This window comes from Patagioenas fasciata, chromosome 8, assembly GCF_037038585.1.
Source record: "Patagioenas fasciata isolate bPatFas1 chromosome 8, bPatFas1.hap1, whole genome shotgun sequence".
NCBI lineage: Eukaryota > Metazoa > Chordata > Aves > Columbiformes > Columbidae > Patagioenas > Patagioenas fasciata.
In genome coordinates, this window is record NC_092527.1 from 17413677 (window position 1) to 17557380 (window position 143704).

At 41.6% G+C, this 143704-nt stretch overlaps 4 protein-coding genes and 1 long non-coding RNA gene across 8 annotated transcripts; 3 read left to right on the forward strand and 2 right to left on the reverse strand.

Annotated features, from left to right (window-relative positions):
- Positions 1 to 14415: 14415 nt before the first annotated feature.
- LOC139828494 (uncharacterized) lies at positions 14416 to 23775 on the forward strand. The gene is made up of 3 exons (XR_011740171.1): positions 14416 to 14803; positions 17140 to 17205; positions 20998 to 23775. It is a non-coding gene; the product is annotated as an uncharacterized lncRNA (long non-coding RNA).
- Positions 23776 to 36401: 12626 nt separating this feature from the next.
- CDHR1 (cadherin related family member 1) lies at positions 36402 to 82365 on the forward strand. Of its 3 annotated transcripts, none has more exons than XM_065843740.2 (17): positions 36402 to 36582; positions 37324 to 37419; positions 46106 to 46251; positions 47100 to 47150; positions 48454 to 48543; positions 49039 to 49125; positions 50690 to 50806; positions 52451 to 52594; positions 55417 to 55495; positions 58265 to 58365; positions 60115 to 60318; positions 63224 to 63376; positions 66270 to 66434; positions 68594 to 68661; positions 71297 to 71525; positions 72433 to 72687; positions 79732 to 82365. In XM_065843740.2, the coding sequence occupies exons 1-17, from the start codon at positions 36522 to 36524 to the stop codon at positions 80281 to 80283; spliced, it is 2598 nt and encodes an 865-aa protein (XP_065699812.1). In that variant the 5' UTR covers positions 36402 to 36521; the 3' UTR covers positions 80284 to 82365. The 3 variants fall into 3 exon arrangements, with proteins under 3 accessions (XP_065699812.1, XP_071667862.1, XP_071667861.1); XM_071811761.1 differs by having other exon boundaries at positions 78808 to 79824; XM_071811760.1 differs by lacking the exon at positions 37324 to 37419.
- A 743-nt stretch (positions 82366 to 83108) lies between these two features.
- Positions 83109 to 87921, reverse strand: LRIT2 (leucine rich repeat, Ig-like and transmembrane domains 2). The gene is made up of 3 exons (XM_065842831.2): positions 87520 to 87921; positions 86401 to 87182; positions 83109 to 85315 (listed from the first exon to the last, which is right to left on the reverse strand). Exons 1-3 carry the CDS (start codon positions 87627 to 87629, stop codon positions 84504 to 84506), a joined length of 1704 nt encoding a protein of 567 aa, XP_065698903.2. The 5' UTR covers positions 87630 to 87921; the 3' UTR covers positions 83109 to 84503.
- A 7240-nt stretch (positions 87922 to 95161) lies between these two features.
- LRIT1 (leucine rich repeat, Ig-like and transmembrane domains 1) lies at positions 95162 to 107235 on the reverse strand. Its single transcript, XM_065843963.2, has 4 exons — positions 106845 to 107235; positions 103832 to 104298; positions 100449 to 100754; positions 95162 to 97963 (listed from the first exon to the last, which is right to left on the reverse strand). The coding sequence occupies exons 1-4, from the start codon at positions 106964 to 106966 to the stop codon at positions 96984 to 96986; spliced, it is 1875 nt and encodes a 624-aa protein (XP_065700035.1). The 5' UTR covers positions 106967 to 107235; the 3' UTR covers positions 95162 to 96983.
- A 14255-nt stretch (positions 107236 to 121490) lies between these two features.
- On the forward strand, positions 121491 to 139439 carry RGR (retinal G protein coupled receptor). Of its 2 annotated transcripts, XM_065843857.2 has the most exons (7): positions 121500 to 121705; positions 124646 to 124802; positions 126452 to 126573; positions 135651 to 135804; positions 136362 to 136479; positions 137998 to 138111; positions 139023 to 139439. In XM_065843857.2, the coding sequence occupies exons 1-7, from the start codon at positions 121627 to 121629 to the stop codon at positions 139164 to 139166; spliced, it is 888 nt and encodes a 295-aa protein (XP_065699929.1). In that variant the 5' UTR covers positions 121500 to 121626; the 3' UTR covers positions 139167 to 139439. The 2 variants fall into 2 exon arrangements, with proteins under 2 accessions (XP_071667645.1, XP_065699929.1); XM_071811544.1 differs by lacking the exons at positions 137998 to 138111; positions 139023 to 139439 and adding an exon at positions 136929 to 137971 and having other exon boundaries at positions 121491 to 121705.
- Positions 139440 to 143704: the final 4265 nt, after the last annotated feature.

The window sequence follows — 143704 nt, forward strand, 5'->3', positions numbered from 1 at the left end:
AGTTTTATCAATAGAACTTACTAAGATGGTGTTAGAATAAGCAAGTCTTTGTCTCCTAAACACTAAATACTTTTCACAAGTCAGATGCTTTGTATCCTAAATTTCAGATGTCTAAAAGATGATCAACTTTGTGGCTAGACCCTCTAATTCTTAATGCCCTGTTTCATATGCTTCTGTAAACTAGGAAGGGAAAATAATGGTGATTAAGTGAGTATAAACTCACAGAAATCCGAAACTGAGGAGTAAACCACCTCTCCCCCCCCTCCCCTTGAATAAGGAATGTTCTTTCTTTGTTTTGTTGACTTGAAAAATTTTTAATGAAAAGGGTTGTCAGGCATTGGAACAAGCTGCCCAGGGAAGTGGTTGAGTCACCAGCCCTGGAGGAGTTTAAAAGATGGATGAATTATGTTCTTGGGAACGTGGTTTAGAGTTGGACTTGGCAGTATTAATGTTTGGACCCAATTATCTTAAAGGTATTTTCCAACAAAAATGATTCTATGATTTTGCCGTCTCATAAGGGAGCTCTTCTTCCCCATGGTTTTGACAGTTGTTCATGAAGTCATAAGATGGGGTGGGGGAGGTTGCAGGCTTTTGATTTACTGTTGAACCAGGTTGTTATACATAACTCTGTTCCCTTACTGGTTTCTGGTAGAGACAATTACTACAGAATTTTGCTGAGTGTTCTTAAATAGCTACTTTTACATTTTGAGGGGAGAGTAAATCAATCACAAAAGCAAGATCAAATATTTGCATGGTTTCTTTGTAGTACATTGTATTTAAATAAAACACAGTTTTCTTGTTTTCAAGTGAGTTAAAAAATTTAGTGTTGTTTAGCGAGAAGCAGCTTAGGTAATGGCTTAACTGGCAACAAATACAGGAGAATTACATACTTGTGTAAGCACAGCAGGGGAAAAAAAAACCATAGGTTTTATTAGCAAGAAACAGGACTGTATTAAAATCATTATAAATTAAGGTAGAACCGAGGAACACACTGCAAGGGAGAAAACTTCAAAACTTGCTACAGGTTACTGGGACTTGAAGTCTTCAAGTCAATTTTGCATGCCATGCTGTAGTGCAGTGGTTACTGGGAGCAATGTTTTGGTAGAAGTTATGCATGAGGTTGGGCTGAATGTTCAAATAATGGCCTTTTTTAGGCCTGAGATGTACAAGTCTGTTCAGTGATTACACAGTACTGGCACCTGAGGATCTGTTTCATCAGTTAGCTGAAACAACTGTCAAAAACACTTTACTCTCTTGTGCTGCAGCTGCATCCGTGAATTAAAAGGGAAGAAAGTGAGGATGAGGTATAAAAGGTTTTCTGGTTTTTGTTTTACAGACAGTAAAATTGAGAATCTATGGTTTGGTGGCTGCAGTGGATCCAGTCACATTGGTAGCTCATACCAATAAAGGTGGACAAAGCTGTGTGCCATGTTTCCAGGTTAATCAGATAGTCCAAGGCAGCAAGAATTGCTTCTGGAGCAATGTTGTTGATTTTTGCCTGTGTGCCCTTTCATACTGGAGTGTGTGTGTTGGTGGCATCTCACTGGGCAGCAGGCCAGATGTGGGTGTTGGGTGGGAGTAGTACTTTCAGTTGCAGAGAGTGTTTAAAGGAGAGCTGCACCAAAATAAAGCCAACTGAAAGTGACAAAGAGATACCAATCAATACAATTAAACAGCATTCCATGAAAATAAACAGCTTCAGGACAACTATGAGGCCTTGGTACTTATTTTTAAAATGTTCTTTAAGTTTCAGTGATTGTTCGCTGCTGCCCTAATCTATAGTCATGCTGAATAAAGCTATAGCTAAATGGAAAGTTAACTGTATTCATGAGGTGTTAATGTCTACATCTTACTATGTGCAGGTCTCAGAGAAAGCAAAAGTAACTACAAATAGTGCCATGCCAGAAACTGGTTTCTTGACCAACAGTGTTGCTTTGGCATACAATGAACTAATTCATTCTAAAGTGGCCACAGTTGTTGACAACAAGAGGCTTTGTATTTGAACATGATACTTCTTTTGGTCCAGTCTTTTTGAGGAAACATGGGAATTAAAAAGCTAGGAGCACTTTCCTCCTCAGGTTCCACCTGTGGTTCATGGAATTAGCTAAAGTTCACTGTAAATGCCATCTAAGATACAGTGGGAGAAGTGGGAAGGCAGAAAATAAGCAAACTGGAAATGGAAGACTAGAAGCAATGAAACAGAGTCGTTTTCAGACTCACTCAGAAGAAGAAAAAGTAATTAACAAATAAGGTCAGAGAACATATAAAATTGTAAGACAGAAGTGTGTCAGGGAAGTAACTGGGAAACAAGAGATCCAATGAAAATACAGATTACTGTACAAGCTGCTAACCTGTGATTCAGAGTCTGTCAGCTGGAAGTTTGAGGCATCTGTACAGTCATCTTTAAGGCATTGATTTTATGAAAGGAGCAGTAAATGTTGTGTTACATCTTTGCAGCTGGAAAAGGCTTTTGCTGTTTGCTAAGGTGAGTTGGGGTCTGGGAGAGAAACGGAGTGCAGAGGTAAGTATTTCTGAATCGTCAAGGGAAATAAGGGATGCATCCTTAGATTCCCATTACTAATACTTTATGTTCAAAAGCAACAAAGAATGTCTCAAAAAATTGAAAAAAGTCGTTTGTTCTTTACCATTACATTAAGGCATGCTGCAGAGTGTCTTTTTACTTGCCAAAAAAAATAACACAATCTTAAAATTGCAGTTTTCATACAGTCATTATTTCTGGAGGCGGTATGCTAATGTTCTATAAAATTCATTAGTATTTTGTTAAAAGCTTGTGCCATTCTAAAAAGAATCTGCATTTTGTGTATGAGATTTTTTTCTAACCAGGTGGAAGCAGCTGCTTGTGCCATAAGGAGAATAAAACAGTTGGAGCAAATGGTCTGGTTAAATTTATAGATAAATGAAACTAATTTTTGAGCTGTGAGAAGGCAGAGAGCATTAAAAACATTCAGGATACAAAGTTAACAAACATCATTCCCTGGGAGTATGTGCTGGAATCCATTTTCAAATAGGAAGGGTATGTGGTGTAGAATCTGCAGGTTGTAGTTGTGCTCACTATATTAGACATGGTGAGAACAGCACCTGGGGAATAATAACTAGCAAAGACCAGATTGAAGAGCAAGACTGAGGTTAGAGGTGTCCTAGCAGTTTATGGTGAGTTGGTAATCACTTAGAGTGTCCTGGAGCAGGCTTTAAAATGTCGTTGACAAAGTTTTTTCAGCAAGTGTCCTGCCACTCCTCAGTTTGTGCCCTGCAGGTAAAGCCTCTGCAGAGCAGCCAGATGATGTGCCTTGGAGTCTGGTGTGAGGTGTTTGTCGTCTCTAAGCTCTGTGTGTTCACTCTGGTGTCCCTTCGCAGGTCGCTGTTCTGGATAGCCTTGCACTAGTAAGGTTGGGCTGGTAGCTGTATTTATTTTGCTTGGTTTTAACTTTCTTCCTGCAGACAACTTGGGAAAGATGGAATAACAGGTCTGTCCCCTTTCCCCCTAGTTTCCTTTGTGATTTCTGTTCTCTCTGTAGTCTTTCAAGACCTTAGATGTGATGAGGGACAATTTCTCTGGTAGCTGTCGGCTTCTAAACAGCATACCAAAACGAGGCAGCGCTTCTGTCCAAAAACATGTGTTTTAGATGCAGTGCTAAGTGTGTGATGCATGAGGGAAACATTTTCTTCTTGTGGTAGTCCAGTCCTCTAGTTCAAGCAAGATGTGATTTAGGAAACTGGTTTTGACAGCAAATCTGCCAGAGCTCACACCTCCATGACAGGGTGACGAGAGGAGCTGTGTAACCTCCTCGTTATGGAAGCAGATCTGTTCCCACTGTCAGTTTTTTTCCCCCCAGAGTGGGTGAAAACACGGGCACCTGAAAAGTGGGACTTATCCCCCTTGCCATTTACCATGGCTCTCAAAAATTTGTCTTTCACTCTCAGCTGCTGTTTGAGAAGGCACTTCTTTGCTTTTTCCTTCTTTCAGAAACATGAAACAAGAATCCAAGACACTATGGGGTCTTTTGTACAAAACAAGTAGTCTGGTTGCCCAATGCTTAGTTCCAGAAAACTGAGTATGAGGAAATTTTAAGTGGTACAATGACAAATGTCTGGGCAGGCATCTTGCTCTTGATTTTCCTGAATAGATAAGTTATTCAGCTGGCAAGCCTCCAAAGTAGAAAACACTGCGCAGCTGTCAGCCTCTAGGGCTTCTGGAAAGATTTTGTGATTGATCTGCATGTCAATCTCTTTCGTAAAAACATAGATAAACCCTGTCTGTACTGATCTGACAGGAGGTGGTTTCAGGGATAGTAGAAGGAGTTTGTCCTTCTGAGTGGGTATAAATGCTGTTACTTGGCCGTGGTTCCTCGTTCTTCTGTACATTGTGGATATGTTGGTGTTAACAACCAAAATAAGTTGACCATATGAAGTCCAGAACTTGCACTAAGTCATTTAGAGGCTAAGGCTGTCTCCATTTCTATAGTGGTATGTGTTTCAACTTCACTTCATCCTGTCAGCTCCTACAGAGAGACATTTGCCTGAGGAGAACATTTCATCATTTGATTCAGTGTCAGCTACTTTTATCAGCTTGCATGAGCTAGTTCAGTGGGCACCATTTAAATGCAATGTCCCCCGAAGCATTTATGGTCACCTCAATTGTAATTATGTGACTAGGAAGGAGTGGAAGAAAAAAGACATACTTCATCTACAATGGTTTTACTTTTAGCTAGAAATGTGATGGGATAGGAGAACTGCTGAAGCTTTTATTGAGATCCCAAGTTTTGTCTGAATCAGTCTTCATAAGAGACATAAATGGTAGGAGAGTAAACTTTTTGCATTTCAGCTCAGCTTGTGTATCTTCTCATTCCCTTGGGTCTCTAATGGAATTTGCAAACTTATCTGGAATTTTGTTTCCTTATATTGTCTAGGGTGGGAGGAAGAATTTAATAAGTTACTCTTACAATATTTTGGAAATCCTGAAGAGATATAGTGCTTTAAGAAATGCAGTTGTTTTTGTTTGGTTTTGTAGCTTGTGCTTGGTTGGGGGTGGGGGGGGCGGGTTCTTTTTGGTGTTTGGGCTTTTGTCGTTGTTTGGGTTGGTGTTTTTTTTTTTGATTGGCTGTTTTTTTTGTGGCATCCTTTTTCTTAGAAAGGATGGGAATGGATGAGGATGTGTACTCTACTGCAGGAGGAAAAAGTGATCTTTGTCTCTGGACAGACCATTGCTTAGACAGGAATGAGGTGGACTGGTAGTAGATGCATACCATCCAGCCTAGGTGGGATGGTGCAATGATTTTAGGCTTGCAGTCAGTAAATTAAGAGCTGTAACTCAAAAGCCATTACCTTCAGACAAGGAAATTATCATGCCTCTGCTATCTCACCATTGCAGTGGTGGCGAGTTAGTGTCTAGCAAGAAGTCCAGTACCTTGATAGATACCTAGACCACTGTGCAACTTATAAAAATGTATAACTAGTATTCTTCATGGAAGTTAAATATTTAATTTTTTAAATAAGATTGTTCATTCACACATACACAAAAAACCCCACCCCCTATCTTTCAGTTTACAAATTAGTAAAGATAAATGCCTTACAGTAATGCTAAAGAATTGTTCAGAAGCCTAATGATGGTGTCTGCAAGAGCAGACCAAACAGTGTCAGAGCCAACTGAAGGAATTAACAAAGATGACATGACTTTCTGAATCTATTCCCGTTCATGACTGGCAAAGGAGAGGTTGTTAGATCTAGAAGTCATCACTCTGGGACACGTGTGAATGAGATGTTTGTGTTTCTAGCGTGTGTCAGTTCTGTGTTACACTCGTGTTCAGAGGCTGTTGTTGGTGAAAGGGCGGTGGGCAACTCCTGGGTCAGTGACTGATCTCAGAGCCTGGTGCCAGCAGGTTTCTTGCCTTTGTAGCAGCAGTGCCAGATGACAGGTCTGAACAGCCATCCACACTAAGGGTTGCTACAGATTGATGCGCTGTTTTCTATGTTGTAAGAGCCTGTTTCCACTTCATTATGATGACTAAAGGTCACTGAGGTGGTTGGATGTTGAAATAAAAATCCAATTCTTATCATAAATACTATATGAAAGGGTTATTTAAATGTTTGGTTTTTTGTTTTGGTTTGGTTTGTTTTTTTCCCCGAATGAATCCACTTCAAAATTGAAATGAGCTTCTGGCAACCATTTCTAAATTCTAAGTTTGCTATAAACTGAAGATCATTTCTCAAAGAAAAAAATAAGCTACCTTATCAAATTCTTTTTAAATATCAAAGTGTTTAAAAAAAGTTGTCCTGCTCTTTAACGTCAGCAGAAATAGGGAGGAATCGTCTTGGTGTTGGAGATCAGTTCAAGCTGTATAAAGGCACTAGGCTTGCCAAGTGTTATTGTTTTATAGGTGTGCTATTATATAGGTTTCTTGAAGGCCAGTGCATATTATCTCACAGCTTCCAGCAGTGTTAGAGGTGGAGTAAGTTGGATAAAAATTGCCAACATAATTATGTTAAGTGTCTTCATAAGATGAGATCTAAATTTCATTTTGCATTCTGCTGTGCAAACTGAAAAAATGTGTATAAGTCAGGTCTGGCCTTATACAAGCTGACTGTGAAGAACACTTTCTTGGGAAATAACCAATCTATATACTTGTTAAAAAAATGGAAGTAAATTATTAAAAAAATATGCAGCTGCTTATTTAGGTCATGATTTGAAGTAGAATTACTGAAGACGTCATGGAAACTATTGGAAACATCAGCTGTAGTCAATATTTAGGATCAGATTTTCATTTAATTGCAGGATAAACATATGCCCTGACTTTAATGTTCTTCAGCACACATAACAAAATAAGGAATTCCTGTAAAAGGTGGAGAATTTGTAGGCAAATTCTGTTTACGTATCATTGAGTCATGCCTGGGCCTGCAAAAAGTCCCACGGAGTTTTATGAGTCATAATTAGGTGTATCAGTTGTCCTTTTTATATGTATCTAAGTAACAACACAGAAGCACTGGCTGCAGTGCTGAAAAGGAAGTAAATGGAAAATGAGCAGGCGTGAGAAAGGAGCTGAATGTGCTCTCAAGAAGAGCAGTGACGGGACTGGGCAGAGAGTGTTTGACCAACTGAGTGTGTGCCCTGTGGAAACAAAGCAGCGTAGCCAAGGGCCTGAGGCAGAGCTCTGACACAGTCAGGAACCCTCCTGCTACTGCTGTTCAGTGACTTACAAAGGAGCAGCAGGGGTGAATATTGGAAGGAAGAAAAATCAGCCTTTATGGTAAAGGCAGATGTTTATCCTGCCCTAGGTAAGGGGTAACCAACACCTGCATGGGATCTGAACAATGGAGGGAGAAAGGAAGGGCAGAGCAGAGAATAACTCATCCTACCACAACAGCAAGGATTCCTGAATGCCAGGGAAACGAGGAGACTGTCAGCGGTATAGGCAGGAGTGAAGTGAGCGGAGCCTTGCAAAAATCACAAATTAAAAACCTGCTCACCTAATTCTCTAGTAGGTGAATCTAGCGTTTTAAAATTATGAGTGTTGAAAGCAGAATAAGCATGTACTTAGCTCTGTGAGTGTGAAGTGTTTGTACCTCCTTCAGATATGCAAAAACTTGTAGTGCCTTGTAGGCAAAGGCTGTATTTTGTAAAAATTGATGTGAACAATTATGATTGTATCAACCAACTTTGAACCTTTCCTTAGGGAAATAATGATTGTGTGAAATCTGAAACAAGATTAAGACTGGATATTAAAACCTGCTTTTTAAAATCATAATTTAAAATGGATTATTTGAAGCACTTCAAATTAATGTCTTCTATAGTACATGGGGACCTGCTGCAGTCCATTGTAGTTCCAGTTTTGTGAGATCCTAATTTAATTACAGGCTCAACTTTTGCCATAGCTGTAGTGTTCCTTAGTATATTTGTTATGTTAAAAGTCCCCTTGAAAAGCAGGAGATTTTAACAAACACCTGAGTAGATAGCAAGTTGGGAGGGGGAAGAAACGACAAATAAACCAAAACTCATGTTAACTTGAGGCACTTCTGGCGTTCTAGCCATAATTAGGTATGTCGCCCTGAAGTATGTGGATATATTTGTCGGTATATATACACAGAATGCAAGGCTTGTTTGTACAAGAAAAGGGAAGGGACAGGGAAGCAGTCTGTCGTAGAATTTATGGGTTTCGGGAAGGCGGTTGCTGAGAATTGACATGGCTACAGCTTGGTGCGGCAGGGCGTGCTGTGAATCCCAGAGGGCTGCTGCGGCCAGGGACACCATAGCCTTCCCAGCCATGGCCCACAGCAGCTTCTGCTCCGTGGGGAGCCTGGTGCTGCTGAGACAAACCTGCCTGTCTCTCAGGAGAGAGCTCTGACTCTTCTAAGACCCCAAGATAACTTGTTTCAGCCTAGTGTATGCATCTGCAGGTTTCTAGCCACAACATATCGTGAGAGATTATCCTGACTGGACAATTTAGCCCACATGAGGAGTGGGAAAATTTATGCCTGAACTTTCGCTGCTGTGAGGAATGGTGGTACAGTCTAAGCATGTATATAATTTGAGACTGGTTCAAAAAAATGAACACTTAGGTTTTCAGATGCTTGTGTTTCAATGAAAAGTCAAAATATTTCTGAAAACAAAACAAAACAACAAACGAAAAAAACAGACTTGTGCCGTGGGTCTACTACAACAAAACACAAACCACCAGTCAGTTTAAACAGTTGCAACAAAAACTATTGTTCACTATTACCAGGTCATAATAAAGGAAAAAGGAGACTGAGGCAGAACTTGGATGATGGAGGGAGAAAAAGGCACGGGAGTGGCAGAAGGGAAGAAAGTATCAAAAGAGAACAGACTCAAGGGCAGAAACTGGAGGTGACTACAAACGCCAGGTGAGGAGATACTTAAAAAGGTAACACAAATGAGTGTGGTTACTGGCACAGACATGCTGAGTGGGGGACACAGGCAGCCAGCAATAATAAAGCTTATGAGAAGATTGTGTGAAATAAAATTAAGAATCAAATAACATAAGACTAAGGATAGCTTTTCTTACAGAAGGTGATATGTCTTCAGCAGAACAAATGAAAGTATCTAGGCTGCAGATGCTGTACACATTGGAGAAGAGCAAATAGCGAAATTTACTGTTCTGCCATACACGCAAGTAACAATCACTGATCCTCTCTGATCTGAGAGCTGAAAACATTTTGCAGGTAACATCATCCTGTTTGCTCAATCAAAGCTGTGGAGAGGGTGGCAGTCTCCATTGGCAGCAAGCAGACTTGGAGGTTTGTGGACAATAACTTCAGACGCATCTGGCAAAATCCTTTGTGCTCTTTTTGGCAAGATAGCTTTTAAGAAAGTGGTTGATTTGGCTTCTCTAGACTCAGAAATACAAGTGCAGGCTGAAAGGCAGAAGCGTAAACCATTTAAAACTTTTCCCTGGGCAGAGAGCAGAGCTTCCTACCACCTGCTTTGTTTCCCTCTGTGGGGTATTTGGGTGTGCAGCGATAAGTACAGGTTTGCCTCATTTCCCGTCACAGTAGCTGGAAGGCTTGGATTGTTGTCACAGAGGAGACCAAGTAGCAGCCTGTCTCCTTCAAGCAGAAAACAAAAATTGGGCATCCAAGTAGCATGTTCTGCTTTCTTGCTGGGAGTGGATGGTAAAATTAAAATGCAGTTATCTATATTTAGAAAACCAAGTATTTGTAAATACTCTTGTTGCAAATATTCCATCATAAATATTTCAGAAGAAAAATGTTTCTTTTTTCAAGTAGGTATTGGAAGCAGATGTAGTGCATTTAACATTCCGACACATTTCCAGTTTAATTAAACAAGCATAGCTGGAAATGTCAGTAGCCATTGTGATAAGAGGTTCTCTTACGCAACTCATCTCCCATTTTACCTGGTTACCTTTCCTTCCATGTTTATTTTTTATTTCTTATTGTGTACACTGGAAGAGAGGGTGATGGTTCTATTCAGTGCTAAAAAGACATGAAAAATTCTTTGGGTATTGTCATGGTTTAACCTCAGCTGGCAACTAAGCCCCACATAGCCACTTACTCCCCCTGGGTGGGATGGAGGAGAGAATCAACAGGGTAAAAGTGAGAAAATGTGTGGTTTGAGATAAAGACATTTTAAGTAATGCAAAAGCCGTGCATGCGAAGTGAACCAAGGCATTCATTCACCACTTCCCATGGGCAGGCAGGTGTTCAGCCATCTCCAGGAAAGCGGGGCTCCATCACATGTAATGACACTTGGCAAGACAAACACCATCACTCTGAATGTCCCTCCCTTCCTTCTGCTTTCCTCAGCTTTGTAAGCAGAGCCTGGTGTCATATAGTGTGGAATATCCTTTGGTCAGTTGGGGTCAGCTGTCCTGGCTGTGTCCCCTCCCAGCCTCTTGTGCATCCCCAGCCCACTCACTGGTGGGGTCAGGAGCAGAAAAGGCCTTGGCTCTGTGCAAGCTCTGCTCAGTAGTAACTGGAACATCCCTGTGTTAGCAGCACTGTTTCCAACACAAATCCAAAACACAGCCCCATACTAACTACTAAGAAGAAAATTATCCCATCTAAAACCAGGACAGGTATAAAGTCTTAGTAGGTTTGAGTTAATATGTGCCTTTTATGAGATTGATTTTGTTTCTACTTCACCTTTATGCTTAAGGAAGAAAGCCAGTTGAGTAAGGCAGCTGGCATTTTAAGAGACAGAGCTGAGATGCATTCAGTGATGTGGTTTTCCTTCTTCATTTTTTTGTTATCAACAGAGATATCCTGATATCAACAGAGCCGTGGTAGTTCTGTGTTAACAGAAAAGCATGAGAAGATCTTGAACGTGAGTTTCAGAAATAGCCACCTTACAATCAGTGAAATTAAAATTAGGTTTGAGAGTAAAAAGCTTTAAAACAGTCAGAATAGGTAACAAGATTTTTTTGGCATGAGAGCTTTAACCATTTATTGTTAGAGAGACTATGTCTTTTCATTACAAACCAGCTTTTTTGTTCTGGGCTGTCATTAAAACACTGTTCGCATGGTTGCAACCTATACATGGTTATGCAAAGTCACAAAATTGAATTGTCAGTAAAGCAAGACCTTTCCTTTCTCTTTGCTTCAGGAAAAGCAAAGCAATACAGCTTTTGTAAAAAAATATTTCCATCATGTTTAATGTACAGTTTTTGTCTATTAAAAAAAAAAAGAAAAAGTAGAATTAGTTTAAATAGAAAGATATGTAGAGACACATCATAAACCACATTCATTTTCTATGTTTTCACAGGTTAAAATCCGCAGATAAATTAAAGACTTCAAGATTTAAGTGGTATTTGATTCAAAATTTAAAAGTGCAGTGGGTTGAGTTCTGTGGAATTAGGCATATATAATTTTTTACTTTCTTAATTACTGGAGCTATACTGAGAATCACTATTAACTGCTTATATATAGACTTCGTTTGCAATTATAATTGTCCTACAGTGTGTCATGGCATCGTGCATACATGAGCTTGCCTAGAACTTTCTCTGAAAGTGTAATGGCAATAAAATACTGTAGCCACTAATTGAGATACATAATTACTTCAGTGCTACCACTGTTAGGGCGGCCTGATTGAACCTTGCATAAGAATGACTCTCCTGCCTCTCCTTTTGCGTGCATTATCGACATTTCAGATCTTCTGCAAACCTTAGCAAGCAAGCCTACTAGCCCATGAAATTTCACAGCTCTGTTTTACATGCTCAGTTTAGGTTGGGTTTTGTCTGGTTTTTTGTTGTTGTTGATGTTTTGGTTTTTTTGGTTTTTTCCCTTGAAAAATATAATGTTTACCTGTTCCCTGCTACCTGCAGATATTTGGTATATGCAGTGAGATTGTTACTACTCAAAATCTCTCACTGGATATTTTGAAGGAAAAGATGTAATAAAACCAGCTGACAACTCTCTTGTTTCTGTCCTTTTTAGTCACCAGTGAGGAGATAATTGCAAGGGTTGAATGCTGTGCTAAACCTTTAGCAATGTGCCTGCCTGGACCTTTCCTCCCTGTGTTTTTTAGTAGCTTTGCTGACAGTGAATTACCATCCAGCCTGCTATTCTTCTGTTTATCTAATGAAATTGACTTAATAAGTGGAAGAATGAAAATTGCTTGTAAAGTCACATGTCCTATCTGAAATCTCATTTTCTTCCTCATGCCCTGTCTCCTCCTCAGCTTTGCTGTCAGGTAGTACAGGACTCAAGGGGTAACTACCACATCTTCACAAGAGTATCACTTAGCCTAGAAAACTGAGAATTTCCACCTCCAGATCTTGGTGTAGTTTAGCACCCTATGCAGGAAAGTCACTTGCCATGTTGTTAAAATCAAGTGAGTACTTTCCTGAGCAAGACTGGACAGAAAAATGGCCAAAGGTTTCCCTAAATTGGAGTAGGATGGGCTGTGCCAGGTAACTGGCACAAATGCAAATCTGAAATTCTCCAGTAACAAATCACCCTTGGTCTGTTAAAATGTAAAATTCCCGATGAAATGGAAAAATTATTTCAGGAGAGCCAGACTGAAGAGATTCTGCTGTTGCCAGCTTAGATTTGATTCTGTGCTCAAAGCTACATGGGCCAAACTTTCTTCTCCATTTAGAGTTCATCCAAAGCAATGTGATGTTTCTGTTGGTACACTGAAGCTGTAAATTTTGTTCAGTTAATAAAATGGAGTGCAGAGATGTTTTCATGTCAAAAATAATGCTTCTAGTTTACATAACTAGTTCTAATTTATATATTTTATGTAACTAGTTATTTTTATAAAACACCTAAATGACAAAATCTACTTGGGTAATGCTAATGATTGTTCCCCTTTTAGAGGGGAGTATAAAACTTCTCTAGAAATTAAAGATTGATTCTGTGTTAACTAGCAAAAATGTTGACTTTAAAAGTACAAGGTGAGGGCTCGCACCCATATGTTTCAACGATTCAAAATAAGCCTGAGATCATAAAAATGACATCGATGCTTTGTTGCCCCATTCATTTTTCTCCATTTTGACTGAACTGTAAAAGTACTTTCTGATAAGCTTAGTAGTGATGTGGACTAAAAACCTTCCAGTCTGAACAGTTCAAGTGTGCCAGTGGTGAGGCAGGGCTGTTCAAAAAGCATTCTGAAGATACTACTGTCCATACCAAGTGTTGTTAGTGACTTCATCCAAGAGCCTTCCTAGTGTCAGCCTGGGCAAAAAAAGACTCTCAGGCATTAGCAATCTTGCACCTGAAAAGCAGAAGAGCACCAGGATGTGAAAGCTCTGATGCTGGAAATATTCAACAAATGTTAAAAGACTGTCCTTTTCTAGGAATGGTGTGAAACACAGCTGGTGAATTTTAAATTCTTTTCATAATTGTTTTGTTGTAGCCCTTTGAAAATGCTACTTAACCAAAATACTAGTTAGAAAGTAACCCAGTGCTTTTTGTAAAGTGTCGTTTGATGGAGTTTGCTGAATTCCTTTGCCTGTTAGCAGTTCTAGGTGGGTAGTTTGTCTTGTGATACCCTCCAGGGACAGATGTTGCACTGGAACACGCTGCCTGGGAATTATAGGGTCATCTGGGTGGAAGTGAATGCTTCCTGGGATTTTGGGTGGCAATACTGGGATTTTGCAGCTGAGGTGGGGGTCAGTGTTTGCCCCACGTGAGCTGCAACATTTCACACTGAAACTGGAGCTGGGAGCAGCCCACAACAGACCCTCCTTGGTTGGTTCGTGTTACACATAATTACCCTGTGATCACACATTTTAACCAGAGCTTGCACTTTTTAAGTTTTCTTTTTATAAAAACATATACTGTCACTGGTTTAAAACAGTCTTCTCCCCTGCCAAAGAAAACAATGCTCCAGGAAGAGCAAATACTACTTCAACCAGTATGTGGCTGTTGTTGGATAGGAACATAAAAATAAGCTTTTGGGGCTAAAATTGGTAGATAAAGGGGTGACCCAATTTGGAAAGCTGCTGATCCAGTGCAAGAAACAAGCCAAATCCAAAACCTGAAATACAAAACCTTTGAAATTTGGGGGCGGGAGGAAGGGAGGCAGAGGACAAGGTATGTGCACCAGAGTGAAAACTTCCATCCTGCTGCAATTGCAAGTCTGAGTGGCCTGTATGTAGAATATTCTGGTATTTGACACCCAAATCTTATCAGAATAAATTGTGAGAATCAGATGCTGCCAAACCTAACCTTTTGCCTTAAGAGATTCAGGTCTGCATTTGATTCCTGCTTGAAGGACTTTTTTTTCTTTTTCTTTCTTTCTTTCTTTTTTTTATGTGCACTCCCTGAACCTTGATACTCTGTTGAATTTAATGGACTCCTTAATCTTGATTGTTAACTGAAATCTCTGTACCGACTTAATTATCCAGATATAATAGATACTGAGAAGTTAATAATAAACTCAGAAACCTGCTCCTTAACCAGCTGTCTTGTTAATTATGTTGAACATGTTAATTATGAATCCACAATTGCTTTGATTTAAACACTCTGGGTTTTGCTTGCCTTTTCAGTTCCAGTTCACTGTCCATGCAGCTTCATTTCAGCTGTGCTCTTACCTTTCCAGGCATGTAAAGAGGCAGGCAAGGACACCTAAGGAGGCCACTGTGAACCACAAGGCAAATGCTGGGCATTGGAGCATGCCTATATGCTCTAATACTCGAAGCCAGGTGCTCCTTTTTAACTCGTAATGTAGCTAAAATTGCCGTCTGATTCTGAGTAAACTGCTTGTTGTAATAGGAAGGGCTGCTACTTTTCATCCCTTGAAGTGTGATACAAAGGCCAAATCTCCACCCATTTTGAGCACAGTGTTCATTTCGATCTGCCTTATAAAAAGGTAAGTTTGTGCTGGAGGGAGACCAGAACACTCCTTCAGTCTCTTTGAGGGCATCTTGTGACTTGTTGGAAGGATGAAGCTCCTGACACTTTGTGGCTTTTTGTTTATCTTTCTTTTGTGCCTCAATACCTTTATTGCAGAAGGTACAGTATATTCTTCTAGCAGCACAACTGTCTCTTTTCATGTTCTTTACTTTTCTGATATAAAATGCTTATTCTCTATGTTGATATTAATTAAAGAAAACAAACAAAGCTTGACAACTGGAAATGAGAGAATGAATTTAGGAAGGGGTTTAGACTACAGAATGTGGGTACATATCAACGCTTTGGTTTATAGAGTGGTATTTCCTCTCTGCTAATGCCTGTTGCCTGTAGCACAGCATGATTACTTTTTACCTTAATCTGTGTTCTAAAACCTGCTCCTCTTAAAAAAAACTCCTGTAATATTTTACCAGTAGATAACCATCTGCCAATATAAAAATAATATATTGTCTGAATAGTGAGAAAAGCATTAATGGAAAAAGTTTCTACCCATAAGGAATAAGGGAATATGAAGCTGTCAGGTCACCAGAGCTGGAGTAAATGAGAAGTTCTTTGTAGAATAGTGAAACAGGTGAGAGTAGCAATTCTGGCCTTCGATCAGTCTTGATTTGTTTGTTTGTTTGTTTTATTGGGGTTTTTTGTTGTTGTTGTTGTTTGTTTGAGGTTTTTTTAATGATACTTTAATTGCTGTGTTACCTTGTGGCACCAGTTACCATTTTGCAGTATTCCAAAGCGCAAAAATTCACAGAGCAGTTTAAATCTTAAAAATGGAGGTTTGTCCATCTGTCTATAACCTCATCTCTGAAGATGTCATTCTGGGTTTGCAGGGAGACAGTTTAGTAGGATTGAGTTGAAAGGTGTAACTTTTGGAGTTACCTGTTCAGATTTGATGTTTGATATTGTAAATCTCAGAGACCCACCGTGGTTGTTCTGTGGTGTTTATTTTATATAAGATGTAGAGAACTAATATGAAATAAGAATAAGCAAGCTAGCAGTTCGCAGGTCAGGAGCAGATTTGGCAGCATGGCAGGAGATTTACCATGTTTCATATTTTCTAGAAACCTTGTAAGAATCACTTTATCTGTGGATACGCATGTGGAGAAACATGTGGAAGCTGTCTTTCAAACCGATCAAGTCAGCTGCCCAGTGTTCTCAATTACCCAAGTCTGTTCTAAGTGGTAGAGTTTTTTGCCAGAGCTGTGGTACCTGAAGTCCTTCTGCTCCCTTTGTATTTTCTACTTCTACTTATTCAGGCTTCCCTGGCCCCTTGAGGGAAGACTGAGAAACATTGTGAATGAAGTTAGAGAGTTTCTAGATGTGTCTGCAGGAGCATAGCAGAAGCCTGTCCAGGAAGGACAGGAGACAGCGATGCCCAGCAAAACCCAAATGAATACGTGCAGGATCCTGTAATAATGTTCCTTTTTTGTTAATGTGCATCCTATGGGTTTGGTGCTTCACTGAGTCAGAAAGTGTGGAGAAGGTATGCAAAGGACACTGTTCCTTATCCATAAACATGCTGGTAGGACCATAGGAGTGCCTGGGTGTGCAGGGTGAATGAACTTCCATGTAAAACCTGACAGGACACTGCAAACCTCTTGGATGCTAGAGCAGGCACCATCCCTAGCCTTGGCAGTAGAAATGTGCCACAAGAATTTCCAGAAACATTGAGCATATGTGACACTTTGAGAAATCACCTACTACTGTACTTTCTGCTCCATCTCTGCCAGAGTCAACCTTTCTTCTGTCTTTAATGCATCCAGCACATTATGTGTCAAGTGCAATCAACAGCTCACTTATTTAGGTCTAGTAGGGAGGGAATAATTAAATGGCTTTGCCTGTCCAAAGCAATTTATTGTACTCTCCTGTGCATGTGGACAGAGAGATAACATATTTTTTTTCCTCTTGGTAATTTTTTATATTTTCATTAAGTGATACAATTATAAAAGGAGTGCATAGTCTTTTTCTTGGGTTAAAACTGCTGGAGTTTGATGCTTGTGTTGCCTGCCAACACGGGACATTGCAAAAGGTAAAAAATCTTCACAATGTATCCGGCGTATCTACCTGTAATGATGAAAAAAAAACCAAATTAATTTCTGTTCCATGCTAGGAACAAAGCTGTGCATGGATGTAAAAATCAATCATGATGATCCTTTGTTTCATAGATCTCTCTGTTCAAGGATTTCAATAGTGAATACGGTAATCAAAATGTCTCTGGAATCTAACCCATTCAGTGTGTATATACAGCTATTTTAATTATCTGTTTCCACTGGTAATGTGTTATTTTTTCACCCTTAGGTCAGAAGGCTAAAAAAGGCATGTGCTGCTCAAAACTACCCAAACTCAACCAAAAAGGGCATAAAGGTAATGAGATTTACAGTTTCATTACTATTAATTAGGTAACCATTACTGATAAATCATGGCACTTAGAGGTTTTCCCATCTGCAAACTTTGCAGAGTTTTCCATGCAGTGAGTATTACCTTCATTGTACCACTGAGAAACTGTTCTCTTTTCTCAATCAACTTGCTGACTGTTTTGATTGGGAAGACATAAGAGTAGAAGATAATCCATTTGATTCTGACAGTATAAAACATTAAGGAGAAATATGATCTAGTCTGATCAAAGCATGAAGTGTTCATGTTGGTTCCTGCTTCTAAGAAGGTCTTACTCTTGTTTTGAGGGCAGGAAGGATATTATCATAGCATAGATCTGCATTGAGAAGAACAGAAGCTGCAAAAGTGAAAGTTTTGTGGGGGCTTTGCCTCGCTGTATTTCATCACTATCTGTGTGGGGCTGTATCCCTCTTCATGTTTTGAGAGATCAACCAGAGTCCAGCACAGAGACACAAAGATGATGAAGGGAGTGGAGCATCTCCCTTAGGAGGAAAGGCTGAGGGAGCTGGGTCTCTTTAGCTTGGAGAAGAGGAGACTGAGGGGTGACCTCATTAATGTTTATAAATATAGAAAGGGTGAGTGTCATGAGGATGGAGCCAGGCTCTTCTTGGTGACAACCAACGGTAGGACAAGGGGCAATGGGTTCAAACTGAAACACTTAAATTTGAGAAGAAACTTCTTCTGAGTGAGGGTAACAGAACACTGGAACAGGCTGCCCAGGGGGGTTGTGGAGTCTCCTACTCTGGAGACATTCAAAACCCACCTGGACACCTTCCTGTGTAACCTCATCTAAGTGTTCCTGTTCCGGCAGGGAGATTGCACTAGATGATCTTTTGAGGTCCCTTCCAATCCCTAACATTCTGTGATTCTGTAAATTCCTAAAAATTCCATTTTTGAGCTGCAGCCCTACTGGGAACAAAGATAACCTGGGGCTGAATTTGTCCTAAATATGGGTGGCTAAAGGCTGAACACGTAAAAGAATACTTGCATTGAAGTATTATACTTGGAAACCCCTTGTAGCCAAATGCGTTCCCTGCCTAGAGCGAGTGGAAGGGGATGGCCATCCTGTAGTCTTGAGACCATTTATTCTAAGGAGAAATACAGGAAAGCTGTAGCCTTCAAAGTCAGGGCAAAGTGCTTTTTGCTTTTTAAAGTAACTGCATTCTGGGTGGGAGTTTCGAGTGGCTCAGTTTGTCTTTTCAGAAAACCAGTATTCGTGGGGTTTTTTTTTTCTTTCCTTGTTTTCTGACTGTCTGGTGAATCACTGTGAACTCAGTCAGGTGCAAGTACTTCCAGCTACAAGCTCGGTATTCCCTGCCTGTGTAAGTTTTGTTCACTTAAAACACCCTGTGTAAACACCTCGTGTACTTGCACAGGGCCACAACCACTTTCATTTGCTTGGCTCTGGAACAACATAATGCAAGGAGGGAGTAGGTCAACTGGCAGATAACTTGGTTTCTTGTTTAGTTGCACGATGAGGGAATTCAATCTAATATCCAGTTCTAGTTAGAGCTACTTCTGATAGCAAAACGAAGATTTCCTGCAGAAAGAATCAGTGTTTTCCAAACCAGTTATTGAAATTTCTGCCATTTTATCAGTGCTTTCACTGTATGACAGTTTTACCACTTAGCAATCTTGTCCACTTTCATATATCCTTACTATGGTGATTTGGAACCATCACTAGTCTGAAAACACTCAGGTTGCTTCTTCCTAGACATCCATAGTATCTCTGGTTTCAGTAAGATGCCACTAAAAAAAAGCTAAACCGTTAACAAATCTAAAATAAAAGGATTAGGGTATGCTCTTTAGAGTAATAACATCTTCAATATTAAAGTTTCTAAATTCATTAAAATGGTTAGCTGGTAACTTCCATTAAACTCTGAACATACAGAATTTTATCTAAAATAGTTTGTTTCCTATTTATTTATGTATTTAGCCTTTTTTAGTCTTTTTGTCATACAATTACTGATTTGAAGTTGCCAGCAAATTCATTCCAGCTGATAAAATACCTAAAATTCTTTATTCCCTTTTGTATTTGGATAACTTATGTGGAAATTCTCTGCAGTTTCTCTGCAGTTTTCCTTTAGCTGGTACCTTTCCTGCCTTTTCAGTCTCCTAGTGCTGAATTGTGGGCTTTGTTTTATAGGTAAAGTGCCATTGGTATCGGCAGTAAACACATTGCAGACTTATGTCTGTGGATCAGGGGTCTGTAAGAGTTTGGGGCACCTTTCTTATTTAACTGGCAGTTGTAGTAGTGACTGAGCACTTGAGCTATAAATGATCCAGAGCAGCAATAGTGGGTCGCCAGCCCATCCAGGGCTGGGGAATGCAATGCTGAATGCACAGAGGTGGTTCTTGTCACTCTTGGCCTGAGATGGATGATGTGTCCTACCTGGCTGAACATAACACCTTTCCAAAGTACTGAGATGAACATAACTATTACTTTTCAACCTGAGGTCCCTTCTGCTATCTGACAAAACAGCAGGCACTTAGGCTTTTTTTTTTCACTCAATAGGCATGAAATCTCTCTGATAGAAAGTGCTTCCAAAGAGAATGTTCTTTTGAAAGCAGGCTGCTGTTTCCTGGGGGTAAAATACAATGACCTTGGTCTCCCAGAGCAATGGAAAGAACTATGCTGAGGGGGAGAAAGAAGTACAAAGGAAGCACTCCATTAAAAGCTTTGAATTTACCACAAAGGTCTCCTACAAAGGGAATCTGAAATGCCTTCCTCTGTTGTAGACCCAATAATAGGTGATGATTTTTCCTTGTCCCCTGTTAGACTGCCCTGATTCTCTGAGCACTCCAGCCTGCTGACTGTAACCATCTCCTGGCCCCAGCTACAGCCAGACCTTTTTTAGGTCAGGGATTGCTAGTTATTTGCTTTCATACAGAATGCACCTGCCTGCTGCACATGACTGCTTGTCTCTGTTATACATCTGCTGGTGTGAAAATGCTTGGTCTCAATTCGTTTTGACTCTTACCAAGAGGCAGCTGTAAAAGCTTAGGCCTAATGCAGCAACTGCCCAAAGCTAAACACAGTGTTTTGTTTTGAATGCAGTTCTGGACTGAAATTCTACAATTTTGGCTTTGTTTTGCATTGTTATTGCTGTTATGAGATTTCTGGGTGACTTGTGCTTCCATGTGTTGTCTTTTCTAGGGGAATGTTACTTGTTTTATACAGTCTGCAGGCAAAGCACACTGACTGCTCTGTCCCGCGCTGTGCTGGGCATGTGCCTACAGAAAGCTGCAAAGCCACTCAGAGACTCAACTTAGGAGGGGGATAATTTAACCATACTGGCTACTTCTTTTGAAGCAAAACCACTGATTTCCTAGGAAGTTATTCTTCCAGCAGAAACCAATGCCAGCTTGTGGCTTCTGTCCAGAAAAGATGTCAAATGTGATCATAGTAAGGGGAAGATAATGTGTAATGGTGTTGACTGTGGGACTTGAGCTCTGGAGGGACAGCAGTATGGCCCCTGTGTCTATGAAGACCTTCATCTGACTGTGGAAACTTCCAGGAGCAGCAATCATATTTTCAGTGCACCCTTGATATAGGGAAAAAAATGCTGCTGGAAATGGGTGATCTCCAGCAATGAAGAGGAAAAATTGCAATCACATGCCTCTTTTAAATTTTCAGATCACTGATAATTTAAGTCTACCTATACAAACATGCCTCAGCTTCAGGTATAAAAGTTTTGTGCCATTCTGCATGCTCCCAAATAAACAACTCTGTTTTCTCTCCTTTCCATCTTTGTTTTACAGGCACACATTTAAAAAAGACTCAAATGGAGAAAAGAAAACACTGCAAGCTTTGTCGTCAGACAGACCCTCGGATGTTTACTGGACCCCTTCCACAGTTAAAATGAGCAGACTGAGAGCAGAGTGAAAAGCATCTGCCTGCTGGCACATCTCACAGTGCTTTGCTTGGTTGAGGGTCCTCCTTTCACAGATAGGACATGAGTGTGTATTACTTTTATTCTTTGTTTGGGAAAGGCTTCAGTCAGTACTGTTTATTAATTCACTCAGACTTCTTTATCTCATTAACATTAGTCTGGCAGCTGAACAGTCAGGAAGAGCTGTCTGGCTGTCACTGAACATGTTGCATGTTCCTCTGCACCAAACAGGGGTTTTGCCCCTCAAAGAAGAGAAAGAGAAGAACTGGCTCAATCACTTTGTTTTGTATTTTTGGATTGCATAGAAAGTGGGAAAGGGCTGATGTTATTCTTTCTAGTTATCAGTATATATGCATATTTAACCTTTTCTTTGAATGATTTATTTTATATTGACAAAAGGATTTTGTTTGTAGCTAGGCACATATGACGATTTTTCCTGCAGCTTTTGCTCTCAGTGCTTGAAATCCACTTGGAAGTAGATTTCTAGCAAGGAAGAAAGAGCTCACCATTTAGAAAGGGCTGAGAAGATAGATAAGCAATTTGTTAAAATAGTGGTAAAGAACCAGACTGAAATGCAGTGGTAAGCTTTTCAGTTTCTTCTCTGAGGGTTTAAATCTGGCTTTAAAAGCAAAGGGACATGTTCTTTAACTTCCTAGAAGAATGTAATCAAGTGGTTACTAAACAGCATACTGAAAAGGTGTTAAGGCTAATAAGATGAAATTTCTCTTCTGAAGCCAGAAGGCAGCTGTTCTTTTAAGGCACCAGAGTTGTGTGATCACCTCAATAAACAAAACTTACTGGAGCATGAAATAAATGCCAAGAATAATACCAAAGGGCTGAATAACAGAGAAACTGAAGTACCCTCTGCTGACATCATTAGCAGTGATTGGGTCTTCACTCATGTATCTTCTGTCCTTTCCTAACTGTTTTCCGCCCTTTCCTGTCTTCTGCATGTGATGATACTGCTCTGCCTGGAGGTGAGACCTTAAAACAGAATTACTTGGCTGTTCATAAATTCAGTTTTCCTTCTGGTGAATATAGGAGGAGTAGAAAGCTTTTTTGCTGTTGGGCAAATGGCAGGCTGCAAATAGTAAATTTTCCCTCAGTACTCAGAGTACTGCTGTCTCTCTTAATGTCATTTTCAGTATGATAGAAATGGCCTTGGTACCCTTCCAAATTTCAGGGAGTTGAATAGGGATAAGCAGTGGCCTGCTTTAACACACATAGGGTGTGAGAGTCAAGCTTATAGGCACTTACATCTGGCCATGCTTTCATTGGTAATGTTTCTATTGTACTGAGGAATCAAACCTATTTCTGGGTCTTCTGTGTGCTTGTTATAACTTTATTTTCTTTTTGGTTTTGAGATTAGATAGATCTGATTCTCAGCTTCCTATTTTTGAAGAGCTGGCCATGCACGGAATTTTTATGTCAAGGATAAAGGAGTTGCCAGTCCTCCTTGCAAGATTTCCAAGTCAGGAGGTTGGTGAAGGAGCTGTGTTTAATTGTTCTGCTGCTGATCACTGGGTCAACATATTTTATTTCTGTTTTGTCTCTTATAGCTTGCAGAAGGAATCTGTAGAATACAAATGACGAGTAAATGTAAAAAGCATTTTTTGTATTAAATATGTTTACAGCAGGGTTTTACTCTGTAAAATGTGGCCATGTGTATTTCCAGCTCTCTATAAAGCATTGTTAACAGGTATGAAGGTTCTGTTCTCTAATGTGAGCTTAAGCCGATCTCTTTTATACCTGAAAAATGCCGTATGATTTTTGTCTTTGCCCCACACCTTCCAACCAGTGAGCTTCACACTCTTCAATCTTCTTTCAGGCAAGATGTTCTCTTTGATAGCAAACACATAAACCCCAAAGACCACTAGCACAATTACAGAAATGCTGTGCGTCTCTGGAGAGATCCCACGACATCATTTAATACACTTCAGTATTTTTACTCACCAGGTTTCCCAGACTGGCCTTGATCTAAGGCTGAAGAGTATTCAAGTTAAAAATGTTACTTATGTGAGGTCATCCTCTTGGTTGAACAAACTAAACCAGGAATCCTCAAATTATTTCAACCTGCATTGTTACTACTGCCCAAACATGCTTTTATGCTTTGTCTGGAGGTGTCAGGATGTTATGTGTCAGCCCTCAAAGGTGATTCCTCCACAGAATTTGACACTTAGGTACCAGTCCATTTCCTCATGTGTTAGAGCTACCATCATGCCATCACTTACAGGCACCTGTTCTTTCATTTGTTCTCTTTTCACATCTATGTATATTTGTTTGGCATTATGTGAGGAGAAACATATTTGCTCAGTGGCTTTTCAAAGTACGCAAGCTGTATGCTTATATAAAGTAGTAAATTTAGCTTGTCCAAGCTGGCAAATGTATTTTTTTATATATCTTGTGGTTTTGTGTGCATTTGACTGTCAAGCAAGAAAATTGCACAGCCTTCAAGTTCCAATAAAGATGTTTCTAAAGTATCTCTCTGCCTGTCAGAACAGATGTTGGATCATGGTCTGACCTTGTCAACTTAGTGAGCCAGGCGGTCCCTTACTTCGTTTAAAGCTTAATACACCATCTAACACCAAATCGTTCCATCTTACTTTGTCACTATGGCAGTGAATTGCAGGAGCACAGGAGAAATGATCCCTGCTGACAGAGGGTTTGCATGGTTGGGGAGCAGAAGAAATAAAATTATGTATTCTTTATACAAAATATTATCCAAAAAGGTGTAATAGGGGTTCTTGCTGTGAGCTTTTCAGCCCTTTAGGCTGTGTGGCCCACGACTAATGTGAAGGACTGTGTATAATTGAAGAATTCAGGATTTTAGCTCTGGAGAAGTTCTGTGTATCTGAAGAATGAACTACAATGGCAGCTTCTTGTGATTGCATTAGCCAAGGAAAGCTAAAATCTTGCATGGACAATGTAATCTCAAGTAATAAACTTAGGTGAAATATAAAAGCAGAGGGATAAATGCTTCCTCTTGTAGATGTATAAGAGGTATGTGGTATATCAGATATATAACTCTTGCCAAAACTGAGTGGAAGTCTCCTAGTGCCTTCAGTCTTCATTGGATCAGGTCTAGAGATCTGTTGCCTGATTCTCTTTTGTCCAATGCTTTTGCCAACTACCCCCTCATGAATAGCTTCAGAAAAGTATTGTCAGGTGGTAAACACATATTGGATGCATATGCACTTTTTACTGAAGTTTGTTCGGAGGAGAATTTGTCCAAAGCTTAGCACTGACTTTCTTCTCTAGTGGGTTAAAGGTGAGGGGAAAACCTCCTTACACATCAGTCTTTTTGGGTTTTTTGTTTGTTTGGGTTTTTTTTGGTTTTTTGTTGTGGTGTTTTTGTGGGTTTTTTTTTTTTTTCAGAATGACCATTTCATATTAGATGTGAGCAGTTCTCTTCATCACAGCCAATTTCTCTGCAGGACTCATGAAGTATTTTTTTTAATTGCTGGTGGGGAGCAAAGAGTGCTCCCTAGTCCTCCATTAAAGGACATGAGCAAAGGTGTTGATTCCAACCAATGTATGTCTGTGGTTCCCAGTAGCCCTTCCATATTACAAGACTTATGACAGCCTTTGTATAACCTACATTGGTTTTGAACGCACAACTGTCTTGTCATGCTTTGGCTTTTGAGCTTAGAGCAGAAGGAATTCCCAAAAATTACTTTCATTTTCAATGTCTCAAAGGTGGGAGTCTCTGCTAGAAAAGTTCAGTGTCCAGATATGGATTTGTCCAAGTCATCATTCGGCTTTTGTGCCAACATTTGTTTGTGTGTTTCAGATGCACTGACTATGAATATTTTCAAGTATGGGGGCTTTTATTCCACATTTTCAGGCTGATGCTTCACAATGGAGTGGCTAAGGCCAGAGATTTGCTGCAGGATAAGCACCTTATGTTCACAATGCCATCTGGTCAGCCTCTGAAAGCATTACCAGAGAAATCAGGTCACTATGTGCCTATGAGAGATCCTAAACTGCACATGACTCGTCCATCTCCTGCAGCCTGACACAATCACAAAAATCTCTGTAGTTGCAAGAAGCTGTCATACCAAGCCCGGCTTCTGTCAGGGGCTCAAACTGCATCCAGGATGTTAGTTCAAGAGCTGATTAGTCCCAGCTGGCAGTACAGCTCATGGGTGATGATTTAAATCTTATAAAGGAGGCATTCGAGCCCAAACATTCAAAACTTCAGTGCACACAAAATGCCTGTTCAGTGGATGGTTGTGATTAACTGCCCACTAGACACTTGTACAATCTCTTAACTATATTAATGTGCACACGCATTTGTGTACTGCAGTGAAAACAACTAACATATCCTGGCTGATAGGATCTCCAAGTCCAAAAGCTAAACAGCAGCAGGGTTTCCCTCACCTGACAGGCAAGATGGTACTTAGAACTTAGGTCAACGAAGAAGAGAGGTTTATTGCTGGGTTCTGTGATGTTGTTTTGGCATCAGCACTGATCCCAGCCTCAGGCAGAAAAAGAATACATATTCCTGAGGCACCATTTGGTTAGTCTGTAACCAATATAGCTTGCCTCGTCTCTGAAAATCTAATCTCTGTAGCATACTCTTAAAATCGACTCCCAGAACTGAAGTGCACTGGAAAACGCTGTCTTTGCTAGGTGAGTTCTCAAGAGAAAACTTCCTACTTGCATTGTTGCAGGGCCCTGTGTTGCAGTCAGTTGCCAGCAGTGTGATATGTTCATGGAGCAATAGTAAAGCCTGGTTGTTTCTGGAATTTTCCCCAAAATAACCTTGTACCAAGGTTAAAAAAATTCAGCATTATCCTTTGACTTAGTTAAATATATACTAATACTGCTGCTTTCTTCTGCAAAAATCTTGAGGCGAGTGGTTGATGAGCTGAAGCTATGGCTAGCAAAGCACTATGTGCATGGTTCACCTCAACCTCATAAGCTCCACCTTTGATGATCTTTGGAAGGAACTCCCCTAGATTTACACCAATTTAAGTCAAGACTCAATGGTTTTGAAAAAAGATCCTTAAGTCTGAAAAGTGAAGTCAACCAACTCTTCATAATCTTATTATAAAATGTGCTTTGAACCTTTCCCAGTCTGTTGAACAAAGCTTTCTCTCTGCTTCCCAACTTTCTTTCCATGCTTTCTTCTGCTCCTAGGTATGATTTTATAGTTTTTGATGCCACATCTTCCTCATTGGCTGTTCTCGCTGACTAGAAAAGTTGTCTTTTTTCTCTTGGTGTTATGGTCCCCCACCCATGCTTTGTCTGTGTGGGATCTTATATCAGAGATTCTTCTGCTGTACAAATTTGCTCAAGTTTTTCTTCTTGTGCTGAACTACTTTAATCTGACTTCATGAATTTCTGTCCATGGAACTGGCTGGCGTGGACATTGTCAAAAAGCCATGGTATAAAATAGTGCTGCATTGTATTTGTTTTTTCCAGGCATTTTTGTACCAAGGACAGTTTCAGTTACAGGATTTGAGCATCTCTGTTTCAAGCACCATATAATCATCTTAAAGTCGCAGTGTGAGTAGAGGTTTTTCTGTCATTTAATTTGTATTTCAGCCTTCTCTGCAATAACTTTGGATCATGTAATGTCACTTACCATATCATAGAATCATAGAATACCCGATTGGAAGGGACCTCAAGGATCATCTGGTCCAACCTTTCTCAGCAAAAGCACAGTCTAGATAAGATGGCCCAGCACCCTATGGAAGTCTGTTACCAGGCTTTTTATTTATTCTTCCAATTAACATCTATTGTTGAGATTCTTGCTACATAGTTCTATTGATTTGTTTTGTTGACAGATTGTTGTAAAAAAATAAATTCAAATAAGCACAGTACTTTGAGATAAAGTACTTGAAGTTGTGGGAGGAGACAGAGCACAGTGCTCATAGGTAAAGCTACTAGACATGAAGAGCCAAACTCTGGGCTCTAGCCAGGTTAAACTACTTGTTTTGAGAGACAGCATACGTACAGGACTGTTGACTGTAGAAATCTTTCCAAGCAAAGACTAGATGGTTGCTGGCAAGTATATGTGGGAATGGAGCAATAGCTGCATGCATTTTTGAGATAAGGTAAATTACCTCAAAGCTGAGTATTTAGGCCTGTTGTTATAGACAGAAAATTTGTTGAAATATAACTTGCTTCCTAGGGGAAGCACAAGCACTGTTTTGGTGTAAGGCTGCCTGAGTACTCAGATTTGCTCTTGTAACAGCAGTCGAAGGCAAAGACTGAGGTATGCCCCAGCCAGTTGGATTTCTGGGATCCTAACAAGTTAAGTACCTCAGCACTTAGTCCAGTTTGAGAGTTGCTGAGCTGTGGGATTCCCTTCTAAGAATGGTTAAAGCACATGCTTGCATTCCCAAGAGAGGTCCTAAGGTCCATCTACAACCACAGTGCTGCACGTTTACCTGAGTAAAATCCAGGGACTGTGCCAGCCCCAGGGGCTGAAGTGCTGGTGTGGTCTAGCGTTGATCTCTAGCAAGGGCTTTGGTTCACTTGTGGGCTTTGCATTCATGCCATTCTGTACTGAGCAGCTGAGTTTGGTTATACATGACAGTGAAAGGAGCATGTTTAATTTTCATACATCCTCTGCTTCAACAAGCTATATCACTACCTTGTAAGCAGGGTATCTGCAGAGTGATGTCCATGGCATGCATGCATGCCGGTTGGATTTACAGGGAGAACACAAGCATTTTCTTCCTCTGCCTTGACAAGTCTTGTTATTCTTGTCAGCCACACTGTGTAAACTGTAAAAATCTTGATTTATTCATACCCTAACTCTGACTTATATGTACAATTTTTGCAGGCAAAACAATGAACAATACTAGTTCTTACATAAATAACCTGGACTGACTGCTGCTAAATGGCATCCTTCACACAGATATGTATCGTGCTTGATGGCACCATGTCCATCAGTGATCACACTGCCAAAGTGGATGTAGGCTATCTAAATATACCTGGAGATTCTAAGGACTATTTGTTCTTTTTCTAGCGCCGTCAGAACAAAATTAGGAGAGTGATACGTAGCGTCCAAAGAAGCAAGATTACTGAATTGTAAAGGGATTTTGCAATGGTCTTTAAAAGCCTCTAAACTACTAAAATAGCTTAGCAGGAAATTTAATTACTTAACCACTGTGGCAAACATTCTCCTCTCTCCAGCTACCCATAGCACCTTTTTTGCAAACGCTATAAAACACTCTTCGGCAGACTGTAAGCAGGAAGGACCATACCTGTGGTGAAGCACTGGGAGGGTTACTTCTTTTTCCCAGGAGTTCCCCAAGCCTTCTCTGCTGTCACTCACTGTGAATGACAATAAGTCATGATAAATCATGCAGCCAAGTGCTTTGAGATTTTTGTTTTGCAGACTAGCATTTTTTCAGAGGGGGTAAAAATACTCTCTCTTTACATATCTGGAGGAAAAAACCCCATAGTTTTGTTGGGAAGCACTTTGACATCTGTTTGGAAATCACTGTGGAAATGCTAAAATTGCTAGGTGTTTGGTGTCTGCTCTCCCTCTGTTTTCCTCCTGTTGTCATTTCTTATTTCCTTTGGAGATAAAGACATCACAGCTGTGTTTCCCTCATAGCAGGACTGTATAAAACTGTAGCATGGTATGAAATGTATTGTGGTATGCAAAATAACAGGGCTGTCTGACCACACAGAATGGTGTTAGTCAGTTTTTAGGACCACTTTGCCACAAGGAGTCCTGGGTTCTTCCTGTTCCTCACCCATTACCTTGGTGTGTTTGCTCTGCTACTGGGGTAACAATGATTGGTTCCTGATGCAGTACAGTGAGTAATTTCTCACAGTTTGTGCCTGGCAGAAATGCTGTCAGAGGTCCATTAAACTCGGGCCCACAGAGAATGAAAAATTGGTTTTATTTAGATATACGTGTAGAGTTCGGCATTTAAAATACTCCCACAGCAGGAGAAGATTCTGGTCTGACTCAACTATATCAGGCCATCTAAGGAGTTAGGGACAGGAAAATCTAATGGGTTTTTGTGCCTTATGAAATACTGACCATAATTTGGTCTCAGTGTGTGCATGCTTAAACAAGAAAGTGAGTATTTCTTCCTTCAGGGTCTGTCTTGTAACCTCATGACAACACGGTGCTAGCAGTTACTGGAACAAGACTTCTGATTTCCTTCTACCTTTTAATGGCAATGAGAGTGAACACAGGTAATATTTTTACTGCAGGTAGACTTCCAGTTCTGGTTCATTTTTTTAAAAAAAAGCTCTCACCTTCAGATTTGGTTATGATAATAAAGTGCATTTTCGCAAGTGTGAGATTGTGCGTGGATGTGATTGTGTACCTGCTTCCTTAGAAAGCCTTGGTATCATTTGGGAAATATGAAAAGTTTCTTGCTATATTTATTGCTTTGTATGTCGGGTGTATATGGGATACAAGAAAACAACCTGAAAGAAATGTAAAACCCAGTATGAGGATGTTACATATATCTAGAGGTGTGGGTACATATTCCATATTCAGCAATGGGACTACTCCAAAACAGTTGGGAACAGAAGAAATATAATTGTTCAGGCATGTGTTTTCTTTCTGTTAATTTATTCAGTAAACCTTCAGTAGTGTCTGACAGTATGGAGCTTTCTTGGCTTATGGAGAGCTGGGTATGGTGCTAATAAGAGAGCCATGGGTGCCTGGTCCGGTGACAGTGTGCCTGTGGAAGGGATGCTGGTGTGACACCTCTGCGGCTCCCTGTGCACCACCACCCTCCCTGCCATGGGTTTCTCTGTAATCATGATTGTGACAGTGCTACATGAGAGGGCAATGAGGGAGATCCTTGCCAGCAGAAAAAAGGTGCATGTGCATCCCAAAGGGTGATGGAGACCAGCTTTGCTCTGGATCAGCTGTCAGATCAGGCTGTGAGGTGGAAGGGAATGTGCTGAGTGGAGCATGTGCGATATAAACAGGAGACTGCAGAGCTGGGAGGTTTGTGATCTTGATTTCTCTGGCTTTCCTGCTTATTCTCGAAGACGTTGCCCCTTCTCTCTTTCCTCCTCTGTTTCCGTTGCAGCAAAGAGCATATTCACTCCTCACAAATGGCTGGAGCAGGGGCCTCTACCATAAAGAGTCAGTACAGCAGGACGGAAAACAGAGGTGTTTTCACTGGGAAGGGCTGGAGGGAATCCATGTTTGCGTTCCACCTGAAATTTTCAGTTTATCTGTGGAATAATATTAAGCACAATATGTATGTAAAAAATTAAAATCTTTCAAACTGGAATATGATTTTACTGCAATATGACCATCTTCTGAAGAAAGAAGCAGCGGAGTTACAACTAAAGTTTTTTAAACTCCTCAAACCAAATAGTATGGTATTACTTTCGACTTTCTATTGCAGAACTGAGACAGGTTTATAAATGTGACCAAGATCATTAATGATTGCATCACTATCTTTTGATGAATTTAATATGAATTTAATGATCTTGGGCTGATTATTTATAGAGAGTCTGTGGTAGAGATGAAAACTGAACTTAGACCCCTGTGAGCCAGAACTGTAACTGTGAGATGATTTTCCTTTCAGGTGTAAAAGTGTTAAACTCATTCAGTTAATAACACAGTGAGAAAGCAAAAGAGGTGTTTATTCGTTTTCATTTGAATCTTGCAGGACTATAGAGTATTCCAAGTGATGGGAGTGGGCTGTGGAGAGATGCATAAACTCTCATATAGGACATTGGCATATTTGTTCTGGCAACAGGGAAGATCAGAGTTTGGTGATCATGGCCAAAGGCTCAGGCATGTGTCTCTGATTACGTTTAACCACCAAAAACATGGGACTCTTTCTCTTTTGCTGTTCCTACTGTGCAATGGTATTGTGAGTCTGCTTCCCTCTTATAGTTGGTAATTCAAAACATGGAGATGGTCATGGACAATAAAGACATCTGAATGGGTTTAGGCTCTTCTTTCCTGCCATCAGACTTGACTCAGGTTGCTCTGGACCCCAAAATGCTTCCAGAGTTTCTCTCAGCAGCCAGATGGAAGCTATGGTGCTGTGCTAGGAAAATGCAAAGGATAGCTCATGTAAAATTCTTCACCACCAAAAACAGTTGTCTGAAATGGTCATCAGCAATTGTTCCTGGATTTTCACCATCATTTGTACTCTGTAGTAGTGGAAGTTGGTGGAGAGTGATGATGTGCTCTAGTATAATTAACCTCTCTGTCCTTTGTGGGGAGATTTTGAGGGGAAGGGTTGATGCAGTTTGGACAGGCAAGAGTGTCTTGTTTTGTTTGTGGTGGGAACTGCACATTTAAACTTTGTCTCAACTCTGTGCTTTTACTGACTCAGCTCTGCTGAAACAAGGAGCACTATGACCCCCCCAGAGAGTAAACATGCAACCAACTAGTGTGTTTGTTACATTTACTTTCCTTTAGCACATCCTGCTGCTGCTAAGACGTTTGGAGAACAGCTTAGACAATTCTTTCTTGCACCATGCTGTGGAACTTGCGAGTGAACTGACTGGTGTGCAAGAAACAGCCCAGCTCTGGTTACAGGTGTGTTAAACTCAAAGTTGTGAGGGTGTCTGTCTTACCTGTGGTGTAGGTCCCAGACCCACTCTGCTCCCTTTCCTTTGCTTTCAAAGCTAAATCAGAACTTCCCTATAACATGCAAAGATCTGACAACAGGGAATGTTTTGAGAAGGGTCTTGAAATTGGCTGAAGCTCCGCTTTTGTCCTTCGTGGAGCAGTTCTTATTCTGTGCAGAATGCCTTCGGGTACTGTCCTGCCTCCCGCATGACCTGCCTTCCACATCCCCCCTTAACATGTGATTTAGAGAGGGAAGGCCAGAGTATGATTTGGACTCTCTGCGCATGCTGAAATTTATATGAAGTGTGTAGCACTTTTTATGTTGAATTTATTTATGCACACAAATGCACACACAAAGAAATGCTGACTATTCCTCTCCAAGGTAATACTTAATATCATACGCACCCAGAACTAGAGGACAAGTATAGGATAAAGAGTAGCTTGAGCTGTTATTACAGGAACGTGAACTTCAATTCTTATCAATACTTTCTGGAGTCTAGAACTGAGGGGTTTTTAACTCAGATAGAAGCAGGCATAAAATTCAAAGACTGTACATCTGAAAACTGATTGAAATGCAACTCATGAATGCCTCATATTTTTATGCCGAGCAGGCATTCCCCAGGTAGGCAGCTCTAATGTGATTGCCCTGAGGTGGAAGGGCCACCCACCCACACTGTGGAAAGAGTAATTTATCTCTGTGCTTGCTCAGGCTTTGTCCTCCTTGCTCAGTCCTATGGCGTGAGTGGCAGCAAGTGCTGTCTGGGATGCCAGTGATCGCAGAGGGGCACGTGCTTGTCCCTGACCATGAGCAGGCATCTTCCCACCCTCCCAGGAAGGGAAACCCTGAGCTCTTATTGCTGCACAGTGGGGTGGAGCTGTGCTCTTGTGGCATCCTACGTGCAGTTTTAGTGGTGGCATCTCTTGCCAGTTCTAGTCTGGCCTACATTTTAGGTTGGGCTTCGGGACTGGGCTCAAGAAGAGCTGTCTTGGTGGGGCCCACGATTCCCATATTCAAGGATGTGGAAACAGAGAGAGGTCAGCTCTCAGTACTGGTGGAAGCCCATTTCTTGTCAGCCGTACTTGCTTAAGGAAGTCTACTAATCTTAGCCTTAATTTGGGGTTTAGGGCCAAGGAAAGTAAACATGTCAGGGCCCAGGTTTTTCCAAGATTCTCAGAGAGATAAGAGGGCAGGAGCTGGCAGGGCCCTTCACAGAATCACAGGATGTTAGGGATTGGAAAGGACCTCAAAAGATCATCCAGTCCAATCCCCCTGCCGGAGCAGGAACACCCAGATGAGGCTACACAGGAAGGTGTCCAGGTGGGTTTTGAATGTCTCCAGAGAAGGAGACTCCACAACCCCCATGGGCAGCCTGTTCCAGTGTTCTGTCACCCTCACTGAGAAGAAGTTTCTTCTCTTGCGTGTGATCCATTTTGTGTCTGGTACCTGTGCCCGGGAAGGTTCTGGTCTTGGTTTGGGGTATGGATTTGTGCTGGGGCAAGAGAAGCCTCCGTGGCTCAGGGCATCCCAGGGGGCTTTACAATGCACAGACCAGCAGTTACAACCGTGCTGCACTGGTCAGTACCCCCAGCTGCGGTCAGAAGGGGTGAAGTCTGCAAAATTTTAATTGCATTATTGTAGTGTGTCCTTCAACATTTAACTTTTGTTCTATAAAAATCTGTCTTGTCTAACAAACTCCAGTAGATATTGCTAATCATTGACCCAAACCCAGAACTTTTGTTCTGAAAATATTGGATGTTTCTAGATTTGTTTTCATACCAGACAGTAAACAAAGAGAACACCCTGGGAAACTAATTGATTCAGATCAGATGGGTGTATTTCATTCTTTTATGCTTCTTGCTACTTGATATGCTAAAAATATATGAAATAGAAAGTTTTTTCTGCATAGAGAAAGGTATTCTTCCATTCCTAAAACTGTTGGGACAGAATATATTGCTCTCCTGAAACTCCCTCCTGCCTCTTTCCTTCCCAAGGAGAAACTTCATCAAAATCAGCCTGGCTTCATAAGCTATATTAGCTCTGATCAAAGAATATTTTCTGACAGAAAAAAATATTTTGTCAAAGTGTTTCTGTGTTAGGTATGTATCTGAGTGTGCATAGATGCATATTAGCTAGGTTTTAAAACTCTAAGGGGATTAAGAGCTCAAACTCATTGAAATTCAGGAGGAGTGAGACATTTTGCTTCCTTGGAGATACAGGCCCCAGAGATTTAGATCCCCAGGGGATGCAACCAGGGAAACAGACAGCTATTAACTTTGACAAGAGCTCAGCATCACTTTTTCTAGGAAAATAATCTGTAGGGGAAAAAAATTGTCAGTTCTGAACTGAGGAGGCAGGTGAGAGGACATATGTGTGCTATTCATGTTTCCTTTTGGGCAACATGCGGGTGCATTTCTGTGATTTTTACCAGTGGTTTAATATTACTGTTGACAGTGGTAGCATGATTAAATCTGTAACAGGGGCTACATTTAGTAATAAATCTGTCTTCTATTTGTATATCCCCTCCCACACAATTTTCAGCTTTGGACTCCTGTATCATGAATTTAAATGCACTAAAAATACATTTGTTTTTCTTAGTTGCCTGCTGCAGGGTCCCCTGAGCTTCACAGGCCGCTGCTGAAATCACACATTGGTTTGATGTGGAGCCTTTGCAAACACAGCTCTGCAAGAACAGTCATACAAAATCACACCAGAGATCTGGTCTTGTAGGGGATGGTTAGAAGATCAAGATGACAAAGAGCCTACCCCTGGTTCACCTTTTGAGCTTCTGGCTGGTGGTAATTTAGTGCCTTACTGAGCCAGGGTTTGCATCTGTATCATCACATTTGCTTGTCACCAATGAACCTAAGCTTCATTTATTTTTCCAATCTGTTTTGGAGCCTTTTTAAGCTTTTGCCCTCTGTACCATTCTCTGGAAAGTTCCACAATGAATCGTGAGTTTTATTAATATTGTGCACGAGTCTTATTTCTACCCTTCTAGGAGCCTTACAGTTGATTTGTTCTGCAGGCAGGTGTTCTCCCAGCAGCGCCAGAGGTCCAGGGGAATCTGAAGATGCAGAAACGGCCTGCCCACAGCACTGGAGCATCACAGCACTGCATCTGCAGCAGAGACTTCTCTCCCACAACCTCCTCTGTCATTCATTCACACTGCAGTTTCAGCAGCTGGTGGGTAAGGTATGCTATAGATATGTGGCAGGATCTAACTGCCAGCTCCCTCTGCAGGAAAAATACGTAGAAACTGCTCAGCTTGTCCCTCTGCTGTGTGTGTGATGAAAACCAGCCGGGGAGCGCTGCCCACCTTTAGCTCTGCACTCCACAGGCAGGTGCTGGGAGGGGACACTCTGTAGGGTTATGTCTAGGGAACACTTACCTCCTCTCTTCAGAAACCGTAGTAAATAATGATAAAACATGTGGATGAATTAGAGAGCAAAAATCTCCACCATTGCACAGTGTGAAGCTGTGTCCTGACTCTGCACTTGCTTTCTGCATCTCAGGCTGTCCTCAGGGGAGCAGCAGCTGCTCCTTGCAGCCCAACTGGGCACTGCGGGACACACAGCGTCCCACAGGGTTACACTGGACACAGGTGCTCAGCATGGCCAAGCAATGGTCTCCTGCTGTGAGATGGCCCGAGGGTTGGCAGCACCATCCGTTCCTCCTGCAGTTCTGCTGCAGCCCTGTCTGTGGGGATGGGGGGCAACCAGGATGCTGGTGGCTGCAGCCATCTCGCCAGCACCCGCGGCAATGGTCTCAGCCGGGCAGTGGAGCTTCTGTCACATTTTGAAGGATTGCAACAGAGGAATCTTTGACTGATTAATTTCTTAGACATTTCTTTCACGCAGGTTGTTAATTAAAAAACAGAAAACTCCATTAACACATCCTTAAAGGGCAAGTGCTTTGCCTCAGGTCGAGTTTGAACAGCTAAGCCTCTGTGTAAACATCTTGATTGGAAACGAAGTATTACCCCTGATGAAGTTCCTTTTAAGCAACCAAAAGCTTTCTCTGTGGACAACTTCCCAAGCTGGCAGGATTTTAACCCTTTGATTTATTGTATTTTATATATTTTAAACTAGTGCAAACACTGTTTATGTGTGGAAAACCAAAACAAACAATGAAAAAAAACTACTTTAACTTCTTCCATATGTTGGTGGATAAACGCACTTTTTAGTATGTTGGTTAAAAAATTACCAGCTAAATGTAAAGGATACTTTCAGAACTTCATGCAGTTTAAGAAATAAATAATCAGGCCAGTTCATGAAAAAAATATTTTGACTTCTACATTGTTACTATGCAATTCTCTGGGGGTTTTTTTGCTATCATAAGTGTGATTGTCTCCTTTAAAAACAGTAAACCTGGTTACTATTTGTTGCTACTATTAAATTTTCTTCCTTTGCACTTTCTCAAGACTACCAAAGCTAAAATAGAGAGAAACCTCTTTTAGGTCTCAAAAATAGAGGACTGGCTTAGAGAACTAAAGATGGAGTTCAGAAAGAAAACAACTTTCTTTTTTACCTTCTGTCTGACTTGTGTGTTTGGACAGGACAAAATTGAGTACTAACAGCAGAACCTGTGAGAGTTACACTGATTTTTCCAAATCTTGTCTCAAAAATGAGTCCCACAGCTCCCCTGCAAAGTAATTGGTCTAATTAGGTGGTAGGAAGGAGCTTCTTTAAATTCCTCAGAAATTAAGACGTGTCATCCGCTTAACATCTTAGCATCTGTTACTGCCTCTTGCATATTTCTCCACTGCATCAGTCTGAAGGACACTTTCCTGGACGTTTCAGAGATAAAATCAAAACAAAATAATCCTTGAAACAGAGAAGAAATCAGCCCTTTCTTCAGTGGGATGAAGCATGTAAGGCATTTCACCCCCTCCTTATTTCTCAGTTTGGTGCACATTTGCCTGGGTGAGTACAATAATCACTTTGTTAAGTTAAAATTAGGAGGATACAGGCATAACCTTAAATCCTGTAGTAATCCTTACTGTTGTGATAATGTTTTCCTGAAATATTTTCCTTGGCAACCGATCCCTGTGTAAATGTTACCCTCTGTGTTTGTATATTTGGAGTTTTGTTTCAAATGGGCTGTTTTGAATCTCTAACTGTCAGTCAGTAGAATGACAACTAATTTGTTGTTTCTTTTTTTTTTAACTTTGTTTGCTGTTGTCTGGCAGCAAGTAAGTAACTATTTAATTATGGCTAATTGCTCATGCAGTAGGCATAATTTTAAGACAGAATGCACATAGAGTACTGGGTAAGATTTTGAGGCACTGGGAAGGTTTCAGACTTGCGCGTGTAGAGTAGGGGAGAGGTGTACAGTCATTGCAAGCTGAAAAGATTTATTTTGCAGTGAAGCTGTCTGGAAGCAATTGAGATTGTTTAGAGAGATCCTGCTAGCTGACTTGTTTCTGTTGTGGTTTTTTCCCTTTCTGTATTTGGTGCTGTGTGAATACTGGCACAGTGGCATGTAGAAGTAATTTTGTTAAAAATACCTGCACAGATATAGTTCTGAAAGTCCATTGCAGCAACTGGGTATGTTGCGCACTTATAGTATTCCCCAAACAGCTCATGTTTACTGAGAGTCAGGTAACAAAACCAAACAACTCCCACCTACAAAATGCTTTTCTTTGGCTTCTGTTTTAATTGCAGTTCAGGCAAATTATGCCCCCTATTTCTTTGATAACGGAGCCAGAAGCACAAACGGGAACATGGCACTTCTCAGCCTTTCGGAGGACATACCTGTCGGTCAGTATTAAAATGAGTATGCTTAAATTATGAAACTGGAGCTGCTTGCTCTTTTGATTAGCAACATGTGTTTTGTTATAGGTTGTTGTTATATATTGTGGTCTTCCATGTTTTTCTATCAAGCTTTTAATTGGCCTGAATTTAAAATGACGTGTATGAATTGTAGCTGCCGTTTAAAACTTGGATTGTAGTTTCTTGGTCCACCAATCTGTTCACAGCATCAGAACAGAGACCTTTGGGGTCAGAAATAAATTAATGGTGGTGAAGGACTTCTTACCAATTCTGTAAATATGAGAAGAAAGCCTGGTTGCTAGTAATTTTATCAGCCTTGGTAAAAGCAAGCTGTACATTGAAAAGTAACAGAGGTATGATTTTCTTTAAACAATTGTCACATATTTCATGTTTACAATACAAATGGTAGAAAATGTTTCTACCTGGAGTGAAAATTGCTTTGTCTGAATAACTGATTTTCTTTTTTTAAAAAAAAAAGATTTAGTTTTGTTTTATTGAAAATTCAAAAATTGATGCATTTTTCAGCTTTCAGCATTTTAAGGCAGGTCTATTTATGCTTCATTTAACTGTAGTTGCATTAAGAAAAGTTAAATAAGAGCAAAAAGGTGATTTATAATAATCAATATTTTCCATGGGGGAAGAATAATTTCCTAACTCTTAAAAAAATTTATATAAGATACATTACATTGATGAATATCATCTTTTCTTCAAACATTGCCCTGAGGTTTTGATTAGGATTTGCTCCTGTTTGTAGCTTTTACAGACTAAATCAGAAAAGTATTTAGCTATTGCAAATTGAGTGCCATTTATTAGCTGCCTTGTGTATAGTGGAGAGAGATGGCTGTGTGGGAAGGGGTGCTCCAAAACCTTCTCCTCCCAGGGCTTAGGCAGCTGCAGGAGGCAAGGGTGAAGGAAGGATACAGAGGGCTCGACCTCCTCTGGAGCACCAATGCTGCCACCTTTTCCTTCCAAATGTGACCAGGGTCGGTCACTGCTTTGGGAAGCAGCTGCCTGAGCTTTGCTCAGTGTCTCAGTTTCTGGTGCAATGGTGTTAGTGTCACCCAGGATCCACACTGGGTGTGCCAGGGCATGGGGAGGGGGTGACTGGGAAGCAGTGACTTCTCCTTTGCCTGCTCAACCAGAGAAGAGGAGGAGGAGAAGGTGGCACATAGCGTAGCAGTGACGCATCTAGACAAGGAACTTAAAAAGAGCTTGCTTATGATGCAGCAGGGATTTGATATAAGCTCAGTGAAGCTTAACTGGAAACCTCAGCTGAAGGCCAACAATAATGTAGTGGCACTTGCAAAAGTCAGAAGCAGACTGAAGAGGTGCAATTTTTGCTGTACTTCTGCCCAAATTCACAGGGAAACCACACTTTCTCAGCCTTGGCAATCCAGACAGCTCTGCTGATTGCTGGAGTAAGACTGGTCAGTGGAATCACTTGTCTAATAGTGTAGATAAGGCTTGTCATGCCAGACAGCCATAAAATGGGACCCTGATTCAGTTTGTGTGGGGTGGTGGTTGCCAAGTCCACCACTCAAACCACAGGCAGTACAACTCGCTTGCCATCAAACTCTCGTCCCCTGGTGTGCTGTCAGCTCACAGATGTTTACTGAGCATCACTCTCTCCCTGCCACCTCTGGCAGTCCCCTGTGTGGGAATGGGAAGCTGAAGATGGCACAGAGCCACAACACAGTAAAATATGTCCTTCTTTCCAGGACTGCAGCACCACATGGTCTCTCAGCACTCCCTGCAGCAGCAAAGTGCAGCAGTAATTTTCCAGTGCTGGGAACCAGTGTGTCTGATCTGGGGCTCCAGGCAAAAAAAGGAGAATGTGCGTGCCTCAACAGCAAGACAGCAGCATGACAGATCAGAGCCTGTGTTAGTGTTCATGTAACTAGCCTGTGTAAGAATAATGACAAACATACGATGGGCCTTTTCATGTGCTTTTGTGTCATTAACAACCAGGCTAGATACATAGAAGTCCCTGGATAGTCTGGTTGCAGCAGTGACAAAGCTCAAGCTGCTTCGTCTTCAGTGCTGCTGTGCCTCATCCCTGCTGGCTTCATCCAGAATGTGTTTGCATGTGTTCACATTGGCTGACTTGTGCTTCTCCTTTGCTGTATAAGCTTGCTTTAAAAGACTAGAAAGAAGCAGTTTCTGGCTTAAAGGTCCAAAGGTGCCACCAAAAGCATTTCTCTGAGGTGAAAGGTTAGGAAGTGTTGATCTTATGCTTTTGCAAAGGGCCTAAAGAAACCCTTGGGAAAGGGAGATAAGACCTGCCTTTTGAGAAGTCCAAATGTGGTAGCTTTGCCATGGAGCTGCCAGTGCTTCTTTGGGCTAATTCTGAGAACACCTTGGCTAAAAGTTGTGAGTACTGCAGGGTCCTCTCTTCTGAAAGCACTTTGGGAAGATCCCTTGGGATGTGGGTGCTTGGGGTTTACTCAATGCAAATGGCTGCTGCTATTCTCTGACCATGTCAGCACAGCCACTCCTCAGGGGTTATTTGCCAGGGAGTCTCCCAGAGGAGGGCACAAACAACACCAGCATTTTGGTGCTGCAGTGTTGGTTGTACATTCAGCCTTGCATAGGGTGAGAGGAGCAGTGTTCACATCAGACCATAGTCAGAGCTTCATACCACGGCTCAGTGAGGGCTCACACACTGCCTGTACTGCGTGGCTGCCATGCTGTCCCTTTTCTGTGGCCCCAATGATGGGTCTTGCACCGTGGAGGAGGCTGTTACTCTTCGTCCCTCTGCCCTGTCTCCTCCAGAAGAAGGAGAAGGGATCTTGTCTCCCATGTCTGTGTGCAGTCCCAAGTATCCACACTGCAGCAGTCATCTTTCAGGTTGATCAGTGACAAAGCAAGGCAATTAGCGCTTCCATATATTTGATTCTGAATGGCTTCACTCAGTCTTAGGTGCTGCACTAATGGGCAGGTTACCATTATGTATTTCCTGTGCTTACATAAAATTTGGAATCATAGGCAGGATGGTTTTCTTGGCAGCAGCCAGTGTCTGATCTGAGCAATGCCAGGGACAGCAGCTTTGATAGACCTCCAGGAGTTTTACAGTCTTTGGTCCCACTGAGATTACAAGCAGCTGGCAAAGTGGTCTATGTTAGTTATATTCCCAGGCATCTGTAGGCAAGGGACTTGCAACATTCTGGAGCACTGAAAGGAAATGATGGATTCTCTGTGTGACTGCAGAAAGAGAAATTGCAGTGCTGCAGCTGCATGAACCCAACAAATTAAAGAAAATTACATTATCATGCTCTTATCATCCTTAACTTGACTTTCTTTTTGCTTGTGCAATTGTGCTTGCTTGTAGATAGCTGTGATCTACCGAGTTACATGCGTTGTGACGTAATTTACCATAAAAACAGCAAGTACTGTTTCTATGACAGCTTGAAAGTCTCTGCAGATTCCCAGATCCCATTTATTGCTACAGAGCATGAGACCCCTCGAGGGAAGAAGAGCCAGATCAGCAAGCCCTTCCAGTGCCAGATTTAGGAAGAATGGGAGAAGTTATGAGCTGAAATAGCAGTTGCAGTTTGTGTGGCTGTTTGGCGGTGCAGACCGGTGATTAACTCCTTGCAAAGAGTTGCTTGTGTACATACAAAATGTACGTGTGCTCCTAAGCAAGGTCTTAAGGCATGTATGGGATGCTATTTCAGGTTGTTTGTTTCATCTTACCTCATTAATCCCCGTAAGCCCTCATAGTGGGGACAGTGTGGAACTGAGAACAGCTGCAGAGCAAGGGATTGAAGCAGACTCAGGCAGCCTCAGTTTGCTACTGTCTCAAGGCCCAGGCATCACTGGTGCTCTGGAGATCTTTACATACCTCATCCTTGCATTTTTCTTTTCTGTTTTTCCCCATGCCTCCAAGTATGCACTCTTCTCCATTAGAAGCCAGTTTGTGGTGACAGTTCTCTGATCAAAGCTACAGCTGCCAGCTACCTACCACTGCCTGACTGACCACTTCAGATCTCACCATCCTTCAAGCTTCCTCTCTTGTTTCTACATGCTCCTGGTCTTACTTCTTTCCATCATTCACAGTTGGCTGCAAAGAGCTTTCTTGTCCCCTCTGGTACCCCTTGTTCCTTCCCTGTTTGTATCACTCTGACCCAACTGCTATTCCCCAAACTGACGAGAGTCCTGCTAATGTATTTCCTGGTCCTTCCTGCAGTGTTTAGCAATCCCATGCTGGCACTCTGCCATTTCTCCGTGTGTGTTTCTGTGTTTCATTCATCTGCAATGAAACTGCAATGCGTTTTTTCTGCTCACAATTTATTTCCAGCCCTCCTTGTCACAAAAAGTATCTGAGTGAAATAATTAGTATGCTTCTTTTAAAAATGATAATTCCTTTCTCACTAGAAATGACACAGACATGCACAATTTAGCCTAAGCTATGTCTTGAAATCTAGAGACCCACCAAGACCTCACATTCAGATGACTCCAGAAAGGCTAAGTTGTGCAAAAGAGCAAAAATATTCAACTTTTTTTCAGAAACTAAAATTCCCCCCTAGGAAGGAACTATCAGAACAAGACATTAAACACAGCCTGCTCTCTGCATCATTGCAGCAGAGCTGACACTGCAAAAGGAGGTGCCCCCTGCAAAGCAGAGTGCTGCACAGACACGCTGAGGGCTCACAGTGCTGTTGCCTTCGCTTTTGTTTTTATGCTTCTGACAGAAACTGCAGATACATCAGAAAATTCCTTTCAGATGGCTTATCCTTGGAGTTGGTTGGTTTGGGTGCCACGGGGGACACATTCATGGGTTGGTGTTCCAGGCCCTATGCCGAGTGCTTGCCGCTGCACCGCCCTCCTTCTCCCCGCTGAAGGCACTTGCAGCTGTGGGGCCAATTTCAGTGGCTGCAGTAGCACCCATGGCTTTGCAGCTGCCCATCCTGGCCATGTTTCTGCTCTACCAGGCACCACGGGGTGCTGGTACACAGGGAGGGAGCAGGAATTGACTGGCTGTGCTCAGGAAGGAGCAGTAGCTGATGGTGAATGGGAAAGGAGGTGTTTTTGAGATAGTCTTGGTGTGTGGTCCATGTCCTCCAGGAGCCTGAGCTCCCTTAGCTTGGGATGATCCTGGAGTGCAGAACAGCTGGTTTTGTGTTAACTGTCTGTCACCTTTCCTGGTGGGGAAACAGGCCTTTGGCTGAGACAGGTGAAGAGCAGGTGTGTAGCCCCAGTTGAGATGGCATTTGCTGTGGCATTGGGAACAGAGGTGTCCTGTCCTGGCAGCATTGCCATGGATGTCTCTCTCAACATCTTGTTAACAGATGTCAGCTGTGGTGGCAAAGGACAATGCGGGGACTGAACATGAGTCCAAAATGTGCCTGGCTTGTTTAACTTGGCAGGGAGACAGTTTGATTGCCGAGTGTCGCACAGCAGAGCAGGAGAGTGTGTCTTCATCGAGAGGGCAAAACCAGCCCCAGAGCACATGGACAGAGGCTGACTGTGAATAAACTGAAGTCAGAAATAAAGTAAGACAGAGAAATGGCATCATGGGGCAGCCATTCAGCCTGAGTGCCAGGAGCAAAGTGCAAATGACTTTTAAGATGGAATAGAAAAGTGGAGTTAAAGCCTGGCATGGCTCCTGGGAGGCAGCTGTAGCAGGGAGCATCATCCAGCTCCCCAGGACTTCTTGTCCCAGCCTGTGGTGCCATGCCCTACAACTCGGAGCATCCAGCTCTTCCAAGTGGGGCCCTTACATGGCATTTGCCATATCCCCTGATAAAGGCTCTTCTATTCACTTATCTTTCTGACATGGAGAGACTGTTTACTTGGTATTCACTGATAAGATTTTAGCTATTTTTTTCATTTATTTCTTTTTCAGCAAGTGGAGGCAGCACACTGAGAGAAGATTTTTTTTAATTGGCATTAACACTGTGCTGAGAAGTGTTCCTAGGGTGTTAATGGTATGGAGAGTATTGTGCAGTGAAATTACAATTCAGACAAAATTAGAAATTATAATGATCTAGAAAAGAAATTTGATCCACAATCCAATTTAAAAGGCACAGAAGTGTCCTGTATTATGAAAAATGAAGAAGTATTAGCTTTAGCTAGGAAGCAAGCAGTCCAGTGTAAAGATCAATGATGTCCTTCATTATATGCTCAGAAACCTCAGTAATCTCAGTCTGAACGAATATCAAGGTTTCTTTTCATATTTAGCAGCAAGAAAATTCCTAGAGAGGAAGTTGTAGGAGAGAAAATGTTAAGACTGGAAGAACAAGCCCAGGTTCAAATGAATTCACCTAAACATTCACAGTCTATTCTTCCCTAGCACATGCCTTGTGATCCCTGGGGAGCACTTTGCAGTTCCTGTCCCACCGGTGTTGGTAGTTTGGGGCAGTCCCGGGCACAGCACTAGACCATATGCCTGGTTGTTGCCCACAGGCTCCAAGAGACTCCACATGTGGGTTGTGGTGTCCATCCTGTTTTTCCACTGCACCAGCAGCACCTCTGAGCAGCTGCGGACATCCGTACAAGCTGGGAAGAGGTGCGACAGCCAGCCCTGTGGAACAGGGAAGGGACAGGAAGAGTGAGGAAGAAGGGCAGAAGAACAACTAAGAAGTAAAAGCTTCTAATGACTAAAAAAGGCTGAAGAAAAGCACTGTACTGATAGTGATGTCAGTGAAGTGCTGACAATTGACAACTGAATTCTGCATTTGGCCCCAGCTTTTGAAAAACAAGAATACATGCAGTCAGTGCTGGTGCTGCAGAAGCTTCAGCAGTCTTGAAATTTCTGTCTGTTGTGTTGACAACTCTATCAGGAGGCAGGTGTCTTTGCATTTTCTTGCATTTCTTTGTACTCACACAATTCAGTTGTTACAATCAGCAAAGTGTCTCATCATACTGCTCATTGTCTTTCCCTCATTTTGGGGGATCTCAGTGTTGTTATTTTCTACTCTGTTTCATGGGGAAAGTCCTAGAAAAATACGATGTTTTGTGGTTTTGTGAACCTCTTTTGCAAATCTTGCCTATTTATTGGCTGGCTGAGCCGGCTCATAACAGGTTCTGTTTGTGCTCCTTTGGGCCCATTGGCTTTTGCAGTGTGAACATTTTTCTGTACTAAGTATTCCAAATATTGCCCTGGTAATTATCATAAGAGAGTTTACTCATAAGTAAGCACAGATCTCATGTGGCTTGACATAATCTCTTGCTATGCAAAGAAGATAGCCATGTTTTCTAAGTATCAGGACTGATGCCTGAACATTGCACGTCTGTTAAGCCCACTGATCTGTTTGCTTCACATTTTGCATGCCAAGGAATAAGCAAATGAGGAGTGAGAGACTGTATTGCAAAACTAAGGAAACATTCAAGAAGCTGACCTGTCAGTGCAAGGGGCACGAGCTCACTAAAGTTCTGGAGCTGGTGGACCTGGTCAGTGATAAACGCCACTGCAGAGAAGATATGAGAAAAAGATTATGACTTTTGAGTACAGAACTAAAAATCTCTCAAACTCAAGGCCAGAATAGTTTAAAACTGGAGTCTTCTAGCTTCCCTTTGTAGTATTCTTCCTTAACTTTATGCTAACTTTCTTAGCAGGGATCTTTCCATTATATCTTTGTGTCCTGTGCACAAGCAAAACCCACTACTAACCAATGAGTCACTTGGCTACAGTATTTCCAGTGCAGAGAACTTTGTTAGATGTAAAGCATAGTTTCTGTTCCAAACCTCTGCAACTTGCATATCTCAGGTTACTTACCCAAGGCACAGCAGATTGGAAAGAAACAACTACGGTGTTTTGTATTTCAGGCTCAGTTAACTGATATTTGTAAAATGCTTGAAGTTATTTGGCTGAAGATATTAATGCACAGTAGAATGACAGACATGTAAGTTTAAAAAATAATACTAATAAATCCTCACCATCTTCTAAAAACATGGGTGCTAAAACTCCCCCAGGAAGTATCACTTCTGATCAACAGAGTCCGTTTACTGGAAAAACTGGCACCAATTTCTCAAACGTTTAAAAATAGAAATAACAATCTCTTTTTCCCCAGCTTGTGAAAGAAATACGTTGATGAGTTTATACAGTTTATGCATTGCTATAAGCATGGGTGGGTGTGTTAAGTAGAGAATTTAATGAGAGGGAGCTAATGAGGAGGAGCAAAGTAGGAATGAAGAATTTGCATCTCTTGGGTCTGAAAGTGGAAAAGTCTGTGAATGTCCTTGCACCTCCTGAGCCTCAGAGCCCGAGACCAGTCCTGTGGGAGGGGGCCTTCTGCTGCCAGATCCTCTGCCTGCTCAATTGCAGTTTTGTTGTCCCCATGGAGCAGAAATGAGTGAGGGCCTTTTGGTACTGCTGAGATTGTCACCCAGTCATACAGCAGCATCACTTCCGACTCACCTGGGGTGAGAGTTAGTGAAGAGCTTGTCATCTATGTGAACACTATGATGTGAAAAGTATTGATCTAGGTGCAGTTCCACAGGAAGGGGCCTGAACTGAGTGAAACTTGCACTGATAAAATTCATTTAAGCAGCACACTAAAAAGTGGCAATCAGAACTATGAACTGTCTGCTTCTCTGTATTTCCGAGTAAGTGGGTTTGATTCACAAAAGCTTTGCCTACTGCAGGGGAGCTAAGTTCTGAAGGAACAGACCAGTGAAATCTTCACTGGTTGAAGTAACCACAGGGAAATGCTGTTGAATGTCAATTTTTCAGGTACCCATGTGTATACTCTGAATGGAACTGATCCAGAAGGAGACCCTGTGACATATGGCCTGACCTATGAAGCTGGATCAAGACGCTACTTTTCTGTTGACAAGAACCTTGGAAATGTTACGCTGATTGAGGAGCTTGACAGAGAGGTAGAGTGAAATGGCACCACTCTGTGTGTTAATGAAATTTCCTTCAGTTCAATTTGATCTATGGCTTTGAAGGACAATGCCAACTTATTTACCCTGAGCCATCTAATATACTTTGCAATTCTGAAGCATTTTACTTCATACATCACATTATTTACCAGTTGACTTGCGCCACTGACACTGCTGTCAAATTTTTGAGCAGCTGTCTGTCCAGCTTTTGCCAAAGGAATAAAGTGTAACCTCTTATTTCCCCCCATCTGCACCCCATCAAGAGTTTAGCGGCAGTTACAGTCCTCTAATCCTCAAACAGGGAACTCTTCTGTCATTAGGAGGAAGTAGGGATTTGTGTAAGCAGTGTTCCCGGTTACTTTTCTAGTTACATCATAGACCTTTAGCCCATGTGTAACCATGTGGGTTAAAGATGCTGCCAGCAACAGTGGCCTGAGGCAGCCTTATTCTGGGAACACAGGCACTGAACCCTTGGTGTCTTCTTCACAGGGAAGGGTACACAGTGCTTAGTAAACCCTTCCAAATGCCGTGCACTGACACAAAATAATTTTGAACCAATAGTGCCTTTTCAGGGAGTGCTTCTTGATAAAGATGACTGATTTTCACTAGCACTTTACAGGACAACAGGGATTCCCAGACCAACCATCTCTTGACAGTAGCCACAGAAAGTCCAAGGAGCCCCACATCTGGAACATCTGAGGGGTCTTCCTAGCCTCTGCTATGATTGCTTCGTGGTACTAGTTGTTACTTTCATCTGCCTGCCGAGACACATTTAAATTTACAGTCCCTTTTCCAAACAGGGCAAACATCATCTCTAATAAAGGAATTTTCTTGGTTTACAGAAGGAAGATGAGATTGAAGTTATTGTCAGTATTTCAGATGGCCTGAGTACAGTAAGTATTTAATGATGCTGTAGCTTGTCAAACTGTCCCTACATATATCCTCCTATTAAATTACCTTACAGGGACTACCTCATTTTATCAGAAAACATAGTCTCATTAGTCTTACCTCCTGTTTCAAGAGTTACTAAACTCCCAGAAACTCATGTCTCAGCTATTTGAGGATAATTACAATGTGATGTGAGCTGAAAGACTGACTTAGTGGCCTGCTGAATTGTTGCGGCTTCCTATGGAGTTTCACTGTCAACTCAGTAGGATTTGTACCTAAGAAAGATCTGGAGGCTTTTTGGAGAAAAGCATGACTTTATAGGAACTGGTGTTGGACACTCAAGACCTGGCTGTCCCTCTACCCCTGCAACGCTTCTCTAGCATGGAATTTAGAAGATTTGCTTAGGCTAGGTTTGTGGGGGTTTTCTTGTGTACTGCTTTGATTATGTTTAATCATTAAGGACTTATCTGAGACATTGCAGAAGCATCTAATCCTAGTTCTGCAAATTTCCTTGGCATTTTTGCTTTACAGACAGATGCTATCACAGCCAGGATATTAGCCTACCAATAAGAAGACCTGGGCTTCATCACTAGAGATGCCACAAAAGTGGGACTCTCTTACTATCCGCAAGACAGAATAACATTAGAGCTATTCCCTGTCTCAAATAAATTAATTGAGATTACTGCAACGAATGTTTGGGAGGTGCCAGTATCCTACAGGCACAACTGCCCTGACAACCTCTGTAAATAGGAAAAAATGGCATCACATCCACATGACCGCTGGGAAGTTCTGTTGGTCAAATATGTTCAGTTTTGTATTATATTTTTAGAAAGAGAATGCATATTTTGTTCAAGATGGATTGTTATGTATCAGCATGCCATTTGTACATGCAAGTTATGCATGATATTAACCTAGTCTCATGGCATCAAATGAGGTATTAATGAATGTTCTTGTCTGTCAGGTACAAACTTTTGCAGTCTTTTACATATCCTTATAAAATAAATCATGTTATCTTGAGTGCCATAAGAAGAAGAGAGACTTCTGAAAATCAGCCCCAATCTGTAATTTATAAAATACTCTGAAAATCCTTATTTAGTTTGGAGATATCTGGGTGTTCTTGACAAAGAAAATTCTTCTGGATTATGGGATACTCTGTATTTTCTTTTATGTGCTCAATTTCAGTAGTGCAAAATTATTCTATTACAACATAATTTTTCATTGCCTTTGACTACACCTTCGTAGGCAAATTAAGAGGTACATGTTGAAAAACATCTTGGGTCATAATATGTTCTTCATATTCTACTCCAGGTTTCTGAAAAAGTCAGGATCCTTGTAATGGATGCTAACGATGAGAGCCCGGAGTTCATCAATACACCTTACATAGTCCAAGTCCCAGAGGTTGGTGAGGTTCCTTTGCATACTAGAAGTACATTTCAGTAGTGTGTAAGAGGAGCTAGCACGTTTTCAGTAAAATAACAAGATATGTAGGGCTAACCTGCATTCTTTTGTTTTAGGGTTTGGGTATATATTTAATATTCACTGCAAACTCAAGGAATAAGTCTATAGTTACCTAAAGTGTGCTATTTTGTGAGAAAGCTCCAAGATGTGAGTCATTGGGAGTTTTTAGAATTGACTTTAGTGGGAATAGGATGCACTCAGTCTTAGCTGAGATTTCCTGTCATTTTTATACCAAAACATTTTTCTTCCTTCTTGTTCATTTCCAGTTTCCTCAATTTTTAATCTCTCTTTTCTTTCTGCTCTTTTATTCCCTCGATGTATTTATACTCATTCTACCATCACTCTCTTTTTCTACCTCCTTGCATGCTCGTTTTTCATTCTAACTCACCTGTTTTTCGACTTCTGTGTGGCTCCGGTAACTCTTCCTGGTCACAGAACACTCCCTCCGGCAGCAGTATCTTTAAGATTGAGGCAGTGGACAAAGACACAGGTTCTGGAGGAAGTATCACCTACTTCTTGCAGGTAAGGTATTGCCTAGATATTCAAAAATAACCTCTCATTTACTGCACCAGAAAACAAGCATTGACAAAAGGGATATTGTCTGATTGCAGGCAGACAAGTACAGTCCAGTGGGCAGAAGGAGGAGTTGGAGTTGCCACTGCCACTTGCCAGCAGGACTCCTTTCTTTGGAGTAATAGGGAGAGCAAGTCTAACTTGTAATCTTGTGTGCATATGGAATTCCTAAAGCATGAAATAGCTTTCTTTAGAAAGCAAAATGCATGGGGAAAACCCAAATGGGCACTTCATTGTAGCAGGCTGGTGCATTTTTAGACCTGGATCAACAGTGTGAAATATGAGGTACTAAGTCTCCTCACTGACAAAGCCATACCTGCTTGAAACCAGCCTTTCAGGCAATGCCCACTGGTAAAGAACAGAAAGGGCTTTCTGTTTAAAGCTGAATTTCTTTGTTACAGACATTCTGAATACCAAAAGGGCAACTTTTTGCATTATATCTTTCAAATTCCTTCTTCCTATAGGCAGCTTCATCCAGATTCACTGCAGTTCCCCTTATTCAAGACCAAAAAAACCCAAAACTTGTTGTGATATTTCCTGTGGATACAAATATGGAAACAAGTTGCAAGATATTTACATAGCACTAAAGCTAATCCTATTAAGAGTTTGGGCATACTATGAAAGAACACCTTGAGTGCCTTGTTGAAATTTAGTTTTGATTTTGCCAGTTATGATCCATTTAAAGTACAGTATGTGCAGGCTGATAGACTATGAAGCCAAGGAACAGCAATTTCAAAATTACATGCCTATTTGATCTATTTGTGTGGCAAAAAGGTTACTAAATATGTGTATTTGTTGGAAAAAAAAAATGTTGCCAGGTGTTTTGGCACAAACTCTGGGAATTTTCATGTTGTACAGAAAAAAGCCTCTCTGAAAGTCTGACGTAGGCAGGGGGTGATATCTACTGGAAAGGCTAAGATTAACCAACAAGTGACTGTTGTGTAGGGATACCCAAATGGAGATGTGTTTATAGATATCTCCAGTCTGGAAGAATGGAGTGAGATATTTTTTAGGGCTTTTTGGAAATCAGGTGTCTTTTAGGCTATATTTGTGTATTGCAAAAATCGCCAAAACACCACCCTATTGACAATAATCCATGCATGCAAATTTCCTGCTTTTTTTGTTAAGCCAGTAGAACTTTGAAGCACTAAGGGATAACACCTTTTTTTCTCTTCCTTTTCCTTTCATTCTTTTTTTTTTTTATGTTAAGCTTCCATACCTTTTTCCATGCAATAAACTCTATTAACCAAAGTTCAAGATTTTACAATGAAATACTAAAAGACTTTTAAAATCTACATTGCAGGTAACTGATTTATTCTGAATAATGAGAGACTCGTGGTTGGTTCATGAATTGTTCATAAACACACAGAGTTGAAATTCATCAAATATATTATTCACCTAAACCATATCATTATTCCAGTCTTTTCCCTTAGCAGATGAAATAAAAGATGAATCCCTACGGCAATCTTATTTTCATTCCTGTAATCTCTCGCTTTTTCTTTTTTTCTTCTAGAACATCCATGCTAATAAGTTTACAATAGACCGTCACAGTGGTGTCCTGCGCATCAAAACAGGGGTCACCTTGGACTATGAGAAATCAAGAACACATTTTGTCATTGTGGTTGCCAAGGTATAAAGCTTTTGTCTGAAACTAAAGGCGGTGGGGGGGGTGTATTTGAGTAGGAGTGATTAGTTCAAATACAAGTGTGACTTAAAGGGTTGCTGAAACATGAAGCGTAACATTGAGGCAGCAATGTCACTCCCTCTGGAACATCTGGAGTTGTAGGGGATAACATGGAAAAGTGAGGGAGGAAAGGTGACCAATGTCTGTTTCTCAAGAACATCTGGAGACATTTGGAGTGTGTTTCCCACCTTTTTCTCAGACCCCAGTGCCAGGATAGTGACCCCCACTGCAGAAAGTCACCTGTGCATTTTGAGAGTCACCTAGAAGTGAAGGGTTGGTGTGTGAGGCCCTGGTTTCATAAGCATCAGCCGCTGGGCAAACACAGGTGGCCAGGGTCAGCTTGTGCTGCCCGGGGCATGGCCCTGCCACAGCCAAGGCAAACCCCTGGCAGGCAGGGCGGGTCATGGGCATTGGCCACAGCAAGTCACAGGGCACAGCTGGACCAGATGTCTTTTCCTGAAATATCTGTGGATGCTTCTTTCTTTCACTTCTCTGCTGCCTTGTGGTAGGAGCTTATTGAAATCCTGCGAATATTGCTGCACATCCCTTCTTGCTACTGTCATTCTCAGCAGTGCTGTGCCTGTGGCACAGCTGAGGATTCATAACAGGCATTAAAAGTTTATGGATTCTGAAGTAAAGTCTCTCAGAATCCTGAGGGGACCTGTCACACAGACAGGAAGGAGGACAGTTTTGCTGCTGCTTATGGAAACTTTGAGTTTCTCATGTTTTATGAAAAACATACAGATCCTTTTATGTATTTATGTAGCCAGGGTTTGTTCGAGGAAAAGTAACAAAATTTGGTTGAAATGGTGCCTTTTGAGCAGTAAGGAGGAAAAAACTGAGCATCTCTTTTCAAAAAAATTGAATTCTTAGAGTTGGTACAGCAGACATGCTGAACAATTCACACTCTCATGCATCAGCATGACTACTGACCTCCAGCTGGTGCCATGAGACTGAGGGTGTTAAAAGCTTCTGAAATTGTGAGTCATCTTTCTAATTGGCTCTGCTGTATCAGTAGCACAGAGTTGATTGTAGTCAAGTCCCCAGGGACTGTTTATACGCTGTGGCTATCTAACGGTTCTGGGCTGTACAGCTCCTCTGTGCTTTCACTTTGTCACGTAAGAGTCCCTAGGAGACTTCAATCATGTGCACTGTTTAATTTTCCCCTAGAAATGCACTACATTGCTACTGCACATTGTCTTGTGTTTACAAGACTATGTGTGGGATGAAAAGCTGTAAACTTTAGTCACTAACTTTTTGCATCAGTTCCTAGCATTCTTTTTCCCCAAAAAACCTTGAATTCTCTGTCCCACGTGTTGTTGATAAAAGATCACATGTGACTGCATTTATTTGTGCAACCACTTTTAATTACTTCTGAGACACCACAAGCTCTCTTCCTAATCAAAGAGGGGGCAGGAAAAATGGAAAAGGGAAGGAAACATGGCAACAGAGATGAATCTGTGTGTTGAGATAGAGAAGGGATTCCTGGGACTGTGCTTCTGAAAGCTCATGAGATGCATGCAATGCCATAAATAAGCTGATTTACAGACGAGTTGCAGCAGAGTGATCTGATGATTACTTCTCTTCTAGGACGGTGGTGGGAAGCTCAGGGGAGACAACAAAGTGTTTTCAGCCACAACAACAGTTACTGTCAATGTGGAGGACGTTCAGGATACTCCTCCCATGTTCATTGGTACTCCCTACTACGGATATGTCTATGAGGATACACTCGCAGTAAGTGCTGATTTTTGTCTGTAGGAGAAAAAGTGCAATCTTTCACATCTCAGTCAAGATAGCCCTATGGTTTCTAGTACAGTTTTTACTGGACAGTGGGACCTAAACTCTGATTTGACTTCTAGGTGAAATGGGCTGACCCAGTCTCAGACTTGTTCTTGTGCAAGGCATGGGGAGAATTTATGCCCAAATTCTCTGGACTCTTTGTGCTGTCCTGATGATAGCACCTGGGAAGAAGCAATCCTGACATCCCCAAATTGCAGGATACTTTCTGCTCAGTGACAGCTAGATAGGCAGAACGGGCCAGGAAGTCCTCCCAGGCCTAAAACCCACCAGACTATCAAGCAATAGGACCACTTACGAATCAGGGCATTGCATTTGTCTGCACGTGTCTGCTGCTGAAGATGCCACATCGTATCTCTCACGGACACAGAATCCAAAGAGTACACTGAGCTCCTGACTGTGCCATTGCCTGGCAAATGCCTAATGCAGATTTGCTTAAAAGGAGTATACAGCTTAGCAGATCAGTTTATTATATCCACCGTGATGCTTCCAGCCATGTATTATTCTTCAAGCTGCAAACTAATGACTTTTTTCTATATCTAAGCAGTGCCATGATCATAGAATAGTTTGGGTTGGAAGGGACCTTCAAAGGTCATCTCATCCAATCCCCCTGCAATTAACAGTGACATTTTCAAGTAGATCAGGTTGCTCAGAGCCCCGTCCAGCCCAACCTTGAATGTCTGCAGGGATGAGGCATCTACCACTTCTTTGGGTAATAATATTGTATGGATCAACTTTCACCCTGTTACATAAGATTTAATTTAAATTTCCTTCAAGCCTACGACAAGAAATGTTATCTGCTCATGAAATTACTCAGCACTGGACCATTGATCTCTTTGGCAGTGTGACTGCACACTGTTCAGCTGATCTTCCCTTGAGTTTCAGGAAAGATTGCATTTTTACTTTTTATCCAGAACTCCAATATACACTGCAGGCCTCATAAGACTGTGTATTGCAGTTCAGTGCACAGGCTGTTACATTTCAGCAGGGCAGAGAAGTAGTGCCTGTGTACTTCATAGATGTTTGGAATTAATGATGTTATGTATATTAATTTATTCTGCATAGTTACATATAGATCTTGAAACAACTATCAGGTGCACACAGGAATTAGTGTTTACCATGGAAATGAGAGTCAATAAATGTTAATTACATCCACCCTGAGCTCATAACTTACACCATTATGGTATTATAATGATGGAAGCACAAATCAGTCCTTCCCAGTGTGGGTTTTGCTATTTGAATTAACTCCAGAGAGAGAGAAGCACTAGCTGATTTTAGTATTGTTTACACATTTGGTGTTAATTTTATAAACTTGCTTCTTTTCTCCTTGGTGGAGTTGTCAGGATTTACCAGTACTCTGTCAACCTTCAAAGGGACTGCACTGCATTTTGCCCAGTAGGCAGATTTTATTGCAGCTTCCAGCATAAATGATAATAAATACAGTCCTGTATTTCCAGTTGCTCTTACAGAATCCTGCTCTTGTTTGAAGAATTCACCCAAGGGTTGTCATGAAAATGTTCCCTCTTGCCATTTGTGATTAACTGACAGTTACTTCAATGTTCCCTGGTTTTGCAGCCAGTAACACTTTAGTTTGGAAGCCTAAATTACACAGCTCATTGCCACTTGGGTGAGCATTTTAACACTGATGGTTGTCATCCTTTTGAGTTGATAGGAGTAGTCACACAAGCAAATGGGCTCCAGTACACACGTTCTGTACAACATGGCCCACGACCATGTTACTTGCACAGACAGAAAGACAATAAAGATTTAAGGGCAGTTAAATCACCATCATTTTCATCCCAATTTTATCCCCTAAATGTTCTGTGGGCCAAATTGCTTTGTGTTTCAGTTTGCTTTTGCTTCTTGTTCAAACTTAGTTAGGACTAAAATGACCTGATGACTCTTCAGCAGCTGCCTGTGAGGCCATGGGGCTTGCAGTGACATCGGGAGCCCACACGGCAGCTACCAGAGGGCATCTTGGCAGTGACCCAAGCTAAACCTCAGGTCTCAGACTGGTTACTCCAAATTGTGTGGCTCAAGGCAGGTGTTTCTGGCTGCCCCTTCTGACTGCTCCTACGGCTGGCCAGCCCCTGGGCCACAGGTCCCCATGGCCACAGGGGACCTGCAGCCATTGCCCACCTGTTCTGTTGGCACTGCCACAACCATGGGCACAGAGCAGCCCTGGGGAGCAGTTCGATGCTGCTGCTGGTCCTCTGCTGCTCACCCAAAGCTGCTCACCCAAAGCTGAGTTGGAAAAGAGAACATGAGGGCTAGGCAGTGGGAAACTGGCAGGCACACGGCATGCCCCACGGCTGCGGCGAGCCCTGCCCTCCTGGAGCAGCTGAGGCACCAGAGCAGGTTGCTCTGCATGGGTGTGGGCAGTGGCACAACATTGGCAGCAGGCTGGTGAGGGCAGGTTGCACAGCAGATCCGTGCGGAGTGAGCAGTAACGGAAGGGTGTCCCCATTTTGTGGCTGAGATGTACCTGGGAATAACTGAACTGTTGTGGTAACAACACAGAGTTGGTCCAAGGAGTAGCATTCAGCTCCTTCTCTCCAAAGGCAAGCACTGATTTTTTTTATGGCTGAGATTCAGTGGCCCTCGCTGTGCTTCCCACAGAGCACAAGCAAGAGTACCCATCCCCACACAGACACCTCACTGCAGAAAGATTTACAGAAGTTCAATTTATTAATACACAATTGCGTTTTCACTGCTCTTTGATCTCGGCACAAAGACTGTGATTTGCCATTTCTCCCCAGGGCTCTGAAGTCCTTACTGTTGTTGCTCTTGATGGAGACAGAGGAAAGCCCAACAGTATTCATTACTGCATCGTGAATGGTGAGTAGACTTGTCTTTATGAAAGCTGAAGGGCAGTCCAAACTAGATCTGACATTAAATTAGAACGGGATATGCTGGAGTTTAATAAAGCTGAGACATTCTCATTAAATAGTGTCAGGTACCTCAAACAGTTTCAGGACCCTGTCTACCAGAGAACAGCCAAGATACAATTCGCTGGGTTTTAGTATCTGCCTGATAGAAGTACACTTGAAGTTGTTAATGTTGCTGATTTGTTAGGCATCAGTAGCCTGCTTGTCATTTCAGCAAGCGTAAAGGGAGATGCATTCACTGCTACTGAGCATCTCTATCATTTAATCTGGGAGGCGAGAAAATTCATTGAGAGACCCAGATGTGGTATTTAGAGGGATCTTTTTATGAATATGGTAATTAAAGTGGCTAAATGGTCAAACCTCTGGTTTCTTGGAACAAATTATATTTATCAGTGAAGAGACACTGACTGTATACTGCACTGGAAGAAAGTAGATGTTATCAGAAGATTAATGCTTTTCATCAGCTATTCTGTGAGTGTCTGTCACACATCTTTTAATAGCATGAGTGTGAGACTTAGCTGAATTGATGATTCATTAGCTCAACTTAACTCCAGTCTCCAACTTTAGTTTTGTTTGGTTCTCTCTTCCTCCTAAGCAACTCCTCCTCCCATGGCAATTGGGCACCCCAGCTTCCAGGTGTAAGAGATGCCAAAATCTTACAAGAGAAATCTGAGGTGCAGTTGCAGAGCTAGACAGTAAGTTCTTCAGTGTCCTGTGTGATCTGAGCAGCAAGGTCTGGAGAGGACAGAGAGGGTTTCAATTAATGGTTTGGCCTTGATGTGGGGTGAGACCCATGCTGAAGTTCCTTCTTCTCAATGCAAGGAGATAGATAAAAGAGAGTAAAAGGAAGGTAGAAATATTGAGGGGAGGGAGAAGCTCTAAGAGGAGAATGGAAAATGAGAAAAGGTAAAAAGAAAGATGGAGAGTGAGGAGTAAAAGAAAAAAAAGAAGTGGGATGAAAATATGCTAGATAAGGGAGAAAATGAGTAAGGACAATAAGTGAAGGCAGATGAACCAGGGAGAATGTCAAAGGGAAATATGATTAACAAGGAAATATACCAGTTTTCCAAAGAAAATAGAGGAGAACCAAAAAGGTGCTATGGGGTAAAGAAGGTGAGCGATTAGGAAAGAGTGGAAAATGAAGATGGAAGACGACAAATAAGCAGCACAAAATACAACCTAATGGAGAGCAGGCTTTCCTCATGCACATTAACACAGAATTTTGATAGCATGGAATTGAAAAGAAGGAGAGGGAATATGTTTTTAGTGCATAGAAAGTTGAAGAAGTAGATAGAGAACAAAAGATTACAACAGGTTTCTGATCCTGCACCTCAAACCCTGGCATTACTTGTGACAAGCTATTATTCCAAACCTGCAGACTGGGTGGGTTGTCAAAGGCCAAGAAAATACTAACAGCAAGTAGGAAATTATTTATTCTTTATAAGCATTTTTTATCCTGGGAGTGTGGGATAATTTTAAAAAATGCTCCAGTCCTCTGAATATGCTGTATAAAGGAACACACATAATGCTACATATTCTGATTTGCCAATTTCCCTGTGATAACTAGGCAATAATATGAAATACAGTGGCTTGAAACCACTATTGACTTAAGCTTCTTCTCAGTCAGGATGTACTATCCCGGTCAATGTATCTTAATAATTGACCATTGTATGAGTCAATACCTGTTCAATGTTGTGTCTAATGTACTTTAATGAAGTAGCAGTTATTGCAGGTATTAGCAAAATGGGATACTACCAGATGGTTTAAAAATCAGCATTGGAATTGAGTTAGAAAAAAAGAAAAATGACTGGGTCGTCATCCTTTATTTCTGAAGGCTTGGTCTCCTTCATTGTAAAAGTCTTTCTCTTTTCCCTTCAATGGTGGCTCTGTCACAAAGCGTAGGTAGTGGCCGGTACCCCACGTGAGGTATCATGCAGGGGTGCCCACAGCCCCTTGGCAGAGCAGGGCAAGACCTCCCGAGCTGCCGGACGGTCCCCAGCCTGCTTGTGGCCATGATGGTGAGAGGGGTGCAGACACGGTGATGAGACACCGCTGCCTCTCTGCAACGTGGTGCTTCCTCCGGCACAAATTCACCAGGTGTCCAGAGGCTGCAGCCCTGTGAATGATACTCTGTTCAATCAATTGAATTTAGGTCAGCTGTAGTAAAGTCAGCCTGTAGCCCTGTCCTGCCTGTGTCAGACTCTGCCTCAATGCAGAAAGCTGGGGTTTTTACCCCAGATTCTCCAAAATCCCTTTTTATTCGGGACATCCTTGCAAGAGGCTGAGAGTTTTTCAGCAACTGAATGTCTAAGGCCAGAAGATGCTTCTCTGGAGATGCTGTCTGCAGAAAGAGCGACTATGTTTCTTTCAGACAGATCGTCAGACTTCTCACCTTAGCTGATATTAGTGAGAGAAATGTTCTTGTTTCTCTGAGACTTAATTATGCATTTGCTAATTAAAATGAGGAATGTCTATTTTTGCCTAAACCACCACATACAGAACACAGCATAATAGAACCGACTACCAAATTTGCATGCCTGGTTGCTGGGGCTTGAAGAGAACCTGACCAGGGCGGGAAGAGGAAAGTGAGGGCAGCTGCCCATAGGGGCAGAGCTCCACTGAACTGTTCCTAGGGGAGGAAATCCTTTTTAGCCCTCATCTGTGTTTTCATCTCACGGTGACCAAGCATAAAAATGCTTCATTTTTGGTTTTATTGCAGGAAGCGAAGGTTCATTTGAAGTCAGCAACACGACTGGAGCCATTTCTGTTATAAAAAGCCCGAATCAGCTCAAGAAAGAAGTATATGAACTAAAAGTTCAGGTATGTTCTTGTGGTCATTTGAAGACTGCTGATCTTCAATGCCATGAGTAGGCATGATTGTCTAAAATAGCTCAATTTATAGCTGACTTTACCTGCTTTAGAAACTACCTCCTATATTTGAGCAGAGTGCCAGGCAGCATAAAACAGAGTAAACTGCTTTTGTTCCTTGGGATATTTAGTATCTCAAATTAGTTCTTTCAAATGAAGTAATCTTGTCTTAATTTCACCTCTGAGTCTAGAGAATCAACATCTTTTACAGTAGGTAGGCAACTGTTCTCTGTGTTTCTAGATTTTATTGCTAAACTGGGAATTAATGTTTTGCAAACTCTATATGATGAGAAAGGTAATTATGAAATCTGTGATTAGTAATAGGACCAGGGTAGATCATGCAATGTCATAGCAGTAAGCACTGATCAGCCACATATAAATACAAGTTAACACTTTGATGAGCTAGTACCAGTGTGACAGACTACATTATTTTAACCAGTTTCTAAAGACCAAGAGTTTAAAAATGTAGAGTTAAATTGTGAAGACTGTATCAGCTTTCTTCAGCAAATGCGTATTACAGCCACAAGAGTTCGTCATGGTAAGGACACTGCTGTCTAAAGGCAGCTTTGGGGCCTTGCACTCAGCCAGAACCAAGGTAGCATCCAAAAGGGCGCTTGCTTGTGAGTGGGATCAAGCCACTCGCTGAACCTGAGAGATCACAGAGTTCCTGTTGTTGGAGTTAAACTCGGGCACTGTTTCTTCCCCTAATCTCTCTAGTTTACTGCAGTGTACTAGCACTTCCCAGATAAAGGATTAGTTAAGCCCTTGCAAGCTGTTCTGATCTCCTAGTTATATCTGTGGTGACCTGGAGCTCGTGCAGACTACAAAATCTACCTGAGGAACCAAATGGGTGTTGTATTGCCTGCCATAGGTAGTGACAGGCATCTCAGTTACTACCAGACTAGCATCTGCAGAGAAATTTAGCGATCTAGTGCCTTTGGTTTTGAGCCCTTTGAGCAAAAAAAATGTTAGAGATAGCTGTTATGTTACAAAAACGCCAGTCAGAGTTTCTGTCGTGACAGAAGAAATGTCTTAGGTCCAATCCAGTGAATCGGACTGCACGTTGGAGTTGTTGAAAACCAGACAGATTTGTTCTTTCAGTTCAGAAAAATGCCAGCTAGGTTTGTTTGTCTGTCTGAACTATATCCAGTTTAAACTAAGCTCGTCTAGACAGCAAAGCGGAATTTTAAATCACAGACTGAATCTCAAGAAAAACAAGTGTGTGCCATTTTTCTTTTTCAAATATTTGCCTAAATACCACAAGTATAGTTTTTCTCTCAGTTTTCAAAGCTGCAGTCCTTGCTGCAATGTGAAAATTGACTACCTGTGGTACCACAGCAAATTTAAAGATTGTCTTCCTTTTCTATTCTGTCAACACTTTAGGGAAGCAATTATCTTGCCTCTATTCGATTATCTGTTTTTAGAGAACTGTTTTCACCTAGGGTGAGTTACTAAGCTCACAAAATGAGGAGCAGAATTTTTCACTGGGACTTTATTGAGAGTGGTTTATTACCATAATCTTCTAATCATCATAAACTTCAGTGTGAAATGGACTGAGATTTCTAGATAAATATAAGGCTGTCAATCTTCGTACAAGTTAGTGTGTTAGGGTGAGTTGTACATGCAGAACAATACCTGAACATGGAACTGAGGAAAGAGAGTACATGCTCATAATTCTTCTTTTTCTCCTGCCTGCTGCAGGCATCAGAAATCAGTCAAGAAGGTGACGTCTCAGCATATGCTTTTGCCATAGTGACTATAAGGGTGGTCGACCTCAACAACCATCCTCCAACATTCTATGGAGAAAATGGTCCTCAGAACAGATTTGAACTGACCATGTATGAGCATCCTCCAGAGGGTGAAATCTTGAGGGGACTGAAGATTACAGTCAATGATTCGGATCAGGTAAACTATGAAGGAAATTATGTGGACTTTCCGTTTTCCTGCCCTATTTTCCCAAAGACTAGAAAGAGCTGTCAGGTGGGGAGATGTTATTTTAGGAACTCATCTGTTTCACCTGTATTCCCCAAAAGCCTAGGGCAGACAAAGCAGTTGTAGGGTCTGTTATCAGAGAGATTTTGGACCCAGAAGTATACTTAGTCTGTCATATACTGCTATGTCAATGAGAAGGGTGGTCCTAAAGCTGCAGCACAATTCTTGTGGCGACTAAAGTTGAACAGTCTTTATGGACTTCCCCTAACTACCGGTTACATTCAGTTGTTGTCAGTGTGATGTCTGAGAATATATTCCCTTTGGAGATTTACTTAGAGTTTCCAATCACTTTAGTACCTTCAAGTGCAATTGCTTTCTGTATCCTCTCAGCCCCTGCTGAAAACAGTACATTCTGAACCCTTACATTGGTTGTATATACAACATATCATCCTTCTGGCCCTTATGTTACAGCCAGAGTCTACAGTTCATGCTTTGGTACATCATTCTCCCTGGAGTCATATTTTTAGATAATCTTAAAAATTATTCCAGAGCCAAACTAACTCTAACCAGATAAAGGAAAAGGAAAGAAGACTCCATCCATCTCAGCCTATCTAACTAACCTGTGATGCCCGTAGATACTATGGTGATGGTTGCTATAGGGATCCCTAGGCTAAATCCTGTATGAATGGTATCCATCTGAGTTAGCCTGAGGTTAGGTAGTGACAAGAGAAAAGCTTAATGCATCGGTGAACTGTATGACTACTGGTAAGAGTGCTCTTATACAACTGCACTCAGTATTGTGCTGTTTTGACTGTATTGTACTCTGTCAAATGCACCAGCTTCTTCCCCCTCCCTCCTGCTGCTCTGCAGCAAGCAGATAAATGACTGCTTTCAAAGCAGCGCTACGTCTATCCTGCTATTGTCACAGAGGATGTTGTGGCAGAAGGAAAGAAACAAAACCCATCTCTTCTAATTAGAGACAAAATATATATTTATCATACGTAGGCTGACGAAATATTCAGGCTGCAAGTTAGGCTATAAAATAAGCAGAAAACATTGCTAAATATACTGTGTAGATTTCTCAAGAAGATTTCCAGTACGGTGTAAGACATCACTCTGGGGGATAGGTTGCTTTTCTTTTAAGGCATAGAATGCAATGTTTTCCCTTAAGCACAAGAGGACTATATAGAGAAGAAAATTAAACATATGTCACAGCCATCAGTGACTCTTTCTTTTGGGGGAGTGGATGTTACAGGGGAGGAGGAGGAAGCTGTGGGCAAGGTCAGTTTTACATCTACAGTTTGATGGAAATGCCATCTTTACTTGCAAGAACATCATGCAGACATTTCTCCTTCAGCTCTCTTCACCTGACAGACACAGTGTAGGGCTCAGTGCTGTTGTTCCTTCAGTCATTCCTGTGTCCCACTGCTGTCTGCTTGGAGACATGCAGCAGCATGGCTTCCTCCAAGCACTTCTCAGTTTGGTGCTCATCACTGTCAGAAATCACTCAGACACTGGAGGGGGGCAGTTCTCTGCCCACCCTGTGCCACCATCCCTCCAGTCACGTACAGTCCCAGGTGCAGAGGACTTTGTATGGTCAGATCGTCTGCTGTCCCCATCAGCGCTATCTTCCATACTCTAGCAGCTCTGGCTTTGTGTGTTTGGCTTTACTACCCAGATTAAGAGAGTGTGTCATTGTCACTGTAGCTGTGGGGGTTTGTACAATCAAACAATGCAAACGACTGAGTTTGGATCCAAGATCATTCTGTTTCCCTTGGGGCTACTGCTGAAGACTCTTCCTCTTGACATGAACTAGGGTTGCAGCAAGAACTCATAACAAGCCCTCCAGGGATACAGCTGAAAGTAGAGTTATCCTGCTTGAAAGTTATTATTAGAAATTCTTCATCAAGATTCATGTTAGGGGGAGAAGATGGCACCAGCCAGGCAGTGAACATGACTGGTTTGCCACAGTGTAAACATGACATTGCTTGAGAAATTGGTGAACTCAGAGAGTTGGTGAGGTGGGCTCAACTCATTTTCCCACCTCCCCTGAGAATTCCCATTCCATCTTTTCTATGCTCCAGCTTGGTTTAAATGAATTGGTCTGACCAACTGGCTCACTCTTCCCAACTTGCACACAAGTGGTGGTAACCTTTTAGATACTTCTGCTTCCCATGTCCTCTCCAGCTAGAAGGTTTTTCTGTATTATGGGATTTGGCTTTGCAGTTCACCTGAAGCTGTCAAATCTGTGTCACATTTTATTCTGCACAAGTGGAGCTCCTCTCTCCTTCAGGTGAATCAACTTCCAAAAGTTTTAGTGGCTGAAACTCTGGGCTAGCTTCATCCAGTCAGTGCAAACTGTGGAGTACCACCTCTGTTTGGAAATTGCACATCTTTGTGGCTCTGCATCACCATGCCAGGCTGTGTGCTCTTAGGACACAGGCTGGGTTTTTGAGGGGTCCTGATGGGGCAGTTCAGTTGTCTTTGGCAGGAGCCAGCAGGATGCAGGACTTGCCTACCCATGTGCACACAGTGCTGTCTCTCACTAGCTCACAACGTGTGGCACAAAGCCCAAGGCTTCTTGCCACAAGAGTCCCTCTCTTAAGCTAGTCCTGCTGCAGGGTTTTTCCATTATGACTGAAAGAATACCCAAGCTTGTCAATCTATTTTAAGAAAATCTGTGTCCGTCTTGTGACCAGAGCTGGAGGGATTATACAACTAAGCTTCTTAGCTGTCTCTCACCATGGGCTGGAGAGCAGAGGGCTCTGAGTAGTCAGACGCGTTCTAATTTTATGCAGCATGAAGAAAGAGAGCCAATCTAGGCGGTAAGGAATGCATCGTTTGCTGAAAACAATGTCATATCTGCTTTCATTCACAGGGAGCCAATGCTAAATTCAACCTCCGTCTTGTTGGACCTGGTGGCATCTTCCGAGTGGTTCCTCAAACTGTCCTGAATGAGGCTCAGGTTACAATAATAGTGGAAAATTCTGCTTCCATTGACTATGAAAAATTCAAGGTGTTAACCTTCAAGGTACATCTGCTTTCTGAGTCCACTCTGCCTGTGCATATGATATGTGTACGATGGCCTATGTATCTGATGCAATTTATCTTCTTAATACACCTGGAGCTCTCTGATGCGTTGTCAGTGTCATTATATTCCATGTAAAGGAAATTCATTTCTGTCCATGGTTCATGAACTTCCAAAGGTTTAATGAATGCATCTGTGGACTAATTTAGTCCAGTCAGTGCAAAATGTTGAGTATTATCTCTATATGGAAACGGCACATGTTGGTGGCTCTGAGTCCTTCTAGACTGAACCCTAAGGATGTTATTTCTGATCTTACAATGCTAAATTAACAGGATGAAATCCTAATTTCTCTGGAGCCAGAACTTCACCTGCTTAGTCCTAAGTAATTTGGTTCATGATCATGCTTTTGAATGTTGGCTGGCTGAAGACCCCAGCTGACTGGAAGATAATATCCCAGAATTGCTCGCTGCCTTTGTCAGTGTACCTATATCTACCTGGCCTTTTGCAGGCTGGTCTGGGGCTATCTCACCCATGCTCCATGCCAGACATACAGGAACCAACTTTTATCCAAAAGCTGGACCCTTGCATTATCACATTCCCTGATGGATTCATTGGCTCATCAACAAGATAATTAAGTAGTCTGGTTTATGTCAGCTGCCTCTGAGCATGTGTGTAGATGATTCAGTTCTGTCTGCAAAGAATGGTGTAGGCAATCCATGTAATAATTTTAAAAAAAAAATGGCAAAACTATCTAGCTGAGTATTAACCTATGGTAATTTTGATTTTGGGCAGAAAGTGGCATTTTTAGCACCATTCAGAAGTCAGCTTCCCGGATTTTGTTCTCACCCTTGCTGCATGTTTTGCTTTGTGTCCTTAGCACGTCATTTCACTGCAGTATGCTGCATGTCTCTTCTCGTAATGTTCCTTAATCATTTTGAGCTTCATAGGTTATAGATGCTACAAAAGTATGAGGCATCATTACTTCCATTAAAATGGAAGATTCTGAAAGGGCCATAAAGTGCTAGGAAACTAATTATAATAAGTGCACATTTATTCAGGTTAAACTACCGAAAGACCAGTAAAGAAGTTACACATGACCTCCTCATGAATACTGATAGAAATCAAAGTAGTTAATGTGATTGCTATGATGACTGAAAGAATTAATTACCAAGAAAAAGGATATATATTTTTTTAGCTTAAGCAGTTAATCACTTTACGGGGGATGGGGGGATGTGTATTAAATTATTTCTACTGGAGAAAGACCATAAGGGTTTGCTAAAAATGCTGAGCCTTTGTCTAGATTCCAAATGAAGAAGGTGCAGCTGGATGCTATGGCAGTTATATATGGCAGCAAATCTTTATAAAGACCTCATTGCCATCTCCATTTCCCTGAAAAGTTAAAATTGCTTCCTGTCCAGTTTTAGTCATCAATGTAGTCATTCTGATTAGAATTTTGGATTAAATATACTCTTATTTCTGTTTAATATGTATCCCACAGCAGCTTTGAGATGATATCTTCAGTTTTTCTTTTCTGTAAGCAATGATTCCTCTCCTCTGGTCTGTTATTGAGCAGCAAAATGCAAGAGAGGAATTAAAACTAATTTCACTAGAAGATGCACTGAAAAACTACCTGAAGCAAAAGCTACTAGAAAAAAATCTATGTTGCGTTTAGAACTGGCTCTTAAATGTAGTTTTCAGTCAGGACCTCCTTCTTTTTCAGGTGTCAAAGAGCTAGAGTGGGTTTTGCAAGGCATGGCTGCTGTAGTAGTTTGTATCCCTCCAGCCTGGCCTCACAGATCTCAAGTGCCTCTGCCACAGGGGCCAGACGTTGCTGTCCCACCTTGTCATGGGCTGAAATGCTTTGGGGGCCAAACCTCCTGCCTCCATCTCCTTCAGCTTAGAGCACATTCCACCTTGACAGGAGGCTGGACCTGCCCCTCACATTCTGCAGATTCTCACGTCACCTGCAGACCGGGACTGGGTGAGGCTGCAATTATCTCCAGTTGCCAAAATCAAACCCTATTTTAAAAATTTACCTGTCACTTTGAAAGACTACATCTCGGTTTGCTCTTCTGGCACTTGTATTAGTTGTTGATATGTAGTCCTGGGAAGTAATAGTTTTATGCTACTTTTTTCCCTCTCTGCATAAAACTAACAATGCAGCTCTGCAGGCAAGTAAGCTGGCAAAAATCCATCCCTGAAGGAAGACATTGTCAGCGTGTTGACATAGGTGGACTATGGCTGCTAAAAGAAGTGGGCATAAAAAGTGAATGTAGAAAACCAAGTAAAAATACTAAGCCTTTATAAGATCTTCTAAGATGAACTGATTCCAGCAGATTATTTCTGGATTATTTCACTGCAGACATTGCAATTTAGTTCTAGCTTCACATGCACAATAAGCAGTAAGGTTTTTATCTCTGTGCTGCTTTAGGAGCTGAGATTGTTCCTGTGCAGGTTTTTCCTGATGTTTGTACGACTGTCCCTTGAAAAATTTCTTTTGCCATACTCCCAAACACAAAAATTAGCACAGAAACTCAGTGACCAAACTTCCCTTTTAGACCAGATGTGTCCTTCAGTAATTACAAGCAATCCTTTGAGATTAATTTCTTCAAGAACCCTTTCACTGTTTATTTCCAACCACTATTAATGCTCACACAGTAGGAACAGCTGGAAGAGGTGATACTGAGAAGTCTTCTTTCCATGGCTTGATTGCCCATTGCAAGTATGCACCAACAAGCCACAGCTGCACACTGACCCAGCTCATTATCTCCCTGTTCAGAGCTGTCTGGTCCAACAAGGCTAAAATGCACCGATGTGCCATAGGTAGTGGAAGAAAGCTCCTTTAAGAAGCAATAATAGCTGCTGCTTAGTAATTTCCTGGTTTTTTCCTTCTTAGCTTCTTGCAATAGAAGTGAACACACCAGAGAAATTCAGCTCGACAGCTGATGTGGTGATACGCTTGCTGGATACCAATGACAACGTACCAAAGTTCTCTTCCGACTACTACATCGCCAGGATCCCTGAGAACTCCCCGGGAGGCTCAAACGTAGTTGCTGTTACAGTAAGTTTCAGTCTTCTTTTAAGTAATGCCCTCTGCTCTACGTGTCTGTGGCGACAGTTCGAGTACCTTAAAAATAGTGGACAGTGGCAAGCAGGAAGTCTTACTCACCATTCAGCTTCCAGCCTGAACTCCATTTCCTTTCCAGAATCAACAACAACAACAACAAAACACTTATGGGGAAAAAAAAAAAAAAAGGTTTGAGGCAACCATTTTTCAGAACAACAAATTTACTCTGTTTTTTAATTAAAGACCATTTGCTTTTAAGACAAATCACATGGTCTGTGAGTACTAAGAAAGCCCCAGTCAAGTCGGTGTCCATCAGGAAGATTCAGTTATGGCTAAATGGAATTGGATTTACTAGATTTTCTTGCTAAAGTACACATATGAAGAAAACAAGATGGCTGCTTAGTTGGTATAAGTCTCCTCCTCCTGGAAGAAGTATAGCTGCTAAAAGCATAATTAGTTAATGAAGGCAAGAATATAACATTAAAATTCTTAGAGCTGGGAGAGAAAAATCCCTATGTAAGTATATTCTCACAGTGGGAAAGAATATGCCTATAGATTTTCTAATATCTCACATTTTCTTAGGAAGAAAGTCAGGGTATTGCATGGGCCCTACATGCTGGAGAAGCATTTTCAGCCATTGACGTGAGCTGTATCTCTTTAGTGCAGCTCCTAGGAGTGGAAAGAGCTCTCATGCCACAAAGCCGAGAAAGCTCCTGGCCGTGTGGGGCTCAATGGGTGATGGAAGTCACCTTGCAGAGGCCTCAGGGGTAAGGATGGTGGAGGCAGGATGGCAGAGATCTCCAGCACAGCCTGACTACATGTCAGAAAGAAAATTAAATCATCACAATAAGAAAGTGCTGAAGGCAAATCTTAGGGATTGGGGAAAGAAAGCAAGTGGAACATGAACAATACAGAAAAGGCTATTAGAGGAAACCAATAGGAAATCTGTAGAAAATAGAGACTCACAAAACATACTATCTTTACAGCAAGAGGAATTTAAAATATCTAGGAGGTGGACAGGAAAAAAAGAAAGCAACAAAACCAGTTATTCTGAGCCAAGGTACACAGAACAGCATAGCTGAGGAGTCCATGTGAAATTTACTGTCATGTGATGTCAACTCAGTACTTGACCCAGATTCACAAATATACTTGACAAACTGAGATACTCCAAGTACTCAGGATGGCAATTCTGGCAGAAGTCCCAGGGATGGAAATGTTTTAGGAACAGTTAGGCAGTCCTAAAGTAGCCTGTGGTCAAAATTATGGAGTGAGAGAAGCTGACAAGCTCATGTCAAAGAACAAAAAACCCCACCTATCAGCAGGGTTGCAGGTGTGTTACATTAACCATGCAGGAATCAGACATTGTTCCAGTTTTTGAATATTTAAACAGGAAGACTAATGAAGCAACCACTTCTGCCGTGAGTTTTAATGGCCAAATTCAACGGTATAGTATAGCATCTCCTCACAGCTACCAGAAAAGCGGGAGCTTATGGAAATAGCTGTAACCAAATCAATAGATTTCCTAGTCCTGAGCTAAGAAAGGAAGCCAACAAGAGTCTGGAACAAAGACATCATCTGGTGTAGTATCTGCATTACTAAAAGTCACACAGGCACAAGAGTGATTAAAATATAAACAAAGCTGAAATATTGTCTATAGATTGAAACATTTGTTATACGTTACTTTAAATTGAATCAATTAAACAAGCAGAGGCTTAAAAAATTCTCTGTATGACATACATAATTTTGTCTAGGGAATATACATTAATATTTATCTGATAATTAGGAAAGCTCGAGAGTGGGCAGTTTGTTCGTGCCACTGAGAGTAGCTTCATCTCTATTAAAGGAAGGATGTGTTAAATGTCGATAGCTGGAGCCATCTAGTGGCTTTGTCCCTGCGAGAGCCCGGGCACCAGCCTGGCCTGAGGACACAGGCGGCTTCTCAGCAGCTTCCCTGGGACAGACAGTGGTGTTTCCTTGTGTGAGACTTTGCAGTTTTCTAGGGGCACGTTTGTTTATGTGATTTCCTCCTAAAAATGTGATGGCAAAAACAGGGGAAAGCATTTGGGTTTCTACATAGCCTGTTATTGAAAGAAAAATGGAGAATTTTTTTTCAAATTTAGTAAAGGATGACTCTCTTATTTTGTTTTCTTAAGGCTACAGATCCAGATTCAGGACTTTGGGGAGAAGTCAAGTACTCCATCTATGGAACTGGAGCAGATCTGTAAGTAAAAAACAAACAAACAAACAAAAAACAAAAACAACAACAAAAATACCAGAGCCTACATATCTCTAAGCAGAGTTTTAAAGGCACTAAAAAAACAAACAAACAAACAAACAAACCCCACACCAAAACAGGCTCATTCTTGACCTCCTCATTTCCAAGGACATTTATGCCATGTTCCTTGTAAGTTCTGTGAAAAAACAAAACAAAACAAAACAAAACAAAACCAAAAAATTATAGTGTGATCATTACACATCTGCTTCATGAACCCGTGGAATTTTACCCAGAAGCCCTCGAAGAGACATAAGGCAGCTGAAGTACCAATACAGAGGATCTTTTAAATTACCATTTGAAAAACACTTGTAAGAGAAACTGGTGGTTTTGGTCTGGTTGTTGTGCAAAGTCAATTCTGGAGAAAAAAAAACCCTTCCCATTCCGTATAGCTGTACAAATAGTTCTGTTTAAACTCTTGTCAGAATAAATCAAAGACAACAAGATTTTCAAGAATATAAACTTTAGCTTTGGAGGTCAGCTGCATTGGGTGTTCAAAGTATTTTATGTATTTAAACCTAATAGTCCTGTATCAGGGAAGAAGGTAACCTGATGCTTACTTGATTTTGTAATGATGTCCAACTCCCTCTCCCTGTCTTTGGGGACGGTGCTGAGGTAAGAACATCCTTAACACCGGTTTTTCCCATGTGGCTTCCCTCCCAGCAGCTGTCTTGGCCCACTGGTCGTGGCTCCCAGCCATGGCTACCATCACCTGCCATCACAGACAGTACTGCTGGAACCTGCAGCTCCTGGACACGGTGGGGCTGCAGGGCAGAATACTGGAAATGAATGAGCTCTTCAGGCACTCATCCCCAGAATCCATTTTTCTCCATACATTATCCACCTGGAGTTAAAGCTGAACTCTTCCTTTTAAGGTGAAAGCCATTTAAGAGGCACAATCAAAGTCCAAAATCCAAGATGTTAAGGGTGAATCTCTTCTGTAGCCAGAAGGATACACATATGTGAGCATTTTCAGGATGGATTATTTTGAGCTCTTCACTAAATCCTTAAGCCAGCTGCTAACTGCGCAGAGACAAGCAGGCAAAGGTCATGTCATGCAGGCAGACCTCTTAGGTTTAATATGTAGCAGCTGGTGCAAAGAAGCTTGTGAAGGTTGTTGATGAAGGATTTAGAAAAAAAAATGTGAGTGCAACTTTATTCTGATTGGAATTATGGGGATGCTCATACTCACTGTTGTTATGCTGTTGAATGCAGAATTTAAGCTATGAAGGCTATTTTTTTCTTTTGTGAGTATGGGTGTTTTTTCTTTCCTTTGTGCCAGAATGGCATGGCTCTGCAAGGCTGGCTCAGTCTCCGAGCCCTGGGACCTCCAGATCTGCTGAACGCAGAGCCTGATGCAAATTTGAGAGTTTCAATTAGAGGCATCACTCTTTCTGTCTCAGGGGTTCCATCAGTGGATATGCAGTTGCCTTGACAGAAAGATGAGTTATACTGGAGTAAGAGGAACACTGTGTTAACTGTTGAAGATAAAACCATTACACTGGTAATCGACATCCAAGCTGGCAGCGGGAGTGGGGTGCACTGCTGTAATCTCTTCACATCTCAGTGCTTCTGTTCTTGCACTAAAATGAGGGTGATGAGAGTCCTCTCTGCGTGGTTAAACTGGGTTGGGTGCCAAGGAGACACTCAGCATGGGCACTGTTTCCTACCAAGAGTCTGCACAGCTCTGTCTACCTCCAGGTCTTGACTTTCATCAACACTTGTGTTCAACAGGGTAATGAAAACAATGGAAGATTCTGGGTTTCAAAGTGCCCCTTTTATAATCACTCTCAGTTGCAGTCACAGTTGGAATACAGAAAACATTTTGTTATCCTGTACGTTACTTAAAGGGTATATAAAACCTTATATCTGTTAAAAACCCTACTGCTTGGAGCCTACACTGGCAGTCCATTTTAAAAAGACACTGGGTTGGTATTTTCTCTATAAATCCAAGCTTTTGGCTGACACTTTTGACAACGTCTTAGTAATTAGAAATATGTAGAACTGAACTTGGTACAGATAAATCTGAACACCCACTCCATCCCAGGGCCAGTCTATGGAAAAGTGATTATTTTTGGAGGAGATAATTTGTCCTGCACTTTGGGGGATTTGAGAGCAGCCATTTTTCTTACCCATTCTGAGAAGCAAAGAGCTTAAATATGATATGCAGTATGCTTCCCTTAGCTATTGAGGTGATATCAATCAATCTTAATATATGCAGGACATGATCTAATACATTGCAGTTATAAACTGGAAAAAAAAACAAAAAAACAACAGTTCCTTAATGTTTTAATGCAAAGAAATCACTCTGAGAGAAGGCCATCACACTGAGCATTTACTGAGGACAAAGGCTTTAACAGAAAATGCACCTGAAATGCACAATAGATAGAAAAATACCAGACACTGTTAGTTCTCTGGCTTTCAAGCCTAAAGGAACTAGCAAAAATATGTAGACAGGAGTGAGGTGAAGAGTTCCAGTCTTTGGGCACAACTTTTCAATGTTTAGAGCCAACCTTTGCTCCAGGCTGTAAACACACATTAAGTAACCAAAAAACTCAACAGTCTTTCCATGCTTCTTTTCCAGGTTCCTAATCCACCCATCAACAGGTATAATTTACACCCAGCCCTGGGCTGTATTAGATGCTGAAGTAAACTCGAAGTATAATTTCTATGTGAAGGCAGAGGACACAGATGGGAAGTACAGCTTGGCTGAAGTGTTTATCACTGTGCTAGATGTCAACGACCACTCGCCAGAGTTCAATGAAAACATCCAGGAAAAGACGATGATCATCGGGTCACCAGTGAAGATAGAGGTGAGAGATGACACAGTGTGTTGCGAAGTGCTTTGGAAAAGCTCCAGCTCTGCCTTTTATTGCTCAGGGATCATGATGAATGCCTGAAAGTTGGCTTTTCCTGGGGTTTTATTTTGTACATCCATTTGTATGTAACAAATGGATTAAAGCACGGAATGATACTATTTACAGACTGCTGAGAAGGAGAAACAAATTCTATAGGCAAAAGATAAAGTTCTGTTACAGCATTTGAACCATCAGCTGGTAGAAGACCCTGGATTATACAGTGATCATAAGAAGCACAAATAAGACGAGTGAATGAAAGTGCAGGGTTTTGAATACTTAACCTTCCTGCCATGGCTTTGTGCTCAAACATACAACTCGTTTCCCTTTGCTTTGCAGAATTGTATTCATTGATCCAGTGTGGAACAAGAGGTTAAAAAATGCAATAACAATTGACAGGCTAAAGAGCAGAATATCCTGTGTTACAGATATTTGGATGCATACAGTGAAGCGTGATTACACAGCACCTAACGTTAGTAGAATAAATACCACAGCACAAAAATCAAGGCACCTATAGTTCTCTATTCACTTCAGACTTGTCCCCCACACTGTGTGAGAAACTCCCCAGCAGTGCACTGTTTGCATCCTACAGATAGGTTATGGTTCAGTTTTTCCTCTGATTTTATTTAATCTCAAATATAAATCACGTATACAAAAAGAGCTCTAGTCCTGCTGTTTGTCTCTAGAAAATGTAGCATAGCTGATACCAGAAAAGGGGAAATTGTTTCCAAGATGAAACAAAAACAGCCCAGTCATCTCACAGCATGGGTATTATTGGAAGTGAACATTCAGAAACTTCTAGTGTTTTGTCTTCAGGCAAAGACACAAACAATAACATCCATGTTCTTTACACTTCCCCTACCAGGCTATAGATCAAGATGCAGAAGAACCCAACAACATTGTGGATTATTCCATCATGCAAGCAGATCCAGCAAATGTATTTGATATAGACCAAAGCACTGGGGAAATCAAGCTGAAATCCTATATCCGTTCCCTGGACATCATCCACAACATCACAAAGAACAAAGACTGCATATGGTCACTGGTGGTGCAGGCCAAAGACCGAGGCTCCCCGTCCTTCAGTACCACAGCAGTTTTGAAGATTGATATCACAGAGGAGGTAAGCAAACATTTTAGTAAAATCCTTATGTGAGATGATCCTTGAGAGGCACCAAAAAGTAGTCACTGCTTGCTTCATTTCTCAGACTACTTTAAAAATGCTTCAGGAGTTGAAATGAACAGCCAAAAAGTTGCCAGCCATTGTTTCTCCTTTCTTGCTAGCTCTGTTTTGTAGAGTGTTTCTAGAGCCTTGTGGTGAAGCTGGATTCTACAGCCATAAATGTAACAGACCTTTCAATCAGAGAAATTGCATAGGTACAAAGGTAGGAGCTTAATGGGGTTGGGAGATGAGTTTCTTGCATTTGATTGTTAGAGTTCTATGCAAATTAAGGAATATAGACTCCTGCGAGTAAAGGTAAATCCTGACAGCTGAATTTCTACTTTTTTATTTTATTCAGAATTAAAAAACCAATCTTTTTCCCCTACAAAAAGTGAATGGAAAGGGGGTGAGAGTGAAATTTATCAGACCAGTTTTGCAAATCAACCTAAGTGACATAGGAATAATGATACAACTTTATAGAAATGCTTTAAGGTCCACAGAATTTTGGATGCGGGTTTAGTAATTGCAGTATTGTTAGCAGATGAATCAACAAGACTCTAAAAAATAGCACACATAGGTTGAGAGTTTCCTGTTAGGCCCAGTTTTATGTCAACCAAAGAACAAGCAGTGATTTATGGTGAGCAGCACATGCTTGCATGATTCTTATTTATTGTAACCGCCTTGCCATGCCTTTAAATAGGTACCCACAGGGAGGAAATGGGCTTTAAACTAGATGAGAAACGCATCATTAGACTGACAGTCTCTGGACCACACACATATTGGGCAAAGATGCAAATCTCTTCCTACAGGGAGCAGCTGGCCTTCTCTTTGGTCAAAGTGCATGCACTTCTCCTTTATCTATGGCAGGCTTTTTCTGTTCTCTCCATCCCCTGTTATTCCACTGATACTCCTTACCAGGTGCAGGTATGTGATACCCTGCAGCCTGCCCGCCCCTCCCAGGGGAACCAGTAACCTCTCTGTTCGTGTGCGGGGCTGAGGGGTGTCGAGGGGAGCGAGAGTGCCCTGCATCTCCTCTGCTGGGGGACATGGTTTATCCCTGAACCAGCTGATGTTTTGGGATAAAGAGTTTCCTGGATTTTCTTCTAGTGCATGAAGCAACGTCAGCACCTGATGAAAGGAGGAGTCTCCTAAAAAGTCCCTTGTGATTCCTTTAAACCCCCACCCCAGGACTACAGATTTGGCACAAGGTGAGGGAGAGCCCCTCCTGGTAAAGTGTAAAGGGAAACAGAGAAGGCTGGGAAGACACGGATTCCCCTCTGACACTGTTATTCACTTCTTCCCATGCTCTTCTGCTTGCCAAGTCCCAACAAAGAGGCCAAGACAGCAACAGCATCTTCTTTCTTCACTTGAGTACATCTTTTCAGCAGAATCCACACTCCTAATCTGACATCACATCCTCCATAAACTTCCGTACATTCCTCCGTTACTTCTTCTATTGCTTGCAATTATTTGCGGGATGTTTTTTGTCGTTGTCGGTTTGGGTTTTTTTTGGTTTTGGGTTTGTTGGTTTTTTGGTTTTTTTTCAAGAGCATCACATCTCCTTGCAAAAACCACTCTCAAATTTCAGCTTCCTTGTGAGTGAGTGCAGTGTCAGTGTTCAAACCCTTGGTCACTCCTTATGTCCCAGAGACAGCACAGCCCCTGCTAATTCTGTGAAGAAGGCAATCTCTTGGTATAGGGGCAGCACGTACACGCACACCCTCAGAAGCTGTTCAACATGTACATTTCATCCCTCTGTGCTCCAACTGTACAAAGTCTCTTTTAGTTAGCTTTTTGGTGGGCATTTAATGTGCTACTGATTTTGGATAAAGAGGATATTTTTGAATGCATCCTCTAGAGGTTTCCTGCAGTGTTAATCACACCAAGTAATTAAACAGGCATATTTTCTGATTAACATTTACCATTGCAATTAGCACAAGGCTGTGCCCTTCGAGATCGATGCCTTGTGGCTAAGTTCAGCAGTATTGCACATCAAAAGGACCTTTTGCTCTTGGAATCATACAGGGATAAAAAATTCCAGAGGCCTTTTAATTTAACTGAGGCTGGTTTTATGGAAACTGGTATTGAGTGGCATCTGTTAATCTCCTATCGTCTCCCAACAGAATCAGAAACACATGCTGAAAAACCCGTTCTTTTTTCACCCTTATGTCTCACACAAAAATCTCTTCCTGCTGCCCAAGATTTTAATGGAAAGCTGATTCCCACTCCCGATCTTGAGGCTGGGATGGGGGAATCCCTCTTCCTCTTCATGACTCCACAGAGGTTCTGCAAGTATCTGGGGGCGTTTATTTACACCTCTTGGTGGACTGAGGCTTAAGTCCACATTTAGCAGCATAATCTATGGTTCTTAATAGCTTTGGCCACTCATTTAGACTTCTAAATATAGCTGCTGAGTCTCAGTTTTAGAGTCCCCTAATTGAAAGCTTCAACAAATACCTTCTGTGAATTAATGTGGATATCTTCTCCTCTCACACTAACTCTGCAGCCTGGGAAGCTGTGGTTGCTGATGGCACTGAACATCCTTTGCCACATTTGCAGAGCAGTTAGCCTCTTCTTTCCACAGTTACATGGACCTTTAAAAATATTGTTCAGAGAAGGCTGGTTTGATTTTAGAAGTCTTACTGCATGCTCATGTTTGTTTTGCAAAGTGATGTAAATGCAGCCTTCATGTATGGTGATAGCACCGCTTTTTGGGATAAGCACTGGAGGGGGCAGCTTGTGTTCTGCTTCAGATCAGGAGTTACTTCTGAAGCAAATCTCCTGATCATCCCCACATACTGTGGGATAGCTCAGATAACTCCAGGCACACAAAGCGGACTTCTTTCAGTCGAAAATGTGTTTGAGGAGCACACCTAGCATGCTTTGGCATTAGCAGGCAGCCTGCCCCTGCAACCAGCCTAGACCAATCTCAAGCAAAACCCCAGAAATGCTGAATGTGTAGAACTGGGCTCCTCAGAACCAGCTAGTTCATTGTACAGATCCATTTGCTCAAGTCGACGCAGCCCAAGTTGTCTGTAATCTCTGATAGCCTGGGTTCTTAACAGCTTCACCTACTTACTTAGTCTTCTAAATATAGCTGGTGAGCCTTAGCTGGTCTCGTGGCTGAACAGCTCAACCACGCAATCCCGTAGTGTCCAACTTGTGGATACACTGCCCACTGGTTCTGCTCACTCCACTATGAAAGGCTCTTGAGAAGCTGCGGAGGTGTGGATGTCTGCACACTGTAAACTGTTGCAGCAGGAGAGAGAAGAAGAGAGGAAATAAATCACCATTTCAGTAGCAAAGAGAGACATGGGCATCCTCTTTGGTAAACTCAGGTTTCTGAGGAGGAAGCCAAGGAGGAAGGATGGCAGGAACAAGCCCCTTGTGCTGCAGAGGGGTATCTTCTGCAGCCCGCCCTCCAGGTACGCAGTCTGAACGCATCTGTTTACATTGAAACTGCACAGTGCTGCGTCTTATGAAACCATCTTCAAAAGCATGTATCAATGTTGGAGCCTCGCCAAAGCTGGGGAGCCCCAGTGACCACTGGACACTTGAACAACCTGCAGGCCTTGGGCTGAGGAGCTTCTCTGCAGGGGACAGTCACCAGGGTTCTGTAAGGGACCAAACATGCCCATTAAATAAAAAATAGGTGATGACATCTTTTAATCCAAGCAGTTGTTTTAATCCTTTAAGTTGTATTCTTGTCCCAGGATTGGACTTCTCCTTTCTTGGAGCTGATAGAAACAGCTTAGCTGCTTCCAAACTTCTGCCGTGGCTCTGTAACCCTATAATTGTCCCCAACTCTTCTCTGGGCCAGTGCACATTATAACTGTCAAGTCAGAGCAGAAAAACAGCAGAGCATTATCTTTTGTGAGCAGTGGTATTTTAACTCCTTTGGTGGCCATTGAGAGTGTGTTTCTTCCAGATTTTGGCCCACAGAGATATGACAGTGCTTCCCATAGCAGATTTCATTTCTTTTTATTTTGTATTTTATTTTGTGTACAAGAAAAATCAGTACTCTTCAAAATGTAGCATGACTCTTAGGAAGAAACAACAGCTAAATAAATTGCATAGTGGCACTGTTTGTGGACCCAGTTCTGAGACACTGTTGGTAGTCAATACAATGACTTGAAGGTGTTTTGAACATGCAGGGTAGTGCTGAGAGCCAAAGCGCTTCAACTGCAGTGTCCAAATCTCCCAGGCTTTCACTGCTCAGGCCTCCCTTGCCCTGGTCTGTGTGTTAACTGACTGGGCCACTGTGATGGCACAGACAAGATCACAAAGCTTTTTTGTGACAAAGGCACTTTACATAAGCAGACATTATACAAGAGTTGTTACCCAAGGCTGGTTTCAGGCAAAGTTTTGTATAGGACAGACTCAGTAACGAGAATGCAGGCTGAAACAGCTAACTATTAATGGTATTAGTTTTGGTATTAATCACCTCTTCATAACTGGAAGCTCTGAATAGGTGTCAAATTTGGTGAGACAAGGGGGAGTTGAACAAAGCTCAGTTCTGAAACTCCTCATATCATTTCCACCATTTTTTACTCCTGCAACTGTTACGCACTGGCAACACAGAGACGTACTTGTGGCTAATCCCATTTATTCAAGGTTTTCAAACAGCTGGTCAAATAACTGTTACTGAGATATAGCATCTTCTTAAGTGTATGTCATCTTTTTCCTTGTGTTGATCCTATACTATTTAGCCATCAGTGCCTTCCTACAAATTAGATGTTGACTGCACTCATAACAAGTGGACTTATTTCAGGTCATGTACTACTTACTCACGTTTATCTCACACTTAATTCATTAGACTTTCACATGAAGTAAGCCAGGGTTGAATTTCTGTCATCTGATGGGGTTTAAATACACAAAATCCATGTAATGCAGAACAGCAAAGGTGATGTGAATCCAAGTTCCTCCAAAGTACTGGGCTGCTCTGCTTTTGGCTTCTAGCTTAAGTCCATTCCTAAGTAATTAATAGAAAATCTCTTTGCACAGAAAAATTATTAATATTGTTTGCTACCTGTAAGGTAACGTGGTCCACGAGATTCAATAGCATTTCTTTACCCATTTCTCTTTGGCAATAGGAAGCATTCAGGGTAGCGGAAGAGGGTCTTGGATAATATGTCTGAGGTAGGTTGTGAAAATACAGAAGTGAAGACAATGGGGTGTAAATTAATGAGTTTATATTCACTAAGTTTAGGGATTTGATGTAAAAATAGTGTTCCTGTGTAACACATGACAAGAGATAACTCTGAAGCATCCTTTAAGGATATTCTTAGTCATCTCCCTCTACAGACTGGGGAGGGTAAAGATATGAGCATCCTCGTGTAGAGTCATACAGGGAAGTCCATCTGATCTTACTTTAAATATCTAAAAGTCAGAGGTTCCAGTCCAAGCTAGTCACAAGGTTCTCCTGATACTCTCTGTCTTTGATAGCTATTTTAGCATGTAATGACTACCACTCTGGAGGTGTCATTTTGTCCCCATTGACTAAAAGGTGGGAGCTTAGACCACTGACTAAAAATGCAGATAACCTGTTACTATACATGCCAAGTTGGGTGATGATTCCCTCCTGGAGTCAAGGTCAGCGGAGTGGGGCACGGTGGGTAGCCCTGTCTCTCCACAGCCACACGTAGCTTTATGACCAGCTCTTGGTAAACAAACTTGCTCATGAATGTGCCATTTCTGAATGAACTCCTGGACCTGCACAACACTGAGACCCTTGCAGAAGCTTGTATTCATCATGAACTTATCTTGGAAATGTAGTCCAAAGCTGGAATAAGCCATGATTAAACATGATCTGTGTGCTGTGCTGATACCCTTTGTTCCTGTTCAGCCAAGTGTTTATATGTGCTTCCAAACTTCTTTTAGTGTTTCTGGATTAAGCTCCATGTCATTGCAACTGTCTCCTCTCCTGTGCCTAGTTCAACACTTAGCTCCCTTTATTTTACATGCTTTCTATCCTGTACACATTTTACCCTAGTTCTCTATTTGTATTTACAATAGATACTGGCCTATTTAAAATATAACTACGTGAGGGTTGACCATTTCTCTTATTTTTGATATTTCCAGATCAAGAACAGGGTAAAATCCTATATTTTAGGCCTCAAGAAGCGTCCATGGACAATATTTGGAATTTGCACGAGTGGCGTCCTTTCCACCATTTCTGTAACAATGGTGATCTCCACCATCATGTACTGGAAAAGTGTGAAAAGATCCAGGCTCCATCCACAGGGCAAAATCCGCAAAATTATACGGGGACGTCCAAGACACACAGTGTGCTAAACTGCAAAGTGAACTGGCCACTCATTTGTCCTTAATATGCCATATGTAGCTTCTGTTACTGCTTATTTCATTTCTAAAAACAAAGCTCTTTAGCTCTACTCATGAACCCTACCTCAAAGAGTTTTGTTATGTCTGTAAAAGAGTACTTGAAAACAGAATGCAGCACAGACCTGCTAGCTACTCATTTCTACACTGTAATTTTATAAAGTGAAGTTTTCTCATAGTCTTTTTAATGCCATGTTTAGTAATAGTCCTATAAACTGCATCACCGTATCATCTGCAACTGTTTTTTAAAGATCATTTTCTAGTCATAAACTGTTTGGGTTCAGCAGTATTATTCCTAGGAAATTAACTCTAAAATGTAGTACAACAATACAGCTGCAGATCCTGGAGCCAGTTATTTTCTTGCTCTGTTCTTGCAAGTTAAACAAACGCTATGGTAACACACAGGAATCCGCCCTAATTTGGCAGTAATATTTGGCTTATATTTTGTGTTCAGCAGCTGTCCATCTCACAATACCGTAATGCTTACTAAGTCACCTGCTCCATTCAAATTCTCCGAACCCGGACTGGCTCTTTGACTGTCATTTTTTTAAGAGACAACTTCCATTAGTCAGCCCTGCTTGTTAACATATTTTGGACAAATGAAAGTTCTAGCTCACTGTCTGTCCCATAGAGTAAGTCACGTGTTTTCTTTGTACTCTTTTACAGACTCTTCACAAAGGGCCTATGGCCGCCTTTTTGATGCAAACTAAAGATAACCCAATGAAAGCCTTAGGAGTGCTAGCTGGTGTCATGGGCATAATGGTGCTGATAACTATCATGATCTCTACTGCCATGTTCTGGCGCAATAAGCGGTCCAACAAAATCATGCCGGTAAGACGGATCATAAAAAAGAGACAGACCCCACAGTCCCGGACAGTCAGGATGGAGTGGCTGAAGTTCAAGAGGCCCAGCAATGCTGCAGAGAAGTTTGTCGTTGAGGATGATGCCCAGAGCCTACACAACGAGAACAGCAACAACAATGTCCAGGCTGCCCCCATGCCACCGACTGCCCCCTCGCCCCCGCCGCCCCCCATCCTGGCTCACAGAGGAGATGCCCCAGGGTGGCGGGTGCCAACTGTGTCTGGCTCCCTCACTCCCAAATTTATAAACAAGCAGCTGAAGAACAGAGGTCATGGCAGTGCTCACAACGCCCTTGTGTCAGAGCTCAAAATGAAGTTTGAGAAGAGGAATGCAGCTATTGGTGACCCCCACATCTAGGTGCCCTTGGCAGCCCCCAGATACTGCGGGCTGCGGCTGTGCATGGATATATTTATGTGCTGTGGTCTTCCTCATGTTTGTCAGCACTCTGTGAACTGAGAGCAGCTTCTCGCTGTGATAGCCACCCCTCACCTTCTCCAAGTATTACATGGTACAGAGTCCCCCCACCCATAGCAAACGCTGTCCTCTGTGCCTGGTTGTGACTGCAGTTCCTTCATCTTATGTCCCAATGCTGGTCCCTCCCTGCAGACATCTGACCAAGGTGCTGAGCACCTTTGCGCTGGCCACAGTCTCTCCAAGTGAACGGGGTTCAGGTTGTTCCTGTTTTGGAGGTCCCTACCCAGAGTCCTGTTTTTTTAACAAGGTGCTCCGCAGCCAAGGCACTGGAGGATGCCACTTCTGACCTGATCTGGCAGGTGGGTTTCAGGTGTTCAGAAACCCATCACTTTAAATCCTAGACCCACTTTTGAAGATGTTGGCCTGGCTGTGGCACCAGCATTGAGTCGATGTGCAGGTTTCCTACAGCAATGACGCTGGACACTGCAAAAGGGTAGCACGTAGCTGGTACCTGCTGTCCTCAGTGGTACCTGGTGTCCTCAGGGCGCAACGTGCTTGGCAACATCTGATGGAGCGATATGCACCTTCATTCCCACAAGGTAAGAACGCAGGCTTGGAGAAGTTCATTTTTTCTACAGCTTATGCTGGGTTTTGCCAGAGCACATTGACATGATGCTGCACTTTGCTTCTGCTTTGGACTTGCCTGCTAATCAGAGAACGAGAGGTCACCTCAGCCTTCCCTAGACCAGCTGGGGCAAGACTGGAGTGCAGAAATTCAATACCAGCGCTCGCTTGATACGGCCTCCTTCTGACACCATGTCCGTTAACGAGGGGGGTCTCGCAGGTGAAGGCCATGATTAAAGCAGCAGGGAAGACAAGGTAAAACCAAGAGAAAAATGATAAGTGAAAAGTATAGACAAGTGCTGGAAAGTTGCATGTGTTTGTCAGTGAAGTGTCTGGAAAGATCATTTGGTTTTGTACACTGCTAGCAGGAGGTGATGGGGAATGTATTTCATCACTCCTCCTGCTGGCTTGCTCCAGGGACTCATGAGAATATTTCCATAAAATATTCTGGTTTGTCCTGTCAGTATTTTTGAGCAAATTATGCAACAGTTAAGAGTGGGGAGAGGACTTGGGGGGCAGCAGACACTTTTTTTTCCTGCGAAAAGGCACTGAAGGCAAAGCACTTTTTTTCACTGGATCCTACCCCACAGTTTCTCCCTAATGTTAGTTCCTGAGGACGTCTTTTTCAGCTGGGACTGGCTGTTACCCATCCCCTGGGGAGAAAGGCAGCATGTACTGAGCTGGCTGGGGAGCAACACCCTGCACCCTCTGGCTGAGCCCTGGCCCTGCTGGGCACCCATGCTGTCATGGGTCAGCACCATGAACATCAAGATGGGGAGCAAACCCTACAGGATGGAACCCTCTTATTTCAAGGGGGTCATGAGACTCTTCTCCAACTGTCATTTCAGGGTCCCGGCTGGGGGACATGGCAGCAGCACTGCTCCCACAGCTTCTCCTGCCACATCTCTTGTTTCCTCCACTGTTCTTTTGCTTATCCCTCCTCCTGGCGCTGCATGGCATGAGGTCCAGGGTCTTGTGTTGTTTGTGGTCACCTCGTCCTTGTCCTCTGGCCGTGAGCCAGCGAGAGGGAGGGGACGTGCGGCCCCCGGCCCCGTTGCTGGTGCCTGCATGAGCACACACCTGCTGCTGGTTGTGTCTCCACCAGGTTCTGCAATGTTTCCTGAGGTACCAAAAGTTTGTGATTTATTCCCTAGGCTTCTGTTTTCCCCATGTATTGAAGCCAGTATTTGATGTTCATTCTCCAATGATGAAAGCCTATAAAGACCATTTAGTTAAGTGAGATTTAACAGGAATTATAGGCTTACAGTCTTAGAGATTATATTTAAGAGGGAATAAAGATGTTTTATTACTATGTTGTGAAACTTTTTTCCAGTTACTCTGTATATCAAATTCAGGTGTTTGTTTGTTTGTTTTTTTGATAAATAAACCTGAAAAAGGTGATTCTCTGCATGGTGTGCTTCAGTTGGCAGTGGTGCCCTTTCGTTGCTTGTTATGTGACTGCATGAGCACAGGCAGCCCAACTGCTTTCCAGGATGACAAAATGGCCTCTTTTGTGGGCCATGAGCCAGGAGAGGGGCTGTGTGGTTTTTGGCCAACACCAGCCCGGAAGCAGGTGAGAAGCAGGATGCCATGGGGCACAGGGCACAGGCAGGGTCACAGGCAGGCCCTGGCCAAGCACCCGCTGTGCTCTGCAGCCCACAGCAGCATGGCCCCGGGGGCAGAAAGGCTCCTGTCAAGGTGGCAGGTTTAGATTGATGCCAACGCTCACTGGGTACGTGATTTATTATGAATTTTCTACACATGAAGATGGGATGTTCTGTCTTTCCATGGCTGTATTCTTACTGTAATTCAGCAGGTCTCTCTACAGTCTCACTTTTCTGTTGTACCTCCATGTTGACTGGGGCGGGAGAAGGCCAGTTACAGGCACTGGTTTGCTTTTCACTCACCCTTGTACACAGTCCCCGGCTGGTCCTCAGCCAGCCTGAGCCTGTATGCACCATCTCCCCATGAGTTTCTCCAGAACTCAGATGTCTCCTCACTTGGCCAGCTGCTTCTGCCCCTTCCTCTCCGCTCCAGACCCCCTGCAGACAAACTCCGGAGCTCCTTGGCATTCAGGTTTCTTTCCAATTTTTAACTGTACAAGAATTAGAAATGAAGCAGAAGATACCTGTGTATTCTGAAAATCCACAAGGTTTATTACTTTGACACTAAAAGAGTGACAAGACTAGGAACCCCCTTGAAGTATAACACCAAATCAGCATTGACAAAACAGGTCTCTGTTCAAAAGCTGTGCAGTTACAGCAGAAGGAGGTGCTGGGGGAGGAAATGTGGGGCCTGAGGAGACACGGCACAGAAAACACGCATGGAAAAAAGGAGGAAAAAAAAAAAAAAACAAAACAACAAACAACAACAACAAAATACAACTAGAAAGCTGAACTGCCATATAGTGAAGCTCACATTAGGCTTTATCTCCGCTTGCAGGTGACGTTTCTACTCTAGTTTTTTTCTTTTTGAGGTGGACTATAACAACACATAGGAGAAGGGCTGCAGGTCTATCAGCTACGTGCTTTGGTTGTGCTGGAAAGTATGACGCTAAAAAAAAGAAAAAGAAAATAAGTCACATGTTGTCAGACACCTGAGGAACACAGCATGAGCTGCTTGGTGAGTAGGAGCTGTTTGCTTTTACACACATATTTTGGGCTTTTTGCCTCTAGAAAGGAGGCAAGCTTTGGATGCAAAGCAGCAGGATGGGCAGGTGGACAGTCTGCATTTGGGGTAGGTGCCTGGCTTGCACCTTCAGCTCCCAAACCCTGGCTCCACCAGCCCCTCTTGCCCCAGCCACTTGTCCCTCCTGCCTGGTTCAGGTTGAGTGTCCCTGTACCTTCTGTGTCACCCTGCAGCCATTGCACCATCCTGGAATAGAGGAGTCAAGTGGTAGGGGAGGGTGGAAGGGAAAACAGCAGTTGAGTGTTTGCCTGCAAAAGACAAACTGTTCATTTTTCAACAGCTCTTGTTCTTAACTTTCAAAATAGTATATTAACACAACATTTGTGTGGCAATAGGTGCTAGATGTGTGTGTGCACCGCATATGTGTGTGCATGTGTGCGTTAGTCTTAGAGAAAGAGAGAAGGAGTGTGTTAGTGTGAAGCTAAAATTGTTCTCTAAGATATGGTTGGACACAAGTAAAAGATCCCTCCTCCCCTGCCCCTCCAAGCCACCCCTGCCCCTGCTGGGTGAGATAAAGACACACCTGTGTGTGTGAACATGAGGAGACCTTTGGCCTTTTGCTACATGCCTTGCTATTGGTTTTGGTTTGGTGGGTTGTTGGGTTTTTTTTGTTAATGTTTATTTTCTTGTGTATTTGTGTGCATTGCTCCGTGGCAGTGCTGCAGGGCAGCTTGGGGGATGTGGGAGCACCGCATGGCCTGGGCGCCCCCATTCCCAGGGCTCCCCAATCCTGCTGCGAATCCTGGTTGTGCTCCCTGCTGTGCCTCAAGTCTTTGCAGCCCGGAGCCTTCCTTGCATGATCCTTTAAGAAAACCAGCACGTACCAAGGCTCAAGGTCAGCTGTAGCCGGACTAGTAGAGGTCAGCGCTGTTCCTGTGGGGTGGCCGGGTCTTGCCAGGCTCCTCACGGGCCGGGGGCTGCCGGGTGCCACGGCCGCCCTCATGGCGGCAGAGCCCATCCTCACTGCCGGCAGGCAGGCTGTCCAGTGTACTCTCCTTGCTGCCAGCAGCCTGTGCCTGGCCACCACGGCGCCGGCGGGGACAGGCGCCGGAGCAGCGGGCCAGGCAGCCAGGGCGCGCCTCAGCTGTGCAGGCATACATGCCAGCAGGCACAGCCAGCACCATGGCGCAGACAATGACGATAATGTGGATGAGCTTCTCACGCTGCTCCAGCTGGCTGACATCATTGCCCGTGACGAAGACAACGCACTGGCCCTTGCGGGGCGCCTGGTTGCGCACGGCCACGCAGACCTCGTACTTGGTGGCGGGCAGCAGGTTGGTCACCGAGTAGGTGTTGACGCCAGGGCCAATGTAGATGGTGTCCTTCTGGGCGGCATCGTAGCGGCCTACCAGGAGGGTGTACCAGGTCTCACCTGGATCTGCTGCTGCAGCTGCTGCTGCAAACCACTCCAAGGTGATGCCATAGACTGTCTGCTTGGCGATGCGCACTTCTACGTGCGTGCCTGGCTCAGCAGGGGCGATGGGGGCCCAGCCCGGGGGGGTGGTGGGTGCCCACGAGGCTCCCACGTGGAGGGTGATTGCCACTGAGGTGTTGCCCAAGAAGTTGGCAGCCGTGCAGGTGTAGATGCCGGCATCCCCTGGCCGTGCTGCCGGGATAAGCAGCTCTGAGCGGACGGTCTCCTCGCTGATGGGCTCCGTGGACACTGCAGGCAAAAAAATTGTCAGGCTTACAAGTCTCAGGCCAAAAGAGGCATGTGGAGCAAGGAAGCATTGGGCTGGAAGTGAGATACAGCTTTAAGAACAGTACAGAACAGTGCAGAAACACCTTGTCGCTCATCCAAACAAGGGCATATGGCTGTGGTCGAGAAAAACCTGTATGTACTTAATGCAGCATGTGCTTGTGGCAAGATACACAAGTGCTGCTACAGTGCTGCATTTAAAGCGAATATCAGTCCAGGATTAAGGACTAATGCTATCTTATTTAGCTGGCTGCCTTATTAGGAACACATAGAACCTGTGTAGTGCCCATGTGCATTACAAGCTTACCTGATGAAAATAGCAACTTGTCCTATTGAAGGCTCTTAGTAAAAATAAATGTGAGGTCAGCTGAGTGTAGGAGCTGAGCTGGATGGAGAGGAAGCAGAAAAAGCTTCATATTAAGAGACCCTCAATAATTAATACAAATAAGCAAAGTTTATGGACAATGACAACCATTGTTTTTGTTGTAGAATGTGAATGGACAGAAGCAAGAGGGCTGCAGGACTTTGTGGTTGTGTGGGTATTACTTGAGAAAACATATGGGAATGGTATAGAAGTATACAAGTGTATATGTGTGTGCACGCTCCTACAAACACACGTATGTACAAATATAATTATATAGAGAGCGTGTGCATATATATATGTAGTACATAATATTATAGTGTAAATATATATGAATTTATATACCTAGATCACTATATATGTATGACTGGTGTGTTATTAATAGTTCTTACATCATGTGTCATGATAGAAGAGCTATTACTAAATAAAAATAATTGTGTAAAAATGAGGCTGTGCTCCTTTCATCTTTGACTGATATCCTGCATGATGCAGCTCTTCTCATGCTGGTCAGATGCACTTAAACATGTAGGATGAGTAAGATTATTTGGATTATTCCACCACAATAACTGTGACGCTCTAAAGGGGCAGAGTGCTGGTGTGACTGTTGTGGCCTGAAGACCTATGTAAATAGACTATCAGAACATGAATTTTTAATAAAAATAAACTTAAAAAAATAGGCTTTACTTACCATTAAATGCCCTTAAAAGTTTGAGTGCGTAGGTCCACCAGACGGCTGGGGAAGGGCTGCCTTGCACAAAGCAGGTCAGGGTGATGTTCAGCCCCACTGGGACTGTCAGGTTGGTGTCGAGGGCTGAGGTCAGGGGTTTCATGCAGCTGTTGAGCTCCACTTCATGAAAAAACTTCCCTGCCCTGAATTTTGGCCTTGAGCATGTTAAATAGGAATTCATCAAAATAATAGGTGGGCCAACCGACTTGATAAACTGGACAAATCCCCGCAGGCGACAGTCGCAAATCCAGGGGTTGTCATGAAGGGCCAGGACTACGTTGGAAATAGCTTCTATCTGCCCCTCCGCCCTCTGGCTTCTCTGGTAGACAGGCCAGCTGTAGAAGACATCCCTGGATATGACAGTAAGCTGATTTGAGGATAGATCTAAATAGGTCAGGTTGGGCAGATAGCGGAGTGCATGTTCTGGAAGGACATCCAGCCGGTTGTGCTTCAGATCCAGGATTTTCAGAGCTGGGGTGTCTTGAAATGCTGTCCATGGCACTGAACTTAATTTGTTCCCTTGCAAGCGTAGCTCCTTCAGAGCCGGCAGATATTCCAGGCTCTTGATGTGCATCACCGTGATATTGTTAAAATTGAGCCAGAGATACTCCAAGGCACTAACATTCTCAAAAGACCCACGAGGCAATTCTGTTAGGTGAGAATTTTCTATTCTAATTTTCCGGATGTCCTGAGGGATGTTTGCAGGGATCTGCCTCAGCAGTGCAGACATGCAGAGCAAACTCCTACGGAGGTAAAACAGAAAATTCTCCAGGTCGCACACCATGTTCATAGCTTAAAAAACCAGTTTCATATACAGGTCTGCAAGCACATGCATCATTATAAGTTATTGTATACAGGGCATGCATAAGCCATAAATACATCCTTCCCTGGGTTTTACACCCATTTTCCCACAAAAAATAACATAAAGTCATAAAAACTGCTACATATGCAACTACCTGTCTCAGGACAGTGAGAGAAAGCTCATTCTATGCTCAAACTAGTACTATTGAAATATTAGAGGAGGCACACCATGCCGAGCTGCTTTGTTGGTGCTACAACTAGGGTAACTAGTGTTCTTACCTTCCAAAGCTGTCTTGAGAACAAGAACATCCTGTGACACAAGACGAAACAGAAGGGTTTATCTTGTGGAAGGCCAGAAGAAGAAGAAAAATACGACAAATAGTGTCCATATTCTCCTTTAAGAAAGCAATGACCAGGGTTTGCACCAAACATACCAAGAGCCTCCAAGAGGCAAATCCTATTAGCTGTAATCTTCCTTGACGCAGAAATAAATCCTGCAGGGGACCCGACTCTCAAGAAGAGATGTAGTATGGTTCATAGCTTGTGTCGAAGTGCTAAAAATCACCCGAGACTACTACTCCTGGCATTTATTCTTTAGCTGCAGGGTTTCTGCCAGACATTTATTTGGTTGCCAATATGAAGATGGAACCAAACCCAGCTCTGTTCCCAAGCCCTTGTAAATAGTTAACCAGGCCTGTTTGTCATCTTAATCTCTCTTTTCTTCTCTTTTTTATTTTCTTTTTCTTCTCTTCTCTTCTCTTCTCTTCTCTTCTCTTCTCTTCTCTTCTCTTCTCTTCTCTTCTCTTCTCTTCTCTTCTCTCTTCTCTTCTCTTTTCTCTTCTCTTTTCTCTTCTCTTCTTCTCTCTCTTCTTCTCTTCTCTTCTCTTCTCTTCTCTTCTCTTCTCTTCTCTTCTCTTCTCTTCTCTTTTCTTTCTCTTCTCCTCTTTCTTCTCTCTCTTCTCTTCTCTTCTCTTCTCTTCTCTTCTCTTCTCTTCTCTTCTCTTCTCTTCTCTTCTCTTCTCTTCTCTTCTCTCTCTTCTCTTCTCTTCTCTTCTCTTCTCTTCTCTTCTCTTCTCTTCTCTTCTCTTCTCTTCTCTTTTCTCCTTCTCTCTCTTCTCTTTCTCTTCTCTTCTCTCTCCTTCTTCTCCTCCCCACTTTTCTCCTCTTCATCCGTCTTTTCCCCACAGTTTCCTTTCTTTTCTCCTCTTTTCAGCCTTTTTCCTCCTCTTTTATCTTATTTCCTTTTCTCTTTTCTCTCTTTCCTTCTCTTTTCCCCTCCCCACCTATCATCATTTTCTCCTCTCTTGTTTTTTCCTGTCTTCTCCTCTTTTCTCCTCTACTTTCTCCCATTTGCTCCTTTTTCTGTTCTCCTCTTTTATCTTCTGTTATTTTCTCCTCTCCATTTCTTATGTCTTTTCTCCTTTCCTCTTTTGTTGTCTTCTCTTTTCTCCTCTTTATTCCTTTTATTTTTCTCCTCATTTCTCCTCCTTTCTCCTCTCCTTTCACTTTTTCTCTCCTTTTGTCTTATTTTCTCTTCTTTTCTTTCTCTTTTCTTTCTTTTCTTTTCTTTTCTTTTCTTTTCTTTTCTCTTTTCTTTTCTTTTCTTTTCTTTTCTTTTCTTTTCTTTTCTTTTCTTTTCTTTTCTTTTCTTTTCTTTTCTTTCTTTTCTTTTCTCTTCTTTTCTTTTCTTTCTTTTATTTTCTTTTCTTTTTTCTTTTCTTTCCTTTCCTTTCTTTCCTTTCCTTTCCCTTTTTCCCCTCTTCTCGTTTCTCCTCCTTTTTTTCCTTTTTTTTTTTTTTTCTGTTCTTTTTCAATCTCCTGTGTTTTAATGGCATTTATCAAGGCATAAAAACACTAGTAAGGGCCAGATATTTTGTCAGTGAAATTTGTACTGCAGAATCAATCAGGCACCAATCCCTGGCCACAGGTTGTTGCAGGGTGCACTATTGCACATGAGAAACACAAGTTCTACTTCTCATACTTATTTGTTTTGTCACAGAAAAATATGGCAGAATTTTTTTCCTGTGAAACAACTTCACCCCTCCCCCAGCCCCCCCACTATCTCCATTCTTACACATCGGTAATGAAAACAACAACGTAGCTACAGCCAGTTTTGATGTTCTCTAAGAAAACAGTACCTTATTTAATCTCTATTGTATAAATATAAATTTCAGTGCTATTTGCTGGCATCTCTGAAAAACATGTGCCATTGCCTGTCACCGTGAAAAAAAAAAAAAATCAGTCTAAATAATTCTATGAGACAGCATTTTGAGTAATGTTGGGGCTTTTTTAGTCAAAAGGGCAGGCTTTAGTTACACTTTCCAAGCAGCACTGCAGGATTCTGGGGCCATCTAGTGTATACGGGCTTCCTTACAGCCTGCAGAAGGCAGCTTGCCACCGGAAAAGAGACTAATCTCACCGCCAGGACGTGTGAAGCTGGGTCATAAATCAAGATTAGCCTGAACCTACTTAACCTCTAACCTATGAGACCAGAATAGAAAAATATTTATAGTGTGACTGCTTAGAGGTATACATGGCTCTCTGCATTTATGCAATAGCACAGCTGCTATACACCTATGGAAGACATAAAGCTGATTCTGCAGCTTTTAGATCAACAGGTGTTTCACTGTCAAGGTAAATCAGCAAAATGAACTGGTGGGCAAACACCTGGGAGATGTTGCAGGATTTCATGATTGCCTTTGCTTACACAGAAACCACCTCTTTTGCAACCTTCACATCCCACAGGGAGTATGTGACTTCTAAGTCACAGCTCAAAAAAAAAAAAATTAGTCTTTCATCAAAAGTATTATACATGGAGTTAAAAACTATTAGTGGGTTCTCTCCATGTACATCTCTGGGCACAGTACAGGTGTATAATGCCCAGCGTCCTGGGATGCAGCAAGTAAAATGTCATGTGAGTATCTCTATATTAATTATAGAAAAAAAAAATGAGGAAAAAATAGAGGAGAAGATAAAATAGAAAAAATAAGACAGGACAAGAGAAAATAAGATGAAATAGGGGAAAAGAGTAGAGGGGGGAAAAATAAAGAAAAGAAGAAAGGAGAACAGAAGAGAAAAGAAGATATAAAAAAAAGATGAGAGGAGACAAGGAAGGAGGAGAATAGAGGAGTAAGATTAAAAAAGAGAGGGAGAGGGAGAGAGGAGAGTGGGAGAGGAGAGAGGAGTGGGAGGAGAGGGAGAGGAGAATCCCCCCAAACAGTTTTAGCTGCAGACATTATATTTGTGTTTTGTACTGCAATGGTTTGTTGTTTTTTTTTTTTCCTTTTTAATGCACCCCAGTTTATATCTGCCTATAAATGTAACGGTCACTTTTGTGACAGCAGCTGTCCACTCAGTTCAGCTCCTCTTTAATGTCATGTGGCATTGTGGCCAAAGCCAAAATGCAGAACAAGCTGTCTAAAACCCAAGCTGTCAAAATAAATCACCATAGAGACATTGCCTGTTAATCTATGAGAAATGGAGTATTAGAGACTGCGCTGATTGCCCAAGCAAATGCCGAAAGGAGCCCACTGCGTGCTCCCAGCAATGGTAAGGGAGTCAAACTCCATCCTGAAAGGACAGGCACACACAGGTCTCTACGAAATCAAGTCCAGATGTATGCTTTACAGTCTCTCTGCCAGGGATATCAGTGTTAGAAAACCCTGCTGGGGAGGACATATGAGGCAAAGGCTACAGTTGGGTATTTCAGATACAATGTGTGTTACACCAAACGGTACAAGCTTGAAAAAGCAGCTTTAAAGAAGAGGAAGGTGATGTTAAAAAAGGTAAATAAGACTTTTCTTCCACAAGCCTTCGACAACAACATCTGTACAAAATTGAAAGTCTTTTCCCAATTTTTTTTAGTAACTCTGGCAGGGTCCTTCGGGACACTGCAGCTCCAGCCCCACCACAGCAAGTCCCACAGCGAGCTGGTAAAAGGGCTCAACCCACCCCTTTCGCCCTCTGGAGAAAAGGCCAGGCTGTGTCTCTCATGCAGGGCACCTCAGGGCAGGAGCAGAGTCTGTCTCCCATGCCAAAACCAGGAGCAGAGGGCCAGCATGCTCCCGTGGGGTGTGACCGAGCTGTGATGGGTGTGACCGCAGCCCCATGTCCCCACCAGCAGCCCCGGGCTCTTGGGAAACACGGGCACTGCTCCAAGGCTCTGAGGAGCTCCTGGTCCTGCACTCTGGGGCGTACACACCTCTTATCAGTTTGAACCTTTGCTGGCAATTACTATTTTTTTTTTCTTTCTAATTTTAATAGGAAAGTAAAATGGGGGACAATTCCTTTGCTTTGTTTTGGGCAACAATTTGCATCTTCTGTTAATGGATTTTAAATCTGGTGAGGTGCCCACTAAGCCACAGTACTGTAGCGCTGACCATTGATTACATACACCCTGAAAATTTTCAGACATTCTCAGAACACTTCCAACATTGAGAGTCATTGATGTCAGCTTATTCAGGAGCTTTCTAACCTTTAGATATTATTTTACTATTGCAATGCTTTCAAAATCATTCTTCAATGTCCATTTTTTAAAATGTCTTGAAAAATATGTTACTGTCCTTCTTGACACTTTTGCATTTTTTTAAAAAATGTATATATATGTCCTATATATTTAAAATAATATTAAGACCTTTTAGTCTATTATTTCTGGGCACACAGAAATAAATGTTAAAGTGACCACATGCAACAAAATTATAGCCTTCCAACATGCTTAAATCACACTGGGGAAATACGATGTTTGTCAGCCTGAACATTATTTTGCATTTGTGGAATTTTTATACATACACATCAATAAAAATATTTGCAGAGACTTTATAATTCAGAGCCAATATTAGCCGTTGTCTGGATCTACTCAGCAGATAATCTGGACACTTTTTAAGATGTTTGGAAAAACATCTTTCAAAGCCTCAACACGTCTTTTTTACATTTCTTCTCGCACTTCAATGACTCTCAGTACTCCTTTTTATTAGGTTGGTGCAAAAGGAATTGCAGTTTTTGCACTGTTGAAGTTTGCTGGTTTATATTGGAATACGTTCTTAAATCAATGTAGTTATGTTATACATCATTTGAATGTGCTTTTCTCGCTTTGTGTTTCTTTGCTACTGAATATTACTTGCTGTTTATTTTATATTTATTTTAGACTACAGAAATTACATTAAAGAAAGAGCAAATTCAAGCGATTTTCTTATTTGAGTTCAAAATAGGTCATAAAGCAGTGGATACAACTCACAACATCAACACCACTTTTGGTCCAGAAACTGCTAATGAATGTACAGTGCAGTGGTGGTTCAAGAAGTTTTGCAAAGGAGACGAGAGCCTTGAAGATGAGGAGCATGTTAGTGGCCATCGAAAGCTGACAAAGACCAACTGAGAGCAATCACTGAAGCTGATCCTCTGACAAGTCCACAAAAAAGTTTCTGAAGAACTCAACATCAATCATTCTACAGTCGTGCAGAATTTGAAGCAAATCGGAAAGGTGCAAAAACTCGGTAAGTGGGTGCCTCATGAGCTGACCAAAAATCAACAAACTGGATTTTTTTTAAGTGTCCTTGTCTTCTACGCAACAACAACAACAAACCATTTCTCAATCTGATTATGAGGTGCAATGAAAAGCAGATAGTATATGACAACCAGTGATGACCAGCTCAGTGGCTGGACCAAGAAGAACCTCCAAAGTACTTGCCAGTGTCAAACTTGAACCAAAAAAATTAACAGTCACTGTTTGGTGATCTGCTGTTGGTTTGATCCATTCCAGTTTTCTGAATTCCAGTGAAACCATTCCATCTGAGAAGTCTGCTCAGCAAATAGATGAGATGGATGGAAAACTGCAAGGCCTGCAGCCGGCATCAGCCAATATAAAGCGCACAATTTTTCTCCAAGACAACACCCGACTGCACATTGCACAACCCATGCTTCAAAAGTTGAACAAATTGGGCTACGGAGTTTTGCTTCATCTGCCATATTCACCTGACCTCTCACCAACTGATTATCACTTATTCAAGCATCTTGACAACTTTTTGCTGGGAAAACGCTTCCACAACCAGCAGGATGCAGAAAATGCTTTGCAAGGAATTAAAAAAAAAAAAAAAAAACAAAACAAAACACTTACTTCTCATTAATAAAGATGTGTTTGAGCCCAATTATAATGATTTAAAATTCACCATCCAAAACTGCAATTACTTTTGCACCAACCTAAGAATAACTTTGGGCACATTATTTCATTTATGTTCTGTTCAGTTTCCTCCTTTTGATAGATGTTTTTCTCCAGATGCTTTTAAGAAAAAGAAATAGCAATTTTTCAGTACAGTTCAGAGCTATTTTGATTCATTTTAAAATACAATTACCTTATTTTTTAAAACTTATCCTTAAGTTTTCAATTTTACACTACTCTGATTTTCAAAATAAGTATAAAAAGACCATGTGGAAGGAGAAGCTTATCTTTGTTACATATCCCATGAAATGCCCATCAAGGAGTGGCCCGTACTGCTCTCCAAAGCGCACAGCTCAGGCAGCCAGTGCAAATCTGCCTAAAGGAGGTGGACTGTTACGTTATTTGTAATTATTACTGAAGTGCTCCAACATTCATCTGAGAAGCTTAATAGTACAAGTAGGGAACATTGTATTCGAAGAGATTCCAAAATATATTACTTTCAGTGCCAAAATACTAGAAATAGCTCCCAAAAGGCAACAAATTGTTCAAAATCTGTCACAAAGAGATTATTAACAGAGGAAAAGTGTTCCAAGGAAAAAGAAAAACAAACAGTATAAAGTGTCAAAAAATGCTACCAATGCAATAATTCTAAAAGATATTCAGATGTTTGTTTCGGTTCTTATAGCACATGTCTCTCTGAGGACTGTCTTCAACCGAGTAAGAAGTTTTTTCCAGGGATGAATATTCTCCTTGCCTGAACTCTGAGCCAGCTCTGTTCACGTGTCTTGTGACCAAAGAGGGAAGCTTGCCTGAGCTAACCCTGCTGAAACAAGGTGCCTAACATCCCTGCAGTTAAAGCAACAACAACAAAGTCCAGTGAGGTACTGTCTTTACATGCCTCATGCCACTGCAAATCTGACCCAGAGCCTTGAAGTCACATTCAGCAGAAAATCTATTTACTTAATGGTCTGAAATTTCACCTGCAGTTTAGCAAGTATAGCTTATACAAGTTTCTAGCTATTTTCTATCTATTGGCTGTCTCGTGTGAAGTATCAGTGCAGCAGAGAGGCTTGTTTTGGAGCCGCAGCAGCTGAGATGTCAAACTATCAGGCAGTGAGAATAGTCAAAGGAAATACAAAAACCATGTTTGTTCTACTTGGGATCGCTATTTATTCAAAGTGCAAAAAATATCCAAGAGAGTGTAAAACTTAAGACATCCACAGTGTATGTCACAGGATGACCTCTCCGTCCTCCCCTCTTTGCAAGCAAAGAGCCACAGTGTTGGCCAAGCCTGTGCCTTTTCCACTGCCGACTCACATACCCTGCGCTGCAGCATGCACCCAGGGAGTTAGGCTGAGAGCTGCTCCTCGCTAGGGCTGGATGCGGCAAATTACCCAGCCCATGACTCCAGGCAACCAGAAGATAAATACCTCTCATTCCCAGTCAGCTCCTGCAAACCTGATTCACAGGAAAGGCCTCTGGCAGTACCTCCACTCCGCTCACGGTAGGAGAGCTTTAGGACAGCCTTGGTTCTTCAGGGCTGGCTTATTCATCCAGAAAGGTTTCTGCACAGCCCAGTGATACTGCTGCAGACGTGGGCAGGAACCAAGCTCAATCATACAGCAACCCCTGCAACTCATCCCAAAAACTGCTACTGGAACAATGTTTTTGTTCTACCTTGGAGAGACACTCTCAAAATCACCCTGGGAAATGCAACTGTATAAATAAATAATAGATCTATTCCATACTACATATTTCTTCAATTAATTTGTTGTATCAAAATATATAATTTTGCAAAACATTATTTATAAACCTAAGAATCTACACAGTTCAGTGACAGAATCAGCATGCATTATTTTATACAGGGACTGACAAATTCTCCCAACACAAGAAAAATTGTCTATCATTGATGTAAGGAATACAGGGAGTCCTATTAGAAAGTATTGTAATGTATCCTCTATTGCTAGTATCTATGTTGAGATCAAATTACTTGCTTTTTTGATCAGGCCAAGTAATCTGACATAACTGAAACCCCTCTGTACAAGAAGGACTTGAAACATCCATACAGGGCTCCATTCCAATCAATGAGTTTTGTTAACACACACTGTATATACACACCCAGAACACGAGTGGAGATCCTTCCAATAAATTTACAAATACACATTTCAAGAAAATTCAGAAAGCTTTATCAGTTATCTTTTCAACTTGGCCAGATCCCTCCCATTCAACATTTGGCATAACATATATAATTTTCTTTATGAAGAACAATTATTACACAGAGAAAACCTTTATATACAGTATTAGTACATGAGGAACTAGAGTGGAAAACTATACAGCTGGGAAGTGCTTTGTGATAAGCACCCAGATCCAAATTCCAGTGGAGCTGCAGTGGAGCTTAAATAACTTATTAGCTCACCCTGCCTATGAAAGCACATTTAGAAGAATAGCAGACAGGTTTTTTTCAGGGTTCTTGAACTTGTAAAATGTTTGAGACAGCGAAGTCCGCACTGGGCCTCTGCCACCACTGCTCTTATGGTGGAAGTATGGCTGATGTATGGCTGGCCAGCAATCTACCACTGCATCCCATACCCCTGATCTGCATGATGCAAGGTATTTTCATGACCAAATCACAAGTGTCTGGCTGAGCCCTCTGGTCTTTGCCATCAGTTTTGTCAGTACAGCTGGCAGCAATGACAGGGCTGGTCTGGAAAATTTTCACAGAACTCTTTTTCAGTATGATTACAAAGCATTACAAAGCCACACACAATTTACAGAGTCCGCTATCCTGTGATTTTAACTAGCACAGCTTCTATAAAACACACTGTACAAATTACAATGCAACTAGAACATGCCAGCTAGGCCTGATCCTACAAGACCTGTGCAGTACTGTTGTCCAAGAAAATCTTAAGAATAGTGTTTATGGCCAAAATGCAATTAAAAATGCTCTTTATTATGTATTCTTAGGAGTGGATTGGGTTTTGTCTCTTGATTTCTATCTCCTTTGTGCATTTATCTGAATTCAGAGCATAGAGCTGTTATTATGTTTGACATACTAGAAAGGGTTGCTGTACATCTGTGTTTAGTGATCTATTAAGCATCAAGCTGCATGTTTCATGCAAACATGGGGGATGTAAAAAGTGGTGAGACTCTCAGTCTTCACCTTCATAGATATTTATATTCAAATTACTAAACACTCCCCTGTTTGTCAATCAGAAGAACATCAACAGAGCTGAGAATAAAATACTTAGCATATTGCAGAAGGTACTAAACAACACCAAGTAAAGCACACTCAGAAATGTTGCTTAACGTCCTCACACTCAGTGTGCACGCTTCATTTTACAAAAATAGAAGTGGTCCAGGAGAACGAGGCCATTATCACAGCTTTTGACTGGGTACAAAACAGCAAACCCGAAGTGGGAAGAGCAACTTGTTTCTGTGAAGCTTGGGCACCATCTGCCCTCTTGCAGCCTCCTCCAGAACATGTCACAGACAGAAGCATTGACAGCATGGCCTGCAGTGCTGAAGCAGGGAGTCATATATACAGCCACGTGCTTTCCTCCTAGTGAGCTAACAATCAGCCTAGTTGCTATCAGCAAAAGTATTCATTAGGTTGCCCCTCTATCTTTGGTATTGCTTCTGAGTCCACACTGGATCGGGCAGACAGCAGCCTGTTTGACTCATCAGGGGTATGTCTACTCAAGTATTCTCCTTCCACACCTTTTGTCTTGGCCGCAGGAGACAGGCTTTCAAAGGTGACATAGGACTCCTGAATTTCTTTGGGTTTCCGCACAAAGCATTTTTTGCAGCGTCTTTTCAATGCTCCACAGCAGACCACCAGTGTCAGAGGAACAGCAATGACACATGCCACACTTATAACAACCACATTGATGAGCTTCTGGGTCCCTCCTGCACTGGCAACTTCATCTGTGGAAAATATGATGCATTGCTCCTTCCTGGGGATCAGCCCTTTCACACAGACACACACGATATATTTGGTCTTTGGCAGCAGCCCATAAATAGTGACCTTGGTCTTCCCTGGCTCCACATTGATTCGTCGCATGTCTCTCTCTCCAAAGATGGCGTAGAGGACGCTGAACACTGTTGTGTTCTTTGCCAGAGGTGCCTTCCAGGCTAGGGTGATACTCTGGTCAGTGTCTCCTATCACCCTGACAGACCTCACTATTCGCTCCGGCTCCTCCTGACCTGTAGGTGGGCTCACCAGCAGGTTTCTGGGGTTGCTATCTTGTGCCATGTCTTGGAGGCCCTCTCCGGTACCCACTCCAGCCCCCAGTGTAGGCACGGTGGAGGTGGTGATAACGTATCTCGCCACCAGTTTGTCATTATAGGCAGCTGCCTCCATCCCGCTTGCCTTCCCGCTCCATGTGCTTTTGGCATTAGAGTTGGGGTCATCTGTGCTTTCTGAGTCTGTGATGATGAGAGATATGAATGCCTCTGTTGCCCCCAGAAAATTCTTTGCTTTACAGATGTACTCTCCAGAGTCGAGATAAGAGACTACAGGCAGGCCCAGAATAGACCAGCTCATCCCATCACTTGAAATCTCTTGGTGAACTGCAAGAAAGTAAAAATGTAAAATACATAGGCAATACTCAACAGAATTAATAACATGTTTGTAAAATGTTAAGATTAAATCAACCAAATGTCTGCTTGATACAGTAGAATCGTAATTATTTTTGCCACCAAGAACATTACCAAATCAAGGTAAATCCAAGAAAAAGGGACATTAACACTAAAATTAGGTTATGTTGGGATTTACACTGCTTCAGACCAAATATATGTGAAGCACTCCTCCCAACTGATGTACAGTTTGAAAACAGAACAAGAAAGGTTCTTCCATTAAAAAAGGGGGAAAAAAGCTTAAAAGCTCTTATGTAGGTACAATACTTAAAAGAGTGGAAGGAGTGAGTGGTAACACAACCTAGTTGAACAATAGATGCACTTGTTTCACTCACAGAAACTACAAACAGCAGAGGTCTTCTAAAAATTTTATATGGACTAGTTTAGAGTGTATGGAGAAAAAATAAATAGCTGAAAAATAGTATCCCTTTTACTGCTAAATTAATGCAGTTTTTATATTAGGTCAAACACAGAAAAGTCTGATCACTTATCACTGAATGATATGTACACAGCTGAGTGTTGATTTTCTCTCTTGGTCTACAAAGAGGCTAAAATTAGCTTTATTTGCCTTTTTCTATTTGTGCGGGGGGAAAAAAAGGGAGCTGGGATCATGCAAGAGGGTAAAACACCTTCTTCATTACTTAACCAGCCTCCTTGGGATGAGCACATACTATCTTTCCCATTGAAAGGTAAGCCAGGGAGATGCCTGAAAGGCAAAGGTAAGACAGAATACAAACTTCTCCCAAGCTCTCATGGGGTCAGCATCCAGCCTTGGCAACCACGGCATGTTCCAATGGTAGTGAAATACAATGCCAGAAGAAGTTACTTTTTCAGTTTAAGTATTTACTGAATGGGTATATTAAACATAAAGCTACCAATCGTCCTATAGTACTTCCCCATACATACAGACTGTGGGCTGTCACTTGCTCCTTTCTATTCAGAACACCAACATTTCAGTCATACAACATTGGCACAGAAGCTGCCATTGCCGAGAAATAATGTATATTTTCAGCCAACTTTTTATTGAAAGGTGTTAAAATCTGATTTAATGGGGCACAAAACACATAATTCTCAGTTGTAGCTCAAAGCAAACTCAACATATGCTTTCAGGAAAGCATCCTGTTTGATTTTTGTTGTTTGGTTTTTTTGGGGGGTCTCTTTCAAATGTAGGACTGTTCACAGCACAATGGGTAGACATAACTATGAAGAGCAGCTCTGCTACATCCTGCACATTGTACACAACAGAGCAATGACTTGGTAAGATCCCAAAAATTATATTTATTACAAGTGGTTCCACTGCTGTGTAAGAAAAATGCTCTCTCCCCTGTTTCTGTGCACCGAGGAGCCCAGTAACACTTTGAAGAGTAGACCCCATCATTAGCGATCAATCTGCTGAGTTTAGACAGTCTGTGAAAGTTAGAGCCAGGCCTAGGAGATGGAAGCATTCAGGGAAGGTTGGAGGGATGAAGATTCAGATCTTGATCTAAAACCTCTTGGGCAAAAAGCTAAGGATGACTGCCTTGAGTACAGCAGAGGTTTCTTCCCTAAATTGCCCACACATTAAAGGACCAACATTGCAATTTTAAGTCCAGATTTTCCTGTGAATTGAAATGAAAACATGATGGTTGATCCAAAAAATCAGTGGTTGGTTGAAGGCTTCCCCTACAAATGGAGTGAACACAGAAAAGGGACACAGTCAGTGTTTCTCCCATGGAGCATTTTCCCAAGAGATCTTGTCAGTCCATCCGATACGAACCATTTCTTGGAAGCACTGTCACTGAAGTCTTATATCCTTCAGCAGTTTAGTGGCTTTTCTATCTTTCAATATATTGCTAATGTTGCATGTTTGCAACCTTTTCTTTCTCTGCTACACTAGATTTGAACCCCAGTTGAATTCATAACAGATCTCTCTGACAGAGATCTTTATGAATGGATTAATAGCAGCTCATCATTAGTCTCAAAGACCCATAAAATAATTCAGTGGGAAGCCTTTTATGTGACTTAATAACTAAACAACTAACGCAAAGCAGCCTCTTGCCACAGCTGGATATATTTCATTTCTTCAGCTCCAACAGATTTGCAGAAAACACCTCGACTTGTCTTACCACTACCATAATTGTTACGAAACAAAGCGCGTCAAACTTTTTACACATGATGTAGTATACATTTATCTGATGACATTTACATCAACATGTACATAACTTTATAGAAAACCATAATGCAATAGTGAATTATACACAATACTATTGTGAATTATAGTATCTTAATTTTGCACCACTTTCTTTTTGGTGGTCTTTCGTCAGTGGGAAGGATCTGTTGTCAACAGAAGCTTCCATTTGCTGAACAGCCTGTAGAAAATAAAGAAGTAGGTCTCCCTCACCCAGTCCATGTGCACATGAAAATCTTAAACCAAACCCACCTGTGCCATTTAGTTGAGCACCATCAGCCCTTCTCCAGCTTAGCTCAGGAATGGGCATCCCTGTTGTCCCACATCGCAGTAGCACAGTGCTACCCAGGATGGTCTTTACTTTGGCCACGGATGTATGTACAACGGGGCTTTGACACTTCCTTAGCTCAACTTGGCTGAAGGAGACTCCTGCAAGGCTCCGGGGGGTGAAGCATTTCAGCCTGGGCTCAATGAACGCTATGTTAGGAGACTGGAAATTTAGGAAATGGACCATTTCATACAGACTGCAGTCACATACCCAAGGATTGTCTTGCAAGCCTGTCAAAATAAAACAGAGTACTAGATCACTCCGACAGCACCTTTTATTTCTATTTTTCAGCAGAACAAACTGTGATAGGCTCCTAATCTGCCCTGGTAAGGACTGTCTGTGCATATGCAGGGTATGTGGGAAAGTGGGGGTTGCCCCGACAGCCTCTTGATGCTGTTGGCTGAGACTGATGGATCCCATAGTTACTAGAAGGGAAAAAATGTGGCTTGCTAAAGGATCTAAAAATCTGGACTTGAAATCATTATTCTTTAAATCCAGAGCAACATTATTCATGGTTTATTTGTTTTGGAGTGTGGATTTTTTTTCAAATGAAGAAACCATGGAGTCTCTTCCTTAGGCTAGGAAATTCTCTCTACAGGAGATTATTAAAATATTAGCCAGATTATCATGCCAACTGTCAGGCCTGCAATAGGTATAGGTGATCCTACTTGACTGTAAGAGGCCTCTTCCAGTCCATAATTCATATTTGATAAGACAAAAGAACTGTTTTAAGGAGTAGATGTAAGAAGCAGATTGTCATGGTATAGAAAAGAACATAAATAGACAATAACTATATTAAGAATATACAAGTAGAAGGGGATATATTGAAGAATACACTCCTGTTTCAGAGTCCCAGAACGTTTCTCTATTTCTTTTTTCTGCTATTTCAGTGTGGGTTTATTGAACTGAAATTCTGAAAAAAATGAGACATTATTAAGAATGGACCTGTGAAGATGGTACTGAAAAAGCAAAATCAGTACTAGAGCAATGCAGGAACAGGAGTTGCTGTATTCTGATTGAATCTGTGTCAACCTGCTTACAAATATTCATATTCACCCGTCCTATGGACAGTTTATGGTCTCTGATGACTTTAGCTAGCAGAATTGGCGCGGGGGATATTTACACCATCTAACTAACTCCAGAAATGCATACGAAACCCAAGCCAGGAGCACAATGTCCCAGGCCTCCTGCCTGCCACAGGAGTGAGCTCTGCTCCCTCCAAGGGAGCTTCACCTCTTTTCTGCAGGCAGCCCAAGGACATGGCTCAGGGCTGGCAAATGCCTGAAAGTGAAGTACTAATACTCCCTTGATTCCTGGCAGGAGAAAATGACAGCTGCTCACCCTGAGGTCAGTTGTTTTATGGCATTTTTGCTAGATGCTCACTTCTGATTCCATGCACTAGATAACAACTTGTTCCAGATTCCCTTAGCAGGTCTCCCAGCCCCATTTGATGCTGTTGCACCCCCAAATCCCCACTGAGCCCTTTGATGCCCTGCACAGCACAGTCCTGTGGGTTCACATGGAGAATCCTCATGTGCAAAAGCTTGTAGCCTGGACACTATCAGTCAACAAGCTACCGCTGGAAGACTTCTTGAAGTAGTCTAAATGCAAGAGCTCTGAAGAAGAGTCACAATAATGCACTGTAGACAAAGGAAGGGAGAGGGCTGACTCTTCATTATTCAAGGATTTTTTTACGCCTCCATGAGAAACAGTCATGGGCAGAGTGAAACAGAAATATGCAGCTGTGTTCTCCCATTCTGCTCTCATGAGGGACCTGTGTTTCATATACCTGGTCCCTATAGCTGTCAGCAGGATAGGACTTAGAAGATGGAGTGTCTATACATTACCACATTAATCTTAGTATTTTACTCATCTGCCTACATGATCTTTTTAGGATCCTGGTACAAACAGCCTGTGCACAGCTGGCTATGTTGGTCACGAGCGTCAAGGCATGATCTGTTCTTCTTGTCAAAATACTCTCCTAATCTATACTGGATGGAATAACATTTTTATGTGTAACATGACTCTAAAAAATGAATAAAGAAAAGAGTATGATCTAGGCAGTGTCTTGTCATGCCACAAATTAAACCAGCAATCCCAACAGCCAGCCTTGGCTTAAAGAACTTGATAACACATCTGGAAAAAAAAAAAAAGATGATGAAACATCTTCTCTTCTCCTGATGCTAATGAAACCTTAAACAACATCTGCTAAGGACACTAAAAGCTTTGTAGGTGGAAATTCGAATAAAATGTTGTATCTCTTTCCACTGCAATCTGGTTTTAAAAACTTGAACTCCCCAAATTTATCCAAAGAACAAAGAGTAATGAGTACTTCCCAGAGTGAGAAAAAACATGCAATGTCTCTGGTGAGATTATCAGCAAGTGTCTGAACTCACATCCATGGCTCTAGAGGCAGCACACACAGATGCACACAGCCTGCAGATCAAGCAGTCAGTGGAGCTGGGTCAGCTCATAGCAAGTGAAGACAGCAGATGGCAACAACTCTGAACCATCATTGACTTACTGTGGATTTGAACCAGTGCTCAATGACTAAAAGGCTGAGTAGTAAGTAATCCCTTGAACTAGTAAATGTGCTCAAAACCTCATCTGGGGATAGTGCAATTCAGAGAATTCAAGACAGTCATCTGTAATATGTCCTCTGACACAAAACCAGACAATTGCCCGGAGGCCACACTTATGAGGAGTTCAGAATTGTCACCAAAAAGTGGATTCTTGTAACTTTATACCTGCTCTTGAAGGTAACACTGCCTTAGGGGCTTTGGGGAAACTAGGGTTTAATTCTGTGTGAACAGATAAACAAGGCTCTGGAAAGAGACACACACTGGGAAAACTGTTAGTCATGACCCAGATGTTATCCTCAGTGACAGCTTTATTCCTCTCTAATTGGGACATAATAAATATCTATCTTTTATTTAATGCTGTTTAAAATGGATCAATACCATAGTAACTGTTATTAGAAAACAGCACATGAACGATGTAGCACTCTAATCATATTTATATTTTTGTCAAAAATGGCAGTGTAAATAAATAAAAAGGGTTTGAGCCAAAATCATCGGTTTTGTGTCACAAGGCTTAAAAAGTGAGGGATTAAGTTTATGGTGTAATAAGCCAGGGGTTGGCAGCCTGAGGTGAGTTTGTTAATACGTAAATGAATTTGGATACTTTATACAGGGTATTGAATTAGCAGTTTACTTGCTGTGGTAATCAGAGTGGGTGAAATTTCTGCAATGAGATGTGGAGCCCTTGACATTTGTGCCCCCTGCGAAATGACAGGCACCTCTCTTACCTAGGATGATCTTGGAGTTATCATTGGGGAAGTAAGGAACAGCCTGGAGGTTGGCCCAGGTGGCAATAAGAGCCTGAGGAAGAGTCATGAGCTTGTTGCTAGACAGGTCCAGGTATGTGATATTCTTGACATAACGTGCAGCATCTGGAGGGATTGAGGTAAGTTCATTGTTGTGTAAATCCAGAAGCCTTAGCTGTGGCATGTCAGCCAGGGTTTCCCAGGGGAATGATATTAAGTCATTCCCATCCAGCCTTAGCTCCTGCAAGCGACGGAGGCCCTTGAAGGTGATCCCGCTGAGGCTGGCCAGGGAGTTATAGGGCATCCAGAGGTACTCCAGGTTGTGGAGCGCATGGAAAGCCTCTCCTGGCACTCTGCGGATGGCTGTCTTCTCTATCCGAAGCTTGGATGTATCTACAGGGATGTTCACGGGAGTGAGGGTCATCTCTGGGTCATTACACAGCACTGTCCTGGTGGGGGAACACAAACACAGGTACGACTTTCTTATATTTTGAGAAGGTTTTGAAACTTTATTTTAAAGCAAGATTTTCATCTGCCTTTCTTTTTTTCACAAGCTTTCTTCTTGTCATTTCTTCCTTGCTGCTGATCTCTATATCATCACCACAAGTACATCAACTTAGAGTAATTCATATCTACTCTCCGACTGTAGAGACTATAGTGTTGTGCCTCCCCTGGAGTGGTATGAGTCTGAGTCTGGCCCATATAGCATTTCTGCTTATTTTTTCTTCAGGTTTTTTTAGAGTACTTATGATAGACAGCAGTGACAACATTCATGGATAACAAAGGATACTAGTGCATGTTAAAACAAAAGGATCCATAAATTGAACAATAAAATACATACAAAAAGAAGCTTTATTGAAGCGTGGGATGGCAGGAAGTAATATAGAATAAATACAGCACAGGATCTTTGGTTTGTGAAATGAGGATAAGAAAGTCAGATAAGAACTCACTGGAAATACACCACAGCAAGCTCTGCTTTACTATGAAATAGTCAGAAAGGTGAGTACAAATGGTAGCAGTCACTGCACTGCAGGCATGTACAGGTATGAAAGTGCAGAAAATTAACATTTTGGAAAATGCTATATTAAAAGCCAGGCATATTTACGTGTCTTATCCTTCCTTCCCATTTCTAACTTCCAGAGATCAAATCACGAAAACCCTATGCTGCATTTTCGCAGCCTTCATACAAGAAGCTGTGCCTTCAACTTTGCCAAGATGTGGGATTGTAGATAGCCATGAGGAATGAAGTGAGACAAAATAGATCTCTCAGACTGCACTTTAATTTGCCTATCAGCAAGGAAAGACAAATTCTTAACAAAATACAAAACCACCTTGCAAAAGGTAACAGCTTACGTAGGCATGTCCCACTCCACATGCTAAACAAGATACTGCAAGAAATATAGTGTGATCAGTCAAATAACATTTTCTTACCATACTGCCTGGCTGATAGAATACTACAAAGCTGCCCAAATCTAATTGACTTTGGCTGAAAGCAGTTATTCTTCTACTACCAACAAAAACAAATAACATCACTGTACTGCTTATGCAGGTTTCCTGGAGTTAAATGTTATTTGAGCCTACAGTTAAATTGTTGGTTTACAATCAAAGCATAGTACATTACTCTAACCCAGAACTTTTATTGTGGCATTCAATGCTATCCACACTCAGCTGAAAGTTGAGATTTTTAGGAAGAAAAAAAATCTATCACTTAGAAAAATCCAGAAATTGTCTTTCAATAAAACCTTTTTTTTTTGTATGCACAGGCATGACACAAAATGTTTGGTAACAGAGACACTATGGCAGTAAAACTGTATGTTCCTCACAGTGTCCCTAAACTATGTCAGTGAGCACTAACCATTTAATCTATGGGATAATCTCTTTCTACTAGTTAGAAATATGAATCATAATGCAGGAAAAAGAGGTGACATTATGCTCCTTAAGGGACTAATGGATATTTGCTTTATTATGTATCTTAACAAAACACACTACAGCTTTTTAGAGTCACTGAGAGGAAATTCCCCTGGGAACTGTGACATTTATGGAGCAATAATTGGCTCGCCCGCTATTGCACTCCCTTTTAACAATTGTAGACTATTTGTGTCTCTACCACGCTTCTTACTGGAGAAGTTTCTGATATTAACTCTGTAGTACCATAAAAAAAGATAAGAAAGTAGCTGTATTTCATGGGGATTCAAAATATAGGGGACAGCCTTTCATTTCAGTATTGTAGCCTCGTCTAGAAAAAATTTCTTCAAAAGGATTTTGCAAATACTTTATCACAAAAGCCCTTCTACTGTGGATCACACCTTATAAAAAATGTAGCCTGTATTTCATTAAGTCGGATCATTAGTTTGTAATTAACCTTCAGAAAGACTTTTTAATTCAGTCCTCCAGAGAAATGTCTGTACAATGGCATTGCATTCAAAAATGGGTGTCTTTCTGGTCTGGTCTTCTTTAATGGAAAGTTTCCAGTCTGAGAATTATCTTATTTTTTTTATTATTATGACCTTTTTCTTTTTGGTTCATTCTCATCCAGAGTCTATTACTTTGCCTAAAATCTCCAACTGAAGGATTTTTTAAGTAAATGGAATTGCAGTTTTTGGTACCACAACATAAACCAAATCTAGTTACACTTTAGAAAAAAACCAGCAGAGCAGAATAAAGCCTTTTAAAACTAGCATTTACAGCATAAAGGTTAAAAAAAAAAAAAAAAAAAAAACCTTTAAATTTTAAAATTTTATTCCCTTTTTGCCATTGCAGCAGCAGTAATTATGTCGCTTCTGTTCTCACAGAGGAGATGCCCAAATGCTTTCTCTGAAATCAGCTTACTGTGTTTTCAGAAGCTAATCCTCTGCAAATAAAGCTAGAGCACAAAGCAACTGGAAAAATAATGGACACGAATCTGGACATGGTATTTTCTCCTCCAAGCATCCTTACAGAAGAGAAGGCATAAAAGAGGAAGAACGGCAACCCCCCTGGGAGACCATTGGCGTACCTGGCTTTTGTCCCCTCGCTGAGGCTGTGGAAGGCGCAGCTGCACTGCGATGGGCACGAGCCACCCGCCCATGGCAGCCCTCCGAGCGTGAAGCAGCAGAACAAACTCACCACGATCCACATGGCTACCTGTGCATGGGAAGGACACCTGGGCACTGGACAACGTGGAGGGTTCCACCTATTGTTTTATCCATTGACTGCTCACATCTTGTTAACTGCCTTTCGTTTTCAGCTGCACTGTGATCTCCCAGCCCTCGCTGAGTCCATCAGATAAAAAAGGATAGGCAGGGATTAAGGATGGGGACTTGAGTTATTTTCATGAAGGTGCTTATTGCTTCCTGGAACGGTACAGACAGCATTTCTTCCCTCGGGGAGCCCCAACAAAACACCCTCCTCAGGCAATCTGTGGCTCTTGTGCAAGAAAAAAGCAAACATACTTTTGGGGACCTGCATCACAGGCAAGATAACTGTTATCTGACCGGGAATTACCAACAAATTACTGCTTCACAGGGAACTGGGAATACTTAAACCAGTTTCTTGTGCTAGTGGAACATAAGCCTCCTATATAAGAATACTGAAAACATACAGTGATACAATTAGAAGGTTTTACTTTCTTTTTAAAACTTTTAGTTTGATCAAGAAATTATTGAACTGTTGGCAGCATGCCTGATATTAATAAACAATAGTCCAATAAATATGCACATATTTCGGTTTATATCAGGGCTAGCACACACGTGCAGGACTGAGCACCGTGCTATGACTTGCTGATCCAGCAAAGCCCAGATGAGGGACCATTTTTGGGTGTGCCACCTGATGCAGGGCCATGGACAGCTTCAGGAATGCTCAGAAAAGCTCAACTCTGTCTTAAGCAAAGCCCAGGGTGAAGCGTCAAATTAATTTTGTCCACTCCCCTTCAAGACAGTTGTTCCTCACCCTTTAGCAAAGGCAGCCATAATCGCAAAGCTGATGGAGACCACCCATGTTTTCAGCAGTCTTCATATGACTCCAAAGAACACAACACACGTGAGAAAAACTGAGTCTAAATACACACAAATATAAAGCCTAAGAGGTTGCTTCTTGAGACAGGAGCATAATTCTGTTCATACTAGCAAGGACATCTCATGTTTATAAAGACTATTTTCTGTTGGGTACAAAACTGTATCAATCACTCATACCACAGATGTGTAACACTCCCTTAAAAGTAAAAAGCTTTGGAGAAACTAATAGATGATTACTTTCAACCTGACCAGATTGCTACTCCCCCGCTTACCAGCCATACTACATTACAGCTTTGGCAGAAAAAATGACCCTTGTGTCAGACACAAAACAGAAGACACAAGTTAAAAGTTAACAGAAATGAGGATTAACGGAATGCAGCTGAACAGCTAGTGATAAAGCACTAACCAGATAATACTCCTTCAGCAATGCTTTAGGAAAATATTTCTTTTCCAGTTCTGAAGCTCAGGAAAGCCTCAGTGTCCAGCAGTGTTACAGGGCAGAGTCCCAGGTGCCTCACTCCATTGTAAAACATGAGCAATTCTACTAAAATCCTGAACCCTATTAACTCAATAGGAACTCTGCCATCTGCTTTACCCAAAGAAATGGGAGTGTGGGATGAAATGCGGCTGATTGAGGCAGAAACCGCCTGGCATCCTGCTGGCCTTTCACACTGGTCACTTTCCAGCTTCCCTTTGCTTAAGATCAGAGAAAAAGGGGAAAGGAATTACAACCACAAAGATTTCTATAATAGTTAGGGGGGCCTTGGATCTTAATCATAGTCAAATTAATTAGAAAAAATGCTCACAGTCTCTTCTGTCAGTGTTTGAAAATGCCACAGCTTTTCTGTTCACCTAAATTCAGATTTCCCTGGGAGAGAAGTATAGTTCTGCACTTTTTTAAAAGCCTGATTGTATCTACAGCTGCCCTTCTGCAGAGATGCACAGAAGAAACAAACCACATGAACTGCCATAAAGCCAGGGAAGAAACAGAAACAATTTCACCCAAAAGACGTTTTGGAGGTTACAAGAAAATATTTTTTTAAAAGAAAGCAAACAAACAACAAAAACAAAAAACTACCACAAAGCATTCCACATGCAAACATTCCACCTGAGAGTGCTATGAGAGACAGATGTTTTGAAAAGCTGCTGTGGATGTTATACCTCAAAACTCAAATCTCATCCATGCTTGTGCAGCCATCTCAGGTCCCTAACAAAAGACCAGTCCAAGGCAGCTGCCAGGATAGACAAGATGTTTCAAAATAAGCATGACCTGGGAAACCTGAGTTGCCTATTGCTGCAGTTGGTCTCTTCTCCTATTGGCAACAGAGGGATTTGAGGGAGCCCAGTTGACCAGCTAAGCTGGGTGCAGAAGCCTACATGGTGTAACTACCCTCACGTCTCCACTGCTTCCCCACTACCCCTGCTCTCCTGCCCAGGCTGGGGATCAGCTTGTGTGAGGAGGATCCCTATGGGATAAACTGGCTGAAATAGCTCTGCCTCCAGAGTCCACCTCCCCCCTCTTCTTTCCTACACTTGTCCCTGTTGCGGACCTGTTGGCTTTGCTTTTCCTTTCAAATATGTAATCAGAAGTTACCAGTCACAAGTGCAGCAATAACATACCTATTCCTACATGCAAATTACCTGAAGGTTGATGAGTATGTTACAGCAACAGCGTAAGGCATTGTTCCTAAAAAAGACTGTTTACTAGGATTTCTAGTGTATAGCTGTTTTCATGCAGAATTCATCCTGTGTTCTTCAGCAGAATGAAATTACACTGGCAATTTTTCAATAATTCTGTGTAATGAACTCTCAGAGTTTGAAGATAATCTAGATGTGGTTTGGGGCTAACCATTAAACATACATTTCATGGTGCCATAGTTTTGCGTAAGCTTGTTTCACAAGTAGCTCTGATAATTAATTAAGGCTTGAAGAAAGCACTTACTGAGAGGGTGGCCCAAAGGATTATTTTTCCCCATGCTATTTTCGCATTCTACATTCATAGTCGTTCAAAGGGAAATTCAAGTATCTCATTATTTATTTCCAAAGATATGAAAACACGATGCAGTGCTGCTCATTAAATATCTCTAGTTGTTCTCTTATCGACTTCCATTAGGCCCATTTCTAGATTTAATGATTTCTCAGTTCCCTTAATGATCTCCAAGCTAAGACTTAAGCTCATCTGTTTTTGTAGTGCACTCATTGGTCAACATGCCTTACTGTCCAGACTGTGCCTCAGCTCAATACTCACGACATTGACTGAAAAATCTCTCTCCCCACTGAAGTTGAATTCTACTTGAAAAAGCAATTCAACATAATTAACCTCTTGCCTCTGTTTTTTTCAATGCATCTGATAAAGTGGTTTCCCTCCATTGGAGCTCTGGAATAATAAACTTGTAGAAAGTAGCCAGTAAGTGTATGGTAAGATTTGCTTTCATGAACCTCAGTTTTGACTCACAAATGAAACATCTAAGTTACAACTAAATGCTGGGAGCAGTAGAAGTAACCTTAATTTATAAAAAACAGCAGTAATCAATAAAGCATGCCTTAGCATCTGCTAATGCTCTGCACTTTGTCAAGAAAGCTGCTCTTTAGTTAATGTGACAGACTCCCTTCTGAACAAGACAGAGAAAGATGTGGTTGTAGGCTAAGAGATAAATTAAACAAGGTAAATAAAAGTGGTAACATTAACATGTTTCTCACCTTGGGAGCGTATCCACAAGTTTGAGGTTGAGGTTTTCCTCCCCATTTCCTCCTCATTGGTACCTCACCATCAAATGATGCAAATGATGGGTTAAGCATCAAGCCACAGATATACCTGTGTTAGGCTTGATCTGAACGGCCAAGAGCATGGGACTGGTCTCACTTGAGGAAACTCAACAAGAGGTTCACCAGGAGGTGAGGAAACCAGCTCCAGTTTTGGGTTTGGACATAAGCAGCTGGAGGAAGAGGAAAAGGAGGAAGACCTCAGTGCACAGGGAGCAATACGTTCCCCTGGTGCAGAGGCTTCATAGATGTAACAGAAAGAAGCAGGCAGAAGAGAACAGAGTTGGTAAAACAAAGGCAATGAAACAAGATGCCTGAAAACAAAAGGGCAGATGCCAGTACCTGCACTTCAGGGACTGCATGACAGGAACAGCAAGCACATGCAAGGCAGCATTGGTGAGGAGGCTGCAAGAAAATGCTGCTTTCGGTTACATCCATGCTACCTCCCTAATTCAGTGTGATGAGAAAGATAAAATTGCAAGCAAAATCTGGCTACTGTGTCCAACAGACCATGTATTCACTTTTACCCACAGTTCCGGTTTGTCCTGACGCATTCGCTTGCAGCACAACAGCTTTCTAGATCTTCACGGTATTTTTAAGGTTTAATTGTTTACTTCCTCCCAACTACTGAACAGTTATTCACATGTTATGCTAATTAATTTAACATAAACACTAATGAGCTAATTTCCTTGTAGGTGCAGGTCATATTTATATGAGACTTCTTAAAATCAATATCACCTTTTGCAAGTGCCAAAGGCACCAGTGCAGACTAAAAACATTTTTTCATGACGGCCAATTCCGTTCCATAATGAAACTAGTGGGAGTTACGCGTTTCACTTCCATGGGCACAATTCTGCACTCTAAATCATAAAAATAGTGCTCCTTGCTGCTTACTTAGGAAGTAAACAGTTTCTTCTCTGCATCAAGCTAAAAATACTGGCTGGAGAAAAAAACCGTGTAAAGAAGCAGCCAGCAAGTGTTATTCAGCAGAAGTGTAAGAATTTGTTTTGCATTCTCTGAGAACAGACAGATCCCCTATTTACATTTTTAGTGTAAGCAAATGCAAAGTAAATGGGATCAAAGTCTACTGTCAGAAAAGTTCAGCACATGGCAATCTTTCCTATCTACCCTAAGTGGGGTATAATTTAGAGAAATTTTGTTTTGTTTTTAATAAGATTAAGTTAATTACTTGACATTATGTTTCCATTTTTTCCCATGTAGACTTTTTGAACTCGTGTTTTATGAGCAAATTCTACTCACAAGGTCAAAAGCAAAACTTGAGTGATAAACTCAGCATGCTCCACTAAGACACTCATTTTTAATATGGCCATTGGTCAGAATTTATTTTTACTTCTTTTCCCCACGTGCTTAGAGAAATATGGCATAAAGCAAATAAACCAGCATATTTTATCTTAAATGAAAGCCATAGAATACCTTATTATCATTATTTCATCTAAAAGGTTTTATTAGCAGGCAACACAGGCCAGACACTAAATCAATTTCATTAGGTAAATGCATGTCCAAGAAGCTTCTGGCAGGGCACATCTTGTAAAGCAGAAAATCCTTCCCACTGATGCAAGTTGAGAGCACGTTAATGCATTACATCATTCTAAATTGGATCTTGCACTTAATGCTTATGAAGGCAGCTCCTCCAGACCTCTAGGACTGAAGTAATTAATAGGTCTCTAGGCATGCCAAAGAAATAAAATAAAACCAAACAGTTTTTGGCATGGAGCATTAAAAGTCTATCAGTGGTATTTATTTTGTGTATACGTTTACCTAAGTTGTTATATCCAGCGCACAACAGCAGAAGTGAGTACAGATCTCTAACCCAAGGGGGAGATAAGTGCATACACTTCCCTTATGCATGCAGCATTTGACCCATTTCTGTCCATGCAGCAGAAGCTGCTTCACAAGGCTACGCTGCAACCAGCAACGCTCAGCGACGCAACATCTAGCAGAAGACGGAGGTGTAAACCAGTCCATCTCGTCTCTCCCTCTTTCTTCCTTTTGGGGTTTGCGCACCTAGGCAGGTCTCACCATGACTGACACAAATTTAGAGTGTTGGGTATCCAGGACCTCCAGGTCCCAGGGGAGAACCAACCATTAAGGCAAGTTTGGCCCTGGGGTGAAGGATGTGACACTAACTCTTCTCTCACCTTAAGGGAGCACTCTGGCAGCCACTGTAGCCATGGCTTTTCTATTCTTCTCCAAAGGCCCCACAGGGACAGGCAAATGCCGCTGAGGCTGGATGTACAGGATCCCAGAACAAAATTCTCTGGGACAAGCTCTCTGTAAACTCCTCTGCAGAGGGAAAACAGCAGATGAAATAACAATGTCTTTCTTAAAAGCCCTCTGCAAACCTGTCTTTGAGGCTATTAGTCTTGAGCACTAATGAGAGTGAATTTGTGCTCCCCACTAGATGGAAGCTGGAACATGCTTCCATCCACAAACAAGAAATGCACAGAAAAGAAGTATAATTCCATGTCAGTAAATGTTTTAACTACCATAAGACCATTCACCATGGTAATGTAAAAAAATAACACAAATGCGAAAAACACACCTGTGTTGCATAGAGAGAATCTTTTCGAGGATTCCAATGCTTCTGACAAGTTTTGCTACACACAAAAAGACCTTTAAAACTCAAAACAAGTATCACTCATAGATGCTACAGTCATCAATCAGCTTTCTACTATGCCAGCTCTCTTGACATTACAGCTGGTAGTAGTAGCGAAGAAAAGCAGAAAAAGAGAAGCATTGCAGCAAATTCTCACTGCTGGAATGTATGGTTTATAAAGTGCTTACTCTTTCATATTTATACTTAAACAGTGCTCAGGAGCTCTAGTAAGGTGCAGGCACTCGAAAAGTTTTTGTCAAGGACTGACACCTGTATCTCTAATGGAGCACAGCCAGAGAAGACATGGCACAAAGATTAGAGAAAGAAATGTATAAACAAATCAAGTGTATCATTGACTTGTACATATGAATATATAAACATCTAGATTTAAAGCTTAAGTTATCATGAATAGAAAAATTAATACATAGGCTCTACTGGCTATTAGCTCTTGACTGATTTCTGATCAGAATAGTATCTAAAGGGGAATTTTTACAAGTCTTCTAAAGAAGGAAACCAAATAGATAGTGAGATTGGAGAAGTATTTTTGTGTCTATATACACAAGCACACTCTCATAGAGTGAGCAAAACATACACCTAGAACAGCACAAATGTAATGTTCAGCAACAGCATTCTCACAGAAGAAAATACAATTCTTTTCTGAGATGCCACAGCCACATACCAGTCCATTGCAGTACATTTTGATGACTGGACATATCATAACCATATCTGGCATATGTATTTTAAATGGGTAAAACTTTTTTAGGTTTGTATTCCTGGCCTCTCTTCTCTATTGTACCTTCATTCCCCAAAATCCAGTAAGATTCCTACAGTTAAAGAAAATCAGCTAACTTTGGGCTTCGCATCCGCAGCTGCATGACAGGGGGGGTCACGCAGTAATATTGCTGACTGCAACCACCTTTTCTGATTTGGACCTTAATAGTATTAGTCTAAGCCCTGCAGAGTCACCTCTGCTTAGGAAACAGTGCCTGTTTTATTTTGCTTCTCCAGGCATGCAAGAAGAATTAAACTTCTGACACTGTTTATCTGGGTCCTGAATGCAGATAGAACATAGTGTTTCACCTGGCAAACCTCTGCCATGTTTCCAGTCTGATAATCACCAGCTTTCCTATTTTGATTTACCTGCCTACAGCCTCCAGATTTCACAGGCTGAGTACGTGCCCTTGTGGCAGTTCCAGTAACCTCTTGGAAGCTGCAAGTCAGGTCTTACACACAGGGACTAAGAAAAATAAAAAATAAAAAAATAAAAAAAAAGCAGAAGAAGGTAGAAAAGGTAGGAAGAAAGGGAAAAGGAAAGTTTTTGCCCCAGTCTATTCTATTTTCTTAATGTTATTTTCCTCAGAGCAATAAGCTCCTCTGAATCTGTTATCTTCAGTGATGTAATGTATGTATATATATGAATGTGGTGGGCTCATAATAGGAGAATTATATTGTTTGTGTAATTATTCTTATTTTTATTCTGATTATTCTTGGACTACATGATTCATTGTATGAATTAAATAAAACAAACAAACAAACAAACAAAAAAGTTATTTGTGAAATGGGGGGAGTTTGGGGAGGTAACAGCAGAAAATCAGGGCATGCCTCAGGTAGCCTCTCACCCCCACAACTGTCTTACTAACCCGCAGAAGGGCAAAAAGGAAAAGTGCCACACTTTAGTCCTTCTGATTTCCTTTACGGCCCATCCTTCATTTTTTCAACCCTTGAAGACACATAACTGGCCTAATTTTGATGACCTACCCTCACCAAGATATGAGTGAGAAAGAAAACTGGGAATATAAGGAAAGCCTATGATGATCAAGAGCTTCCTCTAAGCATTGACTTCCCTGTCCCATCTGCCTGCAGACATAGTAATATTAAATCCATGTACACCCATCTTCAGAGAAGCTAATTAACTTCAGAGGATCTTTTCTAGGGCAAAAGCGGCCCTACAGTCCCACTCAGACCAGAAGAAACACGGGGAACGTTGATGTTCCAAGGGCAACAGCAGGAGGTAGCACTTGTGCTGCAGCCTGACAAGAACTGTAGAATGAGATGAAGTTTTGGTGAGGGCTTTCCCTAAGGAATTCCCACAGAAGCTAAGGGATGTGCAAGGTCCTTGGAAGGTCCTGTCACCTGGGGAGAGTTTAATCATTTATCATAACAAACATTAAGCTTCTTTACCAATATATTGGAAAAAAAATACCAAGCTTCTCTTGTTTTCTTGACAGTTTACTCCTCAGTGCCTGCATTTTAACCTCAACAATTATAGGCATTTCTACCTTATTAAGTAAACGCATCCATTAAAGTTTTTAAATTAGCATTTACATTTGCTTCAACGTCTCAGGTAAAGTGTTTGGCAAGTTACTTCATTTGCCTAGAGGAACATAAGAAAAACAATTCTTTCCTGGGCATTCTCTCTTACTCGAATTTGGTAGACCACCTGTAAAATAGCTATGTAACCTACAGTTCATGTATTTTGTCTGTCTGAAAAACAACTTCCTAAACAAAACTTCCACTTTCTGGTGAGATTCTGCATATCAAATATTCTATTCAGGACCTGAGGATTTTTCTGTAAAAACAAAAAAATTACGATGACTGAAGTGACAGAAAGCTGAATAGGAGAGCCTGGAACTATCATTTTGAAATGGCACATTATGAAAACTCTTCTCCTCCTTCATTAGCTAGCTACAAAACAAACAATAAATCGGCAACTTTCTCACATTAGAGATGACAACAAAAGCACAACTGAAGGCTTTGCCTTCATCATGATTAATTTAGTTTTGTGATACAACATAATCTAGTTTTTACAAGTCTCGTTTCACTCTATTATAAAAGGCAAGTCAGCTTGAAAAAATTGCTTATTACACTGAGCTCAAAGAGTTGGATAACAGAAGCTAAAACGATTAAGCAATCTTTAAAAAAACAGTAACACTTATTTTATGGAAATGTGGATGAAAGTCCTGGTTAATTCAGGGTGTGGTTTATAAATAGTTATGTTGATTGTCTCTAATGTGCTCTAAAAAGTGCACTTAGCACAAGAGGCCTAGATACATCTATTGTAAATAAAGTATATTTGGTCAGGTTTCCATAAGATCCTTCAGAAAAAGAAAGAAGACTAAAGAAGTGCAGAGCAGGCAATGACTGTAATGAACCTCAAGCTTCAAAAGAAGTGGAAAGACCCAAATCTTTTATGTCCTGGTACAAATGACTGGACTGCTCCATCATATAGCCACCTGAAAGGCAGGCATCAGTCTAAAGTAGTCGGTGGGCTCTCTCAAGAATCAGTGAAAAGGCGCAGGTGTCTCCAGGAGGTGTCTTGCCCTACGGTGGGTGATGCCTGGGAGCTGCCCATTTGGTAACAGTAAAGAAAGCCTATGTTAGACTAGATAATTAGCACATTTGGTTTCTATATGGAAAAATTTACATATCATTAATCTTCTCAATGTAAACACAGATCTTATACTGAAGTCAAGGAAATCTGTGCAGAATTCAGGCTTAAATAACATTTGTGATGGAAGTATTAGCAGAAAGTTTGGGGAAATCCCTACAGAGAGACATTGCTAGAAGACCACTAGACAAGATATACAATATCACAGTGACATACATAGCCCAGAAGCTCATTTACATACGTGATCAGTAGCATAAACTCATTGAGGAACTGTTCAGAGAGAGTCTTGTTGCTTCTTTACAAGAGCAATAGTAAACAGAAGGAGAGCGGGTGTGCAAATCCCCTTTTAATACAACTAAAGCCCTTCTCAAAAGCAGGGTTTTCTTTGAGAACTGAGAACTGGTCTTTGAACTGTAAGCCCTGAAAGAGTTATTATTCTGCATGCTGTGGGAAGGCTGGAAGGCCTGAAACCCTCAGGGCAAACAAAAAAAAAACAGTGTTAGGTATACCCAATGTTCTGTAGAATGGCCTTCTCTGAAGCCCTGAAATATGCCACTATTCAGCACAGAGGGATAGCTTATTTCATTATATTGTGAATACGTATATGACTCTAAAATTAGTAGGCCAGTTGAAAGCAAAACATATTATTTATAGGCATCTAAAATGCATTTTGGGAGACAAGTAGCAGATTAAGGCAACAATTACATATATTTTATAACAATCATGATTGGGGTATCTATTAATAGCAAAGACTAAGAAGTCTAGGATGCAAATAATGTTCTAGTAACTTCATTAATTTTCTAGTGTAAGTGGATATATATATAGTTATCAAATATGTATTCAAATTACTATGAATTAAGTTACTTGACTCTAGAGAGGCAACTCACAGGAAGGAAAGGTGATGCTTCTCAACTCTACAGCAAGTTTCCTCACTCTAATGCCTAAAATGCAGTGGTGTGCAGGAAAGCCAGCCCCAGAGCCGCCTGGTCACAGAAGGTCACGCAGTGTAGAGACCAGGCTATGGCAGGGGTGTGAGTGCCTGCCGGGACCCAAGCAGCGTTGCATCCTTGTGTAGTCAAGCACAGGGTTAACGCATGACATGTGGGGAGGAGATGAGGAACCTCTATCCTTTTTTGAAGGGATTTTCACACAGCACTGCTCTAGCTCTGTCTCTGAAGATGCCCCTCCTGCTTTCTTACTTCCCACTGAATTTACAGCTCCTTCACTTTGGCTTAGCACATCCAAGGAGTTTTCTCCAGATATTATCCCTGGTCTTGGCTCTCTGAAACTTGCAAGTGAGTCCTTCCTGTACCTTCCTCTGCACAGGCAGCAGCTCCCACCCCTGGCCCTCACCTTGTCCTCAGAGAACACAAACCCTGCTCTAGAAGCCCTTGCCTCCTATCAAGAATGGTCATTGCATGGCTGCAGGATTGTCCAAAGGTTTGTGGCCTATCCACATGCTGCTCTGCAGCCTTGACCTCTGCATCATCCCTCCCATGACCAGTGCCAGGTGTTTATTTACAGTCTGCAGCATATTCTCAATGGCTGCTTCCAAATCAAAACAAATCTACACAACTGCAACTAGAAGGTCTCCATACAACATGCATTCTGGTTTCCTTTCCTCAATGAGAAGCATTTCCCATGGGGATCAAGATTACCACTCATTTCTGTGATATCAAACAGAAGTCCTGTGTGGCTGTATTCCCAGCCTGTTCCTGCTGAAATGCTGCAGTTTGTCATTTAAAGGTGTTTTTCAGTATAAAAAGTCAAAAACAATTTGGCTGAAACTGAATCAGAAGAAAGGATTAGGGAGGCAGAGGAATAATAATACATCAATTTAGCAAAATTCTTGCTGTGAACATAAAAAAGTATGCCAGTAATCTGCATTGATTGCTTGGAGAAAATTCAGAGTGCATGAGCACTCTGTTATCTTTGCACTGCAGCTTTTTTTGTTGTGCTTGTACCAATGCATATTTTACAAAGATTAATGTGCTCCCACCAAATCCATACAGTCTTATGAAATCCATGGGGACATCTGGTGAGAACCTATCAGACTTTTTTCTGCGTGTTCCTTGTAAACACATTAGTAACAAGGGAAGTATTCTAAAGTGAGAGGGTAAAATGAAATAGATGTTTTATTGACAGAGGAGATCAGTAGCAATTCAAATTATGAAGTTGCAAGATAACATCAGGTTGAATGAAAGGCCTTTTCCCCTGAATTTGGAATCAGCAAGTAGCTATCAAAAGAGTGTATAAAGTAGAAAGGGATCGCTAAAAACTTCATCTTTTAAGGATTTAATTTAAGTCTTTAGCAAACCTTTTATCCTTTGCATGTTTTCACTGACTTCACAGGAATACATGGTCTGAGGTTAAGTCTTACATAAAAAGTAGTGAAAGGAAACAAATACAGCTTTGTTTTACCAACTGGAAAAAGAACTGTCATTAGTAGATTCTATCAAACTCAATAATTTATGCCCTATTTACACCTCCTCTTTGCTTGAAGAAAACCCTTCAAACCTAACTGAATTTAGCAGCCATATTGGACCATACGTCATCCCATACTATCCCAGTGAACTATCAGAAAGTCGGCTTAACAGCATCAACAATAGATATTGAGACCCTGGTGCATAAATTTTCTATTGATACCAATTGCACCTGAATCAGATGTTGATCCACCACTGGAAACCTTGCCTGCAACTGACTTGTGTTATTAGACTCAGCATGGATAAAGTAAATAAGGTTTAGACACGGAAATTTTTAAGATAATTCAAGAAAAGCAGCCAACAAGTTCATAATATTCAAGCTAATAAAGATCTGCTAAATCCAAAAGGGTTGGGGTAGTAGCCTACTTTCATGAAAAAAGTTTTGGAACGAGCAAAGTCTGCACCACAGACTTTAATACACACCACAAAAAATACCAGCAGTGTAACACATTTGGGATGTTTGCTTGGGAGTGAGAGTGAAGTGCACTGTCAGGTAACCAAAAGCACCTGACAGCCCTCCTGAGGGCAGTTCACACAATATTCATGGATTTTATCCCTAGTCTAGAAGAGCTGTGCAGCTTTATGTTGACAAGCATTACAATGAGCCATCTATTTTCAAAACTATCACACTGAAAAGATTTACAGTACATTTACAAGATCTAGCACTAATTTTTTGCAAGACTACACAATGGATCACTATTAAAACACAGGTTTAGATCAGTCATTTGCCCTGCTAGAAGGCAGGATTGTCACCTTCTTTGTCATCAAGATATGTAGGTGAATGAAGACAAACATAACGATAGATTTATGTGGTTCAATGTAATTTTGCTCTGCTTAAACCAAAATCTGTATAGCCTAACAAATATCATGCCCTTCTGAATCCTATTTCAAAATCCAAAAGCATATCCATCATGGCAATTACCTACATCAAAACCAGCTGTAAATTGAATGCCAGAGATCACAAAACACAGTAAGATGGTTTCTCAACCTTGAAGCTCCAATCAGTTCTGGGCATCACAGCCTATAAGCACGGATTTCAGGAAAACTGCAAAAAATCCACCCCTGTCTTCAAAAGACCCCTGACTGTGAATGCACCTCCACTGTGTAGTCAGAATCATGAACAATTTCTAACCATATCTGGAGCAAATTCAATCTGCTGAATTGAGATGTTTCAATTCACCCTGTCTGAGCTGGGGGAATATCCCTTGTGCCTCAGCTCTCTTTTTGCTTCCATTTTGCAGTGGGATTATGAGGATGAAAAATGCTACATGTCATGGTAGCAACTATTGTGCTAGTAGCACCTTGTTGTTAAGGCAATGAGTAGGTCTGTGGAAAAGTAGTAAGGAACGAGAAGTAAAGAAAAGAGAAACAAATGCACTAAAAAGGGTGTAATAAATTGTCATTAAAAGAAAACAACCCTATCTAGTAGTTATCATAGCTATTGCTACTCTAAATGTAGGTTAAAAATTGAGAACCATGGTCAAGTTACTCACTTTTAATTGATAGGTATAGAAAATTACATCAATAATAGTTGTATAGCTAAAAACATATAACTTTTTTCACTCAAACTCTGAAAGCTGCTGTCTTCCATTCTGCAGGATCCAGGGATTCAGATTCCCAGAGAGTTAGTTAATCAATCAGTAGTACCAGAAATGAAAGGAGAATGGTTGACCCTGCTGGGAAATGACAAGGAATTATGCAGATCTGGGATCTGTCATGTGGTGTTCTTGTGGTGGGAATTTTGCTGGCAGGGAAGGATCTGGAGGCTGGACAACCGCATGTTGCACACACTCCAGAGCCACACAGCAGCAAGACCCCAGTCCTCAAACATCTCCAAAAGGGCAGCTAGGTAATTCCTGTGAGCACTCACACTGGGCAACTAGCATACATCCTTGTATGTCTAGTGCACAAAATCAGTAATTTGTGTTTGCCTTTAATCAGACTGTGCCAATGTGAACCTTAATTTAAGCCTCGATTATGGAGATATGTTACGATACAGAATAGCCATTGCCAGAAAAATACACCGTCTGGTTTCTAAAAAAGCAGAGAGGGGAAGACCTATATGCTGCAGAGATTCTCGATTCATGCTTTTTCTCCTAATTACCAACTCAGTGAGTGCCCCTTTGTTTTTCAGGTCACTCCCCAATTATATATTACATGTTTCCTTCGTTCCACAACCTTTAATTCTTTTCCAGTGTTGCAGAATTAACTGGACAGGGTTCTTAATCTTGTCTCTACAAAGAACTTGTTGTAATTGCAATGAAAGCTTTCATTTTGCTGGTGTCTGAAATACGATTTGCAGGGGAAGGGGGAGGGCAGGTTGATGCTAGTCCCATCATTAATAACATTCTTGTGGGGATTGTAGTGGTGGGAGTAAAAACCCCAAAGCTTTTATATAATGAGCATGTGTCTGCACGTGAGCTGCTCCTTTAAGAAGCCTTGGGCTAGTGGAAGAAGGGGGATCCAGAGAGAAGGCAGCCCTACAGCTCTAACAGAGGGCAGAGGTTAAATCTGTTGGCATTTTTGTCGCAAGTATGGTCACTGCATACCCGCTTCCTGAAGGCTTCACTGAATTAGAGGTGTTTGCCATCGGCACTGCGCTGTTGGTAGAAGGTAAGCTCTGTGTGGGACCTCAGCAGCAATAAGATTTTTGCCCCTATTATTTCTGGTGGGAAACTAAGGAAAAACTGAAGCAAACAGCAGCATTTGTGGTACACTGATCCAGACCTATGGTGGTTACTGTGGCTACACCAGTAGTATTTCTGGTGAGTAAATCAGTGTGAGCTGCAAGCTGTTTGCAGTGAAGATCTGCTCTGTATACATAGCTGCCCTGTGGCAGAGAAGTACTTAATACTTAGCTTTCCTTATCAAGACTTTGAGATGTAAGATTTTGTTGTTGACTTTTAAAGGCAATCTTATCTTTCTTGGGGAAGGATGTTGAAATGACTGATAATATCTCAATAAAACTGGGCTGCTTTTTTTGTGGGTTGTGATGGCCATCTTAAAACCAGAATCCAAAATAGTAGTGCTGCAATTAATGGCTGCTGGGTAAAAATAACAAACAGAAATATACTTGCATGAGATTCAAAAGCTCTCACAGTGTTACGAAGCAAACTTTTAGGTAGGACACTGTATCTGTTTCATTAGGCAATGTGGGCTTTTCTTAAGGCATGTGCCACTTTGCTGAGAGACTGCAACAAAACTGTGAATTTGTATGTACCTGGCAGCTAGGGAAGGACAGGCTTGTAGCTAGGATTATTTCACTGGTGTCTCTTCTGCACTACACCCCAGTCAGGGCCTAGGACCCCTTCCCTGCATAGTGCTGCTCAGCTGGGCAAGCAGGGATCATGGGGCCCAACAGCAGAGGAGAAGACATAAGCACCATGTGAATGGGATAAATGCTCATGAGCTCACTCCATGAATGTGGAGCATGGGAGAAAGGAGGCTGCTCAGCTTCTCCTAGCAGGCAACCTCAGCTGGAAGGCAGCATTGTATCTGCCTGCAAGGGAAAGCTGAAAGAGCTGTGTCAGAAAATCTTCCTTGGAAGAGAGAGAGAGAGAGAGAGAGGAAAAAGTTCCTACTTCTGGCCCAGGAGCGAGTTGCTGCCGAAACAGAGAGTTCAGGGCTAAACCTGGCCAAGGGCCATTAAGCCTTCTGCAGGGACTGGGCAGGTCCTGGCATGACTTCGCACTTCATTACCGAGGGGTGAGAAGCGGCAGGAGAATAGGGACACCTTTGGGTGCTGGCAGAGCCTGACAGCTGGGATCCTGCTGGGGAATGGCCCTGACCCTCCCACCCAGCCCCTGTGCCCAGGGGCTGCAGCCTGCCAGGGACGCGCAGTTGTAGCTGCTGGTAAACTTCACTTAAATCTAAATGTGGCTAACACATTCATGTTGTACTAAACACCAGTATTTTCTAAAGGCTTTTAAGCAGAAAGCACCCAGAAGATTGGCAATAAAACTTTATCTTTGTCATCTGACTTAGAAGAGCGAATAATTAAATAATTAAAGATTAATTAAGTTTCTCAAAGACTCTGAGAGACAGGCACTGAAGACCTCCTTTTTTGCTGAAACTTCTAAATGCAGTTTGCAAAAACATTCTGGGGAACAGGAAAACCTCGCGTTCACTTTATTAACTAGACACATTTGCTGTTCTAAAAATGAAAACTCAAAGCTTTTTTACAAAATTTAGTAAGCTCTCTATTTGTACACTCATGCTAGCCTTCAAGAAAGCAGAGTGAGGTGAAGCCTGGAGCTTCAAAAACAGGGGAAAGACAGAAAGTTCATTTAGTGATAACTCCTCAGCTCTACTTTAAATATGGTCACAACATGCCTCTTCTAAAGGCTTCACTGCATTTGGGAGAGTTGGTAGCAGTTTTACCCTGTGGGTGGGAGGTAAGCTAGCAAGGAGGAAATAAGAACAGCAGATCTTGAATGGCTCCAAATATTTCTTCTGGAAATATTTTGTTATAAATTGTGTAATGAAAAATGCACATCAGCTGTTACTATGGTTATGCCATCAGCCATTAATGCAATTAAGGTAGGAGCAGGATTTCTGACTGCACAAAATCATCCGTCTTATGTAACTGCAGAATTAAGACAATGAGCATAAGTAACTACACTACTTTACAGAATTAGGCCATGTGGATTTTTTTCCACACTATATCATTCCTCTTTCCAAGAAGAACACAAAGAAAAAGATCTAGTGCTTCTCATCTAACTGAGACTTAGAGACGGGATGTTGAGTCAGAGCCTCATCAGAGCTAATATAATTCAGGTCATCTTGAAAAGGATGTTGAAGGACAAAGCTTGAGTTTAAACCAGTGAAGAATAGGTTTCAGGGTGGCACAGCTTTGTGCTGGGTGAATAGCAGGGGTTGCTTGGATGCTTCTCTCTGAGGACTAACTTATTTTTTTAAATCTGTCAGTGACTGCTTTTTATAATTAGATTATTCCTTTCCATGTATAGTCTATTGACGAAGGGCAATAATAAGATTGAGCTCGTATAATTCAAGCACTGTCTAGGTTAGCCTTAGACTGAAGCCCAAAGGGAGGCAGCCTCACTGAAACGCGACTGAGGGATTTCTGTGCTTAAACACAAAAGAATGCTACAACTGATATTAAACACAACCTATTTCTTCTACCAAAGACATGCCAGCAGACGTGCACCAGCTGCATGTGCTGGCTGTCAGTCCCTCTGAAGCACCCTCCTCCGCATTTCCCTTGCTCCAACCCTCACATTCCTGGATGGAGCCTGGCAGTCAGATTTCTCTATTAAAACAAAAGGGAGAATTACAAATAAGATTAAACCATTTCTGCACCACATGACCAGCCATATTCCTGATGCAGTTTGAAGCATTGGCTTCATTAGCTGTCACCTATGACTTCTCTCCTGAAAGTCTTTGTAACTTGCATGCAGACTGTGACGGCTACAGATACATTCCCTGTGCATACGTTTTGCAGTAATTATTCTTCTCTCATTAAAGAAAACAGCAGTATCATTGCAGATCTTTTCCATTTCCAGCTGAATCACATCATTCAATTCTGTATTTCAGCCCTGCTTGGTTTCTGTCTAAATGGCTTGACAATTATTTCTTTCCGAAAAATCAAAGAACTCCGAACACCCAGCAATCTGCTGGTTGTCAGCATTGCCCTGGCTGACTGTGGGATCTGCATCAATGCATTCATCGCTGCCTTTTCCAGCTTCCTAAGGTATGTCTTCTTTTTCCTAAAGGTTACCAGAAGGACCACAGGAAAATTAACAGCTTAAGTTCTAAGAGAACAAATTAATGAAATCACTCTCTTTCTAGCATACCACCCTGATCAACCTTTTTATTCCCTCAATCTGAAACAGCAAACTGAAACTCTGTATAGTTCTGCCAGTCAGGTGAAAAAGCAGACTTTACTGTGTATAATCACTGACAGATTATTAGACTGATTATAGAAGACATTTAACAAGGTAGCTTTATCAGTGGTTATTGTAGAAGCTACTTGAATATCAAACTAGTAGTACATTTTCATTTGACTAAACCTCTAGATTGAGCCCAAATTTATCTGCAAGTCTTTCTGTTTTGTTATGAACCTTTCCATTAAAGCACTTATTTGAGAAGTTTGTGGAAAATGAAAATGCATATCTGTTAGCAGGCAGTTCACATCAGTTATGACACATTTGATATTCCACGTTTTCACACATGCCAATCATTTAATCAGAAGACAGAAACAATATCAAGCATTTTAATGAATAATTACAACAAAAAACCACAAGCAAACCATACTCAAAAAAAACCACCACCCTATAAAATATCTCATGAAAAATTGCACCCAAGTAGTACGTTTTTAAACCCTGGAAATACCTTTGATAGAGAAGGTATATATATTTTGAGCCACAACATGACCATTTTATTTTATCTTACTGGATATGAAAACATTTTTTGCAAATTAACAAGTCAATAATAAACTCCAATGAGGCCTTATTCAACACTATTTTAACTCCTGTATAGGTCACTCATGCTTCAGACATTTATGTCTAACTGAAGTCAATAGAGATGCCTTTACTGAACTGGAGCTGAAAAGCTAAGGTCAAAACATCAAAATGAGCTTGGTTTTAACAACTGTAAGGCCTTTTCCTTTAAATGGAAGCAGAAGTTTCCCAGCCTCCCAAGAAGTCAGCTATCTCCTGTTCAAAGGGACTTCCAGGGGTAGTCTCCCAATGAATTATACTGGTGTTCTGTAAATATATGAGAAAGGAACCTCACAGCCATCTTTACGAGCTTAAAGAGTCAGCTTAGAGGAACACAGAGAAAAAAATGCCATAGCTCTTTGCCAGGGGTGACAAGGATATTGAAGGCACATGTCAGCAGATATCTGCTACATGAGACCATCTCACAGTTCTTTTCATTCTATGTCTGCAAATACATTTGGAGGCTTTGGTCTTGCTATCAGGACTATTTTTATTTGTCGTGAGCTTTTGTACTGTGTTGCATGGTGAAGACTGAATTTCCAAAAGGTTATTACATGTGTTGCTTTCACATGTTGACAAATCAGCTGCTCCCACTGGATGCAAATTTTGAAGTTATGGGTAATTGAATGAAATGTAGATTTGAAACAAAAAAAATTGCCAACGTGTAAATGGGAGGTTATATTTTCTTCTCCATATTAAAAGTAGTTGATGTACTGTATCAGACACCACACAAGAAAAATGCTATCAAATACCTAAAGGCAGCCACAGTAACAGCTTTCACAATGTTTCTCAGACAACATGTGCAGGGGCTATCATTCTACCGTCTTCATTAATGCAATTTCCAAACATGTCTTCCACCTTTTTCTATCTTTTTCTTAACATATTCCTTGTTTGTTTACAGATACTGGCCCTATGGCTCTGACGGCTGTCAAATTCATGGATTCCAGGGCTTCTTGACAGCTCTAGCCAGCATTGGCTCCAGCGCTGCGATTGCCTGGGACCGATATCATCACTACTGTACAAGTAAGGGCTACAATTTAACCAGCAGCCTTACCCAGATCTTGCTATAAGGCAGCTTGCTTAGATTTCAGAGGATCAAAGCAGCACATATTTATTACTTTTATATCTTGTATGCACATTTATTTATCTTACACACTAGAGACAGAGCAAATATAAACAACTATAAACAATCTCTTCCCATACTGGGGGCACTAACCAGCCACATTCAGGATCTTCCAGATCACATCCAAGTTTAGACCCTCTTACCACACTATCACCTTCTCCATATGTAATTTTCAGGGTCTCAAATAAAATCCAACTCTTCATATTGAATAAAAATCTATGCATGTTCAGCTTCCATCCACCACTGTGCTGTGTTCCAAACAAATCTTCATGCCCGTGCAGAGTTTACTAATTACAGATAAAACGGATGAGGCTAGGGAGCTGCCTCTGCAGAGACAGCAGCTGGAACAGAGCTCAAGCAAAGCACTTCTGCAGAGGTACGGTCAGGTGGACAGAGCTCAGCAGCCCTATTGTGTGACACACAGGCACTTTGGGGTGCAAGAGCCATTTGTGGGGTTTGTGCTATGTTCCAGGGCACTTTATGAAGATTGGAACTCAATACATTTGTTCCCAAGCAAATTATCCGCAAGTTTCAATAGAAGTGGTAGAGCTATATTTCAGTACTAATAAGAGGAGAAATATTATGTATTTCTTCTCTTAGTGAAGGCTATTTTTTTTTTGGTTTTTTCCTTGCAATTTAGTTTTTAATTAACTCTGACATCCTAACTGGGTTTAATGCAAACCTAATATTAGACAGGGAGATCAACCCAGAAAAATAAATTTGCCTCTTTTTTTGTGGACTTATGAAAGCATATTTTTGGTTTAGGTAAGAAATGGAGATTGATGGCATTGCCAAATAGATGGATTTATAGAGATAGATATACTCTTTTGTCACAGAACTTCCTCTCAAACTTTGGCAGTGCTGGATTTGTGCACATATGTAATGTGAGTGGAAATTTCTGCTGAATCAGGGTGCTGAGCTGGATTTGGCATCTGCAGAGACTGCTAGGATTTGTTTTGAGATTCCAGCTGTGCTCCAGTCACCACTGTAGATGGGGAGAACAGGGGAATAACGTTATTCTCTTAGTGCAGATGTTGAGAAGCATAGCAAGGGGCATCATCATCTGCTGTAAAACAAACTAGCAGCCTTGTGAGCACTACAGCTGGCGAAACCTGCTTTCTTATGAATATGGTGCAGAGGGATGATGTTCAGTTTTGTCAAATGAGATAGTCTTGTGCTGACTGCTCTATGGGTGAGCTTTCACATGGCCTCACCTCTCCCCAGACGCCAACTTTCACAGTAAATGCAGCAACTTAGTGCCTGTCAGTCTCCACTCTCCAGTTTACTTCTAAGTAGCCAGTGTTTTCAAAAGTTAGAAAGGACTGAGTGACAAACACAGGGTGTACAATCTCATGGCCTTCATTAGGAATAGGGAAGGAGACATGATATGAAATACAAACTTATTCTGAAAGGACCTCCTAGCACTCTCTAATGCTAGGACTGCCATAATCTGCACCGTTTGGCCATTTTGGCAGTTGTGTGGGAGCTCTGGCACCTGGGAGAAATGGATGAGGTCCTCCCATGCAGATCTGCAGCTTTCATGTTTCCTGCTAAAGCCAGGCCCTTTCCAGAAGAGTGAGCAGTCCAGAGCACCCCATGTGATGGCACCATTCCCACAAAAAAAAGTGTCCCTTTGGCAATGTTGACAGACAAATGCAGCCCTCTTTTGCCTGTGCTAAAGCACAGGTTGCTCAGAGCACTTTTCAAAATATTTTCTAAACAAAAGTGTAAAAGTTGGCTGGGGAAAAAACTGCTGAGCTGCAGCACTTCAATCCTCTCCACCATTAGCATCCACACAGCCTCTCCAGGCATGGCCTCTACATGATTAAAACAGCAAGTGGCAAAGCACACCCAGAGCACACAGCAAACATGTTCAATCTGATAGTGCCGTTGAGGGTGAAAAGGTTGCCAACTTTTTGTTCTGCAGCTTTTGTCAAGAATTCAGCTCAGGCAAGGATTTTTTTCCTCATGTCCAGACAAAGGTCCCAAGTAATGTAGGCTGTAAGATAAATCCATACCATTACCCTTTAGACACTGATATATGTTTGGATCTAGAAGAGTAGCCTCTGTATTTTACAAGACAGCCTGAAAATAAGCGTGTCTGTGGAAAGGCATTTTACTCTCTGCAACATTGACTTTAATGCTTTCATGTCATTCACTCTTCCTGTCAAGAGCATACTGCATTAAGAGCACAGGCAGAGAGACCCTAAGGGCACAAGCTGCTTTACTTTGCTCAAATCGTTATTTCCTGATGGTAATAACAGCAATGTTTGGCCAAACATTTTGAACAACAAAACAAAAACCCAGAAGGTTTTAGAAGCTCATGCTCTGTGGCTAATCTAGGAAAAACAGTCACTTTTAGTTTCATCCTTCACATGCTTAGCACAAGGAAGATTAAGCCATATTTAATAGAACTGATATACCAAGCCTACAGGCTACACTGTGTTCTCAATCCATACATTAAACTCCTGTTGACAGTGGTGTGAGTTAAATGCCTGTACAGAAGGTACAGAAACCATTGCCTAAACACAAAGCTATCAACTTTTTATCTTTGTTTTCCAGGAACTGGTACTTCTTTCAGCCTCTATTACACCATATCCAAACTTTCGTTATGTCATAACAATTTCTGAGAAAACCTTTGTTGTGGCATTCCTCAGCTTGACACTTGATTACACCCTATCCATGTTTCTGAGAAAGAAAAAACTGATGACAATGTGAGACATTACTATGATGATGAGAAAAAATGGGACTTTTCAGCCATTCTGCATGCTAAAAACACAAAAATGTTCACCAACATCCTGAAAATTAACCAAGTTTTTAAATTTGGAAGTCATTACAACCCTCAGGGACAAAGTGCTAGCCTTTAAAATGTATTGATAATTAGCCAAGTCACTCACCAGCAAACAGTTTGATATTGATTGGCATATGGAAGAAAATAGTATAACCACCACACATGACAGAGAAGCTAGAGTTTCAAGACATTTTACTCTCCCTCCTTTTGCTTTCATCCTCCCCAGCAACCATGCTGGGCAACTCTTTTTTCATCCTCTAATGTGGCTGTGGGGCCTATGAGATGCTACTTTCACAGCAAGGAGAACTACAGAAATCTGTAGTCCAGAAGAATGCAATACGAGGAGAATAGGCAGGGGAGTCTGAAGGGTTTGAATGTCAATCACTTGCAAGATGGGGAAACAGATTATTGTGTTTCAAAGTTTGATTATTGGGGGAAAAGGAGAAAGCAGAAGCAGTGTTACATTAGTGCCTGACAGTGAAAGAGGAAAGGGCAAACTCTGAGGAAGCTGTCTACCAATAGCCAAGCATTCAGGAGAGAAGGTGACTTGTCAAGGTAGACATTGTTAGTTCTCCGTCCTTGGTCATTCAAATGAGGAAAATGTCATTAATTATGTTATTAAATAGCAACGGAGGAAGGAAGCAGCAGCCTGGGAGGTCTCACTGGAGCTGGGACCAGGCAGGCAGAGGGCAGCTGGTGTCCAGGAGGCCAGCTGAAAGCAGGCAGCCTCCAGCCACAGGGACATCTTTGCTGAAGACATTTCGACCTAATATATGGTTCATTTTGGTGAGAAGGCAGCACGCTGCCACCAGCAGGTTGTGGAAGGGGAAAGGATCCTGGTCAGTTTATTTTCCTTTCATAACCATGGCATAAAGTTACAGCTTTGAGAGGAAAGAAAAAAAAAAAAAAAATCTAGATTTTACACTTGCATTTAAGAATTAGGGGGAAATAGAAAATCTGAAGTGATTTATGACAGTACTTTTCTCAATATTACAAAAGAAAATATGAACAAAGTCAGCAGGGATTTCACATCAACATTCAATTTCAAGAAGCAGAATTCCAGTGAATTTTATCTCATCCTTAACATTCAAGGAAATCTAGGTTGTTATATCATTATTCAAAAATTAGCAAACTACCATTTGCTCCCATTACAGCTGTCAGCTCTGCCAAACGAGGAGCGAGTCCTTACCTGCTGTCACACTTAGTGCAGCCACTCTGCCACACTTCCTTCATCTGGTCTTGCACCTGCATCAGTTTTCCCTGACAAAATGTCAATGTTTATACAGATCTTGCATTTTCACCGAAGCATGAGGTAATTGCCAAGACAGCTTTATGATCATGGAGAAACCACAGCAAAAAAAAATTAATGGAGTTTAAAAATCCCTTTATTAGGTTATTTTAAGGAGCTTTTTCTAATGATATGCACAAAAACTATTACGCAGTGCAGCTTTCTTATTCCTACAAAAAACCACTTGTGAGCACCAGTGACAGGTGCTTTTTGCACTGCAGATGAAGTAGGTACCAACATCTATTTTACTTATGACTGATACATATTTTCCCTTATAAGACTTTCAGATATTTCAGTCGTTGACAAGCTTTGCCAATTTTAAGTGATGTATGCCACCAAGTCTGGTACAAGCAATATTGTTCTGTAATGTATCAGCTATTCCAACCTAACCATTTGCAAGAATGAGGAAAAGGGACATCTCCATCCTAGAAAATCTGTTGACCTTTTGTTTGAGAAATTCCTTTTGAACTCCAGCCTGAAATCTAGTTGAAAGGTAGCCATTGTGTCAGAGATGTATTTTTTGGTGTTTCTAAGAAAATCAGCTAAATGTTTGACCAATTTATAAATCTTTTAAAAATCTAAATTAATAAGTGTCCCCACATACTACAGATGGAGAAATAGTTTATGATTATGTCACTAAAAACTGGCCAGCATAATCAAAAGGTTTAAGATTCCATGCTCTATCTAGCACTTCCTAAAATTTAAGCTTTTGACATCACAATTTTAGTAATCTTTAAATGATGGGGATTTTAGTCCCAAATCAATTACAGAAGCCATTATAAGTCTCCTGTATTAATATTTCATTGTCTGGAAAAGAGAAGCTGCCCTCTTGCTTTTCGAAGAAAGCAAGCCAAAGCACAAGAGTGATTAGACTTAATATGACCAAATTGCCAGCACTGAGCCTTAATTATATGCTGAACTCCATACATAGACATTTAACTGAATTAGGACCTACATGGCTATTACAATTAATTTTATCAGGACAAAAACGACATTTAAGGTAAAGCAATGGCCTGCTCCGCACGAAAACAACTGATCTGCTCTCTAATTGTTCTCTTGCTGTCACAGCTCTCTCAGGGGAAGACATTTTTGCCATGTGAAAGGAGCATGATTCTTTCATTATTCTTGTAATTTTTCTGGGTAAAATTAAATAACATCAAGTTTGTTTAATTTTGCATTCATACATTTTTAGCTGCTTCTCATGTGTCATTCATTAAATGTTTTCTGGGGGGTTAAAAGGCAGCTGACTTCACCAGGGCTATTTCAGCATTAATCACATTTTGCAAAAGGCCAAATCCAGAAAGAAAATATGAATTTTGTAAGTTCTGATTCTTTCCTTTTCTAGTGTCCAAAATGGGACTCCTTAAATATGAAGAGAGAGAACATATGAACTCAGCCCCAGAGATGACCTTTCCAAAGGCAGGCTGTTGAGGCATGCCTGGTGCCAAACTCCATTATTGCATGATCCCTTTATTCTACATTTAATAAGAAAACAGTGTTTCCTAACACCCACGGAAAATTAAGTAAAATAAACCCTTTCCTATGGTTTTTCATGGAAGAGACACAAACATTAAAGCAAAAAAAAAAATAGGAATATACAGGAAAAAAAGAAAGCTAATGGAAATTGAGAAGTGTCTAGCTTTGCTCCCCATAGCCCTGCCAGGCATGTGGGTCTCCCTGGCCATAGCAGACGGGAAACCGAGGCACAGCACTGCTAGCTGACAGCATGGGGAGATTTCCTCTAGAGCAGGAGTGTCAAATTCATTTTCACTGGGGGTCACATCAGCCTCGCGGTTGCCTTCAAAGGGGCAAATGTAATTTTACATTTGGAGTAGGAGTAGTTACATTTATACAGTCCTAAAACTACATTTCGCCCTTTTCAGGCAAACACAACGCTGATGTGGCCCCTGGTGAAAATGAGTTTGACAGCCCTGACCTAGAGTGTCCTATAGGCTGCACTTTTTCTGTCAGAAAATTAAACATAGAAATCTTCATTAAAGCCACTCTTGATAGAAAACATTTGAAAATCATCTCAGTAGGAGGCGTCAAAACTTTCATGTTGCCTGCGTGCACTCCAACTGGTAGCACACGGGGCTGGAGGGAAGACGTAGCACCAAGAGACTGGGCACCATGAAAGACACCAGAGGTGGTGGGAGCCAGTGAAGCAGGAACTTTTCCTGCTTTTCTGTGCAAGGCAACATCAGGGAAGGTGGGATTTCTACCAGCCCACACCCCAAATTCTTGCAGGCAGCTGGATCAGATGCCCTCTGTCACTGCAGGTACGCACAAGCTGCCTTGAGCATGCCACCAACACTGTCCCAGCAGCTTAGGGCAAATTTTGGCAACACAAGGGTCTTTTCCTTACATGCAAAGATCCATAAGGGCTGGTGTGTGGCTAGGATCCAGTGGCACTGGGATGCCTCAGCCAGGGACCATTGTGTTTTGAGACCTTCACGATATGAAATGAAAGGATGGGGTAGCAAAAGACCAAAGTTTCTGCCACACGATACCACAAAAAATAACTGGTATTAACTATTTTATAGGAATTGCTGAGAAACAAACAAAATATTTAGTTTGTTCTTTTCAGAATATCGAGAGGGCTTACCACTTACAAAATTGTATTCCCAAAGCAAGAGCTGCTTTTGCAGTGGGCTTGGTTTAAAGGAAACACAATTCAGATCCAGGTTTCAGTGCAGCTGCTTTTGATAGCGCCTTTAAAATGTTGCTAGAATATGTGAAACACAAAACAAACCTGATAGATTTGTTCTGATTGGATTTCAAGTAATAGTTGTGTAAAGCCAAGCTACAAGAACTGGTGTGTAGAACACAAATGGAAATCTCGAATGAGTAACAACTCTAACATGCTTGTTTGAGGATATAATTAAATAGGATGCAGTTCTAAAAGATACAACTTCGGCTACATTACTTCTTTGGACTGGGAGATTAAAAATAATTACAAGTTACCAAAAGATTTAACTCGAATTTCCAGTCCCCTAAATCAGAAACAAATAATTCCTTTATTTTCATCTATGTCATTCGAGAGTCATGAGATGTCAGTGCTACAAAGCAATATTTGAGCCTTTGCAGACAAAGTATATGTGCTATGTAGGAATCATACAAACAACAGATTTTAGTCATTACTAATCATTCTTCATTAGTAATTATTTTTAAAAAGTGTTAAATTACTAAAAAAAAAAAAAAAACAACAATAATTTTTTTGTAACTACCATATTAAAACATAGGCTACAAAACAGACAACTGTTTGTTTCTGCCCAAGGCCCAGGGCACTCAGCTCTGTCCCCACAGAGCTGGACAGCTTTGCCCGGTAATTAAAAGTATCTCCTTTATTTTTTCCTTGGTATTTAAATTGCAATGTGTACTCCTGTCTTTTCCCATAACTTATTTTTTAACACTTGCATCAAACAATTTTTCCAAGCTGATCTTTAATGCAATTCTAACTCTTTTCCCTAAAGAACCTCTGGAAGATAAGAAAAAAGACAGAGATAGAATCAGCATTTCTATAAAAGGGCAATTTCACTAACATACCTACTTTATTATCCTTCTTTAAAATACATCAGGACAGTACAACACAAAATAGCTACTGTAGAGACTGTAGTCCTTCCTGGAGCTGCTGCCTTATGGGGATCACCAGCCTGTGCAGCCCCCAAATATTCTCTACTCAAGAGTCAGCCACATCTGATCCCACAGCAGGGCCTTGTGCACCTCATGCATCTCACTTCAAATCCTTCTCCTTTCTGAGAAAGGTCAGAATTGGCCTGAATCTTCCTGGCCTACTGTCATGATGCTGCTGTTCAGGGCAGACAATAAGATTGCTTCCCAATCTCAGCGAAAATTATGTCATTATTTCTCCCTAACTGGAGATTTGATTAGAAAGGAGTAGTGAGAAAAGTCACTGTGCTCCTTGCTGGTACAGCTGGCATCATGTGCTATTCAGGATGGGCATGATTATGAATGTTAGCTTAGATAACAAAATTATCCAGGCCTTTTTACACGCAAGCAGCGAGGCTAACACAATATCCTGCAGCAGCAGGGAAGCCTGCTCGCCTTCTCCATGAGTAAATACTTCCTGTGTCTTCTGAAGTTTTCAATTTTTCATTTCACTCATTGACCTGTTCCTATGATATTTTATGGAACTGGTTGAGACAGGCACAAGTGATCACTTTTATCATAAAATTTTAAAAAAAATTACTAATGCTGAGCTTCATATTTCCTGTTCCAGGCCAAACAACAATCTAAAGGGCAAAATAATTTGAGCAGCAATATTTTTAGAACAAGATCTGTTAGGTTTTATATACATATATATATTCATATATGTATTCACATATATATTGATATATTTTAGAACATAAGTCAACATATATTTAGAACATATATCCACAAGTTCCCTGCACTCCTGGCAGGGCAGAAGGGAAGTAGGTAAGGGCTGGGAACTGTGTGCAGAGTCACATTTGTGATCTGGCCCACACCCTGCAGCGGGGCTCTAATTCTTTGAACACTGTTTATTGCATCATCCTGTTCCTTCTACTCTCTGCCTCATCTGAACATTTAAGCATGTTTCCAAAACACAAGAATATAATGATTGTAACAGCAGCTGTATCTCCAGTGTGGTACAAAGCTGAGCACCAATACAGCGTTTGTCTAAGTAAAGCACACAAAAGGAAAGTAGAATTTGCTGTTTTCCTAAACTGTAAAAGCTTCTTTCAGATTTTATGCAAGGTTGATTCCTCTAGACTCAGGTCAGGTTCAGGCTACAAAACACAGACAACTACTTGTTACTGCCCAAGGCCCAGGGCACTCAGCTCTGTCCCCACAGAGCTGGACAGCTTTGCACGGTGGTTTTGTTCTGGGCACAGAGACCCCCTTTTCTCTTCCCACAGGGAGCAAGCTGCAGTGGAGCACGGCTGTCTCCATGATCGTGTTTGCATGGCTGTTTGCTGCCTTTTGGTCTGTGATGCCCTTGCTGGGATGGGGGCAATATGACTACGAACCCCTTCGAACCTGCTGCACCCTGGACTACAGCAAAGGGGACAGGTGAGGGCCAGGGCCAGCTCCCGTGGGAGGGGGGTACAGGCTGCCGTCCGCTGAGGCAACCTTGGCAGCACACAAAACCCCCAGTTATCCCACAATGTTGTTGCTGGGGCAGATCTCCCTCCCCAGCAGCTGGGCCAAGGCAGGCATGACCCAAGGCTGCCTTGACTCGCATAGCGGTGCGCAGGAACAGCTAAAGTCAGCTTCTTCCATGGGAAAGGCTTGTGCTCAGGTTTCTGCTACTCCCTTGCTCATCTATAAGCTTTTCTGCATTTTGGACTCAAGAATCTTTCAGAATGGTTTTGGTTTTATGCAGTCCAGCACAGATGTCTGAGCAGGGTTGCTTGGGTTTAGAAATTAAACACCTGTTGTGATTTTCTACAACACTATCCATCCCAGACAAAACAGCAGGGCACAACTTAAACAGCCTTCAGAATGTTAACAAAATTGGTTTGGGCAATTTTAAAAATAAAAGTTAATGAATATTTACAGCAAGTTTACCAAAATGTCCTAGAGAGCAATTAACAATCTCTTTTTTCCCCCCTCTTTGCCCTTTCCAGAAACTATATCACATTCCTTTTTGCTCTGTCCATTTTCAATTTCATCATCCCAGGCTTCATCATGCTCACAGCCTATCAGTCCATACACCAGAAGTTCAAGAAAACTGGGCACTTTAAGGTAAGAAAGCTTCCTCAGCCCCTGCAACTGCCTTGCCAAAATAGAGCTGCATCCAACAGAGACTAAGCCCTTAAAAAGCCAATTTCGTTTGCAGAGGCTTTGACTCAGCTCCTTCTGTGCTAACTCCCCAATATTACTGAAGTAGGAGGGTAGCGCACCACAGGATGAGGCCACCCAGAAAGTTCATGGAAACCCCATCCCTAGAGATTTCAAGATTTGACCAGACAGCCACATCTGCCCTGACCTAGTGCGGTAAATAGTTGCCTGTCAAAGCAGGGGTTGGACTTGTGACCCTGAGCTTCCATCAACACTGGTCCAACTCTAGTTGCAAAACAAATATGCAGCATGCAAAATATTTGCTAATAACATAGATAACAGAATAACATAACAGAATATTTATCCAGAGAAACTTTGCTCAGGAAGGATCATTATTCCCTCCTTTGCTACAGGCTCTTAGCTCATCACTGAGGAAATCAGCTGGAACTGCAGCACTGCAAGGAAACACACAGGCACCTCATGGAGGGCAGAAGGGCCTTCCTGTACATGTTGTGTTTACACTTGGCTGAGGAAATTCAGAAATCTTTATGAGCTGGAAACAAAGGAAGTGTTCTGGTGCAGCAGGTTTATGAGAAAGTAATGCAGCGATTATATGAGTTGTTTCTTTAGGTGCAGGCTATACAGTCTGGGGCACTATGCGTGGCTGGCAGGCAGAGTCTGCTCCCTGCACTCAGTAGAGAGTTCTCAAGGGGGATGTGATACCAGCATGGTCTGTAGCTGTCTGGAATAAATACATGTGCCCTCTACATGTTTCTTGAACAAATCCTAGTGTTCATTATAGTAAGTCTATTACCTTTTTTTTCAATGAGTGATTTCTTTCTTATGATATTCTATAGCTGTGCAGACTAGTTATGATGCAGAAAATTTAAGGATAAAATTATAAATTCCCTATTCATTAATATGTACAAGGTACTTGGGAACAGCTGGCCATGAACACCACGGATAAGGCCCTAACATGAAGGACAGAAGAATCTTACTACCACAACAGAGATGCCATTGCATCCATCTGTTGCACTGCCATAGCAGTGGTTTCACATAATTTGTCTGCAAAACCCTCCAAGTCAGCAAAATGTTGTTCCTTTTTATCTGTTTTTAAATTTACACGTTGCTCTACCCCTCAGCAGCAATTGCTGACCACAGCTTTTATGTCTAGCACCCACACTGATTTAACTGACCTACCATAAGGTGCTTTGCCACCTCTGCCCAGGAGCAACTGCCACCCCCAACCCAGACCCTGGGGACAGGGCTTTGGGACTTGCAGCACAGGCAGCCCTCCATGCAGCGGGAGCTGTGCTCACACACCTCCAGCATTGACAGCAAAGCAGCAATGATACAGCATGTCCTGCTGGCTGATCCTCTCCTGCTACTGGGCAAGAACCACAGTCTCATAGGACTGTCCCATCCACTTTTTGCAATGTGTGGTTGTGAAACACAAAGGCATTTATTGCTCTTGTTTTTCAGTTTAATACTGGTTTACCCTTGAAGACGCTGGTCATTTGCTGGGGTCCCTATTGCCTTTTATGCTTCTGTGCAGCAGTTGAAGATGTGATGTTCATTTCACCAAAATATCGTATGGTACGTCTATGCCACTCAAGCGAATTCAAATAATGACATTCTTCTTAGTCTCCTCTCTCTGTTCCTGTGGAACTACGCCAACTCACAATTGGTTTTACTTGCTATAACATATGTAACAAGTAGATCATTTCCTCAAAGCATTCTGTTTATCTACCACTTTTAAAGCAAAACAGCTAAGCACAATGATATAACAGGCACTATATTACTGCTCTGATCAAGCAACAATTTAGGAAGTCAGGGTTTTATTCTTCACCGATCAGTCAGGCATCTGTAGCCTGTGCTGCTTCATGGTTTGTAGGAGCTTTTCATGTTCTTCCTAGAGTCAAGTACCAGCTCAGAATTTTCAATTTTAAAGAGACTATTCGTCTCATTCATTTTTCTAATACTTTTCTCTCCTCAGGGAAGCTGCAATTGATCACTCTTAAGGTTATGCTACCTCCTTTTTTCTACGAGTCTTGGCTCCAAGACTGCCTCTGGGACTCAGTAATATCACATCAAACCTTTCAACTTTCATTCAGTACCCAAAAATCAGCCCAGTTTCAAGTCACCGAATGTATTACTTATGTATTCAGTATCTCACATAAAATGTGTTAGCAATATCAGCCCATTTATCCATCAGAAGGTCTCCACAGCATACCCTTCACTCCTGCTAAGTGCTTATATTCCTTCTCAACTGAAATATCCCAGTTTCAGGCAATACTGATCTAAATTCTTTCTCCTGGAGACTATAATGTCCTGAGTAAGAGCCTCCAACTGACCAAATTTCTTTTACCTCTCATCTTTCTGAGGGTAGCAAGCTACTGCCATTGGAGACAGGCATTTGTTTGGTAAAGGAAAACTAAGCCCAGGCTGAAATCAGCCCATTGGCTTCTCTGCATTTTTCTGTTAATACATATTGTGTCTCATGACAGATTCCTGCAGTTATTGCCAAGACTGTGCCAACCGTGGACGCTTTTGTATATGCCCTGGGGAATGAGAACTACAGAGGAGGAATATGGCAGTTCCTCACAGGACAGAAGATTGAGAAAGCAGAGGTTGATAACAAAACTAAATAACTCATTACGGCATTAAGCAAAATTAATGCGCGTACATCACTGAACACAAAACGCTAGAGGAAATTGTGTGCATTCTCTGATATATATGTCCAAAGGTGGTTCCACATAGGAAAGTCCGTGCATCAGCTACAAGCAATGAAGTATTAAAAGAAAGTCTGCCAGATAACTGTCCAAACCATCACGAGCTGCTTGTCAAACAAGCTGCCTTAAACCTGTGTTGATTGTCATCAGTCTCATTTTATATGTCACTGCAAATAAACTATGTGCTGGAAAGATTTTCTTTTTTTCCTTGGTACGCTAACATAAAAGCTCTGCAAATTAACTGAAGCAGGGTATTTGTTTATCCAGTAAGGTCTCCTCAAATGAATCTGTGCAGATTGTCCATATGGTAATGTCTGGATTACTAAAAGATTAAGGGAGTATCCAGTATTACGCCACATGTCTGTATAAATAGCTTGTTCATCTAACTCATTTTCTATGCACCCAGAATGGGAGTTCCCAAATTTCCACAATGAATTTGCTGTCTTAATTCCATAAAAACATTTTAGTGGATATTTTACCCCACTCAGGAACATTAGCTTGGCTCCAATTCAAATGAATCAGTGTGTCAACTTCAGCTTTGTCACACGCTAAACTGTATCAGATTTTGCAGCTGCTGCTTACTAGGACAATCAACGAGCTTATAGTCTATCATAAAAACATTCATCTTTTTATCAAACATTGAGCATAAACTAAAGGAAGGTATGGCTCAGATTATCTTCTAAAAATGTCATAAAAATAAAATTAATTCGCATCTGCCATTAAATTCTCCTGTGCTCTACATGAGTGAGAAGAATCACTGAATAGGTTGTGACTTAAGAGTCTGAGTAATTAAAAACCAGTTACTGTATAATTATCAGAATTCATAAATATTTTAAACTATTACCAATGTACATTTTAAACATTTGTATTTGCTCATGTTGCTCACATTGCCTATGGAATGACAAATTATCAGTTGATGTTGCCTGTTACTACAAGATGTATCTCAGAATGACTTATTTGCAAAAAAATACATGCATGACACGTAGAACGAGACATTGTGCATACAAATGGCCAAACCTAATTGATTCTTACAGGGATTGTGTGGTTCATTTCCAAGCATTGACAGTGACAGAGTTTTTGAAGCTAACCAAAGAAAAAGCTGATCTGTACCTGTGATGTTTTCTAATGTATTAAAAGTGAAAATGGTTTGTATAGGTTACAAAAGGGCAGGTGGCACAATCCTGGAAGCCAAACAATCAGTGGGTAGAAGGGATGTTCCCCTCATGGCTAGAGATAGGAAATAAATGTCATTTTGTTGAAAATGAATCAGCACAATCCCACTCGGAGATGTGCTTTGGGACTTGTGAGGCACAATCTATAACAGTCACAAACTACCTGACAGCAGTGAATAGCACCATGACAAAATTATTCTGAATAATCACACCTAAAACTGACAGCTAAGACTTACATCTTAGGTACACATAACATCAAGTGAGCAGATGACAAAATGTTTCCACTGATAAGTGTAAAATAATGAGTATGGGCACAAAATTACCTTTAAGTATATATCTACAGTGACAGGCTCTGAATCTCTAATTATCTCTTTCTCGGGAAAGAGACCTGGGCAGGTCTTGAAATTACCAGTTCACTTGTCAGCAGGGTCATACTGACAAATCCCAGCAGAATGCTAAAAAAATCTCTAAAATAGAAATAGGAAACAACAGAGAACACATAATCGCACCTCTTAGATGCCATTGTGCTCAGACTTACTGAATAAGGTGCATAGTTTCACAGAATCACAGAATCGACTGGGTTGGAAAAGACCTCAGAGATCATCGAGTCCAACCCTTGGTTGTTTGAGTCATTTGAGCTCACAGAGGACACAGATAAACTAGAAAAGGGCCACAGGGATGATCAAACATAACAAGAAGCTTGAACACAGAAGAGATGAAATAAAAGGAGAGCACTGGCTCAGAAGAGGTAGCTGGTGAGGAGACCAGAGACATTTTCATTGAACCAGGCATTCAAGGGATGTGACAATTGAATGATCATTTGCTGCTTTCAACAGCACAAGAATGATGGGACGTGCAGTAAAATTAAATTGAGCTGTGCATTTTCTGAAGCTTGTGGTTTGAGAAGTGTTCATGTTTGCCTACTGAAACACATTATGGGTTACAGAACAATACTGTAACCATGTAATAAATAACAGCTTAAGATATTTGGTTAGGGTTTGAGTCCCCTTCGGATTAAAGGGATCATACCTCAGTTAGACACTTGGCTTTGGCTCTTAGTCCATTTTCAGACTGATTTTTCACTTGCTCTTCGTTCATACTTTTTATTTTGGGAGTAGAAAGTAGCAGAGCTGCTTCTTCATTCTGTTGGACAGTCAAAAATTTTGATGTGCCTCTGTTTAGGTTTGCGTGTTCTTTTTCGTATTTGACTACTGAAGGCTAGCGATGGGTAAAGCTGAGTATTATTGCTTAGTAAGCATAAAGTTCAAGCCTCAAGAGGAATAGGGCCTCTGTTCTGAGCAGCAACCAAGGCTATCCTCTGTGGCCTCACTGACAAAATGCAAGGTAACAAAATCACTGAAATCTTTCAGACCTAGAGATGGTGCAAAATTTACAGACTTGTTTTGAAGAATGTGGGACATGTTCATATAGCCCAGTGCAGTGCTCTAAATTGAGGCCACAGCAGAGGCTGTACAGTACATTACAGAGACATGAAAACACTCCCACCAAGGAGTGGCCTCCCACAGCTCTTCAAAGGAATACTCCACTTCAGAGGGTTCCCTGTGCACTGTGTTGCACTGAGTAGCTGTGAGGTCCGGTTGCTGTGAGGTCCAGTTGCTCCTGTCTGCTCAGAAATCCTACCCTGGTTTCACACTGCACCTCCAAATCTGAGTCATTTCTCCTGTCATTCATCTCCACCCTAAGTACCACAAACGAATGCTTTTCAATCAGTCAGGCCCATAGCTGTCCTGGCGTAGGGGCTTCTTCATACAAGTTAAAAAGGCTCCTGACTGAGTGAAGAGAGGCAAACGAAGCATTTGAACAGACTGGGTGGACTTAAAAAATTCCATGGTTCTGATTCATAATGCCTTGGCTGTGCACTTCCTACCAAAGAGTGGAGGAAATGAAGTTGCTCATGGCTCATTTATTGGATCATGGATAATTCTCGTTCTCTCCACAAAAAAAAAAAAAAAAAAAAAAAGAAGTTTTCAGGAATAGGTCACCAATGCAAAAATCCTCTTCTAGCTATAAGTAGTTTTCAACATTAACTTATCCACATTAAGAAGAGCTGGCTGACAACCACTAAGAAGTGCACCAAAAAGTAGGCTGTGTTACTTTCAGAAAGATGTCTGAAAGCAAACTGCAGTGCATCAAGAAGCCAAACACGTGCTTCAGGTTTATTACACAGTTTATCCTTAGCACAGTCAGCCTTCCCCACAACAGCACTGGCCCAGTGCCCTCTGGCACTGCTGGTCATTCAGACCCTGCCAATTAACATCTGCCACCATCCTGATAAAGCCTCTCACAACAAGGTCCCATATCTTGAGTATGTTTTCACACTCTGGAGAATCCAAAATGGCTATAAACAGGATTTATATTACCCTAACCACAGTACAGCCCTACTATAATTTAAAGAAAGAGAAATGTGTAACCGTTGGATGGTTGGATACGTTCAGCAACCCCACTTAAACCAGAACAGCCAATCTGGACACCAGTGATTAATACATGTCCTGTCACTAAAGAGAGTGACAGTGAAAGAAGAGAGTGGCTACAATCTACCCACTTTTAAAAATAATTAGACGGCACTTCAGGCTACTTCACATTAGCTATTGCAGCCTTTTGTTGGGGAGGGTTTGAACGTTCATTATCAAAATAGAAAAGGAAAGTGTGCCCCTCCTTAGAGTTCAATTACTTGTTCAATTCAGTATTCAGCTACTCTTAGTACACAGTGATCTACAGTGTTATATCCAATATTACCGAACCACCCTACTATCCCTCTTACAGGCAGTCTAATTCTGCTCATTTTCCTCATTTTTGTCAGAGTGAATATTTTGATGTGCTGATGAAAAACAGACTTCTGAAGAAGAAATAAAAGGCCATTTTTCCTCCTATCCCTAGACACAAACAGCATAAATCCTTCAGGTTTTCATTCAGAAGACAGAAATGCCTCACACCTTAAATAGCATCTCTTGGAATCCTATTTTCAAGGCTATTAAATGCCCAGAGCTCCAAATGAAGTTACTGTGTCCTCAGTAATGCTACAAATCAAGGCCTTGCTGACTCAGCTTTCCTGTACTGCCCCCACTTACAAACACCCTACAGTTCAATAAAAGGGAGATGAGTTTTTCTGCAGTGCACATTCTTCATATGCTCCATACACTTTGTGATGTATTTTTTTTTCTAGAACCTCTTGTACATCTGATCAGGGCATTACAAAGCGATTTAGCAATAGGGTCGGGGAAGAATTTGCACTGTTGCCAGCCTATCATCATACTACTTTAAATT

Coding starts and splice junctions, on each gene's coding strand:
- CDHR1 (XM_065843740.2), top strand. CDS start 36,522: ATGAAGCATGTAAGGCATTTCACCCCCTCCTTATTTCTCAGTTTGGTG. Junction 68,662..71,296: donor TATGGAACTGGAGCAGATCT/GTAAGTAAAAAA, acceptor CTTCTTTTCCAG/GTTCCTAATCCACCCATCAA. Junction 72,688..79,731: donor AGATTGATATCACAGAGGAG/GTAAGCAAACAT, acceptor ACTCTTTTACAG/ACTCTTCACAAAGGGCCTAT.
- LRIT2 (XM_065842831.2), bottom strand. CDS start 87,629: ATGGACACTATTTGTCGTATTTTTCTTCTTCTTCTGGCCTTCCACAAG. Junction 87,183..87,519: donor TCTCAAGACAGCTTTGGAAG/GTAAGAACACTA, acceptor TTACCTCCGTAG/GAGTTTGCTCTGCATGTCTG. Junction 85,316..86,400: donor ACTTTTAAGGGCATTTAATG/GTAAGTAAAGCC, acceptor TTTTGCCTGCAG/TGTCCACGGAGCCCATCAGC.
- LRIT1 (XM_065843963.2), bottom strand. CDS start 106,966: ATGTGGATCGTGGTGAGTTTGTTCTGCTGCTTCACGCTCGGAGGGCTG. Junction 100,755..103,831: donor TAACTCCAAGATCATCCTAG/GTAAGAGAGGTG, acceptor TTATTTTGACAG/GCTTGCAAGACAATCCTTGG. Junction 97,964..100,448: donor TGCTCAACTAAATGGCACAG/GTGGGTTTGGTT, acceptor ACTTTCTTGCAG/TTCACCAAGAGATTTCAAGT.
- RGR (XM_065843857.2), top strand. CDS start 121,627: ATGGTCACTGCATACCCGCTTCCTGAAGGCTTCACTGAATTAGAGGTG. Junction 136,480..137,997: donor AGAAAACTGGGCACTTTAAG/GTAAGAAAGCTT, acceptor CTTGTTTTTCAG/TTTAATACTGGTTTACCCTT. Junction 138,112..139,022: donor TTTCACCAAAATATCGTATG/GTACGTCTATGC, acceptor GTCTCATGACAG/ATTCCTGCAGTTATTGCCAA.